The sequence below is a fragment of the Mya arenaria genome, chromosome 2 (assembly GCF_026914265.1).
Source record: "Mya arenaria isolate MELC-2E11 chromosome 2, ASM2691426v1".
In the NCBI taxonomy this organism is placed as follows: domain Eukaryota; kingdom Metazoa; phylum Mollusca; class Bivalvia; order Myida; family Myidae; genus Mya; species Mya arenaria.
The window spans coordinates 1,334,390-1,467,238 of record NC_069123.1 but is presented as its reverse complement, the minus strand read 5'-3'; the positions used below and the strand labels follow the sequence as shown (position 1 = coordinate 1,467,238).

General features: G+C 35.7%; 3 protein-coding genes across 4 annotated transcripts; 1 reads left to right on the top strand and 2 right to left on the bottom strand.

Annotated features, from left to right (window-relative positions):
* The first annotated feature begins 11,639 nt into the window (after positions 1-11,639).
* On the top strand, positions 11,640-78,269 carry LOC128225067 (tyrosine-protein phosphatase non-receptor type 13-like). Of its 2 annotated transcripts, XM_052935075.1 has the most exons (40): positions 11,640-11,745; positions 14,622-14,754; positions 15,200-15,375; positions 15,797-15,862; positions 26,544-26,570; positions 29,892-29,984; positions 31,125-31,229; positions 31,599-31,956; positions 32,322-32,488; positions 34,627-34,870; positions 35,888-36,026; positions 36,337-36,523; positions 36,829-36,903; positions 37,207-37,375; positions 37,890-38,040; positions 38,928-39,039; positions 40,893-41,072; positions 41,675-41,728; positions 42,356-42,585; positions 43,431-43,519; positions 44,139-44,251; positions 46,078-46,160; positions 51,290-51,702; positions 52,702-53,640; positions 54,576-54,769; positions 57,244-57,337; positions 58,152-58,406; positions 59,156-59,367; positions 59,817-59,909; positions 60,202-61,935; positions 64,243-64,398; positions 65,074-65,250; positions 67,108-67,422; positions 67,709-67,876; positions 68,584-68,675; positions 70,325-71,184; positions 72,201-72,474; positions 73,091-73,256; positions 73,589-73,780; positions 74,785-78,269. In XM_052935075.1, the coding sequence occupies exons 2-40, from the start codon at positions 14,625-14,627 to the stop codon at positions 74,842-74,844; spliced, it is 9,342 nt and encodes a 3,113-aa protein (XP_052791035.1). In that variant the 5' UTR covers positions 11,640-11,745; positions 14,622-14,624; the 3' UTR covers positions 74,845-78,269. The 2 variants fall into 2 exon arrangements, with proteins under 2 accessions (XP_052791035.1, XP_052791036.1); XM_052935076.1 differs by lacking the exon at positions 26,544-26,570.
* A 2,435-nt stretch (positions 78,270-80,704) lies between these two features.
* On the bottom strand, positions 80,705-87,881 carry LOC128205004 (uncharacterized). The gene is made up of 2 exons (XM_052906403.1): positions 87,478-87,881; positions 80,705-82,592 (listed from the first exon to the last, which is right to left on the bottom strand). Exons 1-2 carry the CDS (start codon positions 87,879-87,881, stop codon positions 80,705-80,707), a joined length of 2,292 nt encoding a protein of 763 aa, XP_052762363.1.
* Positions 87,882-89,203: 1,322 nt separating this feature from the next.
* Positions 89,204-93,588, bottom strand: LOC128224139 (uncharacterized). Its single transcript, XM_052933849.1, has 4 exons — positions 92,799-93,588; positions 92,249-92,431; positions 91,020-91,164; positions 89,204-90,353 (listed from the first exon to the last, which is right to left on the bottom strand). Exons 1-4 carry the CDS (start codon positions 93,164-93,166, stop codon positions 89,334-89,336), a joined length of 1,716 nt encoding a protein of 571 aa, XP_052789809.1. The 5' UTR covers positions 93,167-93,588; the 3' UTR covers positions 89,204-89,333.
* Between the last annotated feature and the right edge of the window lie 39,261 nt (positions 93,589-132,849).

Sequence of the window (132,849 nt, the reverse complement as noted above, 5' to 3'; positions counted from 1 at the left end):
CGAACTTGGGTACGCTATAACTACTCGACGCCATCTCCATCGACATACATGCATGCGACATTGTCTGGTTCCCAGTGTACTCTGCACAACAAGATAATGAAATGGTAAGGGCAGGTAACCCAGGCGAGCATGCGACATTCATTTCTCCAATCGGAACTCCTCGACTAGTATCTGGTCTATCTCGAAGCTTGCCGGAGATGGCCGAGTTGTTACGATTGTCATTTCTCATTTTTTGTCTTGGAACGAGCCAATTTTAACGAAAATCTATGGAAACCAGTTATATAAGACTGCTGACAAAAATTAGATCGCAGATTTTTATATTTATGTTCAAAAATTGATGTTTTATGCATTTTTCTTAAACCGTTAGTAATGGTTTAAGCCATAAAACATTAATTTTAGAACGGAAATATAAACATCTACGATCTGATTTTTGTCAGCAACCTTATATCATTGGTTTACAGATATTTACGCAAAAATTTGCTCTTTCCAAGACAAAAAAATGAAAAAGTTGTATAAACAGTAAATCTGTGAGAGTGCATGCAGCTTTAAGGGACTATCTTAAATGAGGGGAAAACTAACGCTTTCTAGCCGTGGTCCCTGCTGGAAACATGAAAAACAACAAGAAACTTAGATTAACCAAATAACCAAGCCTAGTAGTTAAAATAACAAAGACCTTTGCTGTTTCAAGGCCCATATATAGACCTAGACACTGGACGAGATACACACAAGGCCGCAAAGACCGATGACACAAAATTCAAAATAGGTCATATGACAGTGGCGTAGATTTAGCCTACATCTTTTTTGAAAAAAGACAAAATTTAAATAACCCAAAGATGCAATAAAAACGAATAGCTTCTCAAACACGTTGAACAATGCAAACGTTTGCTTTATTTTAACTAAAGGTTGGTGTTTATTGAGGAACAGTATAAATGTGAATTTAAAAGATGTGAAATAAATATGGGAAGAATACAATGTGCAAATTATTTCAAAATTAAAAAATAAATAAATTATATCTTCTTGTTGTTCCTTTAATTTTGATGCGTTATCAATATTAAAAGAAAGAAAAACACTAAAAACTTATGGTTTAAAAACATTTGAAATGTAGATTTGATATATTATTTATAAGTAATATATTAAACCGTTTGTTATTCTTACTTGGTAATATAGTCAGATTTATCGGTATACAAATAATGTTGGTTGCACTTCATTTTGTAAAAATAAAGGTTTAAAAAGTTTTGGAATAACATAAGCATGCATACATACATATATATAAAAAACGGGGGAGTTTTTTAAGGGCTATTTGACCAATTTAAAATTATGTATAACAATATTTTCTTCCAAGTTACTTTGAAGTGTCTTCTCACTGTCCATGTTAAATATTGCGTCAATTTTAGCTTATACATCATTTAAAGAATGCTTGAAGATAAGTTCCATTACATGATACACATTTCTAGGCGCATACACAAAACCTTCGTCCTGGGCTCGTCGCATTAGTGGCTTGCAAATCTTTACTTGGTCAGGTGGCTGCAAGCTTCGACCGCCAAGCAACCCGCTGTTCCGATCAGACTCCATCCGCATGCCCCGAAAGTGAAGATGGTGCACAAAATGGAGCCGACAGTATGGACCGTGCACCCGATTGACCCAACATCGCAGGAAGTCGACAATACATCCCTCTTTTGTCTTCCCGTAGCGGTGTCAAAGTGATCAAGGTCCGCCATGGCTTCCAAAATACGATCCACTGAGACGTTACATGCAGGATAGTGAGCGTTGCAGCTACCCGTGTTTCTGGAGCGCTGCGCATACTGGATACTGTCCGCCAATCGCTCGAGATACGTGTGGTTCTTCAAAACGTTCAGCAATTCGGCGAAGTTGTCTTCATCGAAGTCGTTTTCACTGTTTGTTAGTACGCGGCGAAACGCGTTCAGTGGACCGCTTCCTGCTTTTGTAGAGGGTGAGCTTTCAAGGGTACAAATCATCTTCTCAAAGCATTGGTTTCCGTCCTTAGCAGATATGCCTCTATCCAACACTCCGGCATATTCCGAGAACTTCTCGATTTTTTCGTGCATAGTTGGCAGTTCACTCGTGGCCGACACCTATGGCGATCACAGAAGCCAGGACAACGATAGCGGTTTTCAGCATCATTCTGTCAATCTAGAAGACAACAAGAAATTAAATTAAAATAGCATTATTATTTATGCATATATCTAAATAGAAAGTATTGTTCTGCTACAATATTTATATGAAAAACTACAGAAACAAGCTCAGTGGCCGGAAGTTTAAACATAAACCCTGTTTAATGGCACAGGGTTAACATAGTCCATATAAACAGCCGCTTCAGAGCTTCGAGTCTTTGATAATTTTTGTGTTGGCGACTCTTCGCGTCCATATACCACTTGTTGTTTTCCTAGCCAAGTTCCCAGCGCTAAGTATATTTAGCGCAAAGATAACGCGCACCTGTGATGGTTAAACTCCACTAATAAAATGCGCATTTGAAATCAGGTAGTCATCTTGAGTTAAGGGCATCAATATTTGATAAAAATGTGAACACATATAAATAAGGTTTTTTAAAAGCTTTAATAAAATAAATACATTTATTTATATATACTAATCAGGAAAACAGTCGAAAAAAAATCAACCTTATGAATAATGTATCAAGAATATTGATGTCCCAACAGGGGAGTTCACTGCGTAGGATAAATGTATTAATAGTGGCTAACCCAATATGGCAGTGAAAAGTTGACAGAAGCCGATCAGCGTCAGTTTATCATTGAAAACTTAAGTTATAAATAAAAGGTATTAACCAGTATATCATTTATGTGTCCCTTTTATGTTTTCTTTTAACAATTCAGTGTTGTTGTAATATAATAGTCTTATATTTTATTTCACACTGGTATAAATAAATCGACTTGTGGCGTTATAGGGAACACAATAAATATCCAAATGTTAAAAAAACGTTCCCTTAACGCGCATTATTGTGGCTAAGGGTTAACACCGAAGACATAAAAAAACAAAAAAAAAACAATCACAAACAAGAAACATGGAACAACAGCACAAAACTTCACAATCAACACAGTACATATATACTGAGTGAGTACCTAAATCGGCACTATTTTTTAAATATTTTTAGTTAGACTTGCACCATAACTACAAAATTTTCCATCAGCATACTAGGATTTAAGACCAATTGGTTGACATAAATGGCATTTTTCAAGATACTTCCAATCTGCATGAAAAGTACTTTATTAACCGCACAATTAAGGACTGCCATTTTCGTCCTCAGAGTACCTAAATATGGGACAATTTTAATATGTTATTTATTTTTATGTATTCTTTTAAAATTATTGCTCCATGATTTGTTTAAGTAAATTAATATTTTTTTTGTTATTTCCAGCTTGGTTTTTTTTGTCATTTTTGCCAGTAAAATTTGAATATTTCAGTAAAATACAGGCTGTACCAGTATGCTGTGATTGTGGCAAACATGAAGTCTTTCCCCCGCGTACCATGTATTGACATTTGAACATGAAAAACTTCAAATGTTAGCAGAATTTGAAATACTTACCGGAGAATCGTGTTCTTTGGAATATGTATCTAAGACAAACGTCTTTATTGATTAAAATCGTAAATAATCTGATCTCAATCAGAACTGAAACACTTTTATGATGGGTGTTCCATATTTAGGTACTGTTCCGATTTAGGTACTCACCCAGTATATACTATACAAAAATAGATGTGTTTATCAAGGATTGTTAGGTACCGCCTTGAAACTGCGGGTTAAAACCAGCCTGTGTGCACAACCTCACTCTAATCCCAACAATCCCGAGAAAAGTAAAAACGTAAATGGTAAACCTTATCAAAGTATTAACAACTTGAAAATATTTTGTCAGTTTGTTGAGCACATGAATGATTGAACTGCTCAAATTTGTGGCTATCTACATAGTACGCCGATTTGTTTTTTGTTTTGTTTTTTGTTGTTCTTGGTTTGTCTTATCAAAATGAAATATAAAAATGATTATTTGATTTAAACTTTTATAACGTTTATCATCGGTTTTTAAATCAAATGAATTTATGAAGGTGTTTTTGTTTGTGTTCTTGTTTTGTTTTAAGCAGTATGTAACTTAAGAATAATTTATGTTTGCTACAATTTCATAACTTTAATATAGTTTTTAAATCGATGTATTTTATGCGATTGTAAAACACCATATAATAATAAAATGAATATCTATAAATAATATTTATAGATATTCATTTTATTATTATATTATTATTGAACCGGCACTTTACAAGTTTATATATAAATATATATAAACACGTATTATACTGTATCCTATCATGTCTAAGTGTTTTCATTGAATGATATACCATTTAACCTTTTTTAAATCGCGTAAAAATATCTTATAAATCACATTTAAGAATCTTGAGATTTTGAAGTGTCTATCTCACTTTCAAAAGTACAAACATTATACATTTAATAGCATATTAACATCACAGAATGATATAATTTAAATATGTGTTTTGCTCATTTTTTAAGTTACAACTGCGGTGTAATCGTATCCAGTGTGTGTATACCACGTGATAAATTACGTCATATATGCTACGTCGGAAGGCAACATTTTACATAAATTGAACACTAAAATCAAAGATAACTTTTCTTATACTAAACCATTTTAAATAAAACAAAGGGCAGTCTATGCCACTTAAAGAGTCCCGCATTCGTTTTATTACAGAAGTTTGATTAGGTGATTAGTTTCATCAAACACTTCAACAAACCTGTTTCCATAATAATGTTTTGACAGTGCTCCGTCAGACGGCCGTATTGTAAAAAGGTTTTTCGAAGTGTTTGAAGAAACTAAACTCTCAATTAAACTCTGGTTAAGGACCGAATGTGGTGCTCTAAAAGAGGCGTAGACTGCGCTTTGTTTCATCTAAAATGGTAAAGAAATAGTGAAGTTATCATGTTTTTAGTCTTCATTCGAAGCAAAATATTGCCTTCCGATGTAGCATTTTTGACGCAATTTACCACGTGATCTACACACACTGTTATCAAAAAACGTTCGATAACATATCGAAAGGTAAAGAATATGCAGTTAAATTTGAAGCGATTGTCACAAACAATATTCAAATATGTACTTGCAAAATCAAACAAATTGCCTAAACTGATCACTTAAAGATGCACGCTCACAAATATACCGTTTTTACAACCGTTTTTTGTCTTAGAATGAGCACATTTTTGCGTAAATATCAGCAAATGAGCGATTAAAGATTGCTGACAAAATACCAGACCGCAGATATTCATATTTCCATTCACCAATTAATGTTTAATGCCCTAAAGCGTTACTAACGGTTTAAGAAAAACATAAAACATCCTTTTTTAACTTAAATAAGATAATCTGCGATCTAATTTTTTGTCAGCAGTCTTATAAAACTAGTTTTCATGCATTTTTGCATAAATTGGTTCGTTCCAAGACAAAATATAAAAGAAGTTGTCAAAATAGCCAATCTGTGAGAGTGCAGCTTTAAGCTATTAGTTTTAAAATAGATATTCTAACTATTGTAAATCGTTCGATCCCTCGTTGACAATTTCAACAGAATATATTCCTGAATACCATACGAATAAAATAAAATAATACACTTACCTTGAGAAACTGTTCTGTTTCTGGTTTTCGTTTTTCCTTAGTAGTTTAAACTGACTTTTCCTCAGCTTTGACCCTTTGAAAGAAAACCGCCTCATTTTATAGGGAACTAAAATCCTATTTAATGTTGGCAAATGACCATTGGACCAATCGTCAGAACTCTTCGTCAATGTTTACGATTGCCATCTCAGTCACAAGGACATTGGACGATATGGACTGCCAACCAAAATGCCTGGTTACATCGTCGAATTGAAAATTGCGTACGCAGCTGAATGAGCTGATAGTAGCTACACGTATATCCGGACGCACGGCAGCCAATGATGTTTTTTATATGTAACCTACTTGAACTAACCCCTATGGTAAGTACGTGACTGGAGCACTTGAAAGTCTTGTCTGTAACGCTAAAGCAATGAAGTAACAGGACGTGCAAACTTAACTGTAATGGTTCTTTAAAATATTCTTTGAATTTAAAATAAAATCGTTTTGAAATAGGGTTAATCCTTAAAAACTTTTCAAAATGCAAGATTAAAAGAGGGTTTAATTTTGATGTTATGAGGGAATCACATTCCGTAAAAAAATATTTGTAAAAACACTTTAGCCTCCTGTTTTACGATTTTTTTTCACCTGGCCCCAATTTTGTTCGCAGTAAATCATATTTTAAGACATAGTACGAGATCTTTTGGATCACACCTCGTATATACAGTCTTGTTAATAATCGTGTAATCGACCTGGTGACGTAATAGATATTTGAGGATTTTTATCGACATCCACAAAACTTTATCCAGTAGAAAAAACATGTTTTCCCTGTGACCTACAAACACATTATTGGCTGGTATATACATGCACTAGATATTCAGAATGTCAGACAAAGAGGTTACAGTTATTCTGTGAACCCTAGTTTGTTTTATCTGGTTGCTAGGTGGGAAGCCGAGACAAGCTCTCTCTCGATTTGTTAAAATGCCATTTTTTTTATTAATTGGTTAACGGATTTTTTTGAAAAAATGTTGGACGGGTGGTGCGAAAAAAAAAAGGATTTCATACTCATACTATTTTTTTAAAATACATATACATGTATTTTTCATAGCGTTTGTGGTCAAACCCTAAACCAAAAGATCAAAATAACAACCAAAAGGGAAGACATGTTCATAGAATAAATATTGATATGTTCAAATGCTCACTTTGTCATACTCATATGTTTGGCTTTATAGTCCAATTTTCTCTCCTACCAATTTCAAATTCAAATTAATGTAATCATTATATAAGCATTTTATACACTTCCAACTTATAATAGTGTCACATTTTAAGACAATATTATTACAAACTTTCAGTTTTACTGTCACTTGTTGTTGATGTTTTTGAAGCACATCCTGACTGCAAGAGTTTCCCTATTTGCAACACTATTTTAACATATCAACCTTACAATGAATATGCCTGTGTCTCCTCCTTGCTGGGTACTACTTTTTCTCAACAGAAAAAGCATAATGTAACAAATTACACTGACTCAATTATTTATAACATGGAATATGAAATGTAAGTAATAAAAATGACTTCTATTCAGTAATGAATTCTTTGAAGTTAAGATATTTCTTTAATGCAGCTTTAACAAAATTTAAGTTACCACAGATTTTGATTACTTGAATAGTAGTTTCCATATAATTTGTTTAACAATTTATGCCCCCTGGGACAAACACAGGACAGTATATTTTATCAATTACTATGGTTTATATGTGATTTGTTACCATTGATACAGACATCAGCATTGATATCACAGATGGTATGTTGAAAATGAGAATTTCAGCTCAATTGAGGCCGCCATTTTGAAAACAAGTTTTAAAACTGTATCCCTATTTTGCAAAGGAGCTGCCAACAGGTTTTACATTATTCATGTGCGCAAAAAAAAACAAATGATTTACTTTTTTCAATATTTAAAAAAAAATTTTTTTTTTTTTTTTTTGGAGTTTTCGAAAATATTGGGCGGCGGATCCGTTAACCAACTTATTAAAAAGGCCTAACGTAGGGTGCGCTTTAATAGGTGTGTTTCCACTATATTTTGGTATAAAGACACACACACACTCACACGCACGCGCACACACAAGATCCACAGAAAGAACACTAAAATGAAATAATGGCTAATATTCTATAGCATCTACCATTTAACCCTTTAGTTTTAAATGCATTTTCGGATTTTTTTAAAAATTATCATGTTTTAAAATTATGTGCAGACCCGGGCCTGTAGTGCCAAAGTTGAGATGCGCTGGTGGTTTTCAAAAGTTGTAATAGAGATTCCAGCTAGCTAAAGTACAAGAATGGTTTGGATGGGTGGTGGTGGTTAAAATTATTATCTTCAGGCTAGGCTTATCAGATTTATGATATTGGGGAAAAAACCTTGGCTCTTGAAATACTGATTACGTATGACTATTGGAAGAGGCCCTTGTCCAATGGCTCTTCGAAACAAATACCAGGACCTATTGTTCCCTATAAAAAAGCCGATTTTTTTCAAAGTGTCAAATCGTGAAAAAAAATATCTGACGATTCAAGCTGTGTAACCTATCTGACTGACCACGGTAAGAACACTTTTTGTTTTTGTTAAGATAATATTATAAAGCATTTAAGGAATGAATTGTGGGGTTGATGTCATTATCGGGGTATGAACGCAATTGGGTTGGTCAATGTGTGTGGATTCCGAAGGACTCCACGCGTACTTTGACCAACCCAATTGCGTTCATATCCCCGATAACTACATTAACCCCGCAATTCATTTCTTATATTTACACCAATAGTTCATTATTTCATTCAAGAATTGTTAAAAAAAATACTTTATTTCATTTAAGAAAACCTTTCAGTAATCCGTTCATTTAAGGAATGGAAGTTGAGGTGTAAATATCTTTGATGTGAACGGCACTGTTCACTGATAAATTATTTAATGTTTATGTATTACTGAATATGTAAAAGTGAAAAATCCTATTATGCAACAGCAGAAACAATTGTTGTATGTGTTGTTCGCATTTTAACCGGCTTTGAAAGCATTAATGTATTACAGGATATAACATACGACACTTTTATAATTAAAGATTATCCAGATATTTCCATTTGCGACCTCATCTTATAAAATTCTATATTTTAAACGTGTTCATTATTTCACTGCAATTTAATCTACTATTATAATTGTTGAGTCTTTTTTATTTTATTTTTTATAAATGCGGTTTTAAATGTAACGAATAAAAACATATTTAAAGTGCATGAATATTACGAAAAGTAGCATCTATTAACATAGATATGAGACAACAAGTTTGAACAAGTAAATCAATTTATTTTCTGTTTTTATTTTTTTAGATTGCAAGAATGATGCTGAAGACCGCTGTCGCTTTCCTGGTTTCTGTGATCGCCATAAGTATGGCCACGAGTGAGCTGGCATCCATGCACGAAAAAATCGAGATGTTCTCGGAATATGCCGGAGTGTTGGATAGAGGCATATCTGCTAAGGACGGAAACCAATGCTTTGAGAAGATGGCTTGCGTCCTTGAAAGCTCCCGTTCTACAACCACAGGAAACGGTCCACTGGACTCGTTTCGCCGCGTACTAACAAACAGCGACAACGACTTCGATGAAGACAACTTCGCCGAATTGCAGAAAATTTTGACCAGATACCCACATCTGGAGCAGACCTTGATAACTTTGACGACGCTACGGGTAGACAGAAGAGGGATGTTTTGTCCACGGCCTGTGATGTTGGGTCATACACGTGCTTGGCCTCTACCGTCGGCTCCGTTTTGTGCACCCTCTTCACTTTCGGGGCATGTGGATGGAGTCTGGCCACAATAGGTACTTGTTTAGCGATCGACACCTGCTCTGTCTTGACCAAGTACAGTTTTCCAAGCCATGAGTTTGGTGTGCACAGGACAGAAGCTTTGTTTATGTGTAAAAAAACAACCACACGCACACTTACGTGTTCTATATAACGTAGTTTCAATCTTAGTTCTTATCTTTGTCGCAACGATTTAAAAAATAACTTGGAAATATAATCTAAGGAAATGAGGAAAAATATTATAGCCGAGAAAAAAATGATTATGTATTAATACTTATTTGTAATGATGAACTAATGAAATGATGCGTATAAAATTTCAATTTTTATGACTTTTAAAATTAATGAAACACTGCAAAGAAAATTAAACCTGTTATTCGAGGATGATACAAATGTAACTTTTTTCTTTTGAAAGAAACATGTGTGATGGAAAATAATGGTTGTATTGTTGTATAAATATGTGTTTTTTTCTATTCCAAATGCAAAGAGCGAACATATAAGTGTATTAATAAGTAAGTATCAGTATAATTTCATTTTTGCTGCAATAAATGTTTCCATGCTTACAAATGCTTTGTTATTTTGGACATAGGTCTTAAACTATACACAGACATGGGTCGTGTGGCTATGACCCGCCTTTCTCCCTGCCCCTTCATTGAAAAAATATAGAATTAATGTTTGGTATAGGCATCGATCGTGTGGCATAGTTTGGACACGGGCCTTAAACTATCCATAGACATGGGTCGTGTGGCTATGCCACGCCTCATACCCCGACCCACCACTGAAAAATATATAGAATAAATGTTTGTTAAAAGCATCGGTCGTGTGGCATAGTTTGGACACAGGTCTTAAACTATCCAGAGATATGGGTCGTGTGACTATGCTACGCCTCACTCCCCGTCCCATCAATGGAAAATTTAAATAATAGATGTTTGAAAAGAACACAATTAGAAGACGGGGACATGGGATGTAGGCATATGTTCACGCGCTAACATGTCTGTGACAATAGCAAGGGTTCTGACACCACCACTCCCTAGTGTAACGTTTACTAGGTTAATGTCAACGCTTCATTTATCGGGGCAAGAGGACTTTTTATTAAACGATGCCACCAGACTATCCATGGGCGTCGGTCCCGCTGAGAGTTTTAGTCTTATAAGGTTGTCGAGTATAGAGCACAGAGAGAATTTAACTCTGGCTAGAGCTACCCCGGTTCTTTTGCGTGAACCAGTTTCAATTTCAAGCGCTAATACGGTAAGTTTCCCCGTTTAATGTCACTCCAGGAAGGCGGTTGGTAGTTTTAGTGATGAGGCGAAGGATCGAACCTGCGACCCAAGGGTTGATAGTCAAGTGCAATACCATGAGACCACGGATCCGCCACCTTTTAGGCGCAATGCATATTATTAAGCTATATATATTTAGTGTGACATTGACCGCCTAGACCGCACCCATGTATTTACAACGCATAGTGCTCGAAAGAAGGCTGCGTCTTCGAAATGCTACCTTAAATTTCAGAGCCTACAGGAGATGCGCAGGTTCTGGTTGACGTTCTTCGTACACAGTGGTGGAAGGTCATATTTCAGCCATTAACATTGGCCAATTTCACTTAGCTCAAAGACCTAGTTAAAAGAACTATAAAAGAAGGCTACGTAAATACAAACATTGTTTAGAATTCAGTGAATAACAACACTAAATTATTTGTGTAAATTCATGCTAAAAATGTCTTATAGATATAAAACTCATTCTTAGTGAGGACAACTATAGCCTGGTTCAAACTAGGTGAACATATGGTACATGCACATTTTGATTTAGCAAATATCTCTTTACATTGTAATAAAGCCTGGTTAAGACTCTAACACGCAAAATCACGGGTTATCCTTGACCGCAAGGTCTAAAGAAATACTGACATACATACATACCATTCAGATCACAGGGGGCAGAAACACATTATTTTTGTTTACTTAAGACTATATCTATATATAGATATGTATATACAGTCTATATATATATACATAACAAAATAGTTTGTTTCTGCCCTCTGTGGTTGAGATTCAGTTCTTTTACCGTCAAACCACTGCCAGATATTTGCCATCCCCTTAAAATAGGGTGCCTTAGCCCCATTGCAACGGGGGACTATTCAGCTAATACTGTTGAAAAATTCCTACTGGGTTGTCGTTGCTTGAAACCTGATATTGACCAATCAACACGTACGTTTCAGAACTGAACAAACATGGTGGCGAGTGGACATCTGTCAAAACTGTGGACTACAACAAATTGATGTTTTTCGTATTTTGGATTAAATTCCAGGAATATATTTAGGTATTATGTATATAGTTACTAGGTGTCTTTCTATTGTCAATGCGGACTTGTGATATCATGTTCAAATAAACGTAAATGCACGTGTTCAAATGAACGAAATTTGTCAAGATGCTAAATAGTAAAATCAGAAATATCGATTTTGAACATGTTTTGGCATCATTTCTTCATTATTCTGACATTCATGATGTATGCATTTAGATGTATAACAATGACTTATTCTTAGAATGATATTAATCTGACTTAAAGTCAATGTTTTCATTCATAAAATATAAATAAAACAGGGCTTTATTCTGTGCATATCGTCTAACCCGAAAATAATCAAATTCTGGTAAACAAAGCTTCAAATAATACACCCAAATGTGGGTCAAAAAGCCCGGTACCAGTCCCACTTCTATATTAACTGCTTTTGACACATGTTGTTTTCATAAACCTATACAAACAGACTATTGATCATATTTTTTTAACAATAATGTGTTTTGTTAATTGTTGTAAATAATTCTGAAGTTAGCATTTTGCATCATATCAGGATACAAAAATAACTTATGTAACACTGCTCATTCCATCAAAGTCAAAACCGCTGCGACATAATAGGGATTTTCTTTGATTTCAAAGTGGGCCTTTCTGGTACTGAGCCTTTTTGACTAATGACACTGGCATCATCGTTCATCTCATTGCAATTGCCTACCACTCCGGGGATGTAGAAATAGAAATTTAAATGCTCTAAGTAATATTACATCAGCTAGCTGTACCATTGACAATACATCTTCCGTTGTTTTGACATTGAATTTAAATTTTATCTGAGAACTTTAAAAAGACATTCATTTAATTTCAATATATAAGTATAACTGGCCAATGAACTTTAAACTGTCATTGTAACTTCCTTTGAAATTTCTCACCCTTACTTGATATCTGTTGAAAAGCATCTGTTAACAACTTGCTTACCCATTGGTCAGCATATCAAAGAACAGAAGTGCCCAAGTGGGCTCAAAAGGACCATGCCTTCACCTTTAATCTGTCAGCAAAATTTATTATAAAGAAACAATCAAAAACAAGCAGTATTGGTCCAGACTAATATAGTGACTTGGCAGAGTTGACCCGATTCCACTTCCAACTTTATTGAAGTCACTTATACTTTCTCTGTCTTCATCGTACATGTACCTGTTTAGTTGATTTTGATTGCTTTTAATTCATACATGCCATATTTCTGAGAGGCTTCCCAGGGGATTTTGGTCTGAATTCCAGGGGATTTTGATATTTCACCAGGGGATTTTTACGCGGCGAAAACTTGCACAATATCTGCATTTATAATATAAGAATAAATACAGAAATACACTCAAATTACAATAATTTTTGGACTTACCAGGTAGTCATCATGGTCCTTCATGGAATTTCACACTCATAATATTATTGATGCTTTCCACTGTCAACCTAAAGCAAGTTATGAAAAAAAAATTTTGGATACCCCGGCGGGGGACCAGGGGATAGGTAAAAATTCCGGGGGATTTTCCCCCCGCCGGGGGATATGGCATGTATGATTTAATTGCATCTGTGATGATAAAATTCAGGCTTTAACTGGTTATATTGAAGTGTAAGGATTAAGACTAAGAGCTTTCAATGTCGTATTTAATCATCCAAAAACATATACCCATTGTTTGTTTGTTAATTTTGCTTTTTACTTGACATTCCCAAAAATAAGAAAGAAGCATACTGAAATAACTTTAAAAACACTTTAAACAGGATCTTTACACTTTTACACTGATTTGGGTATGAAAGGGACCCTTTACTCAAACTAATTTTTCAGAATTGGGATTTTTTGTCTGTTACAATTCCTGGACTATGTTATATAAGAAAAATGTTGAACCTATAAAAGTAAATAGTATTTCTCAAGCTACATGTATGCCCATTGATGAACTCATTTTAACTCCCTCCATGCAAAAGAGCTCATTCTCTTCAAAAGTTGGCTATATTCCAGATGCTATGATACTGGCAAATGTTTACATGATAAAATTCATATTTTATGTCCCTACTAGTGCTCAGGTACAATATAACATGTGCATACTACATATGCTACATATAATCAATCTAAGAATTTTCCCAATGATATTACACACTGTTTCAGCATCCATATATATATTTGATATGTTTGAAATTCTTGTACCTAAAATATACATTAGTATTTTACTATGAAACAGTACTGTACTTAAGTCTTTAGTTTTTGAATTAACTTATCATATTTATCTGCTTTAAACTGAAAAACATTACAGGCAAACTTGTAACCTCAAAAGTGTACAAGTTTGTAGTTTTAAAATTAAAACATTTACATATTTCTGTATGCTGAGTTGCTAGAAGTGAGGAAAGGGCCTCGAACTGACATGGAAATATGGGTTGCATGTGCTGACCTTATTTGGGCCTCATTACAGAATACAGGGGACTGAGTATATAAATAGTTAACTATCTGATAATCTCCCCCAGGTTGAATACGTTCTGCATGTATGTGAGTATCAAAGGAAGTGCCTCAGGGCCAGGGCCTCTTACTGACTAGGAAATATAGTTGCTGACCTCTTCTAGGCTTTGTAAAGTACTGAGGAGAATACAAATAGTTAATCCTTTGTCTTTTCTTTCTTTTTCTTCTCAGGGAATGCATTCTACAGTGAGTGCAGTGTAAACTGCTTAACCTGAGGCCTCTGACGACTGACTGGAAAAAATGGGTGCTCCTTAACAGGGCCTCATTTAGGGGGGCGGGGTTGATGTCAGACAGTTAGCAAGGTGATGGAATTGAATTTGAGGGCAGGGCCTGGGAAAATGGATATTCCTGTACTGGGCCTTTTCGAATATGGAGAAGTGTTTAATAATTCTTTCCTGTTTTCTCTCTCAAGGAGATGCCGTCGGCAGGTGTGCGGGTATCAGTGAGTGAAGTGCTGGAAGTGAGGGCAGGGCCTCTCACTGACTGGGAAATATGGGCACTTCTCAACAGGGCCTCACACACTCTCACACAGGCATTCCATGCTGGTAAGAAACAGGATTTTTAAAGTTGATTATGATAAATGTACATTTAAAATTGAAGTTGTTCTATTAACACTGTTAAAATAAGCATAAGTCTGTTAATTAGGCACTACACTGTAGTTCAGTTGTACTCTTTACTCTTATTCAAAGATTCTCTATTTTAGAGAGAATAATCAGAATAATTTACCATTGACATCTAAAAAACCCAAAAAACTTCCAATTTTAGACTTTAGACAGACGGTTTCCTTGATTTGAGGTGCTGGTGATGATCATGAAGATGATGATGTGTTTACTGCTGCTGCTGCTGCTGATCTCATTACACGAGATAGATTGCTTAATGCATAACATATTATATTGTTTGAATCGATTTTTATTTATATTCATAATGTTAAAGATAATTGCATCGACAAAAACATATTTGTATGAATTCAAAAGCTTAACGTTCCTTCAGGATCAGCTGTGACGGAGCTTGGTCCAGTTTTCGTGATCAACCCTGACACAGTCAACCTGACATCGGGGGGATCAATAGAATTTGGGACAACCCACAGAGAGCAACAGTACGCCAACTACATGGCACCAGAGATGGAAGAACCGGAGTTTACCATCTCTGAGTCGACTGTAGAAGGAGTGAGTAGTGTAACTTTAATATGTAAATTATAACATTAGTGGACTACGAAATAAGGTCCACTCCTCATGAAACTTCCACTTTCCTTGTTAACCCTGAGGGATTTGTAAGTAAAACGTGGATTTCTAGAGACTGAAGGTCTGTGTGTGTTAATAACAGAGAGAATGAGCCATATGACTTAAGTAAATAGAACAACGTTGAAGAAAAAATATGGGAACAGGTGGAATTAAAGAGCAACAGAATCTCAACTATTTATATAACACAGGAGAAAAACAAACCAATTAGAACAGATTTACATAACTTACTCATATTTTATTTCTTATCACTTATTAAATGGAGTCCAAATTGATTTAACTATTAAATATGACCACCTGTGTCTTATTTTATCTTAAAGATGGTTTATTATTTTTGTTTTCTTTCCAGGTGTACATGTTTGCGCTGGGAAAGTCCATGATATATTCCTCAGAATATGCGCTCAGTGCAGATGAGGTAGGTTGGGAATTAATTTATTTGTATCTATTTCTTAAATTGGGCTTGATCGTTTTTGTTAGGCCAGAGAAAGTAATTTTTAGATTTTCACCCGATCAACAGAAAAATAAAATGTCTCGGGCTGGTAGGCAGAGTTAAATCTTTTAAAGGATTTTTTTTGGGGGTGCATTAGAATTTATAGCTTTTCGCCAATTTTTACCTGATCTGTTTTGCAAAGCAAAAAGGTTGACATATTGTCAATAGTAATTGGTTTGCTGCTTAATGCACTAGTCAATTGTAACCACGGCTCCCCCAGGTCTGGGGGAATAGCGGGGACTTTGACACTCGGTCCAGCCAACCCGGGTAAAATCCCCGCTCTGCGGGGACGAACAGATGGTAAAATCCTGGCCAAATGCCCCCGAACCCCAGGGACCCTAGGTTAAGCCCATTCTTGCTATATTTTTGCGAGGACAAAACCACCACATTCACTCGGCACTGCGGGGCCACCTGGAAGGTAAAAACACAGCCCATTTCCCCGGCTATCCCCAATATACCACCGGACCTGGGGCAGCCGTGGTTACAATTCACTAGTGCATAAGGTGTTTATGTCATTGTGCACAAACTTTAACTTGGCCATAACTCAAAAAGCTTTCAAGGTATTCAAATGAAACTTATAACACATGTTGCCACAGACAACAGTCAAGCAAGACCCATAACTCTGTCTGTGATAATTTTTGAGTTGTGCCCCATTTTTACTGAAAACAAAAACAACAAAAGTGTGTTGGCCTTCGCTCTGATGAGCTTGTGGTTGCCAAAAAAATTGGTTTGGGGCGGAGTCTGGGGCTTGGGGGTTAATTCAGGGGCAGGAAGTGATGAGAATCTACACAAATGTTTCTCCGGTCTAATAGTGGTGCATTTTTGATATGACAGCTTTTTGGGTCTTTGCATGTTTTATGTTTAAATAAAATATATAATCTTTTTGAAAAAACACAGTCAAATGTCATTTTTTTGGTTAACAAAATTGTATTGGTAACTGTACATCATAGAACGAGCCAAAGTTTGCAAAAAATCCATCAGAACCAGTTTTAAATATAAGAGTGCTGACAAAATATTAGATTGCAGATTTTTATATTTACGTTCAAAAATTGATGTTTTATGCATTTTTCTAAAACCGTTATGGTTTATGCCATAAAGCATCAATTTTCGAATGGAAATATGAAAATCTATGATCTGATTTTTTGTCAGCAATCTTATATCACTGGTTTGCAGATATTTATGCAAAAATTTGCTATTGCAAAGACAAAAAAATAAGAATGTTGTGAAAAGGGTATTCATTTGAGAGTGCAGCTTTAAAAACAACATTAAATGGTAATTAAAACAAAACAAAAAAGCTTTTAAATGTGTGTTTTCAAATGTAGTTTAAAACCTTTAAGCCAATGCTTACAATAATGTTTTTACATAAAGTCTAATAACAAAAAAAATCCTACCTACCTTACCTGTTTTTGAAAAGGATGTACAGTGGAAACTCACTAAACCGGATCTCCACAAAACCGGAATCCTCGGGATACCGGACTTTTTTCAGAGTCCCGATTTTCCCCTTCTATTTTCAATGTAAAATAATCCCTACAAAACCGGAACCTCGGAATTCCGGATACCGGACAAAAAATTGTCAAAATGATTTTGTGTATTAGGAATTCGCTAATCGATAATGATGATTGCGCTGTGGATTGACTGCCGCGCGATAATCAAACGATTATCAAACTTGTGAAAAGAAAATTGATTGAAACATTAATTTGTTTGTTGCAGAAAATAAAGAACTAGAAACGGTTATTAAGTGATCATTTTGGAGGGTTGTTTTATCTAAAGACTTCTATGATTGAATCAAATTAGAGCGGTGCAATAATTAAACTATCAAACATACTTAACAAGCATTAAATTACGCGAGTTGTTTTATTTTAAGACTCGGAAAAAAGATGATTATAAAAACACAGAAATGTTTAATTATGTTTATCACTTTTACATGTGCTTTAATCATGTCTCAACCTCCGTCTAAACATCGAAGTTTTTTTTGAGTAAACTTACTCCGTACATCAAATCCTCACTAAATCAGAATCCTCACTAAACCGGAAATTTTGCCCAGTCCGGACCTTGTCCGGTTTAGTGAGTTTCCACTGTACATTGTAGCCCTAACCAAACCTTTTTTTTGTTTCTGGCCTAATAATGGTGCAAATTTTAAATGACAGTGTTTTGGTTATTTGCATGTACACTGTATAAATTAAATGTTTATTATAACTGACCAATGAAATAAATATTATCTTATCTTAGATAGGTTGGGAATTGATTTTTATAAAATTTAATGATTTGTGGGGACATTTGCTCATTTTCATATATATTACCATCACCACTTGTCAGAACAAACTGAAACAGTGCATTCACTTACTTCGCCGGTGCAAAAAAAATGAAAAGAAATGGCATAAAAAAATTACAGTGAGAAACAGTTTTTAAGGTGTAAATAAATCAATTTTGGTGTAGGGGGTGGGGTAGAGGGGCAAATATTTAGGGTGGGTCAGAAAAATAGAACAAATCACTTTATGGAATGTTTGCTAAATACATCTGTGCAAATATTTATATACGCAAAACTTTAAAATTCATGTTTATGTTTGGGAAAAGAACCACAGTGGGGTCTTAAATAAATTGTTTACTTACACAGCTTGAGATTTATTTTCAAAGATGCTCATTCGTGAAAAAACTTCTACATCATATGTATTGAACATCCTTTATAAATACCACTCGATAAAATGAATAATTCACTATCAAGATGTACTAAGTTTTTAATCTGTAAGAATTTGAACGTCTGCCAGGATATTACACTTATCAAGTGCTGCATTCACATTTTGATGGTTTTATATCACTTTCATATCAATTTCAGTTTCTTTTTCGTCCCAAAATTGAAATTTTATGTGATGAATGTCAAAATAGGTAAATGTTTGAAATCATTAGGTTTCAGTTTGATTGACCAGGCGCTCCTCAAAATGAAGAAACTTAAAAAAAAGGAAGCAACTAAGATGTGAAATAATAGATATATCTATAATATGTTCTCTCCTGAATTTGTTGTTATCTTCTTAAAATTACATATTCACACATTTCTGTCATAAATACCACAAAAAACTGAAATGAGTTTAATTTTGCACAATTTTTAAAAAAAAAGCTAACATTTTCGTTTCTTTGTTAAACAAAGAAATTTCTGTATTTTTTACTGTGTCTAATATTGATAAAAAAAGAAAATTTATCTGAAAAACACCCCCCCCCCCCCCCTTCAAAACACAGGTAATGCTTTTGGAAAACATCCAAACCAAAATCTACTGATTAATTTGAGGTTAAACAACTTCAAAAGCATCCAATTTATCTGTAAAGAAAAAAAATATAATTTTATCCTTAAGAACATATTTCAGGTTCTTATAATTACAATCCCAGCCAGTTTGAATGAATTGGGGTATTTTAGGCGGAAGATCTGAAATTCTGATAAGTTCTGATTATGTCAAAAGATTGGTTCTTTAGTGTTTCAGACAATGCCATGATAAAACGATGATGATTGATGTTTGAAAAATTGATATAGATTTGCTGATCTGGGTTAAGACATGAACAATGAATGATTGAGTTACTCCTCAGATAGTATTATCATGTCATATACACATTGTAAACATTCTGCACCCAAACACAGTAATATATAGACAAAATGTATGCAGCACCCAAATATTATTATCGCATGAATACAATCTAAAAATATATGTAATGTTTGTAAGGTATTGTAATACATTCTATGGGGAGATAGAGAAGCAACACCGTCTTGGTCTCTATACCTCTGTTAACTTAAACCATTTGTACAGAAGCCAGTGGCCAGAGAATCTTTTAGCACTGCCCACTAGGGACGAACAGGGCCTATTAAAGCGATTACAATATATATATATTGATATCTTTGTAACTGTCCAATTGTCATTTCGGACAGAACCTTTCATTCTGGGTGAGTGGTCTATTGGTTTAGATATCCTCCTCTCACCCAAAAGGTTGTGGGTTCGATCTCTAATCTGTTTTGTTTCTTGTGGCCTCTAAATAAGGACACAGATCTACCGAAGAAACTGACTGTATGGTGATCCTTTAAGCTGTTTTCCAGATGAAGTTAAAAAAATAGCATAAAAAATAAAATATACATATAGAATTCATAATTAATATTTCTAAGTCAGAAGATCAAATGTTTTAACATCATAAACATAAATAGATATTGAGTATAGTGTTTTTTCTGGTCCTCATAATATAAAATAAAAAAGTAAAGGAATAATAACTGCCACACCACACCCAATCTGTTATGTTTGTCAGGTGATAAAGCTCATTACAAAAAATGAGAAACATCTTTTGCCTTGCAACTATCAGTTTGGGGATTGTAGAATAGAGTTAGATAATTGCTGTGTTTCCTACATTTCCAGAAACTTTCCCAGAAATTTCTATCCATGATATGTAAACCTCAAAATTATGTTCTCTGCAGTTTGCCTATGTTTTTTATAACTCTTGCACAATAAATGTTGTCTGGTTAGCGCACTAATGCTTTTTACAAAGGAGTTGATCCCGGGGCTCGATTCATGGCCTCAGTAGGCATGTGTTTAAGTCTGGCTTGTGGTCTTCAAAAGCCGGACCAGTGGGCTTAAATCCTGGAACTCCAGTTTCAAGACTATAAAAGCTCATGTGTAACATTTTGCCAACAAGAGTGACTTAACATAAGATAATATTACTTTCTTGATTGTCGTTGTAAAGTAAATATAGTTCAAAGTTAAAGTCTGTCGCACACTATTTTCAAATTGTGATTGTCTTTTGATTAAAATTATGATAAATAAGTTAATAATTCAAAAATGCATACCGGTAACAAGAAATGTTAACATAAAGAAGCAAGATGCAAATATTGTTCAAGTAACAAACAGATGTGGCCTACTAAATAATAATCTAACCTATACCCAATAAATATAATCTAAACCCTTTGTTGATTAAACCAATCACAATAAATATGAAAAAATCGGAATAAAACAGAGTTTTTTTGCGAAAGAAAATCTAGTTTTCATTTTCTCTGTAACCACAAAGAAACTCCTAAGGTTTCCAGGTAGATTTTCTGAATCACCAGAGGCTTATATTTTACATGGTACGGCAGGAGCATTAGTGAGTCATACAAAGTGCTGCTTTTCTCACTTTTTTTATAATAAATTATGAGGTATGGTTCAAAATTGATTGAACTCATTGTTCATGTAAACTTATATTTTTTACTTACCACACCGGAGCAATTTTCTTCCACAGATAGTGTGTTTGTTTTATTGGGGAGGTGGAGGGGTACTGGTATGCATGATTTGCTGTAGAGAAATGTAGGGGTTATGATTTGATTTAGGGGAAATGGGGGTTTTGATTTGTCTTAGGGAAAGTGGGGTGTTAGGGTTATTTAGGGGGAAGTAGGGGTTAGGATTTGATTTAGGGAAAGTTGGGTGTTGATTTGGGGGAAGTAGGGGTTATGATTTGATTTAGGGGAAGTGGGGGTTAGGGTTAATTTGGGGGAAGTAGGGGTTATGATTTGATTTAGGGAAAGTTGGGGGGGGGGGTAGGTTTAATTTGGGGGTAGTAGGGGTTATTATTTGATTTTGGGGAAGTGGGGGGGAGGGGTCGGTTTAGATAAATGTAGGGGTTATGATTTGATTTAGGGGAAGTGGGGGTTTTGATTTGTCTTAGGGAAAGTGGGGTGTTAGGGTTATTTAGGGGGAAGTAGGGGTTAGGATTTGATTAAGGGAAAGTTGGGTGTTAATTTAGGAGAGGTAGGGGTTATGATTTGATTTTGGGGAAGTGGGGGGTTAGGGTTAATTTGGGGGAAGTAGGGGTTATGATTTGATTTAGGGGAAGTGTGTGTGTGTGTGTGTGGGGGGGGGGTAGGTTTAATTTGGGGGAAGTAGGGGTTGTGATTTGATATTGGAGAAGTGTGGGGGGTAGGTTTAATTTGGGGGAAGTAGGGGTTAAGATTTGATTTGGGGGAAGTGGGGGTGTTAGGGTTAATTTGGGGGAAGTAGGTTTTTTTTTATTTGATTTAGGGAAAGTGGGGGGTTAGGGTTAATTTGGGGGAAGTAGGTTTTTTTTTATTTGATTTAGGGAAAGTGGGGTGCTAGGGCTAATTTGGGGGGAAGTAAGGGTTATGATTTGATGTAGGAGAAGTGGGGACTAACATAGATTTGATTTTTGGGGAAGCTGGGGGGGGGGGGGGGGCGGGGCGGTTCAGTTTAGTTAGGATTGACAATGAATCCCCTGTCTGGTATCTAGTTCTCCCTGACTTGTGTGGTGGGGAATTCCTATTGTCTTACTTAAAATGTTTTTAAGATATTTTTTCCGTTGAGAAGTACAATTTCTTTAGTCCACATAACTTGCCCCCATTGTAAATTACACCAAGAAATTGATATACCAAACAATACAGCTATTGTGTTTGACATATGTCAGTCATTAAATGATTCCTTTGTTTACTTTGTGCCTCATAAAATGTGCAAGGTAAACTAGAATGGTAAACACAATAAATCTGATAATAATATTCAAACTACTACTTCAATATAAGTAGTTATGCCCCCTTTTGAAAAAAGTGGGGTATATTGTTTTGCACATGTCGGTCGGTCGGTCGGTCGGTCTGTCTGTCTGTCGGTCGGTCGGAATACCAAATGGTTTCCGATCAATAACTTGAGAACGCTTTGACCGAGGGACCTCATACTTGGTATGTGTATTGGTCATCACCAGCAGATGAACCCTATTGATTTTGAGGTCAGTGGGTCAAAGGTCAAGGTCAGTGTGACCTTTACATGAAAAACGGTTTCCGATCAATAACTTGAGAACGCTTTGACCCAGGAACCTCATACTTGGTAGGTGTATTGGTCATGACCAGCAGATGAACCCTATTGATTTTGAGGTCAGTGGGTCATCCAGGAAATTTTTCCACATGGTGTGCACATAATATTGTTTCACAATTTTGGGGGAAAATGTAGCAGTATAGAAGCTCAAGGCTGGTAGAATCTCTTCAGGGTCAATTTAGGGTCTATTAAGTTTCATATGCCTGATCAACAGGTAATTTAAATAACGAAATTTATTTTTAATAAAATGCCTAATTTACATACAAGCCAAAATAAAGAATGAATTCACTAAGATTGTAAAATTATGAAATAATACTTATTATGTCTCCCCCTCCCTGGGGGAGACATATTGTTTTTGCCCTGTCCGTCAGTCTGGTAGTCCGTCCGTACGTCACACTTCGTTTCCGATCGATAACTGGAAAACCGCATGACCTAGGATCACCAAACTTGGTAGGGAGGTTGGTCGTGAGGTGTAGAGGATCCCTATTGTTTTTGGGGTCACTAGGTCAAAGGTCAAGGTCGCGGCGACCCCCAATATAAAAAACATTTCTGCTCAAAATCTTGAGAACGGTTTGACCTAGGTTCACCAAACTTGGTAGGGAGGTTGGTCGTGAGGTGTAGAGGATCCCTATTGTTTTTGGGGTCACTAGGTCAAAGGTCAAGGTCGCGGCGACCCCCAATATAAAAAACATTTCTGCTCAAAATCTTGAGAACGGTTTGACCTAGGTTCACCAAACTTGGTAGGGAGGTTGGTCATGAGGTGTAGAAGATCCCTATTGTTTTTGGGGTCACTAGGTCAAAGGTCAAGGTCGCGGCGACCCCCAATGTAAAAAACATTTCCGCTCAATATCTTGAGAATGGTTTGACCTAGGTTCACCAAACTTGGTAGGGAGGTTGATCATGAGGTTTAGAAAACTCCTATATTTTGGGGGGTCACAAGGTCAAAGGTCAACGTCGCTGTGACCTCTAATGTAAAAAAATATTTCCGTGCAATATCAGGAGAATGCTTTCATCTAGGTTCACCAAACTTTGAAGTGAGGTTGGTCATGATGTCTAGTTGATTTTGCGATCAGTTGGTCAAAGGTCAAGGTCACTGACCTTGAGGTGAAGAACCGGTTTCTGCTCAATAACTCAAGAACGTTTACACCCAGGAACTTCATACTTGGTATGCCAGTTAGTCATGACTAGTTGATGGCCCCTATTGATTTTGGGATCAGAAGGTCAAAGATGAAGGTCACAATACTGTGAGGTAAAAAATGGTTTCCGCTCAATAACTAAAGAATGCTTCCACCCAGGAACTTAATACCTGGTATGCCAGTTGATCATGACTAGTAGATGACCCGTATTGATTTTCAGGTCAGTAGGTCAAAGGTGAAGGTGACCTTGAGGTAAAATAACAGTTTCCGCTGATTTACTAAACACAACTTCGGCCCAGGAACTTCATACTTGGTTTGCTAGTTGGTCTTGATTATAAGATGACCACTATTGATTTTGAGGTCAGTAGGTCAAGGTCAATTTCTGTGTCACCAGTACGTACGTCACACTTCTTTTGGCTCAATAACTTATGAAAGCTTGGACCCAGGAACTTCATACTTGGACCCAGGAACTTCATACTTTGTATGCAGTTTGGTCATGACCAGTAGATGACCCCTATGTTTGTTCGTCTCCAGTCCAAAAGTACAAATTTCATGTCCATCATTGATTATTTCTCACCTACGACCACACAATGGGGGAGACATGCGCTTTTTCAAAAAAGCAATCTCTAGTTATTATTCCAATTATTTCGCAAAAAAACCCCACATCCCAATTCATAACATGCTCCAATATTTGTTGGTTTTGACCTTGAACATGGCTTGGCACACAGTTGCCAGAATATCAATCAGGGGAAAATGCTACTGAGTATTTGTACAGAGAAATTGTATTCTGTTTATATATATTAATGAAATATATATGATTTCTGACACCTGAACAATAAACCAACACTAACTGTGAGCGCACTTAACATTTTGACCCCATCCGCTTCTTGTTAAAAACTACTGAATAAGACAATTGCTGTGTTCCACAACGTGCTTCCCATTACTTTAATTGTGTTAAAATGAGTGATAGGTCAAAACAATTTGTGTTTTTCTGGGAAATTATCCCAAAATCTCAGACCAACTAATGCCATGATCCATTACAGTGAATCACCTCTCCGTACAGACCAAAATACCTCCAGTTAATTATTCCCCTTGGTTTCTTTTCAAATAAAGTCAAGGTTGTCCTCATGGCCAACACCATGGATGGAAGGAATTATCGTTCCTGTCTTCAAAAAGGGCGACGACGCGGTGACTACCTCCAGTTAATTATTCCCCTTGGTTTCTTTTCAAATAAAGTCAAGGTTGTCCTCATGGCCATGCAGGTGTTGCTGTTGTGATATTGTACAGCGTAAAGTTGAAAACTGCAAAAGCTTATTGTAATATATACAACTTGGTACACATGTTCATTATTTGCAGTAAGTCCTATCTCCTCTCTTATTTTTTCAAAGAAAAAAGTCAAGGTATTTGTCATGGCCAAAGTGTTTTAGTGATACTATTCAGTGTAAAGTTGAAAACCGCAAGTCCAATAACTCTGGTTTCATTCATTACCAAGTTATGTCCCTTTAAATGACCCTCAATGGAAAATGGTCAAACATTTGTATCCATAAATCTGTGTCTCTTTTTTTTTTGTACTCTTACTAGCAATTTTACAACGTTTTAGCATTTAATTCTCAATTAAATCAACATCCTACTTTTACACATGTATCAAATATTCTACAAGTAATAAATGCAAAAATATCTTCAGAAAAAGCTTATTATATATAATGAGGTATGATAAAAATAGGTCTAGGATGAAACTTTCCAGAAACAGAGCAATTTGTAAAACATGAAACAGCTACTGCTAGGCTTCATTAAGATGATGTTAGTCATTAATTCTAGTTAGGAGAAACTCTGCTCTTCATGTAACAGAGGAAAAATGACTTCTGGTAGATAATGTAATTAATCATCAAATTATTTCTGACAAGAAGTGAAAATGGGGTTTTCTTAAAAAGCATTATAAAATGACAATTCTAATATTGGTTTTAACCTGTAAAATAATGTAACATGAAAGGCCTACAAGGCCAACAGATCCCTTCAGAGAAAAGCATGCTCGACCCTGAAGGGGTCGACTGGTCTTATATATATATATATATATAGGCCCTGAACCTCCACACAGAGAACTGGTTATGCCAATTTGCATATTTGAGTACATCAACGTACTATAGCGGAATATACGTTACATTAATATTATATATTCATATTCTTAACCCTTAGGCTGCTGATGGCGATTTTAAAGGCTTTGCAAACAGCTTGGAACCAGACCAGACGCCGAGTAACTCGGCGCCTGGTCAGGTTCCAAGCTGTTTGCCACTCAGTCAATATATCCCCAAAGTTTTAAGTAAATTGAAAGAAATTTAGAATAAACCAGACGACATTTTTGAGCAGACGACAATTTACCCAGCATGCAAAGGGTTAAGTATATATTGATGAGTGGACTGTATGATGAATTTGTGTTACTGTAACCTGTATTTTATGTATATAATACTTTTTTATAATATTTCATGTTATAACCCTTAGTTTTGATATGCAACTTTTATATTTGTGCATCATTCTAAAATTGTTCTTTTTGTGTGCTTTGATTGTGTTTGCTAAGTTACCATGTAATATTATGCATGTAATCATTGCTGTGATTTGCATGCTGGAATGTGAATGTTATATGAATGACCTTTGTTTCAGCTGAAATCTAGGCGGGAAATGTCAAAGGTAACGCGCACTCAGTTGCTATGGTCCACATTACATTTTTCTCTACACTTCTAAATGAAAAAGAGTCTGCTTTGGCCAAAAAACAAAGAAAATCATTGATGTTTTCTGTTTTAAAAAAAGACTATAATATATATATTTTATACCAATATATTCGAAATGAGTGGGGATTGAGGATGGATGGGAGTTTCTTTTTGGGATCGGGTGAAAGGGGAAATGCTCAGTTGGGTGAGAGGGGATAAAGTGTGTTGAATTAGGGGGTAAATAGGGGTATGGGTAGGGCGTAAGAGTGAGTAAGGGGTAGGAGATGAAGTGATGTAGGGTTAGCAGGGTATGTCTGAAGAAGGAGTTGAGTGGGTTAAGATAAGTGTGAACTGAGTTAAAGGGGCTAACTTGGGTATGGGTAGGGAGTAAGAGTGAAATGGATAGGATATGTGTTAATTGATGTATGGTTATTTCTGAAGAAGAGTGTGAGTGTGGATAAGATAAGTGTGAGTTGAATTAAGCAGGGGGGTTATGTGTAAAGGGTAGGGAGTAAGAGTGAATATTGGGTTAGGATGTGAGTTGATATGTAGGTGGTTATGTCTGAAGAAGGGGTTGAGTGGTGATATGTCTTTAGTGTGAGTTGAAGAAGGGGGTAAATGGGGGTATGGGTAGGGAGTAAGAGTGAGTAATAGGTAGGATGTAAGTTGATGTAGGGTTATGCCTGAAGAAGGGGTTGAGTGGGGATAGGAGAAGCATGAGTTTAAGAAGGGGGTAAATGGGGGTATGGGTAGGGAGAAAGTATGAATAATAGGTAGGATGTGAGTTGATTTAGGGTTATGTCTGAAGAAGGGGTTGAGTGGGGATAGGAGAAGCGTGAGTTTAAGAAGGGGATAAATGTGGTTATGGGTAGGGAGTAAGTGTGAATAATAGGTAGGATGTGAGTTGATTTAGGGTTATGTCTGAAGAAGGGGTTGAGTGAGGATAGGAGAAGCATGAGTTGAAGAAGGGGATAAATGTGGGTATGGATAGGGAGTATTAGTGAATATTTGGTTAGGATGTGATTTGATGTAGGGTTATGTCTGAAGAAGGGGTTGAGTGGGGATAGGAGAAGTGTGAGTTGAAGTAGGGGGTAAGTAGGGGTATGGGTAGGGAGTAAGACTGAATAAGGGGCTGGAATGGAAAATTGAAGTTAGAGTAATAAGCATTAGCAGAATACATCAATAAATTCTTACTAAGCCTGATTGTAGTTTTAGACTGGCATGGTTTTGCACATTTACAAACATTGGCTTTGCACTTTTCATGGAGTGATATTGTTTACCATTTGGGTATTTCATTCATACAGGTACTACAAGACTTATGTTTTCCAGGTTGCATGGGCTATAAGGTCACATTGACCCTGCAGTTAATTGATTTTATTTAAAAGTAACCAAATACTGAAGTAGTTTTTCGTTGTCAATTTTGATATTTTATTTCTTGAAAATTACCTATTGATAGTATATTCATGATTTACTATCGGATAATAGAAACAGATTAGGTCATTCTAAAGCTGTCAGTTAAGAGGACTGTGTCTCTCTTCTTACTTGAGCTACAGTTTGCGAATCATCATTGATATAAGTGGTATATTTATATATATTATTTTCATACTTATATTGTAAACTTCGTAACCTTTGTAAATTATTAGGCTCGTGTTGCATGAAATGTTGTTTGGTGGCAGATTATTTGGCTAAAAAGTTAATGCTTTTGAGGAACTGACACTTTCCAGTGCATGCCAGTTTTAATGTTTCTTGGAAACAGCATGATAAAAGTTACAGCACAGCATTGTAGCGATTGTAAAGGGGTGTACCTGCATTTCAAACAAAATTCACCAGCATGCTCAGTCAAGCTCTTTTGATGTTATCACTGTTCTTATTTCAAATATTGGTTCACTTTTTCCTAAATAAAAGTATCATGGCATTTTAATATGAACTACATACGTATATAACTTTTGTTTAAAATTTTGCTTAAAAGTTACGTGAACTTGAAAAATTGTTGAATTATAGCGTAGATTATAATAAATTTCACTGTTACCCAATTGCGCCATTTGCTAAAATATTTTGCTTTCTGTGGTCATTAAGTGAAATAAATTTTTCATCTTGCCCTGAAATTAAAAAAAAAATCAAAATTATTTAGCTAAATACGTGGTATTGTCCCTTTAAATTTTGTTTGAAATTTGTATGTGGTAAAGTACAGTTTATTAAAAAACCAACAGAGATATTTATGTTATTGCAATCCTGTTTTTAAACACCACATATTAAACGCTGATACCTGGTTTTTCTTAATGAGAAAGTTAATGAACAGACATGTTGCATACACGTGTGACTAATTATTTATAAACTCACTAATTCCATGTTCAAAACAGGCAACCTCAAAGATGAGCCAGTTTTATGTTCATTAAAACTTCTATCATTTTTATGAACTTGGCTCCAAAACCTTAAAGGCTCAATTAAGTTACATGGTTCCATATCTGTAACTCATTAATTTATGTTATGATGAATGCTCTAGCAATTATTATAAATTGGTAATTCCGTAACCGGTGGTAACGTAAATAAAGAGAGTCTTTGATACAATGAATATCAACATGAGGTCCACATTATTATTATATTAAGAAAATTATTCTTGCCTTGTTAATGTCCAGAACACTTTTTGATGATCTGAGGCTGGATTTTCTATGTTTTTGCCAGAAAAGTTTTGGTGCTTGGATAGAAAGTCTGTTCGCTTTTCGTTGTTGTGAATTTTCATATGTGGATTTATTTTTCTTCCCATTATAAGGGTGTTGTATCACTGGATATTATATTGTGTTATATTTTACTCTTGTGTGACATATATACAGTTATTTTAAAAATGGAATTAATGGATTTTGATATTACCTGACAAAGGATACTATTTTCTGCTTTTCAATAATTTGGTAAAGTTTTGTTGGCACAATGAAAAAAAAGAAAAGTACATTTACATTCAAATTTAAGTTAATATATTTTTCAAATTTCTTCATGCAGGTTATAAAATTTAAATAAATAAAATAAATAAAAATAAACAGCAAAAATAATATTTTTTTCCTTTCTTTTTATTCTATCCTTTTTTAACATGATACTGTGTTTTCTAAATTTTAAACAATAATAAACAATAATTACAAACTTTTAACTATAATGTTTATAAGTATAGCAATTTCAGCACATATTAGGCCTTATTCGGGTTTATGAATATTTTCATTTCTAATATTCAAAAATGGAAATGAAAAATACACAACCTTAGAAAATGAAGAAGGGAGGTAATTAACTATAAGTTCCTGTTTATATTTTTCAGCCGGTAAGGATCAGTGATCACCTAGAAGGTGTATTGAGAGGGATGACGCACAGGGACCCCTCTCGCAGAACAATGCTTCGTAAGCTATCTGAGGTAAGCCGTAATTTAGGTTTAAGTCATATTTTTACCCTCAGAATAAGAAACCCTACAATGTACACCGGTATCGCGGAAGTTCAAAAAAAGTGTCAGTCATTCAGCTTCGATATTTTGTCGGTCCGAAAGAAAATTAGTTGAGATGACAATTTTTTTTTAAAACTTGACAATAAATAGAAAGGTATTAAGATATTAAGCAGTTATTTTTGCCAGGTTTTGCTCCTAAATGAAATTTCAACAATGCCATTTCTTGAAACTTGCACATATTATAAATCGAAAGGAAAATTTTGATAGGTGAATTTGTTGGCAAAGTGTATTTCCCGGACCATACTGTTGGTTAGACAGACTGATCCCATTACAAATTTAGTCGAACCGAGGCAAAATTTACCGGTCATGAGGACCGTCGGACTGACAGTTTTCAGGAATTCTGGGTATACTGGAAGGAATGACATATAGGAGCCCGTCTTGTATAACGATGTTACGCAAGCTATATGAGATAAATCGCAGATTATCTACAATAGATCAAGGTCAAGGATCTCTCAGACTTTGCTGATGTCAAAACAAAGTTGAGGGGTTTCATGGCCATGGCGACAATGGTGTTTGCATAAATGAAAAAAATAATTTTGTTGGTATGATGCATAAATTAATGAGAAAAACATTTACATGAAACTTTGCACACAGGCTAAAATTTAAAACTTCCATTAGAAAAAAATGTTTTGTGTTTTGTTCAGACTTGCAAAGATCAACATCAAAACCTGGGGTTTAAGCATCTGGCCCCAATTTCTCAAAACTTTATAAGCTTAAAAGGCTTAAGTAGCTTATTTCAAGTAACCATAATACATACTTCAATGGAATTTTGATATATGAAAAATGGTAATCATAAAGAAAATTCCTATCTTAAGTATAAAAAAGCGAATAAAGAAGTTACGGGAAAATGGGGCCAGGGATTTGATTTAAATAATATCTTGCTCAACTTATATGATTGTAACTATTTTAGGCTTGTGAGGCTTAAAATAAGAGGAAAGATGGGTTCTATAGAGCTGTTACCAACCAATTATCCAATATCAAATGTTTACTTTATTTGTATTTTCATTCCAAACCCAAAACATATAATGATATACACGGTTGTGACTGTTTTAGGCTTGCGAAGCTCAGAATGAGCGGGAAAGGCGGGGGTTACGACGGAGTTTCTCCCGAACCGTGACCAACCTGTACCAGACCATCCTCGGGCCAATAGACAGCCAGGTAACTCTTACTGTTGTTATTAAGAGTAAAAAAGAAAAATAAATAATTAAAAAAAAAATTAAGGAAGTGTCATAGCTATAGTGTTGTCATTATTGTCATCCACAATTTAAACTATGACCATAGCTGAATATCTGTTCAAAATAATTCCATGAAATGTAGTACACATGTTACCAGTGACAATGCTACTATAAATTAATCCTGCAAAGTGCATAAGTTTGGCTTTGAGCATTTTGTTGCATTATGCCCCTTGAGTATTGAGAACCACTAGTGGCGCCGCTGTTGTGAATAAATTTTATACTATTTGATGTATTTATTGTATAATAGACTGATAAAAATATCAAACAAATTCTTATTCATTGCTTTTAACAGGAGGAAGGTATGCAGATCAGTATTCCACAAGTTCAGCTAGCAAGCAAATCAGGTCGCCTGAATATTTCGCCACGTGATTCAGCCACAAAACAAAAAGTTTCGCCTGGCAGCTCTTCGAGCCATTCTTCGCGAGAAAGAGTGTCGCCAAGGGAATATGATTTATCGACGGATAGATCTGGAAGAAGAGATGATTTATCAGGAGATCGATCAAGACGGAAAGATAAGAAATCACATGATCGATCAAATGATCGAATTCGGAGAAGACCTCAGTCCTCTCCGGAACAGTACAGGTCAAGGTCACGGTCGAGAAGTAGGTCAAGGTCACCTGTTAAACACAGGAATCCTGGAAAAGATTCAGGTGAAAAAATTTGAACAAAACATTCCCAAGCAGATTTGAATTTGTATAGATACTTCTATTTTGATAATGAATGTTAATTCTTAAAGATTGTTTATCTCTGTGATAAAAGACTTTCGAAGGAATTGCAAAATGTAAAGCATTTTTGATAAGTTGGACGTAATAAATAGACAAAGATTTGAATTTATTTTTTTACTTATACATGGGCCTTCTTTGATATCAGTTTATTGAAAACCCATATAACAGATTGGTCCCAGGTAACAGATAGGTACTCTTCATACTTAAGTCTTTGCTCTTCTGCAATATCTTCTGCAATATTTTGTCTTTATGATATCAGATTTTCAAAACATGATATCTCCACACTTCAGATTCTTCAGACTTGGAGGTTCACAGAATCACACCATTACATCACAGTAAGCGATCAACCAATGAGAGTCCTTCCCTAGGTCACATGACTAGCGGACAGGCCAATGGAGGATCGTATCATTTATCAGACATCACCTTTAGTGCCGCACAGAATGGCCACCAGTCACATGTAAGTAATAGTTTTAAGCAAGTCTGTTGTTCTTTTTTTTTTTTTAAGTGACACTCTTATTCAAAATCAATGCTTACCCGGGTATGACAAGCATAAAGTTTGACTGATAAACCTTTAACTTATTACTAAATAATGCATTTATGGAAAATAGTAATTACTGATTACAAGATTGAAACCGTGTAATTAATAGCAGAAGGCTCAAAAATATTAAATGACTGGTGAATGCTTAAATATTTACTGTGATCTACTATAGTCTCATAAGGTAGAAATACTGTGTTTTATGCTCATTTATTCCTAATTAAACTCAGTATCCTTCTTAAGAACAATTGTTTTCGCCATTTATTCATCCTTTTTGAATATTAAAACAATATTATTAATTGTGATAAATCTTAACTGGGAGTAAGAGTGTATCTTTAAGAAAAAAAGTTTGGCTTTTGTGATAGCGTTGGTGTCAGTGTCTGCATCATTGTGCGAATGCTTTAAACTTGACCAATACTGAATGAACATTCAAGATATTTAAATGAACGTTGGTACACAGGGTGCCAGGGACAATATGAACTTGTAACGCATAATGAATAACTTTCTTTATATCTCTCTAATAACATTGTGTTATCCCCTTGTTTGACTGATAAAATCAAGAACAGACAAGCCATTGTTGTCAATAAAAACCGACTGCCTGCCAATATAGACTGTTCAAATGGCAATTGGGTCTGTTCAATTTCGAAAAATAAGTAAATTTTAAGTTCATAAGTAGAAGCTGGTCAGTTACTTCACTATTTGAGACCGTTCAACCAAAACTTAATGAGAACCCTGCAAGCACTTGCGTTTGCTCATTGGCACCCTTGCAAAGACACTTTGTGGGGTCCTTTTTTTTTTAAATATATTGGTTTTATCAAATTTAAGGAAGTTGAAAATGTTCAACCCCACTATTTATTGTTGGTAAATAATATTTTGCGATTAAAATAAAAATGACAATTGACTTACTTTAAGCTTTCTTTTTTTTGTAAGATGAAAGTTTGTCCTAATTCAGACCATAATTTAATCTATTGTTTCATTACGAGGAGCTTCTTATCTTATAAATATGAATAGATAAATTTATGTGAAAATTAGTATTTATATTCAGATGGAATGCCATTTTTAAGTGAAAATGATTCCTCAAACAACAATCAAAATTGCCATCTTGCCGTCTCAAAGAGGCTCATGTTCATTTTTATGCCCCCACAAAGTGGCGGCATATAGGGTTGCCCTTGTCCGTACGTACGTCTGTCTGTCTGTCCGTACGTACGTACGTACGTACGTCCCGAAGATTGTTTCCGATCTAATTCTTGAAAACCGTTTGTCCAATCCTCACCAAACTTTAAACACATGTTTGTGACCATAATATCTTGATCAAGTTCGATAGTCATGGAAATCGCTTTAGTCATTTAGGAGTTACGGCCCTTTTTTGCCAAAAATACTTCAAAAATATATGTTTCCAATCTAATTCTTGAAAAGTATGTGTCCAATCCTCACCAAACTTTACATACATGATTGTGACCATAATATCTTGATCAAGTTCGATAGCCATGGAAATCGCTTTTGTCATTTAGGAGTTACGGCCCTTTATTTGCAAAAAAAGACTTGAAAAATACGTCCCGAAAATTGTTTCCGATCTAATTCTTGAAAACTGTTTGTCCAATCCTCACCAAACTTTAAACACATGTTTGTGACCATAATATCTTGATCAAGTTCGATAGTCATGGAAATCGCTTTAGTCATTTAGGAGTTACGGCCCTTTTTTGCCAAAAATACTTCAAAAATCATTATGGCTTATTTTCTGTGACAAAAAACCGAAGTGGGGGCATCCGTGTCCTATGGACACATTTCTAGTTACATAACAGCATCAATCATGGGAAGGGGCTAATGTTCATTATTACATTACAGCATCAATCATGGGAAGGGGCTAATGTTCATTTTTACATAACAGCATCAATCATGGGAAGGGGCTAATGTTCATTTTTACATTACAGCATCAATCATGGGAAGGGGCTAATGTTCATTTTTACATTACAGCATCAATCATGGGAAGGGGCTAATGTTCATTTTTACATTACAGCATCAATCATGGGAAGAGGCTAATGTTCATTTTTACATTACAGCATCAATCATCAACATTGAACAACAGCAAACATGGCCGCCCATCGAACAGAAATCCACCATCACAGCGGTCATTTGAGAATGCGGCTTTCAAGAAGTACCTGAAGTTAAAAGAACGCCAGAAGAAACTGCGTGTGTTGAGGCACGACGTTATGAGCGACGAAGCCTCGGATGAGTTGTCGGACTTTGTCGCGGATCACATCTCAGAGACAAGATCAGTGAGGTCAATGGGGTCTGCAAATTTAGGTTAGTATTAGTGTTGGGAATCGGTTCAAGTTTGTCTATTGATAATCAATTTCACTCAAGTAACTGATTTTTAATCATACCTTAATTGTTGTTTTATTCTTGTACAATTACTCGTAAGCCTTAACTATGCTTATGTTGTGTGTTTGTTTGAAGTTAATTAGTGTTTTTGTTGCTTGAGGCCATAATGTTAACGATAACAACTAAACACTTTGAAAGTATAAATTAACTCAAAGGAGAAAATTGGCAGAAATTAACCGAACGCAAATAACGAGAGGAAAGAAGAAAAACAACTTGCCGGTTAAATCAATGATCGATTATGACCAAATACAATCAATTTTGCCGATTTTACGCCCAACCTTTCAATTTTTGATTAAGGTCGATCATCACAACACTAGTTAGTTTAAAGCAAGTTACGCATATAGACTGAGAAAAACATGATTTGTCATAGCGATGAATGATATGTAACTTGTGAAGAAAGAGGTGTAGAAATTTGATGTTTTAAAAGTAAAACCAGGATAAAAAGCCATATTTAGATTGAAACAGTAATGTAACATATATTTTGTTGTAGAAGATTTTTTAAGTATTAAAACGGTTGTGAACAAAATATGAATTGACTAAAATCAACTAGTAGGGCTCATGTATATTTCTGTGTCCTCTGTTAAACATGGTAGATTATTTCGTTCGGCTCCATTATCAATGTCAGTCTCACTCTTGATTCCTATGGATAACTTTTGAATGACAAGTGTAGAGAGTTTAAATTTGGTATAAAAATAGGTCATGATCAGTACATGACATTCACAGGTGTTGAATTTGGGGTCACTAGGTTAAAGGTCATGGTCATTGTGAACTTTACTAAAAAGATATTGACGAACTTGACAGGGGACTTATCCGATTTGCAGATTTTTAGAGTTTTGTAAAAATTAAAGCTTTATACACCAGATTATCTAATTCCATAAAAGAACAAATAATGAAAGTTTGAATCTATATAAAGTAGTATGCAATTACTTATATTTTCAGGAGTTTTGGGAGTATACCAACCTGACATTCACATGCGATATGGATCCAGCTCTGCCCTTAAGTTTGGGCGTGATTCTGACAGAGAAAGCGTTATTAGTAGTGACGCCTCAGTTTATGGATATGACCATGTTCCCTTCAGGTAGGTTCACCTATATATGACTTAGCAAATTAGCCTGACATATACAGCCATATTGAGCCAAGCTGTAATGCTTTCAAATCGGTCCTTAATATACAGTTCGAGCCAATGAGGAAATCGAGCCGAGCGATATAGAGCCAACAGGTTTCGATCGTATTCATACAATATTCATTTGTGGTATAGGTCACATCAGATTTAATGGTCATGAGGTGCTAGTAGCAATGTAAGGGCAAGACCCTGTGCCCATTTAGTTCATGGTGATTCTGTCAGCAAATCAGATCCACGAGCTAATTATTATTCTCCTCCTCTCCAGGGCTACAGCAGACATCAGTGACCCTTACATAGAACAGCTACAGAGACTTACCCAGAATGCACCGGCTGTCAATCAACCAGTCAATCAGGCTGTCAGCCAGTCAGCTCCTCCCACTAATGCTCCACCCACTTCCAATAAACAAAAGCAAAAGCAGAAACCACCATCTCCAAAACTGCAGAAACCCAGGGTAGGTTTTAAACATACAGATTTTTGCTTTAAATAGTAATTAAGGTTGTGGTAATAAATAAATTAAGTTAGAATAAAAGGTCTGTCTGATTGTTTGATAGAGCAATTCACATTGTCCATTGTTCTCTTAGCCTACTCAAGAAAATAGTCCATATTCTTGAGTAATTTGTTGCAGTCAAAATAATTTGTGTAATGCATAAGTTAGATTTGAGGCTGGTAATTTACCTGAATATTTATTGAAAGGACATCAAAAACTCTAAGAACTTCACTTGCACAGATTCACCAATAATCTAAAATTTCTTGCAGGATTTTTATGGGCCTGAGTTTGTACACAAATCCAGCAAGCCGTTACAAAGAATTCCAATACCTTTGCAAGGGGATGTAAGTCTGCATATTAAGTATTATCAGTTTAAATTAATGTTTCCATATGATAAAAAATATTAAATGCAAGGTGTGTGATGGTTGTCTTTGAACTATTAGAAACATATACTCATGCTTTGCTTGACAAATCTGAACTAAAATGATTAAAAAGTGCATTTGAAGTATTAGAAACATATACTCATGCTTATATATTGTTTTACATGCATAACATTGTTTTATTAAAAAATATAATAACCTTTTATTAAACTATAATTGACAAATCTGAACTAAATTTATAAAAAAATGCATAATATACTTTTCTAGGGCGGGAAGAATGCAGGTCATACGTGTCGTGTTGTGGTCGTCCTGTTGAATGGTCAGAAATTAGAAGCCATGGTCAACCCCAGTACAATGGGACAGCAGCTATTTGAAGCCGTCGTCACGGAGATTGAACTGCCCGAGTTTTACTTCTTTGGGCTTACTTACATTAACGGTAAGGATATTTGGTTATTATGAGCTGTAAATTTTATACGCAGATTCTACGTAGTTGGCAGTGAGTGCAATGTGTAATGCAGGCTTAATGCATAAATGTGTCAGTTTAGGAATAGAAAAGACCTTATTCACGGGCTGATTTTAAAATATATGAATCCCAAAGATTTCATCGCCCCAAAAGGAAATCTGGATTAAGAGCTATGAAGTTCAGACTTTTGTACAGTTGATGTTTTTTCTGGACATTAAAAATAGTAAGATGTACCTTGATCGGGATATACATGGCTTTAGAAACATTTACTTAGCCCTTTAAGGCTGCTATGAGGCTGAATTTGATACTCAACCAAAATTTTCAGGAATAGTTTTTCAGTCAGTTTTTACTCCTGCTTAAAACTTGAGCATTTCCTTCCGTCGGGTGACAAAAAGTTGGCAAAGACAGTTGGAAACATGAGGTAGCACCTGTTAACTTTGCACTTCCATGTATGTTAGAAAACTTCATATTTATTCTCCATTTTCAGACAATGAGCATTTCTTCCTGTCCGGTGATACAAAACTCCACAAAGTAGGGCCGGAGGGTTGGCGAGACAGCTGGAAACGTGAGGCAGCACCTGTTACTTTCACGTTACATCTACGGGTCAAGTTTTATGTGGACAGCCTTTCTGCTCTGAAGTAAGATATTAAATTAAGTTAAGCAATATTATAACTTCTTCTAGCTGGATTGTGAACACAACTATATGGTGTGTAAGCTTATTTATACTGGCACATTTGGTGAGTGCTCCAATAAGATTGTTAGTCATTTTAGGTTTTTGGAACATAGCACATAGACAGAATGTAACCCTGGTTAGAGCTACCCTGGTTCTTTAACGTGCACCAGTGTATAGCACTGTCATACAGGACCCCAATTTAACGTCCCTCCTGGAAGACAATTAGTATTTTTTTAGTGGTTGGGCAGGGAATCGAACCTGTGACCCCTGGATTGACCGTCAAGTGTGTTACCACTAGACCATGGATCCGCCACAACTATATGCTGAAATGTATCACTGTTATATGTATGTCGCAGTATCTGGATTGAAAAAAGTAATGGTGTCCATTTTGAGAGTTCATCAAAAAGTTCCGATTGTTTGTTTCTACTTCATAGATGGACACATCTTTATTACTTATTTAAAAAAAAAAAAGTTTCAAATTTGATAATCATGTATGTTTGGATATGAAGTTTTAAGTGAAAACTTTTGAGGGTGTTTTAAGTATTAATTTAAGGTAACAAACCTTTGATTCTATGTTTACTGTCATCTTGGTGGTGGGGTTTTGGCCTTCAAAACCGAAAAAAAAAATGGTTTTAAAAATTAAAAGAAATAAGCAAATGTGGGTAAAGCAGTACTTTGTATTCAGAACTTGCATACTATTAGAAAAATCTGTTCATTGTAAGTGTAAAACTTTGATGGTTGATTAAACAGATGTCAAAGTAAGATGTTTGGTAAATTTGGTCAATCTAGAAGGCAAATAAAACTGATTTTGTTTTTGCCATGAATTTTAATTGTTGCCTGTTTTGTTTTAAGGCAAGAGACATCTCGACATCAGCTATATCTTCAGTTACGACGAGATATTCTTGAGGAGAGGTGCCTCTGCGATGAGGACAGAGTTATGGCCCTTGCAGGTCTTGCTATGCAGGTATGTACTTTTGTTACCTCCCTTAAGATAACTTGAAGTGAGTATCATGATTAATTGATTGTAGCATTTCACTTTACAAGTAAAAGGTATCAGTATTTTCCTGGAAAAGTATATATTTGTTATTTTTCTAGACCTAATTTATACATCCAATCGTAGACTCTCATTTTTAACATGTGACCGTACAAAATATTATTGAATTTATTTATTGAATATTCAATTTGATGCAACATGAATTATGTATGATAATATTAATAGATGATTTAATATTGTTTTGTACAATATGGGGGATGTATTTTAACTGGTACACAGCGGTGGAAATCATATTGAACTCGCTCATCCAACATGGTTTTCCCAGCTGTGTACTAGTCCATTTCTCCGTATTGAACAGAAAACTGTTAAATAACCTATAATTATTATCATACATAATTCATGCTGCATCAAATTGAATATTCAACAAATGAATTTAATAATTCAGAAAAAAAGGCTCATGAATATGGATTTTTGATGACTTCAGATTTTTTTTTTCGGTATGTTGGGAATATGACCTATACCCGTGAGATTAGGAATTTTCGCGTTAATTTTGGCAAAATTGGGAATTTCTTCATAAATAATTACAAAAGATCAAATTTATATAATATTAAAATGAATAGCATTGGTATTTTCAACATAATAATGACTTACTCTGTTAGCACCTTACATTGTTTAAGCACTTGTTTTAACTCTTTGAAATAGTCAAATTGTTTACCCCTTTTATTAATATTTCTATGAGACACTGTCATATTGCATGAAAAAGTACTTCATAGAAAATTATTTTTAATAAAAAGACAATTTGATGGGCTTAAATTGAATACAAAATCTGCTATCTATTAAAAATAGTTAGACTTGTTTTGCAATTGATAAAAAGCAAATGAATATTTTTTGTAAAATTTCATCAACTTGTTTTCTTTTGTCATTCATCAAAAATTAAATACACTTTGATTCTAAATAAATAAAGACTTGTTCATTTCACAGAGTTGTCTACTTTCAGTTTCACTTCTCAGTTCTGTCATTTTCCGATATTGGCAATGAAGGTCAAGGTCATGTATGTGAGGCATGGCAAAGGACAGCATTGTCTATTAGTTATTTTAATCCCCTTCTGCATCGAATAATTTACTATCAACTTAAAATTATTAATCCTTTTGTTAAGAATGACACATGATTCTAACATTATGTGAGGAACTCTTAATTTGTTACAAAATTGCTCTCTGATTGGATGAAAAATATAGTTCAACCAATGAAAATCCACCTTTTACCACTGACCCGATTATTACATCATTATATGTCTCTGTGAATAGACGGTTGCATGTAGGGGAAATAACTGTTTTGTTTATATTTTCATTGTCAAATTTTCTCTTTTTTTCTTTAGTAATTTTTGGAATTCCAGATTGGGAATTTTCATTCGGAAATTGGGAAAAAAAGATACCTTTTGCCATTGGGAACATGACCGAATACCGGCTATAAAAATTGCCGAAAAAAACCCCTGGACTTATTAGACAAACATTTCATTTTGGAGATACACTAATCGTTATTGTCATGTGTTATTTAATGCCATTTTATATCTCATATTCAAATTGACTAACAAGTACATGTATATTCTTATATCACGCCTCCAACATAAATGAAGCAACGCCATTGGTCAAGGACTGGTCATGTGGTGACCCCATATTTTTCCTTATTGGGTCATCAAATGCATATTGTACCACAATGGCGTCTACTTTCCTTTTCCGATGAACAAATGACATGTTTGGTTTCCTATGCCCGATATATCCCATAGTGGGTCACTTACTAACCTTGTAACTTATAATATTTCGCAGGCTGAATACGGAGATTACAGCAAAGAAGCCATGGGCAGGAACTACTTTATTCCAGAGCACTACTTTCCAGAGAGAGTTGTAAAACGGCTGGGGACTTCTTACATGCGAGATCATGCCCCGGAATACCACAAACAGCACACTGGCTTGTCAGAAGTGGAAGCTCAGATGGAATTTATCAGGGTAAAGCCTTCCTACAGTTTGCAAAAATGTTCTACATTAGAATTAAATGTTGAGATTTGTTCGACCATATATATAGGTATATTAGAGAAAATGTAGACATTTTATTTGAAGGCCTAGTTAAAAGAATGTCTGGCTTGAGAATGTCTGGCCATGTTTATTGCCCTGGCGTCACTGCAGGGTACCAAAAATGTTTGTTTATTGGCTAGTTGCCATTTTGGATTGGGTTCAAAGAAAAAAGGGCTGCACTGGATTATTATATACATTGAACTGTGAGCTGGGGACCAATGAACAACCTTGTGAAATACCCTGGATTAAATTTTGGGGGGTGGGGGTGGGTGGCATTGTGGGGGTCACTTATATAAGTCTTAAAATATGCCTTAGGCAGGAATCTTGTTTAAAGTTTTCTTGCCTTTTTCATTCCTTAGAAAAAATGAATAAACATGTCTCATTTTAAGAAGCTAATATCCACCATTATGACTGATTGTAAAAGTTAATTGCAAATGCTTATATGTATATCCTTTTCTTTGTTGATGGAAACTTTACTAACATAATCTAATTATGTAGCAATAATGTATCTAATTTCTTGATATTTGTTATTTCAGTTCATGCAAGAAGAGGTTCAAGAATATGGAATCCATTTCCATAAATTGTTGAAGGTAAATAACATTTTGTAGTAATTAACATGATTCTAAATCAGATAAAGCATACCATTGATAATTACCTACTGTTTAACAATGACATATATTGAATTACAGTCCACACACATTTGTTTGTCCATGAGGATCATGTGACCTGTCAATCTCTCCATTAGTTAAACATGAATATTCATATCAGGTTGATTCAGCATCATGTGACCTGTCAATCTCTCCATTAGTTAAACAGTTATGAATATTCATATCAGGTCGATTCGGCATCATGTGACCTGTCAATCTCACCATTGATTAAAAAGTTATGAATATTCATATCATGGTGGTTCAGCATCATGTGACCTGTCAATCTCACCATTGGTTCAACAGTTATGAATATTCATATCAGGTCGGTCGGCATCATGTGACCTGTCAATCTCACCATTGATTAAACAGTTATGAATATTCATATCAGGGTGGTTTAGCATCATGTGACCTGTCAATAATCAATAGTTATTTGTAGAAAAAATGCAAGCAGATTAAAATGGAATATCTGTATTTTGAATTTAAATTAGTTTCAAAAATGGCTTTAAGTCTTTGTTTTCAAATGATATTTTTTTCACCCTTGGTTTGAAATGGTTGTCAATTTACTTCCAGAAAAAAAGTGAGACTCAGAATGTCATCTGGGTTGGCGTGAACATGAACCAGCTTGTGCTGGCAGAGAATTCAGGGGGTCATGGGGGTGAGCGAATCCTTGTGCATGGCTACCCCTGGGGTGCTATACAGAAAATCTCATTCAACAGAAGACGGTTCAGCGTGCAGCCACGGCCAGACCTTGGCCAGATTAAACCAGTGAAGCTGAACTTCTACACTACATCCTATAGGAAGTGAGGAAAAATTGTTATTTAAGATTTAAAAAAATTAAAAAAATGTGACAGTGCATAGGAAAACCCATGACTTTGTTTAAGATACATGGTCAGTTCAGAAACAAGGCCTTAAATTTCTTACCATTTACAATTATTTTGGGCTCATGTTTTTTGTAAGAAAGTCAGTGTATTTTCATAGCCATGTTGTCATTGTGATCATCATTGTTGTTGGCAACATTCAAAAAGTTATTCTTGGCCATCATTAAAAAACCTTTTGAAATATTAGCTTGAAACTTTGTACACTCACTAAGACAATAAAAATGTCCAGCAAATCTCACAACTTTCACTAAAATATTGCGCCTTGATTTACTGGGAAAATACAAGTGTTTTGACTTGAATATTGTAGTACTTTTTCAACAGGCATACTGTATCATCTACATATCACACATCAATGAAATGATTTTGATGAAAGTTATTCCATGGTTTTGGAGGCAGGGTATCTTCTGAAGTTCTGTAAATGTCAACAGAGCATCAAATTCAATGATTACCATGATTGTATTACCATAACAGTACTGTATAAAATCGAAATAAAACAACATTGATATTAACTGGTTTAAACACCCAGAGAGTTCTTAAGAGGTCACTGACCCGGACAAGGCGTTTACCCCAACTTTTTTTCAATGGGGAAATTTTGATAGTTGTGTAATGTTTGTTGTCTTGTGGCATGGTGTGTCCCTAGTTAGGTGTTTGTTTGACCTTGGGGCTTGATCCTTGTTAACAGGATCTTGGTTAAATCGGCAACTGGGCTTGGTCTGGTAGTTTCCATAGTTTTCGTCTCTACATGGCATATGGTTTCATTATTCCAGGGGCGAGTACCTGCTGAAGTTCTGTACATCACAGCACAGCTTCCTACTGAAGATACGCACAAGACTGGCCGCACATGATGGACTTACAGGTATGATTTTACTGTAACATTTATAGTGGCAATGACCGAGTGGTAAGCGTCCAACATGCTTTGTCAGGTCCAAGGTTTGGAGCTTCATTGATTATAAGTTCTGGATGTCACTCAGGAATGTTAAATGGTTCTTGATCTTAGGTATGAATCAGACTTAATAACTGTTTACATTGTTTTTCTATGAATACAGTCAAAACTTGCTATGTCAAAGTTGTTGGGACTTTGGAAATAATTTAAGTTAACAAACATTTGATATATCTAAAATACGAAAAAGGTAATAACTTAACCCCATAAAATTAAAAAATATTTGACATAAACACATCATCGAGATTACAGAGTTCCACAAAGCCAGTTTCAACTCTAGCTCTAAACCAAAAGCTTGAAATTTAGAGCTTAAATTACTTCATCAATTTCATCATTGCGATGTCAATTAAATCTTACTTTACTTAATGAGTGGGGAGTAACAACTACAGTTTTACTGTACTGACCTCATGTAGATGTTTATTCAAAGCACTGAATAACATCACATTCCTTTCAAGGGCTGAGCTCTTAACAAATATAAATCCATACAAAAATAGACTATATCAGTCTTGTTCTGAGCCTCTCTTTCATTTTACAGATCTTAGCCAATCAGAACAGATGAGTATCGGCGATACAGAAGACATGGGTAGCGTCCATTCTGAAGACGATCACCAGACGATTACAGAGGATACCCACAGTAGGAGTTCTCAGGTATTTCTATGTTTGGCGTTTACTATCATAGGGTTGTGGGCGTTTACTATCATATGTATGTGCTCTCATTCGGAACTCCTTGGCCATTTTCTAAGGAAAACAACCTTTTATCCATGTATATGGATGGTTTACAATGTGAGAATTCTTTACATTTAACTAAGCTGGAAGTAGATCACATAGTTATTTAAAAATTGTAGTTAAACATACTGACTTTACACTTGGGAATCTTAATTATTTATGCAATAAAACACTTAACTGGCAATCAGTTTTAACTTAGTAATACAAAATCCATGTTAAAACACTACAAGTAATTGATCCTATTATTTAAGTTTTCTACTGATGAACCTGCATACTTCCAAGGTTTGTTTCGATGGAAAGAGTCCCAAATGGTTGTGCCCTGTGCAGATATATTCACGTTTGCCTAGTCTATAGTATGATGCACATTGGATAATGACATAAGTTTTTAAATTAATATTGCGCTCTGATTGGATAAGCTTGACATCATTTAACCAATGGTATACTAGATTTTACGGATCGGCAATTCTTTTAATATTTTATACTTAAAATTGAAACACTTATGCCAACAATACATTTAAATTATAATAAATTAACACTTTCTAAAATGTTGATTTATATTTTACGGGATCTGCTGACACAATACAAACAATAACAAGATCAATAGTTTTCATGTATATTGTTATGCGCTGAGTTGCGATCCGAACATATCCGAAGATGTTGTGTTCATCGATTGATAAACGCAATTGCAGAAAGGCAGTTCATTTAAGGAATGGAAGTGAAGGTGTTAATATGTTCAGAAAAAGAAAACATAAGAATAGGACTCGGAAACTAATTTAACAAACAAGTTTTTTTGGCCATGAAAAATTGCAGAACAGGTCATATCATGTCTGATTAACCTTTCAATTTATATCAAAAGTAAATCCAGAGTTTTTATCATGCCTTGTTATGTTTTGTGTTCTTGTAGTAGCCCTCTATGCAGGCCTCTCCTGCTGAAAAGAATTGGAAAGAACTTGGCTGAAGTTTCTGATAATTATTGTATCTTTCAAATTGATTTTTCAATGCTCTAACATGGGTGTGGCAGACTTGGTTGATTTTTTTTCCAGTTTGTTTTCCTGTTCATTTAAGGGAGGTAACTTTGTTCCAACCTCCTGTCTTGTGTTCTACGGAGTTATAACCAAGGGAAACAACCTGTGCTTAAGTTTATGTCAACATGAATTTAAGTTGTTTCCCTTTTATAAAATTTTGCAATACTTTAATTTTTTGGGTTTTAACTACGGAAATATAGGAGGGTGCTGCACTCTGCCCTTTTTTGACAGCACACCTCTGCCCTTATTAAGACCAGCATGGGCATCCTTCTGCCTTCTTAGAATTGAATGCTGTAGATAATAAAATAGTTTCTACGTTTTGTTTAAAAACTTATTTTATGATTAAAATAATTACAAACTTAATATATCTTGCACCTGAAAGCTAAAACTACTGGAATTAAACACATTTCTAACACTACTTTTGTCAAAATTTTCATATTTTTGTTCTTCACAACCCGAATCAATTTGCCCTTCTCACCATTAACACCCTGTCCCTTTTCTGCAGCACTCTGTCCTTTTCAAACCCTGGCTAAAACCCTAATGTAATCTGTATTACACGCATCAAAGAAGCTTCGCTAAAGCATCATTTAAGCTGTGCTTAAAGCTTCGCAAGAGTAGAGTTCAAAGCGCCGCAAACAATACAGTACTGGTCAAAAATAATGAAGCTTTTGCAAAGCTTTTAATTTGTTTAATATATTATATCTAATAATTCCATATGTTTAGGTTCTTCAGGACTTTGAGCCGTTGCAGGGAGGGTTTGCTGCCACAGACCATGTGCCACAGAAACATCCGGCCGCCTACAGGCAGTGAGTGATACTGTAATATTTTCACGGCCCATGATAAAGTTATTTGGATCTTAACAATGAATTAGTGTAAATTTGAGGTAAAAAGAAAACTTGAACCTGTGTGGAATTGAAGGTCTTAAAGATAAAGCTTATCATTATACAAAAGTGTATAACTTAACAGTATAAAAATCAAAAATAGATCGACATGACTAGAGATGACAGAGGTCGACATAGCAAGTATTTCTTAGAATTGTGTTCAAAATCGAAACCACTTAAATAAGTTAAATACTTATGACATTGTGTATACAGACAGACTCGATATCTATGTGAATTGAAAAAAGATCGTACAAGTTTGTGAAATTTTCCTGAAACTAATTTCCTCAAGCAACTTTTGAATGCCTGATTTCATAGCTGCATGATGCATGATTATAAAAAGCTTTAATAGCTCTCATGGTTAGATTTCCTTAAACGATGAAATGGCATGTTTAAAAAGGAAACAAAAGTTATCAGCCGGATGCAAACTGAATTGATAATGGCAGTTAAGGTGTTGGATGTACAATTGGGTTGTATTCATAAAACATCTTAAGTCCATTTCTTAAATTTTGACAGTCAATTTAAAGCTGCACTTTCACAGATAGATTGAACGTTTTGATATCTTTTATATTTTTTGTCTTGAAACGAGCCATTTTTTGCAAAAATCCATGAAACCCAGTTATATAAGACTGCTGACAAAAAATAAGAACGGAGATTTTTATATTTAAGTTGAAAAATTGATGTTTTATGCAGTTTTCTTTAACCGTTAGAAACGGTTTAAGCCATTAAACATTAATTTTTGAACGGAAAAATGAAAAATCTACGATCTGATTTTTTTGTCAGCAATCTTATATCATTGCTTTGCAGATATTTACGCAAAAATTTGCTCTTTCCAAGACAAAAAAAAAAAGTTATAAAAATGGTATATCTGTGAGAGTGCAGGTTTAAAAGAAATGTATAAGTGTTTTTAACAATAAAGTATGGGTTTTTTTTTCAAGAAGGTCAATGAAAATAATGTTTTTGCTAATTTTTAAGTTTTTATTACATATGATTGAAGAGATACTAAAATTAGGAAAGTGACTTAAGTTAGGAAATGACTTAAGAACTTTTATGAATACCGCCCCAGTATTTATAAAACATCTTAACAAGGCTTAAGTCATTCCTTAACTAAAGTTGATACCTTAAGATTTTCATAGTCAAATTAAAAGAAAAGTATTAGGTGAATTTAGAGTAAAAGTATGTTTATTCAATAACATCAATGACAACAATAAGTATTTCAGATATTATTTAGTTGTTATGTCAAAAGAGCAGGGAGATCTAGACTAAATTAGGAAATGGCTTAAGATGTTTTACGAATATTGGACCAATTGACCCCATATTATTTTGGTATTATTTGAAAAAGTTTTATGAGTGAGAGAAAGTGACTCAGTATGTAAAAATAATACCTAAAACATATAACATTTTAACACACATCTTTGTCCTAAATGAACCATATTCAAAATAGGTCATACAAGTAAACTACGAACTGAAATGACTTTATCAATAATGTTTTCTGGTCATTTGTTTTAAAATTAGTAAGATTCTTTTTTATCAGATGGTACTAAAAATAGATTGGGTTCACCTGAGGCACCAAGATATGAAATTATTACAAATGGCTGAATAAAATGACAATTTTACAATTTTTTGAAACGTCTGATACCTTAAGTTTCGTGGAATAGAGGTTAAATGAATTTTAAAATAAAAAAAGGAGGAAATGTATTTGTAAACCCTCCTATATATTTGCATTTGAAGTTTGTCATGTGAAAGGTATTTTAAATTTAAAAGATGATATTTGAAGGAAGGTATTGTAAACATTGTATATAACATGTTATTGTGTATGTAGCGCGTCATATGAAGTTCATCAAGTCCATAAAATTATATGAACACCTTTGTGGTATACAGTAACAAATATACTTTCATCAATGAAGCTACTTTAATCAACATTTACAACCCATTTTTATGGGAATGTAACACTGAATTCTTTGATGTCTCCCGCAATAATTATGTCTTTGTTAAGTTTCAAGTACAGCTGGATCAAATATACTTCTGATATTTACCTAATAGCCTTTCTAGTATTTTCGTAAATGCATATTTCACAATCGTGTTTCATGGCTTAAATGACATTGATACCTTCCTTAATTGAATGATCAGTGCATTTTGATGGTATCTGAATCATCAATATCTAATAACCCTGCCGTGTTTAATTGTACTAATAGCTTGTCTGACAAGCATGCATTTATATACAGTATTTCAAATTGTCACCTCAACTCTAATGAATTGAACTTATTGATGGACATTTAGCCTGTGGCATGTTATTTTAGATTTAATTTATTGTAATACCGTAATACTGTATTTCAGTGGATTGTTTTTACGTACGTTTAAACCTGTCATGTGACTAATTGCATTTCAGTTACGGTATTTCACATCAGTGCAGTGTTAATATTAAGTGTTTTCCTGTTATGAAATCAAAGTTAAGGACTCTACGTCCGAGTGATTGAAGTTCTTTTATTTCTTTTCTATTGGACTATTAGGGAGAAATGTTTGGATACATAAAAAATATGTCGAGATGTTGCTGTCGTTCGAAGCAGAGGTGAATTATTGATTGAGTTTTTTTTATCGAAATTACATTTTAGTAGCTATTTTTGGCATTGATAGTTTTATTATCGATATTACATTTTAGTAGCTACTTTGTGGCAATTGTTTGTCTACTCAGTAGTGCTACTTTTTACGGTAATTTTACATGACTGGCTAGTTTGTTTTATTTTTGGTTGGTAGTACAACTTTTTACTGTAATCTTACATAGTGGCTAGTTAAAAAATGGCGTCAAGTTAGATTTTACGGTGTTTACTAGTTTATGTAGATTTTTAGCTTTTCTGTTTTTAGCCATATTTTTCATTGAAAAATTACGGGTTATAGAATGATGAAAACTGGGTTTGGGCGTGCTTTAACAATTCTCAATTAGAGATTTTATTCCATGTCATAAAGACAATAGTTTTTATCCAAGTGTTATGAAACTTTGTCTGAATACTTGTCACATGTTGTCTTGAACATTTGTGAATATGGGTCACCTCAGGTCAAAAACTAGTTCACTAGGTTAAAGAATATAGTTAAGGTATTGTGAAAGTCTTGCTGTCATCATAATTGCCTCTGGCGTGACCAAACTAACTTTAGCCATAACTCCAAAAACGTTCAAGAACATCAAATCAAACTTGGTACATAAGTTGTCAATGCAGTACGCACATGTATCGCAAGGCACTTAACTCTGGCCTAAATATAGTTAAGTGACTTCCCTTGTTGACTGAAAAACAACGAAAATAGATGAGCATTGATATTTGCTCCACAGCACTCTTGTTCATTAACAAGTTTTCTAAAATACATATATCTTGGTTTTGGAAAACCATTTAAATAAAATTGAATATTAAGGTAAGTGTCTTATGACATGTATATTTTATCGATAAGCTTAAAGAAAAATCAATATTGTCATAGTTTTAATGCCTTACTAAAAGTTAATTAAATTACCTGTGTGCACAGTTTTGTATTTGCTTGTTGATGCATTTAAAGTAATTATAGACATGCAGTGAGTGTGCATTGTTTAGTGAATTGTTGGTTGTGCCTGGTAGTAATATGATAGAATGATTTACCTTAAAGACGACATTAATACTTATAATTATGAAATAAAAAAGAAAAACAACAATTCAAATATACATGTACATTGTAACATTAAAAGGCACACACTATTCGATTCAGGGGCTGGGGGGAGGGTGGGGGTGCACCATGCCCCTTTAAATCTTCCAAGTTAACTTTTTATATCAGTATCTTAGGAAAAAAATAATAAAATATGCCTGAAATGCACCATTTTTGACATGAATTGTTGAAAAATCCATGGGTGAGTACCCCAAAACCACCTGCCAACATGTTAAGCCATTTAAATTTCGGTTATGAGGGAGGGGCACATGTCAAATGGTTACTATGCCCCCTCTAACACCAATACCTGGGTCAGCCCCTAGAGCATGCTTCAGTTTATTGAACAATCTCAAGTCCCTTCAAAACAGGTTTAGTTTAGTCACAATATTATCATTTTGGTTTAAGTTTCAACATAGACTTTGAGCAGAAAGTACCCTAATAAGCAAAATCAAGTTTATGTAAGTAATTTGGCTAATTGAAATAAGATAGTAAGCCTATATGCTTAAGATTTTTTGAGTAATTCAGGCTGGCAATTATAATTGTGTATTTATTTTTCACTTTTAATGAAATTGGTACTAAAATTGCAATAAAGTTGAAGTTTTAAGACACTCACTCACAGCTAGCTTCACCTGATTGAAAAGTTCATTGCTCAAAGGTAAATTTGGACATGTATTATGAAACTTGAATGTTAAGAAAGTAATTAAACACACCTGCAATTACGTAATGACTTGTTTCTATATATATCATGGTTCTTTTGGGAAACTTTTAATGTAACACTCTCCTGTCATTCATATTGATAAAAAAATTTTTTTTATTTAAAATGTGAATAATCATGTTTTCTGATTTTGAAATATAATAAGGTAAAAGTGAAATGTTCGAAGATTGAGATGGGTTTTTTTGGCTGATAAAAAGATGTTTATTAAAATTAATTAATTATGAAATATTTAAACACATATATTCAATAATTATGAAATTTGTAATATGGAAAGTATTTGCATATCATAAATGTGAAACTGTAAGCTGTTTAAAATTGCATTCTGAAATCATGGGAGACTAAGCATTATGAACTTTTTTCTAAGAACCCAATTCAAAGGTTTGTGGTCTTTACCTAACCAATATGTTTTTTAGATTTCTTCCCCTTAATTTCACAAGGAAATATGAAAAAAGGATAAATGACCACTGCAGAGGTTTTAAAAAAAACCTTTCCAGTCATGGTTATTTTTATGAGATGATTCGGGAAGGCCATAACAAACTATTTATAATTTTTAGCCTTATGATAGTGGTATGTGACCATGTCCTTCTTTAATTTACATCGACGGTATTGAATTTTGGAATTTACTGAAATTCTGTGATTATAACTGCATGTAACGCATAGCATGTCGCTTTTGCTCCAGCCCTCCGCCCTATCATCCAGACTCAAGTGTCAGCATGATTGACCTGCCTTTAGCTGCACGTGCAAATGGCGCCGGGCCATCCCAATACTCTCAGCATGTGCTACATAGCGACCTGAACCTCCATCCGCCCCGCCCCCCTGATGGGAGCAATGACAGGGTCAGGGAGGGTGAAGAAAGATCACAGTGTGAAAGTCCTGTGGAATTAGTCTCCCAAGAGGGTCAAGGTCAATATAAAGATTCCCCTGCTTCAAGGGGTAAAAAATCTGCCAGCCCCAGAGTGGTTCAGAAAAAAGATAGAGGGAGCCCCCGTAATTCAGAGGGTAGCGGTTCAGCGAAGGCATGTGGAGATGGAGAAGTGAACGAGGATGAAATTGAGGCACAGTTTGTGAAACCTACGAAAGCTTATGTTATAGGTTTGCATGGCATCTTATAGTTTGATTGATTGATTGATTGATGATAACATTTGCATTGACATTTGGATTGATTTGAGTTTGGTTTATTTGCTTGTGTAGTATAAATTTAGATCTTTAAATGAAGTGCATTGTTCAAGCATGAAGTTTCTTTTAATCTTAAATGTTGAATCTTATATAATTAAGTATTCATGGTTTATTTTACCTCCCTGATGGGCATGAGTTTGTATGTATATATCAAAAATGAATGATCTAACGCATGAATCACTCGATAATATCAAATTATGCTGCGGGATGCATTCAGCTTAAAAAACTGTCTGGTTCCACAATCACTTTAGGCTATGTTACAAGTTACATCCTAGAACTATTTGGAAAAAAACATTTACTTACGCTTTGACTTGGACCTTTAAAGCTGCACTCTCACAGATTTACTGTTTTAACAACTTTTTTAATTTTTGTCTTGGACAGGGCCAATTTTTTCATGAATGTCTGGAAACTAGTCCTATAAGACTCACTCAGCTGACAAAAATTCAGATCAGAGTTTTTCATTTTTACGGTCGAAAATTGATGTTTTATGGCTTAAAGCATTACTTAAACACTTTAAGAAAAATTAGTTTATCAGCATAAAACTTCACAGTTTTTCATTTTTATGTTAAAAAATGATCTGATTTTTTTTGTCAGCAGTCTTATATCACTGCTTTTAAGACATTTACCCAAAAATTGGCTCATTCCAAGACAAAAGATAAAAAGTTGTCAAAAGGGTCAATCTGTCAGAGTGCAGCTTTAATGTAGCTGAAAATAAATACATAGCAAATACATCCAAAACAATTTTTGTTTGTATATTATTGCCTTTATTTTGTATGGGTGTTCTTTTCAGTAGTCATTGTTCTTTCATAATACTGTTATTTTGAAATCTCATTATTTTGTAATATAAATTCTTAACATTCTTCCTTTGCCGGCTCATGTATTTATCTAAAAAAATTATATATTTTTTATTTTTAGAAACAAGTATTCACTCCATGGACCAGACTCACTGCCCCGTCTCTGGAAACAACAACGAAACAATTAGCCAAACCCTGAACCAGCGCTTTAACGATGAACTACTCTCCCCTGAACATGTAATGTGTGATCGAAACGTGTTTGAGATAAGTCTTACGAAGGACCCTGTATACGGTGTTGGAATATGCATCGTAGGGGGAGCTGGTAAAAATCTCGGCGGATTTTTTGTAAAATCTCTGATAAAGGATAGTCCGGCTTTTTTGGATGGTAGGATTAAACCAGGTGATCAGATTTTAGAGATAAATGAAGAAATTCTCGGTGATATCGAACATCATGAAGCAGTAAGAATGATTAAAGAATCCGGAGATATTGTGAAATTTTTGGTATCCCAGGTTAAACCTCCAGGCTCGATAAAACGGAAAGAATTCGACGAAGATGCGGAATTTCAGTGGAAGTTGCAAAATTCAATAGAATCGGATAAAGATTTCAGGACAAATATGAATAAATTTAGATCTGACAGCCCTGAGCCTAGTGTATCTCAGTTGGAATTACAAAACTCCAAAGAATCTGTTGGAGATTTCAGGACAAAAGAATCTGTCGGAGATTTCAGGACAAAAATGGATAAATTTAAAGGAGATAGTAGTTCATTGGAAAAGGCTGACAAACCTGTATCTAGTGTACACAGTAACATTGATGTAAATAATGATACTGTTAAAACGGACGTAAAAAATGCATCCAAAAAAAGTGGAAAAGACAAAAAACAAGAAAAAATCGTTGATGTAGATGGAGAAAATGAAAGCATTCCAGAAAGTGAGAGTGAGAGAGAGGGAGCGGAGAATGTTTTCTCGGCAACCATAGAAGCACATTCCACGCTATCTTTGGTAGACTCATTAAAAAGTGAGGCAGGGGGGTCAGAAACGTCGGCTGACAGGCACTATAAAGGTTTGAAATACATATTTATTTACTGATTGTTTATTGGTATGCTTGGAAGAAATATTTCTGATCGCTTGTAACATAAATATATGATAACAGTGATTGTCAGAAAATGTACATATTGAATTATGCAAAATGTAATGAACGAAAAGCATTTCAAAAAATGTTATCAATGTAAAAAAGAACTTATTACATTTTATTGGGTAGAAAGTTAAAGTTGTGTGAAATATGAAAAATGATTATTTCAATGATAAAACATAATCAATGTTTAGATGAAAGCTCTTATGTAAATAAATTCATAAAAATGTGACAAAAAAGCTCTATTTTGTCAAAAAGCGTTAGTAATGCTATTGAAAAGGGAACTTGGATTTGAAAAATATTGTTTAAGTGTATATCTGTAAGCTGCTGTTCGGTGTTTGTTCATAGAAGTAAAAAAAGTCAATATCAACAAAGTTTCAAAAAAAAAAGTGGCCAACATAGAAACCTTTAAGTAAGAAACGTTTATTCTCGATCATTAAAGTGACATCTTATCTGTTTAAACAATACATTGTATGTAATATCTTGCAGATATCAAATGAAAACAAAGATAGCAATACAAATATCCAAAGAGAACATCTATTTATATTCCCCAAACTTGAAAAATTGTAAAAAAAGTCTGCTGGAGTTGGGGCATAAAGACACAGTAGATGTGGAAAAATATCAAAAATAGAGAACTTACATGCCCTTGTCTGATTTATCAAATATCAATCATGTAGTCAGACCAATACCATATATATATAACGTGTGTGGTTAATAATGATGTTAACGATTAGTTGCGAAATTGTTACTTGTTTGTTTCATGCTCATTTTAATAAGCCAAAGGTACATGTATAATTATAGTTGATAGGTCTGTAATTAACTATAACATATATGACAGACTTAGATAATTGGTATCTTTTCTGCAGAACAACATGCAGTGAGTGAGGAATCGGACACTGACTCTGACTTCGAGGATGTGTGTACCGCTGTGATTGACAACACATATACCCCGCCTCTCAGTAGGGACACTCCGCCCACTCAGGACTTGGGGGAGGGGCCTGGGGAGGAGTTTGATGTCTTCCTGGAGAAAGTGAATGGCAGCTTTGGACTGCATATCTCAGTGAGTCTTCTATCATAGCTTAGATTTAAAATAAGTATGCCCCTACCACGTCACTAGGCCTAAAAAAAAATACATTTGGTTCAAGTTACCTGACCCTACCTACGAAATAGGTGCCGACCCTACGATTATTGGTCAGTTAAAAACAAAAAATCTTTTTTTAAATGTGTTTTAATACGTAGTTTTATAAAGAAGACCACTTGAATACAATTCTCCAATGATGACAATAACATTCTTACGAAAAGCCTTTTAAAAATTAACATAAAGAAAAGCCTAGTATCTACCCTACCTGTTTTTTGAAGAGGATGTAACTTGAACCAAACCAATGTTTTTTGGCCCTATGTAAAAAAGTAATTTACAGTGGCTCTCTCACCTTGCGTTCAGCATGAATAGGTGGCCTTGAAGAGTTGTGTGTTTTGAGTACTGGTTGAACCCATGTTTTGATACTTTAAACCAAGGGGTATATTTAAACTAAGGCCTAAAAAAAAAAATTGTTTGGTTAGGGTTACATCCTTTTCAAAAATAGGTAGGGTAGGTAGGCTTTTTTATTTTTTTTATTATTTTTTTTTATTAGGCTTTATATAAGAATGTCATTTTCATCATTGGAGAATGGTGTTAAAGTTATCTTCTATATAAGCAATTAAGGTTTTAAACTACATATTGAAAAGCAAAAAAAAAAAGAAAAAAAAGAATTTTTTTTTTTTTTTTTTTTTTTAGTTTTTCAATTTTTTTTTTCAAACTGACTATAAAAACGTTAGGGTCGGCGCCTATTCCGTAGGTAGGGTCGGGTAACCCGAACCAAATGTATTTTTTTTTAGGCCTAAGAGCTAGGGTAATTCACATGGACCCTCTTGTTTCACGAACTGGCACTTTATCTCTGCAGTCTTTAACAACAACCAAATGATGCTATTGGAAATACATACTGTGTTCTTACATAGGCTTTTGACATTTTATAAATATTTTACATTTTCTATACACATGCAATATTTATAAGGGTTATTGAATTTAAACATTTACCCCGACCTAGGAATGTGCTTTTAAATTGGACCATTAAACCCTTTAGTACGGTAGTTCATTTAATGTTAGTATCAAAAAAAGAACTGGAACCGCCCTCTATAGAATATCTTTATTTTGTCTTCCTGGGATGGGTTCTATGTTTATATTAAATCCCCCCTCACTAATTAGTTTCTTGAATATATTGATTTTAGCATTCACAATAATGTTTAATAGGGCTTTTTATTTGCATCGGGAGTGGTGGTTACACCCTGTTAAATTGCTGAAATATTACTTGGGAATCCTATCAAAGATGTTTTCAGAGGTTGGAGGTGTTTCTGTAATACAAGTTTATTGAGTGTGCCGTTTCCATTTCCTAGTGGTTAAACAAGTGGCTCTCAACCCAGAGGTCGCAGGTTTGATTCCCAGCCTCACCTCTAAAATAAATTAACTGTGTACAGGGAGGGATATTTAATGGGGTTCCTGAGCCACTGTGCTATAAACTAACATTCATTAAAGAACCAGCCAGGGTAGCTCTAGCCCTGCCTTCGATACATAGACTTAAAAAAATAAATAAAGCTGCACTCTCACAGATATACCATTTTTACACCTTTTGATTTTTTGTCTTGGAAAAAGCAAATTTTTACGTAAAAATCTGCAACTCAATGATGTAAGATTGCTGACAAAAACTCAAATCATAGATTTTCATATTTTTGCTCGAAAATTAATGTTTTATTGGCTTAAGCATAATGCATAAAACATCAATTTTTGAACTTTAATATAAAAATCTGCGATCTAATTTTTTGTCAGCAATCAAACACATACACATTTTGTACCTTGTGTCATAAGCATTCATTGCAATGACCAAATATAGGCAAAGTCGCTGGTCTATGAGGGGCCAGTGATAGGGATGGGTTCATGATAACAATATTTCATAAAATATTTTATGTTTTGCCAATAATTATCCCCGCCTTAAAAAGGCAAGGGGATATAGTAATGGTAGGCGCGATTCCGTGCGTGTGTGTGTGCGTGCGTGCGTGTATGTGTGTGCGTCCGTCTGTCCGTCCGTCCCACATTCATTTCTTTGCATCTCCTCTTACATTTCTCATGCAATTTCTACCAAACTTTCACAGATTGATGATCATAAAGTGAAGCAGCGCATAATGTCGGGCTTTTGCGATTCGGCCATTTTTGAAAGAGTAATTGCCCTTTGATTATTTTACATTTAAAATTGGTTTCTTTGCAACTCCTCTTACGTTTTTCATGCGATTTCTACCAAACTTTTACAGATTGATGATCGTAAAGTGAAGCAGGGCATATTGTCGGGCTTTCCTGATTTGACCATTTTTGAAAGAGTTATTGCCCTTTGATTATTTCTAGATTGGAATCAACACTAGTGTCCTCCAAAAGCTGCTGTTTCTAAGGGAGGCCTCTCTTTTTTTTATCAGAAAATATTTCATGCAACATATTACTTATATTTCCAGGGAGGTGTGAACACAACTGTTCGTCATGGTGGTATATATGTAAAGTCTGTTGTTCCTGATGGGGCTGCGGACAGAGAGGGATTCATAAGAAAAGGTTTGAATTTTAGTTTAGGCTGGGCTTATCAGCAGCATCTGTTCTCTGAATTGTTGTAAACAGGAATAACTTTATCTTGAAGCGACGGTGCCCATCATGTCGTCAGCATCACACTTCAGTTTTCTATCAATACCTTTATTGATTTTAGGAATATTGGGTGATGGTGACAATTTTGGGCACTCCAAAAAGGGTGACATTCTATAAGTCCTTATTTATGTTGGACTAGGGGGATGAATTGTATGATTGTAGCACCTTTTTTTAGACAATTGAACATAAAACATCATTGAACTATCCTAACATGTTTAGAGTTGTCTACCATCTACCGGTATGCCTAAACTTGAGTTCTTCAATATTTCTTGGGTTCTCTTTACAATCGTGCTTTCTTATGATTAATTTTGCAAAATACTATAACCTTCAAAGAACACTTTAAGTGACGTTAAACAGATAGTTATACATAATATCCTGTACTGAAATTATGTTGAATGTGAAGGAAGACCACTTTTTGATATCATCATAATATTTAACGTCTGGATTGTCAATCTTAAAGCATTAAGTCACTACAGTAGCCAAATAGGTGTAATTAACATGCAGTTTTTATTGACAATTTTTTTATTGTCAACGTCACTTCAGGATTTCGTTACACCTGATTGAAGATAAATGAAACCACAAAGTGATAGTTAATGAAAAAGATACCACAACGCCCTCATCATTGACAATATTTATGAACATTGAAAGATATAGATACAGTCACAAATTTTAAATAATGATATTTATACCTATGGTTATGTAAAGCTACATTATGTTTGTATTTCAGGAGACCGCATCCTTGAAGTGGACAGTGTCTCAATGATGGGACTCACACACAAAGAGGCTGTAGAGACCCTCTGTCAAGCCCCACCATTCTCACGCCTCAAAGTGGAGCGTACCTCATTGCTGGCGCAACCCTTGGGGACAGCGGAGGGGCCACAGGGGGATGTGGGGAGTGATGGGGGACAACAGAGGATGATTGAAGTATCAGCAAAGGGAGATGATGATGTGGAGGATCTGTACAGCTCCTTTGTTAATGAATGTATGATTAATTTCCCTTTTTTCTCTTTTCATAATAACAAAACCAGTCTCAAGAACTCAATTAGAAGCATGAATTTACTCCTTGCATTAAGATGACCTAATGTGGTAGCTAAGTATCTATAAAAGGCATGTTGTTTAGGAACTTTATTTTCGTTACAATTAATTTCTTGCTATTTTTAAAAAGCTTTATACATATACAAATTACTGTTCAGATGTATGTTTTTGTAGCTTTAATGATGTAACCATTGTAATTTATCCCAAAATCACTTACTCAGTACCTAAGATGAAAAGTTTATTCTGCATAAATGTTTCCTGACAAACCTTAATAACAAATACTATGTCACTGTTTCTTTGATGGTTTCAGCTACACCCCAAGGTGTTTCTATACTAATAGACAAACTATGTTGTGTAAGCCTTCATTGAGTGTGTCGCTTGCGTAGATAGACTGACACATAGTGATTCCTTTGTCCAGTGTCCGCGTCATTAGCATCTTCATAGACCACGTCACACTTCGGTTTCCGATCAAATACTTTGTACTTCTTTATCTTGTGTTTAAACTTGGTACCCACATTGGTCATGATCAGTCTTGATGACCCTTATTAATTCTAGGGTCAATAGGGCAAAGGTCAAGGTCATGGTGACTTTTACTTGAAAAGTAGGACATTTTCGACAGGATACAAATCAGAACCACGACATTCTAGTATTCATGTACTTAACAATTGTTTAAATAACATCATCCGTTTCTTTCAGACAACTCCTACACAGTCGATCTCACCAAGGGAATCTATGGCCTGGGCTTCAGTACAGTTGGAGGCCAGGTATCAAGCCCAGATATCCGTGAACAGGTGGTACGCATTAAGCGGGTTTTCCTGATTGGCCCCGCTGCTGACGCCGGGATTTTACACTCAGGTGATGTGATTCTAGCTGTAAATGGCGAATCTGTTGCTGGGCTATCACATAAGGTAAGTACAAGTGTGCTAGTTTATTTAGCTCATCTGATAATCAATGTTTAAGCGATTGTAATAGTCTTGCTGTTGTAGTCAGAATTGTCACAGGCTGCCCCATCGCCATCAAATACTTTAACCTAGGCCATAGCTCATAAAGGTTAATATATTTTCATGAAACTTACTATACATGTTTTCAGTGACAATATGCTGAGCTAGAAAGGCCCATAACTCAGGCTTTAATAATTTTCGAATTATGCATCTTGTTCAACCGTTAAAACAGACCAGCTTTGGCATCTGCTTGTGGAGAAAGAAATTTTATTTTATTGCTTTTTTTGTTGTTGTGAATACTTATGATGTATAATTGTTTTTTAAATTAAGCTTAAACTTAAAAGTATGCATTTATTAACTGACAAATAACCTTCATTTTATTATTTTTTATAAGTTGGAAATATTTTTTTCTATAGGATACAATGTCAAAACTGCGAAGTGCCGGTAAACAAGTTCAGTTGCTGATGTGTAGACCAGATCCTATGCAGTTACCTCCCTTAGCCAATACGGTAGAGTAAAATCTTATTTTCATAGAATTTGTCTATATCCCTGATGAACATTTTGTGTCAGAAAGATGTTCTTTACCCATTGAACTCTATTTCATATTCAGACTTTTGAAGAAAACTTTAAGAGGAATAATTGAGTATTGGAAGACAACAGATATGGTTCAAAATATAAATATTTCAATCCATTTTTGTATAAGTAAGTGAATGTGTTTGTATTTGAAAAGTATGTTCTAAATTACAGTGTAGTGTCATCTAGCAAATACAGCTAAAATGAACGAGATCCTCTTCTTTTCAGGATACCGATGAGTCCCTAGTTGTAACACCAAATGGTAGTGGATCAGTCCAGTCAAACACTGACAGCGATTCTGACAGCGAAGTGGAGATCACTCCAAGAGGCGAACATCTTACAGCCAACCATAGCAAACCTGCCCAGCAGTCACACGATTTAGCCAATCATTTAGGAGATATTGTTGACAACAGTGACAGTGATGAACAAGATGATTGTGATGGTGATGGAAAGGCTCACAATGATGTAGATGATATCGATGATGATTCGGAAAGTGATGCTGATGAAAGTTATGCATCATCCAAACAATCTAGCCTCGCTCCGCCCCTGCCAATAAGCCCCCCACCCACAATGCTGAGCTCAATGGGTAGTGTAGATTCAGATACCACTGGGGGCGTGGCTATAGTTGTTGGGACGGCGGATGAGGAGGAGAGTGAGGAAGAGTCTGACCCTCCCAGAGGGGCTGGGCTTCAAGTCCAGATGGGTGTGGCTGAATTGATTGATAGCTGCCACTCTGAGATGATTGTCATTAATAATGTTAAGAACTTGAAGCAAGGAGCAGCACTGAATACTAGTCTTATTGTCAGAGAAGATTCAGCTGTTTCTTTTGACAATATTTCAAGGGATGATGATGTAACTCCTGTGACTTTTGAAGGGGATGATGTTGAATCAAGAGATGGAACACCATTTGATGAAAGGGAAAGTATTCTTGGACAGACTGACGAAGTGTCAGAATTTGACAAAAGTATTGCTAAGTCAGAGGTGGATGAAGAGATAGTTGAAGCAGCTCAAGATAGTGGTGAAATGTCAGAAAATGTGATCGATTCCTTACAAGACTCTGTTGTTGTTGAGAGTTTAGCAGACACTGCCCTGTCAGACTTGAAGAATGATATCGAGTCTGATACTGTCAATAACTTGTCTAAATCTATGGAGTCTACCTCAAATAGTGAATATAAACATGTATCAGGTAGTTTAGGACCCGAAGACACCGAGAAAGCATTAACTGACCTGGGTGTCGAAGCGGTTGGAACTTTTACTGTAGATAATGCGCAAAGTAGTGTAATAAAAGTGCTAGATGATCCTAATGGTGAGCTTTGTGTAGAAAATGACATTGATGTACAATTTGATTATAAAGATGTGCATGTTGAAAAGTCTGAAAGTGAACGTAATAGTTCGGATGAAAGTGATTTTGATGATGATGATATTAGGAGGTTAGAAAAGAAATATTTGGACATTGAACAACAGGAGGAGTTGGTAAATGAATCTGAAAATGATGAATATGATATAAGTTTTAATGATGATGTTGTTGGAACAACAAACTTTTCTACTGAACAAGAAGTGGAAATAAGTTATGCAACACTTACAGACTCGGCAAGCGAACAAAAAGAAGATGATGATGATGATGAAAGTGATACTGATAAAAAGAAGATTGTTAGTGCAAGTGTTAAGAAATTATTAAGTGTAGAAAGTGTTGGAGATATTGATACAAGGTTAAAAGATGATTCAATAAATGAAATGACAAGTGAAAATGAACCACATTGTGATGTAGATAGTGAACATGTATCTGATGAAAGTGCAATAGAAGTTAATGAACTAAACAAAGATGATGAAGAAGTTTTTGAGAGTGATGTTGATGATGAAACGGAATCCAATGATGAGTCTGAAGACTCTGAACAAGGAGAATCAGCAGTGAGGGAAAAGGAACCCTCACAGCTTGCAGGAGAAATGCCCCTTCAGCCTGGTGTAAGTATGCTCATAGTTTCACATTATAGAGGGCTCCTCACAGTTTAAAGCCCATTGAAAATAAGGACATGTTAAGCAGTCATACACAGGGTTCGAATTTAGACTCGCATACTCGCAAAATGCGAGCGACATTTGCAAATTGCGAGTGACTTTGATTCAAGCTCGCAAAATTCTGCGAGTGGCTTTTTCTAGACCACAAAATGTTAAAAGGAAAGAAGAATAAACATGAACTTAACTCCGCTACGTAGTCGAGTGTAAACAGCCTATAGGTGGCATGTTTACACTACCAGTATAAAGAATACAGTACGGAATCACGCTCTAGTAAGTTTCAAAAATAGAACAAATATGGAAAAGGCCGAGTTTTATCTCTAATCTTTCCGGGATGCTCCGAGGCGTGCATAATACAAAGTGAATATCACCTAGCTATATCATTGGCTAAATTTAGCGCTTTTGCGCACTATATGTAAATCCCATCATCCTTTGAATGAATAGACTTTGTTGATCGATATATTTCATGGTCCAAAGTATCCACGCTACATTTACTGTTGCTTTTTTTATTTTAAAATTATAATGTTATTGTTTTTAATACTTATAGACTTAATGAAATCTGTAGCGTTCTTGTCGAATGGATATAAAATGACCCAATGGCGGGATAAATATACAAAGTGAACAATGTCAAATTATTGGACAGCTTTGTTATCAAAAAGCTGCCAGCATCAGATGAGTCTTTCCGTACCCCCTAAATAGAATAAGCCATCAACAAGTTCCAGAAGTCGAGTCACTCAAGATTGATACTTTTTAATATTCATAATATGTCTGGCATAATATGTCTAGGTGTAAATTTCTACTTTAATTAGACAAAATTATAATAATAATTAATAATAAAATTGCAAGTTGATTTTTCAAAATTGCAAGTTGATTTTTCATTTTGCGAGTTGCCTCAAAATTAAATTCGAACCATGATACATGGCAACTTGTCAATCTTTTCCACTCCCTGACTTGTTTTTTCATTTAGTCCTAAATGGTTTGAAATGCTTATGGCCATAATATATCAGACAAGTTCTACATCCAATAATGCTTCGGTAGTATAAAATAGGGCCCAAGGCAATAGTGTCACTACTCAATTTTTTCCACAAAACGATGTTTTTGCATTTTTCACATGTTTTAACAGTTTTCCATCTGTCATAAAATTTTTTAAAAAATGTTGATTTTTAAGTATTTAAAATGAAATTTTGTCCAAAAGTCGTATCTTAATTCGACTATTTTCATTTATACAACACTGTTGTAACTTGAGTTACATACAGTGTTGCACTGAAAACTAATGCTAAGTTTGATTTAAAAAATATGCAACACTAGTGATTCAATGAATTTCAACAATTTTCAACATATTATGAGTTGCAGCTTTTTAATTTGACAATGAAATATGACCGAACATGTTTGAAATTGCGATGTTGAGGAACCAATCAGATGAATTCTTCTTTGTGAGTTTAAAGTTTAACGCGAAGACAAAATAACTGAAAATAAGGATAACACAGCGATACCCGGTACACACAGTTATCTAGAATCTGAAGTTTCAAGTAAGATTTTAATCTTTTCCTCAAATTTGACTGTTCTTTTCTTAAAGAGGGAAGATTTATGCTAAATGCATACTTTCAATTTAAGATATAGAAACTTGACAATGTATGTTAACCCCATTTTATTATGGTATCATTTGAAAAAAAAATCAAAAAAATCTGTATAACGTATATGGGGTTAACCACACATCAAATTAACATTATCACCAATGTTACAATGGAATGTTAAGCTTTTAAATTTGATTCCTTATGGTGAAATTTAAGAACAATTCGTAAAGTGACACTTGTATTTAAAATCAATACATAATACACATGTATAAAAAACATGAATTTTGAGTGATAAAACTTTAACTACTTACTAAATAATGCATTCATGGAACATATTAATTACTAATAACAGGATTGTAGCGGTTTATTTAATAGCTGAAAATCCTCAAATTTATATTAAATGACCGGTGTGTTCTTAAAGATTTATAGTGATCAACTATTGTCTCATAAGATAGAAATTAACCCTGTTTTCTGCACCTTTCTTTCAAATTGAACACAGGACCCTTTATATAAGAACCGTAGTTTTTGATTTTATTCATCCTTTTCGGTAGAGTAAAACAATTGTGTTAATTGTGGTACATTTTATTTGGGAGTAAGAGTGTATTTTGGGATATTGCCCCTTTTTAGATTTATACAGGTCAGTATAATAATGTTTTGTTATCAATGTTACCCCCGTTTGATTCAGGAGTTCCTGGTCAGACTAAGAAAACCTGGTACAGGAGAACTGGGTTTCAATGTGGCTGGCGGGGCAAACACAACCGGGGGCTGCTATGTAAAATCCATATTGCGGGACCCCGCTCTCTCTGACGGGCGCCTTAAAGCTGGGGACAAACTAATTATGGTAAGAACCTAAGCTAATCTTACAGGGGTAAACACATTAAGATGCCATGTAAAAGCCATTTTGCTGGACTGTGCTCTGTCTGACAGACATTTGTGGATAAATTTAAGAATCTTAGTCGAATATACAATGTCGAGGAAATGATCAACAATGTTGTGGGGAATTGTCCACACAATAATTTAAAGTTGATGTGACATATTATCATGAACCTTTAGTGGTAGATGTCACTTAGCAAGTTAATGATCCCTACTGGTTTGGTGTCATCAGTTGCTCAAGGTCAAGGTCAAGGCTAACACAGTTCAAATATATTGTATGATTAATGTAATGTGCTCTGTTAAATGTCAAGGCTGTACGTAAATGTAGGCCATTCTTACAGGTTCTGTCGCTTTCAGACTTATGTCTTAGACCAAACTGAGGACAAATTGATTATATTTAATATCTTGTATGGAATTGATGATATCATTGGCGGAAGGGGGGGGAATAAGAGGGTTGGTTAGTTTGGTGTTGTTATCGTCCATAATTCACATATTTGGACACTCAGAACCCAGGAACAACAATGATTGTAAGAAACCTAAATTACATATAACATGACATTTCTGTAAAACAAACAAGAAAGCAACATTTTTACACTGATAATGTGGAGTGATGTGTTTGTTTGAAAGTTCATTACTTTTTCAGGTCAATGATATTGACATGCGTCCCTTGAACCATTTCGAGGCGGTGTCCGTTTTACGAGAGGCTACAGATGACGTAACAATTCGTGTATTTCGGCAGGATTTGGTCATGGGTGACTTCGGACAAGCTGAAGTCGAGAAACTGTCCCATGATCTACAACAAGAACTTGACAAACAACAGGTATAAAGAGTAACTAATGTAATAATTTAATAGTCCTGCTTAAAATGATTATAAGCTTTCGAAAAAAACGTCAGGGTATTGTGATAGCCTTGGTGTAGTTTGTCGCGTCATGTTGTCCGCATTGTAGTGTAAGAACTTTAACCTTGGTCAAAGCTTAAAAGTGTTCAAGAAATTCAAATGAAACTTGGTACACATGTTGTTAGAACCAATAAGCACAGGTACAGCAAGGCTCATAACTCTGGTTTTAACATGTTTATTCTGCAGTACTCTTGTTATAAAAATCGTAACAAGTATTAATTTTACATATATGTATAGTACAATCATTTTGGGTGAAACTTTTGTGTCTTTAAAAAGAATGGGCGGATGTGAATTTTGCAAACAAAAGGTAACTATATATATATATATAGTTCTTAGTTGAACAGACACAAGTAGAAAAATCTGACATATAGTCCTTGAACTTACTAAGTGGTATAGAGCATTTTTAACCAGGTTTTCACATAGTGAAACCTGGTTATTAGAATGGCGAACGTCGTTGTTCGGGCGGAGTCAAACTCACCTATGAAATTGAATAACTTTAGTTGGGTTGACATATCTTGACCAAACTTGGTCTATAAAAGAGTTTATGGGTACCTTTCATGGGATTGCGTTTGGGGTCCCTAGGGTCAAGGTCAAGGTCACTGTTACTAAAAATAGAAAAACGGTTGAAACTGAATAACTTTGGTTAGGGATGACATATCTTGACTAAACTTGGTCTATAGGAAGAGTTAATGGATACCTTTCATGGGATTGCATTTGGGGTCCCTAGGGTCAAGGTCAAGGTCACTGTTACTAAAAATAGAAAAACTGTTGAAACTAAATAACTTTAGTTAGAGTTGACATATCTTGACTAAACTTGGTGTACAGGAGGAGTTTGTAGATTCCTTTCATGGGATTGCGTTTGGGGTCCCTAGGGTCAAGGTCAAGGTCACTGTTACTAAAAATAGAAACACGGTTGAAACTAAATAACTTTAGTTAGAGTTGACATATCTTGACTAAACTTGGTGTACAGGAGGAGTTTGTAGATTCCTTTCATGGGATTGCGTTTGGGGTCCCTAGGGTCAAGGTCAAGGTCACTGTTACTAAAAATAGAAAAACGGTTGAAACTGAAAAACTTTAGTTAGGGTTGACATATCTTGACCAAACTTGGTCTATAGGAAGAATTTATGGATACCTTTCATGGGATTGCATTTGGGGTCCCTAGGGTCAAGGTCACTGTTACTAAAAATAGAAAAATGGTTCAAATTGAGTATCTTTAGTTAGGGTTGACATATCTTGACCAAACTTGGTTTATAGGAAGAGTTTATGGATACCATTCATGGGATTGCATTTGGGGTCCCTATGGTCAAGGTAACTGTTACTAAAAATAGAAAAACGGTTCAAACTGAATATCTTTAGTTAGGGTTGACATATCTTGACCAAACTTGGTCTATAGGAAGAGTTTATAGATACTTTCATGGGATTATGTTTTGGGGTCCCTTGATGATAGGTCAAGGTCACTGTTACTTAAAATAGAAAAATGGTTGAAACTGAAAAATTTAAGTTAGGGTTGACATATCCTGACACAACTTGGTATAAAGGAATAGTTTATGGATACCTTTCAATGGATTGCATTTGGGGTCCCTAGGGTCAAGGTCACTGTTACTAAAAATAGAAAAACAGACACAGGCTGAAGTTCTTCTGTCAATCATTAAAAACCTGGTGTCGCCGAATTGCGGCGTTTCTTGTTAAAATATAAAATTATTTCTGACATTGTAGATATTCCCCCACCCCAGAATATTGCTTAGATATACTGAGATAGCATGAATATATTTTTTTCAGCCAAATTTACCAAGCTTAAGCACCAAGACAGCTTTTGAAAGTGAGGATGAGGAGATAGATGAAGACTCCAGCAAACAGCAAATATCCAAATCCTCACCCCCTCCATCTGACCCCGAGGATTCTGAATCCCAACCAGAAGGAGACCATCTTTTACAGGACCTTATACAGTCCCTAGAGGCCAGTAGGGATCAGTTTGGGGCTGGGGTCCAAGAAAGTGGGGCTACTAGTCCTAGAGGGGAGAATCTATGGCAGGACAGGGCCCAAAGGCTTGACATGCCTAGTCCTGGTAGAGCTCGTTCTCCACAGACTGCTGAGGTAAGATTGAGTCCCCTTCTTGTGTAACTGTTTTGGTTGAGGGAGGTAAAGGGTGGGATTATGTTTGCTTTGATTCTTATTGAGGAGACTATATATGGCAGGACGGGGTCAAAGCTTAGCTTGATAGCCCTTGGAAATACCTTATCTGATGGCTTGGTTTCATCCTGATGATGGCAAAAATTCTTAACATGATGGCATCAGGCATTTTAATAAATGCTAGACCATGGTTCAGCCACAATTTCTGATTGTCACTAACTTACATCTAAACATTATATTTTCCCCACAGACATCAGTATACCAGATTGACCTAGAAAAGCCTACCATTGGTGGCCTTGGTATCAGCCTGGTGACCGCAGAGAGTCGTAACATGACGGGTGTGTTTGTGAAGACTATTATGCCTGGTGGCGTGGCTTATGACGATGGCAGGCTGCAAGTAGGAGACAAAATACTCCAGGTAAGCATTGTTTTAGTTTAAACATTATATATTTCACAACGATTGTGAAGATTGCTATAATAACTTATACTAAGTCACTCTCGTTAGCTCGATGTTGCGCGAGAATGTGGTCTTGTATTGTTGGGGAAACCGGAGTACCCACATAAAACTAACTTGTCCAGCTTGGTGACCACTAACCAAATTCACATGTGCCCAGGCTGGCAATTGAACCAGGTTGCCTTGGTGAGAAGCGAATGCGCTAACCACTGCACTTACTGGAAAACCAAGCATTGTATTATTGAATGTAATGGTGACAATCTTATCAATGAGGTTATAATTCCAAAAAAGTTTTGAATTTTGTATATAGGTCTTGATTCTAAAATAATAATATTCTGAGATAAAATTGGAGCAAAATGGTTGCCTCAATGTTTATTTGAAGATGCCAATAAAAATTAAATTTCATTTTTGACATTGAATTCATCTGAAGTTTTATCTAATAATATTGTTTGAATACTTGATGATAAGCCGTAGGGAAAATTCTCTTTCAATCAGTTTCTCAATATGTGCATAAAAGTATAGATTGAATAAATGTGTCTTTAGCATATTGCATTTATGTGTTGAGGGCATTGCAAGAATGAACTGTGGAGATCAAAATAAACAAATCTTATTTATATCTTGACCGCCTTGATTGCATGTGACTTGGACAGCAATGGGTTTTTTCATTACAGATAAATGGGGAGTCACTTGTTGGAATGACCCACACGCGGGCCGCTACCATCTTGAGGAACTCCCAGGGAAAACTGTCCCTCACAGTCTCAAGGTGAGAAATTTTTAGGGGAGAATGGCAGTGGTTAAAATAAATAAGCCTCCGAGCCCTGCACTGGAAATATGTGCAAGCCAGGCTTGCTCAAAATTCATCATCTGATGGCAAAACAAATGAAAATCAGATGAAATATGCCAGAACAATAAAAATGCAAAGATCGCCTTGCAAAATTGTAGTATTTAAAACTCATAGATTGACATATTTCAATAACATTCAAAAATAATTAGTGAAAAGTTCAGTCTGAAAAATTAATTGTTCTGTAATTAAAATGGGTAGAATAAAAGTTGATGTTTCTTTTTTAATTTTAATGCATTATTATGTTTATTTCATTTGACTTGATTGATGAAATCAAAACAGGCATATGATTTCTGTATGGATAAATTAAAGTATGCCTTCATAAATGGTGTTGTTTTTTTCAATTAGTAGCGACGTGGTCACAAATTCCCATTATAACTAGGGATGGAAACCGGATACCAAATCGGTATCCGGATATTCGTATCAAGTATTCGAATACTATCAGGATACTCGTATCAAATTAGTTTCATAATAAGTAAATTTCCTATTATATGTCACCCACCTTCTGTTATTTGACATAATTGTCCACTTAATTTATAATTCGTCATATGGCAATTTCACTTTTTCATTCATTCTTTCTCAGTCTTAATAATTTATAATGTTATAATCAAAGCTAAACAACTCATTTTACGTCATAAAACTCATGATGAATACCACATAAACACCTCGCGAATTTGATAGTCACTTCGGCCGAGGTGGTTGCTTGGTTACTGCCACGTGCTTTCGAGTTTGTTATTTATCAGCAGGTTTCATGTTAAATGACGCTTTGATTATTTGATAGTCGATTGTAATTTTATTTCATTATGTACATTGTTTGATTTAATGCAATACCTACAATTTCTGCGGTGTTTTGTAATGAAGGATATAATTGCGGAAAAGATAAGAAGACAAAAAGACAATCTGATTTTTCTTTATTTACATGCGTGTACTGTTTTTAATTACCAAATATATAAATTATTTATTTCCTATTTAGTATTTATTCACGTATTCAAAACACAATTACAAGATGCAAAATGATGGAAATTTGATTGAAAAGTGAAAAAATAAACAAATTTGTTTTTGTATTTATTGTTCAGATAGCAATAATTTCTTCATGCATATTCATCAAAAATATGATTGGTCATTAATAGCTTTGATTGCACGACCCTTATCTTGTGATTGGATGATCAATTCCTACGGATTAATGATCAATCCGTTAAAATCAACTAGTGCCAATTAAGCACATCTGAGATCATAAAACAACACTTGTCATTGTAAACAAGGTCATAGAACTTCACAGGGTGCTGCACAAGGACACAATATCACGCCTCGTGCAAACATCTAATTAGCAGACGATTTGTGACACATACCCGCGACAGACACTGTTGATGACCTGAAATGTTTCATCTGAAAAGTTTTATAACAATTGCTATGACTCTGCTAAGCTATTTCATTGAAATTTTAATTCTTAACGAATATTCGAATACCCATTTTGGTATCCGAATACTTGCGTGATATCCGGATACTCGGATATTCACTTCCATCCCTAATTATAACAAAAAATAATCTTACGGCACATATTTAAATTCTAGGAACAAGTCAAGAAATCCATCGTGGCTTGATGAAGATTCGGCAATTGAAAACAACCAACAGAAGTACAACACAGATGATGTAGGATCCAGCTTCGATTATGACATTTCCGATCTCAATGACACGAGTTTATCCATCACTAAACATGTCCCAGCAGATATTGTTGATGATTCAGTTGATGATCTGGTTGCTGAGGCAGAAAGAATACTTAACCATAATGCTGATTCTGTTGCAAAAGATTTGGAAACAAGCGATGATGAAGATGATTATGATGAAGTATTAGGTGATGATGTTGATAATGATATTAATGATGATGATGATGACTTTGAACCACCGCCTCTACCTGAAAAACAGTCGGTTAAAAATTCACTTAAGTTCTTATCAGCTACAGAAGTTATTGATTATAAACCCGATGAAATAATACTTGAATCAGAAGATAATGATAACAGTGTTACTGTCGAGGATGATGATGATAATGAATTTGAGAAACTCATCAAAGGTGGTAGTGATAAAGAAGATGATAATGACGATGATGATGATGATGATGATGATGATGAACAATTTTATGTAATGAAAAGATATGACGAATCTCAATGTTGGTGTCATAATTTAAGAACGTTGGATATAACCGTGCCAGACGAAATAACGGAAGATTGGTTATTTTCGTTGTCCCTAGTAACAGTCCCTGATGGTTCAAAATCATTAATCCCTGTGTTGATATCAGACTTGCAAGAAAAGATAGAGTTAGGCGATCCACAAGCGGAATTTAAGCAGCTTAGAAATGTTCCAATCTCAGACTTTTGTGAGGCTGCTTTCTTGCAGCCAAACAGAGGGAAGAATAGATTCAGAAATGTACTGCCATGTAAGTACTGTTATAGAACATGAACTCTTTCATTTTGTTAGTTTTAGCTTGTAAGTCTTTGAAAGAAAAATAGTTAATATAATTGTCAAAGCCTTTGTGTCCATGTTGTAAATAACTGTAACCTTGGCCATAATTCAAAAAGCTTTCAAAATATTCAAAGAAACTTGGTACACATGTTGCCAGTGTCAGTATGCACATGAATAGCTGAATTTCAAAATTGTTGAATTATGCCCCTTTTTCAACCTCAAAACAGCTCAAACATAAATTTAAATTTAAAACTGTTCAAGATATTCATTTGAAACTTGGTATACATGTTGAAAGAGACAATATGCATATGTATAGCAAGACCCTGACTTCAATATAAATGGTCCAGTTATGCTCATTTTGGGAAAACAACAACATCAGACAAGAACAGACAAAAGATTAGCATTAGCTTCATGATGCTTTTGTTTTAAAATCTAGTATTGTTAAATCTGTACATGTCATCTTTGCAGTCTAAGTTAATATCTATATCTCATAAAAAACAACAGTTTTTGTAACATTTTTTTGTATTTTGCAAGTGTACAGTAAGGTGTTGTTTTAGCAACTTTTTGTGTCTTACCGTATTTAGTATCTTCAATAAATGCGGATTCTATGCAATATTCCTCTGTTTATAATCTTAATTCATGAGTATATTTTGTACTGAATCAATCCTGAAGTATTTAATATGTTAATTTTTGTACTCCAGTTTTACACAGCTATGCTGAGGAATAATACATCAAAATTTGGTGCTCTGGGTAAAAGACTTACAACACATGAATTCACTCTTGCATAACATCGTGCCAACAAGCATTATCAATATAATGTTTGTCATCTTAGAGCAATAACTTAATAAGGGCGTTTATAAATAGAAGCAGATATTGAGTTATTGCATTAAGGTGACGAGTTGTAATAACTTGTCACTCAATCGTTTTAAAAGTATGTCTAAATTATTTCATGACACCTCAGTGAAAATCTATCTCTTTCTGTATTTGTAGATGACATGAACCGTGTCCTCCTTACACCATCCCCAGATGCGGACACAGACTACATCAATGCAAGCCACATACAGATTGATGTCCGAGGCAGCGTAGGGGACTATATTGTCTCCCAGGGGCCCCTTCCTGAGACTCTGGGGCATTTCTGGCAAATGATATGGGAACAAAGGGTCACGGTCCTGGTCATGCTGACCCTTGATAAAGAGGGATCAAAGGTCAAGTGTCACCGTTATTGGCCGGAGAGTGCAGACACACCGTTGGATATCTGTGATGGGTGGGTTAAAATATTTTGGTTTTAGCTTGATGAGTCATGATATTTTGTTAGCTTTTTATGGGATCAGTCCAACATATATAAAAAGCAAATACGTTTACCTTGCATCAAGCCCACGAGCCCATGATTTGTGTCATCATTGTTGTAATTATTGGCATTATGTTCAATGTTGGACAACACTAATTATACCCAACTTATGAGAGTAAGACCTATCATTGTTTCCATGTAATTTGAAAAGTTATACTCAGTAATAATTTTCGAGTAATTGCACCCAGCTGTGGTGCTGTGGTATGCTAGTCAGATCATTCATGTGTAATGTTAGTTACCTTTTTCTTTACAAGAAATGAAAAATGCTATAGTAAGCATGCAAACCCAAGTAACAGGCTATTCCGAGTCTTGCACACCTTGTGGTAAAATATATTTCACCAAATAATGTCTGATAATTATCATGAGAATACAATGTACTCAATAAAAGATAATTCTTCAATTCTTAAGTTAAGTTTGAAGAGCTTGATACATGCTTAATTTTTTATTACTAGCAATTGTATGTTTATAACACAGTTTCTGAAGTTTAGCTTTAGCAATTTAATAATAATATAGTGATTGTCCTATTTTACAGTGAATACCGCCTAAGCCTGCTGTATGAAAATGAGCTTGAAGCGTTCACAGTGCGCAGTGTGCTGATGGAACACGTAGAAAGTGGTGACACTCGACGGATCTATCAGCTCAATTACACAGCCTGGCCAGACCACGGGGTACCACCATCAGCCCTTCCACTGCTACAGGTGTGTATTTATGCAGGATAAAAAGAGAAAAGAGAATTACATATATAGTGGACATCTTTTATGAAAGAAACTTTTGCATTGTTCAGTTCTTTAGATCATTAAGGCATTAAGCAAAATGATCCTATGTTTAGCATACAGTTCAACTTTCAAACCTACTAGGTGGTGGGGAAAGATAAACAGTGCCATAGAAAAAAGAATAATTTGCCCCTGACAGTAGATTTCACCAATGAAAATCATAAAGCATCATAACTGTAACTTGCAAGTACGGTAATTTAAAATTGCAGTTTTGTCTAACACTTGATATATGACACATAATTGTTGTCTGTTTACAGTGTATGCGACTGAGCCATTTATTACGCAGCGAGGGTCCAATATTGGTCCACTGCAGTGCAGGAATCGGCCGATCAGGCACTTTCATAGCAATCGACCTAGCCCTGGCCCATATAGAACGAGGACAGCCATTTGAAGTTCCTGAGATTGTGAGAGAGTTACGACGTCAAAGACAGGGAATGATCCAGACTAGGGTACAACTTCTAAATACATTCTTTAATGATATTAGCTCGGGCCGTATTCATTAGGCATCTTAAGTCAATTTCAAACTCAAGTTGATTTCTTAAAATGTTCATAGTCAAATTCAAAGGAATGTATATAAAGTGGTTTTAACATTTAAAGTATATTTTTCAATGAGGTCAATGATAATAATGTATTTTGGAAATTCCAAGATATTTATTTCATATGACTCAAGAGGTACTTAAATTATGAAAGTGACTTAAGTAAGGAAATTACTTAAGAAACTTTATGAATAATGACCCTGTTGTGAAAGCCTTGATGTTATCGGCAGCGTTATGCAAAACCCTTGACCTTGGTTAAAACCAAAAAAAGTCAAGATATTCAAAGGAAACTTGGTTCACATGTTCCTTGTTAGAAACAATATATATATTAATAGCAAGGTCCATTACTCTGGATTTAATAGTTATTGAGTTATGCCCTTTGTTTAAATGAAGAAACAAGAGCTGTTGAGCATTGCATTTGCTCTGTAGAAGTTGTGATGGCTTGTCTGTTTTTTCAAAGAAAGTCCAGGTTATTGTCATTGGTTTTGTGATGTGTGTTGTGCTAACACTTAAATCTTGTCCCTTAGTCAAAATCTGTTCAAGCAAAGTACTCATCTATACTTTGAGTGGCAATACATGTTTGTGTATGAGGCCCAAACCCTGGCTTTATTATTTGTTAAGTTATATATCCTATATCAAATTCAACTGAGAAAAAACCAGATGAGAACTGGCATCTCCTGACAATGTTCTTGTGTTAAAAATGAAATTGATTAGTTTTATAAGTTATGCAGGTGCATTGATTTATTTGAAGTAAACACAAGTTAGTATTCAGCCTTGCATTCAGTCTAATATTGGTTTGATGTTATGATAGTGATATTTACAAAAATAATTAAACGAGTTAAACCTCTATTTTACATTTATAGATGTAAATATTTGTCTTTGATTATAAACAAATTCATCTTTATTTTATTTTTCAGGATCAATACCTATTCAGCTACACCGCAATAGTTGAGGCTCTACTAGAAACCCCGACCTAGAACAATCAATGATCATGTATATTTCCCACAGTCTTACAATACATATTTTCCTGACCCATGACTAAGAATGTGTGTATTGGCGGCTTGCAATCTTTAAATGAGGGCTTACTATGGTTGCTAAGTTAGGGTTTATATTTATCTGACCACAAAGTAAAAGAAATGTAAGGTGTTCTTTAATTTATCTGCCTACAATGTAGAAAGCCCGCAATGCTGAATGTCTGTGAAATTAGGGCTTTATATTGCTAAAATCTTTCAAATTAATGTTCATTAGTCCTAAAAGAATATTGCTAAAATCTTTCAAATTAGGGTTCATTAGTCCTAAAAGAATATCGTTTGCTGGCCCTATATTTATCCATTAATATCTAGAATGCTTGTACCGGTTGATTTGTTAGAGTTGAATCTACACTAGTCTGAAATAAAAAAAGCTATTCTTTCTGTAAAAATTCTGAAAGTATGGCCCCCAAAAAACTAGATACATGTAAATGTACAAATTTGGTCTGTTCTGTTTGTCTTTTCTCTTACTGTTTTAAAGTCAGGTTTTACATGTCTTTAGCTATTGTTTGAGCAGAATCTGTCAAAATCATGTGTTAAGTAAATAGGATAGATTTTTTGTAGTAATTTTTTATCATATATACATCACAGTAATACTATCACATACATTGTGGTATCACATACATTTTGTTATCACATACACTGTGGGATCACATACATGTTGGATTTTGAAATGCCAGTACTTTTTATCAATTTCTCATACAATTTGAATGTATATTTTACATTTCGTCAAATCCATTCAGTGCAATGTTGTTTATTTATTTCATGTGTTACTTTTAATAATGTGTGTTAATTGGACTGTTGGTTAATGTTAGAACATTGTTTTATTTAGAATCACCAGAGCACACCTTTGTATTTTAGCACAATATTTCATAGTGCCGTTAATTGCCGTTATTTTACATGTGACATGCCATATGTTTTTTTATCATCACCTGGCACAGTTTTAATATTCAACGTTCGTTTTCTTTGATAGCTATTTTGACTAAAACCTGACCACAGAGGGATTTTTATGTCGATATTTTAATGGGGAATAATTAAAAAAAAAAATTTTTTTTTCTGTATCAGAATATTTAATTACCAAGTTTTATGCTAGAAAGTACACATTATTTTCCACAGAATGTGATGGAAGGTATTGCCTGCATACTTTAGATCAAATTAATGGAGTTATTAGTAATTTATTTCAGTTTCATTTTTTATCTGTGTATGCAACAAAGCATAAAGAGTTTTAACCCAATTTTTCTCACAATTATTCAACAGGGCCCTGTTTCAATTAAGATTGTAAGCCCAAAGGACGTAAATTTCCATGAATATCCCTGAATTCGGAGTAAACTTCATTTCAATAAACAATCGTGATGACATTTATTGCATAGAATCTGGCCATAACTTCAGGGGTGAGGTCAAGCTCTTTAAATCAGTTTTATGCTTACGACTAAGATACCATAAATGTCTGTGTATAGGACGCACTTTTCCCCCTAGAATTCTGAAGAAAAAAATGCCTGCTTCTTATCTATGGTTTTAGGCTTCTGACAAATTTTTTAGAAGTAAATTTCAAGCCGAATTTGGCTTTTTAGATAAATCAATGAACTATCAAATATCTTTGAAATTGAAATGGGGCCCAACATTTTATTTATCCTAGCATATTAGCTACAGTAAAATACGGAATAGTGATCTGTCTTTGTTAATGTCATACTTGTACCTTTTCTATAGCCATACAATCTTGAGTCTCATTCTAACTTTATATTTATTTTAATATACACCTGTTCAAGTATTTATTGTAGACTAGTTTTATTTATCCGTCCCTTTACATTTTAAATGTAGGAAACTATTTTACAATGCCTGCCTGTCTGTCTGTCTGTCTGTGTATTTAATATACATGTAATGTTCCTTGTAGTAATATACATGTATCTTTATTTGTAAACTACAGTTTACTTGTAATCATCTTGTCTTAAAGAACTAATTGTTGAAAAAAAAACCTTCATTGTGTAATGTTTAGAAAATTCCATACATTATATAGTGATATTTTCTAGCAGCTAAAGATATGTATTGTTTTGTATTTTACCTTTGTTCATATTTTTAAGCAGTTGGAAAAATTAATAAATGCAATATTCTTACAAGTAATACAGAATAGCCAATACTCGGAGATCCTTTTTTGCTGTTTTACTATTCTTTTGTTAAAGATTTTTCTTCAATTTAGACTTGACCCTTATCTTGTCTTGGGTATTAAACATAATTACAACAATAATCACAACTGACATTATTTTGTCTGGAAATAGAATTGTTCAATTTGTTTGATCGGCGAATCCTACATTTTAGACACTAATAACGCTTTGAGAAAGACAAAATAAGTGATGTGTCATTTCTAACATCATTTTTTTCTTGGTTAAACATTTTACAATGTTTCATTGGGCAGATGTTTTTGATTACCAAGATATTGTGAGATGATATTGTATATTTCTGGGAAGTTCCGGCTTATTTAAATGATTATCTTGTACTTCAAAGATGTTAGGGAAACTATTATTTTTTCAATGATCTCTATCTTGAAAGTCTGTCTTAAGCTAATAAGCTGAATGACCATCAATCCTGACTGTTATTTATATGTTACTATTAACTGTTATTTTATCTGAATGTAAAATTGCACTTTTTAGAATAATGGTCTTTAATTACTTTGTAATATGATAAAATTTGAACGTTTAGTGTGTTTCTAATATTTATGAATAATATTTATAACCTAGTCTCTATGTTCACAAGAAGATAATACATATACTGTGATATATCTATTTAATATATGAAATAGTAGTAAATACTGATAGTATTCCTATTTATTTTAACAGAATATGATTTTCATGGATAACGCTTCCGCTGCTGAAATCTCTTTAGCTTTCTTTGATAGGAACGTCCCCAGAATTCTTCACCATGAATCATGCAAATTGGCCTGAATCGCAGTAGTACATTGACAACTTTAGTGACGGTGCCTGACCGAAGAAGACATTGATATTGTGATCTGCAATTGCTGTTTAAAGCATTTCAAGCCTTACAGTCTTGTAACATCAAACTTTCAAATATCACATTATGTACATTGCACGTTTTTCATGAGTATATAACTCATACGGACTGAACAATCTTATTCATAATGAGTCTTCACCTAATTGCATAATAGTTAAACATATACATCACATTAGACATGATTTGTATTTACCCTCATACAATATGTGTTGGAATAAATATATGTACCTGTTTGACATGTATAATCACAACGTACAACCATACATTAGCGAACATTCCTAGAAATTGGAGTCCATTTTAGAACATACGAGTACAATCATTATATGTATGGAATATCTGTTTTCGACTAATAAAGTATGTAATCAACTTCAGTCTCGACTTTTCATATATTGGTATATATTTGTTAAATAACATTATCGGCCGTTCGTTCAAAACATTGTTAAAGTTAACAACGCTTTTTACTGGATCGTTGTTAACTTTCAAATCTGTAACATTGTTAAAGTTAACAACGCTTTTTACTGGATCGTTGTTAACTTTCAAATCTGTAATACTCTATAGGTCTCATGGATACACATGTGTTCCACGGCACTTTTCACAAATATTGACAATATTGACATAACCGATTTAGATATACTTGTTTGATCTAAAGAGATGAGCACACAATGAAACATATCAACTTGATAAGTTAACAACGATATCGTTAACAACGTTGTTAACTTAACAAAGTTCTGAACAATCGTCCCAACATGTCCAAATGAATGAGTAATGACTAATATTGAGCAACGTAAAAATCCATTTCTTTGGCAGTAAAGTTTCTGCGAAGAAGGGCAATTTGACAGTGACAGTGTCTCGTAAAAATAAAGTTGGAAGTGTTAGAAAAAGGGGCAAACAAGGTGAATTGGCACGCGCGCCATAGCGCTTCGTGGCGATGATAAAAATGCCCTGGTATGTGACCCAAATCCCCTAGAATTCTGAACAAAATCCCCTGGGAAGTCTTTCAAAAATATGGCATGTATGAAGGGGTAACAAGTCTATGATCATTTTATATTTATGTAATAAATCTATATAATTTTAGCTAGACCCTAAGCAATAAAGGTTAATGGTGTGTTATACATTCAACATGTTGGCTGCCAATCTATTTACAATCATATTATGACGTTCACTTCATTGCCTGACTTGTGTGGGCCGTGGAGAGATTATTAGAATCTGATTTGGATGAAATTGGTTCACTGCACAATCGTAATGTAATCAAATTGACAAACCTTTAGGGCGGAATGTTCTCTTTAAAATCATTACTGCTCTTGAAGTTGCATGGACATACTCGTGATATGCAGTATTTCCACCAATATTTGAGACGACCGCTGCACTTGTTTTATTTAAAGTGACACTCTTATTCAAAATCAATACATTCTCATGTATAACAAACAAAAATCTTGAGGGATAAACCTTTAACTACTTATTAAATAATGCATTTATGGAAAATATTACTGAAAACAATACTGTAACCGTGTATTTAACAGCAGAAAGTGCAAACATATTAAATGATTGCTGAATGCTAAAAGATTATATGTGATCTTTTAGAATCTCCTAAAGTAGAAATACCGCGTTTTATGCACATTTCTTTCAAATTCAATTCGGTATCCTTTATAAGAACCATTGTTTTTGACGTTTTTAGCTCTACTGGCCAAAGGCCAGAAAAGCTTATGCGATGGTAATGTGTACGTAGTATGTGCATCCGTGCGTCTGTAAACAATTGCTTGTGAACACGATACAGTCTTCACAGTATCTAGATATCCATTAGAGCTGGGTTCCTTTCGAAAACCAGCCAGATCCGCCCATGCATGCCTAGATTATGGGCCATGAAAGTTTTAAAGAAATGCTTTCTATTTTTAGCCATGTCTGCATGAGCGAATTCTTTTTTTAGCCTAGTTTACATGTACATATAAATTCAAGTCTAGAGTTAAGGGAGACAATTTGCAAGTCTAGGATTTTGAGAGACAATTTGCTTTTTGCTTCTGCAGTTGATTTTGTGAATTACTCTGCCTTGTTCTTGTAAGCCCAAAGGCCATTTTTTAGCTTTAAGGTCTGTGGTTTGTGCATTCATCTTAACAAAATTGGTTGTGAATGTTTAAGTAATGCACCTGGTGTCATTACTGGCCACACCCAGGGTTCACAGGTTTGGTAAACATAAATCTGGAAAGGTTTGAAAATCATTTTGTGTGTTGTGCATCCATCTCAGCACAATTGATTGTGAATGTTTGTTCAAATTGATCAATGTTGTCCTAGGATGCCCTTGACTTTGACCTTTTTACCAACTTTTTTTAACTTTTAAAACTACAGAAATTTTTACTACGAGTACAGTTTTGAAAGCATTTTTTTTGTCAGATGACTTTTACTCGGCACATATTAAAATAGTTCATGCAACTAATCTGCTTACAATACTTTCTGGGCTCAGATGTTGAACAGGCTACGTTTTCAGGTAACCCAAACACAAAACATAAACTATATGTCTGTTGCCTTTTACCCATACATACATGCTGTGGATTGATATGACCACAAAAGCCATGCCAGTAGAGCATAGGCCCTTTTGGGCCTCTTGTTGAATGTTAAAACAATATTATTAATTGTGGTAAATCTTATTTGGGAGTAAGAGTGCATCTTTAAAAATATGAGCACATGGTGAAGTACTATACATTTAAAAGATGCCATAAATTGCATAATATAGTGTTCAACAGCTGATAGATCGTTTCCCTATATTTTGTGTTAAAATGGTGTTTATATATTTAGTTTGTCCGTTATTCTTAGCTCAATTTCGGCTTGTTCTCGGGGTCAAAGAATCTCTTTTATTAAGTCCGACTGACTTCTCCGTTTTTGCCGTACGGACGGACGAAAGTCGACTTCCCGCTCCGTCACGTGCTGTGTTGCTATTTCTCCCTTTCATCGTGCTTTCTTGCGAGGCCGAACGGTCACGTGACCTAGAACCAGTTCTACGTCCGGTTCGCGTTTCCGTCCTCCGTGTAATCGTGCGCTCTTTTATAGTTTCCAGATCCGAGCTAGTTCCGGAAATACTATTTCGCGCCTTTGGCAGTGTCGTCTGCTTTTCCAGTCGCTTTGGTGGTACGGTTGAATTACTTTCACTCGTCGTTTTCAGAACTGTGTCCGTTTGCTGACTGGCAATTTCGCTAGTTTCCGGTATAATAACGGCCTCTCCGTTAGACTGAGGGATCGTTTCTGAGACATCATCTGTTTTATTCGGATTTTGAGACACCTTTTTGTCACACTCCTTTGCAATAACAACATTAGTGGTGCCATCCGCAATTTCTTTAGTTGTCGGAGATTTAAGTTGGTACACAAAGATTACTCTTGATTTACTAACTGTCAAAACCATTTTCATTGTCGCTGGATCGCAACAAATCGAATGGGGTTTCTTAATTTTATCTCCCTTCTGTATAACCGTAGCAATTTTATTTATCCCTGAAACTTGTATGACGGTATTAGACTGTCCATTGCAAATTAATGCATTGTCGTGTTTGTCCATGCAAATTCCACATGGCCATTTCGTTTCTCGGTCGGAAACAACGGAAACGACGTCATTTTCTTGCGTTAACGTAACGACACCCCTCTGTCCGTCTGTAACATGTATAAGCTTCCCATCAGAGCTTACACACACAGCTATTGGACAAGCAAATATTCGTTGTCCAGAATTATTTCTTTCAATAGTCCGTATATGATCCCCTGTAAGAGAAAACACGACAACTTTCCCCTCCTTTTCCCCTTTAAATCCTCCACAGACGACAAACAGACGACCGTTATGGGACGCTAACCCCCTACAACTGTCGTCTGTTTTGATTGTATGTTTGAGCGCCATCTTGGGCTTCACTTGTATAAACTGAATCGTCTTCTGAATTGGCATAGTTACTGCAATATCGTCTGGGTTTAACACACATACATCATTAGGGTTTCCATCTACGGTAATGTAGTCGTCTATATCGAAGTTTTCATCAAGAAGTTTGACGTTTTTGTTATCCCAGTCTGATAAGACAAGACTTCCATCTTTGAAAAAATCACATCCAAATATATCACTATCCCGCATATCCGATAGCATTTGAATGTTAACAGTTTTAAGAAATTCACCTATATACGCCTTATTTTCAGACTCAAACGTCCCCAACAAAGTTAAACTCTTTAACCATCCAGCTAATCTACTATCGGGAATAAACTTAATCGGCTCATTCAAAGTTGTCACTTTCTTGAATTCAACTAATCTGTTTCCTTCCTTTATTTTCTCTTTACATCGCTTCATACCAACATAAACTCCTGATTCAACCTCTGGATCATTTTTAACGGCAGTAAATAACTCTGTCACCGTTTCAAAACTTTCTAAGATCTCGTCATACACTTCAATATCATCTTTTAACTGCGTAGCACCGCGCACACAAGCTTTTTCAAGCTCGGCAATCGTGTTCTTTTCAAGTTGATCCAATATCTGATCAAGCTTTTTCCTGCTAGCTTTTATTTTCTTCATTATTGCTGTCTTCTGTTTATCAACTGTTGCTAAACCTTTTTCGTTCTTCTTCTTAAGAGCGGTAAGTTCTTTCTTGACCTGTTTCATTCCGTCTCGAACTTCTTTGAATTCGTCTGTTTTTGCAACGCCTTTAGCGACTTGCTGGACCATGGCGACGTTCATGCACGTCCTGAGAATAAATAATTTAAATATGACAAGCGTGAGTTCTCAAGGGTAATCAGGTTAATCAACATTAACAAAGTTTCACCATCCTCATTATTACATCTGTCATCAGAGATGCAAGATGATTATGTTTGCTTGTTATGAAAAGTTGTTTGTCATTGATGACCATACGTCATGCAAGATTGTGGAGCTTAGATTACTGCCGACTCTTCGTTGCTTAAACAGTGTGGACATACCACGTGGTTTGTGACGTCACATTTAGTTATAACGTGAAGTAAAATACCTCTCGACTCAAAAAGGATTGTCGCTGTAAGTGTGTTATTTTTATATCAATTTTTATAAAACCTAGCGGAGGCTAAGCGGAAAAATGTACACTACACTCGGTTACTAAGCGGCATGTTGAGTAATTTTTAGTTATTTCAAAAATCGTGGGCAAATGCTGAAAATGGACAAAGTATTGTTTGTTATGACGAGAAGCAAATTACGTTTCTGGTCCAAAAAGTTGTTTATATATGTATTCGCCATGTTGGCCTTAAAACGGAAGTCTCGGAATGCATATTCTTTCCTTAGGGTATATACATACCTACAAATAAGGCATACAGTATATAGAAATATCAAATGTTTGTATTTTGTTATGACGAAAAGTAAAAACTATTTGTTTATGACGAAAAGCAGTTTTTAGGAACAATTGCCGACCTCGCTCAATCTTGCAATGAGCCCACTTTGAACCTGTTTTGCAATGAGCATCGGTTATGTTTTACAGCAATTAAAAGACATATACATATATGACAACTACATGTCACTGCTAAGTATGTCACTCAATTTATTGATCAGAAAACTTCATGATTCCAACAACACGTTGCATGTTCTTCATAGGCTTGTCTGGTATTTTTTGACAAAAATGGGGTTTATGTGTCGTCGGTAGGTTAGAAGTGCAACTTGATTAAATGCATATTTTTAGACATATGTTAAAGTGGATACATAGTGATAAACCTTGATGTCGAACAACTGAAGCAAAACCATGTTTATCGGCACAATAAAGAGGGTCAATGATTTAATCAAACAAAATGTTTTCTTTTTTCAGAATGATGCGGGGGAGGACGTAATTTCGTTTCATGCAAACATTAAGTGAGAAAAATGTTTCATGGCAAACAAAATGGCGGATTTAGAATGAAAAGTACTGATTCAGGAACCAACTTTTGCCTGGTAAGTGGACGTTTCCTTAAAATTTTGAGTGTATGAGTCCAGTATGTGGCGAAAAACATCTTAGTTAGGTATCATAACTTTAAAGATAAAAAAGTTATTGAAAAGATTGTGGCTTAGGAGGAAATGTTTACAAATAAACGTGCTGATTTTATCCACAATTTTTCGTATTTACTCGGCAAATATGGCATATCGATGCATGTTGTAACTGTGCTTGCATGTATATATTCCTATTTTCAAAACTTCATGGTTATTGCTCGACTGTACACGTTTCCTGGACGATTTTTTTCCTTAACCCCCCATTTTGTTTATTGCAAGCACATTATCCACATTTTGGTGAAATGTAAACAAACTTCTGCACAATTGTTAAGCCTTGAGAGGATACGTTTTTAGTTCTGAGAATCGCTAATGGTCACGAGTCTTTCAGTTTGGCATGTGATGTGTATCATAATTTGAAGTCAACGACTTTTTCACTTCAGGAACTTCACCATGGCCCGATTTAGAAGGCGAACGATCCTCAGGTTATACAGAAATCACACAAGACCGCAGAGGCGAAGATATCCGTCAATACAAGAACAAAAAATGCTAGCCTGTCGCCGATGAAAAAATGCTCGCTTCTGTAACTACAACTCCCAAAGTAGTTAGATTCTCAGTGTACAAAAAAAGATGTTTAACGTCTTTAACTAGTAACAGAACACCCAAAAGCACACGATAAGCCCTCGAAATACCACATAAACATATGCGCGTTTAACGCGCCTGATAAAATATGGAAAGTATTCAATGAAGTCAATTTCCTACAAGATATTTGAAGACACATTAAAATAATATGATTCGGAAAACACCTCCGCCATGCATTATCCTGAGGAGACGAAAGATTTCTATCGGACTTGTTTGGCATGTTCATTCCCTGCTGTGCATCCCTTGTTTATTGCACTGGGTCACAGAAGGGGACAATTTCCTGTGTATTTGTTTATTGACACAGGGGCATTTGGAGCTGACACTTTTAGCGTAGATAGTCTCATTGTCTCACTAATACATACTCAATTCATGTATAACTTGTATACCCAATGTATTTATTAATTTGACCGATGGGATATAAATAATAAACAAATAAGAGTAATACGTGTTTTAATAGTTATATAACTGATATATTTCAATCCACTTTAAATATATGGTCACCATTGTAATATCCAAATTGTGAAGCATCATTGTTAAATCATATTAATGGGCTTTTATATACATGTATAAAATATAGCATTACTCTTATTCTTATTCTAAAGCATTGTAATAATAATAATAATAGTTTTATTATAATTTAAAAAAGTAAAAAAAACAAAAAAAAACTATAAGACAAGTTCATTTGTTCATTCCTATATTAAAACATCTAGGTCATTCAGATCTGAGAACTGATAGACAGCAGACGCAAAACAGATAAAGATCAAAACACAGAAGTTGTTTACTATACACGGATGGGGGAGCTCACTCATAGATGACTTAAACAAGGCCTTTAAACGCTATATTGTGGCACTAAGGTTTTCCAATGTGTCAGTTTCTTGGGTATTTCCTGGCTAAGCAGCTTGTAGTCCTATGTCTTCATCTAATTCGTCGCTTTCAGCATTTATTTTAATTGTCACATACCCGTGAACCCCTGTACTGACTGAATTTCCATTATTTCGCTCTCCGCGACTCACTGCACTTTTTCTCACATTCACTTGAAATTAATTTTTCATGCTTCCGTTCACGTGGTATTTCGATGGATACACTTTTCTGGGCTCAAGTTCGTTCCTGAAATGAAAAAAAAGTCATTGACTTCAAATTATTATACACATCACATACCAAACTGAAAGACTCGTGATCATTAGCGATTCTCAGAACTAAAATCAGAAGTTTGTTTACATTTCACCAAAATGTGGATAATGTGCTTGCAATAAACAAAATGGGAGGGGGGGGGGGTAAGGAAAAAAATCGGCCAGGAAACGTGTACAGTCGAGCAATAACCAAGTTTTGAAAATAGGAATATATACATGCAAGCACCGTTACAACACGATCGATATGCCATATTTGCCGAGAAAATACGAAAACTTGTGGATAAAATCAACACGTTAATTGTACACATTTCCCCCTAAGCCACAATCGTTTCAATACTTTTTATCTTTAAAGTTTTGATACCTAACTAAGATGTCGATCGAAGAATATGTTTTCGCCACATACTTGACGCATACATTTTTCAAAATTTTAAGAAAAAGTCCACTTTCCAGGCAAAAGTTGGTTCCTGAATCAGTACTTTTCATTCTAAATCCGCCATTTTGTTTGCCATGAAACATTTTTTTCACTTAATGTTTGCATGAAACGAAATTACGTCCTCCCCCTTGTTTTTTCTTTGCTCGCCTGCAGCGCTTCCCCACGACAAGGGGAGGCTGCATCATTCTGAAAAAAGAAAACATTTTGTTTGATTAAATCATTGACCCTCTTTATTGTGCCGATAAACATGGTTTTGCTTCAGTTGTTCGACATCAAGGTTTATCACTATGTATCCACTTTAACATATGTCTAAAAATATGCATTTAATCAAGTTGCACTTCTAACCTACCGACGACACATAAACTCCATTTTTGTCAAAAAATACCAGACAAGCCTATGAAGAACATGCAACGTGTTGTTGGAATCATGAAGTTTTCTGATCAATAAATTGAGTGACATACTTAGCAGTGACATGTAGTTGTCATATATGTATATGTCTTTTAATTGCTGTAAAACATAACCGATGCTCATTGCAAAACAGGTTCAAAGTGGGCTCATTGCAAGATTGAGCGAGGTCGGCAATTGTTCCTAAAAACTGCTTTTCGTCATAACCAAATAGGTTTTACTTTTCGTCATAACAAAATACAAACATTTGATATTTCTATATAATGTATGCCTTATTTGTAGGTATGTATATACCCTAAGGAAAGAATATGCATTCCGAGACTTCCGTTTTAAGGCCAACATGGCGAATACATATATAAACAACTTTTTGGACCAGAAACGTAATTTGCTTCTCGTCATAACAAACAATACTTTGTCCATTTTCAGCATTTGCCCACGATTTTTGAAATAACTATAAATTACTCAACATGCCGCTTAGTAACCGAGTGTAGTGTACATTTTTCCGCTTAGCCTCCGCTAGGTTTTATAAAAATTGATATAAAAATAACACACTTACAGCGATAATCCTTTTTGAATCGAGCGGTATTTTACTTCACGTTATAACTAAATGTGACGTCACAAACCACGTGGTATGTCCACACTGTTAAAGTGTCGCACTTATTCAAAACCAATACATACACAGATATAACAAACATCAATTTTGACTGATATACCATCATCTTCTTAATAAATAATTCATTTATGGACAATATCGATTACTGATAACACGATTGTAACCGTGTTTTTAATAGTAGAAAGCGCAAAAACATTGTTGAATGCTAAAAGATTTACTGTGATCTGCTATGTGGTCTCATAAGGTAGAAATACCGTGTTTTATGCTCATTTCTTTCACATTAAACTCGGTATCCTTCATAAGAACGACTATTTTCGACATTTATTCATCTTTTTTTTGAATATCCAAACAGCATTATTAATTGTGGTAACACTCTTTTGAGAGAAAGAGTGCATCTTTAAGATTTTACAAATGATCTCAACCCACTCACCTGTGGTTAACTGCAATGCATGCGCCGCAGCGGACCTCATCGTGGTTCGCACAATACATGTCCACCGGCTTTCCCGGGTGGGCGGGGCACTCGAGGATCGACTTCCGGGCCGACGGACCCTCATCGCCGCTCCGACGAGCTTCTTTTCCAAGGATTTTGTGTTCATTCATTGTCGGAAACTTAAGGTGTTGCTTCACACAGTCCATGCACAAGTTTTCCGCGCAGTCTTGACAGTAGTTCGTCGCCTCGATATTATTTTTCTCTCTTGCGCACGCACCGCACGTGAATTCAATGACTGCGGAAGCCGGTTTTGAATTACCGGAAGTTCGATTTGTGCGCGTGGATTTGACGCTTGCGCCTGTCGCGCTTGAGCGGACGCTGGCGGCTGAACGCATACGACTCATGGCGTCCTATTGTTCATAAACTGTTTAGCTACTACGCTAATCCATATAATTCCATTTGAGGACAATTATTATTAAAGTTAAAAAAATGAGACCACTTTCTGCAATAAAACAAAGTGAATGTTTAAAGTGACAAGTGTATTGTCAAAAATGCCCAAGGGTAAAGCATGGTAACTTGCATACTAGAATTGGATACCCAGTATATTTAAATTTAATTACATTAAAGCAGACTTTAAAACTATACTCTAAAACAATAAGAACCACTGAACCGTATATTTCTTTTGAAAGAGCCGACACATTTACGTATGGTTTATTGGCCCGGTTTTCATTTATTTGAATGTGACCTTTAATTTAGAATTTAAAACAACGACCTATTAATCAATTTGATTGATTGCCTTTTAAATTAGAATAAGTTCAGTTTAAAAATTGGAAAGTAAAACTTGGTACTCGTGTATTTGAGTCCGTATGTTTTGCTTATGTCCAACGCTTCATGGTTTGCATCTTTATATTATATTAGTTTATAAAACAACAATGCCATTCTTTTTTACTTTAATTTTGTTGGTCAATGATAAATTTGTTTTACATTTTTATGCACCCAAAAAGAATTTTCACACTAAAACCCACTCAAAATTATTATATAACACAAGTTTTAACCGCAACACTACTTATATAACATAAAAGTTACTAGCGTTATTGCCAAAAATATAGCATAACAGTTGCCTAAGCTTAAAATATATCATAAACGTTATAGCTACCACTAAAGTTACAATAAAATATTCTGCAAATCACACAAAGGTCACTTATTAAGTCAGTTCACAGGGGCGGCTCCAGGGGAGTGTAACCACTAGCGAATCCAGGAGGAAACGCACCCCCCCAAAAAAAAAATAAAAAAAAATAAAATAAATAAATAAATAAAAAAAATCGTCCAAGTTTACTTTATATTTCAATGTAGGAAAAAGAAGTTATAAAAAACGCAAATACGCCCCCAAAGCACCAGTTTGGACTAGAATTTGTTAATCTTTCCTTAGGGGAGTCCCCCCCCCCCTGTCAACATTTTAAACCAATTAATTATCGGTTCTGAGAGAGGGGCCAAGGTCAAACGGTTACGCCACTAAGTAACGCACCTTCTAACGCCAAATCCTGTAACCACCCCTGATAATTTCACACACCTACGCAGACCCTTAGAATCTTTGCTTTGAATGTAATACAGGGGTTTATCTTTGGGGTTATAGGCTAACAGTAGTTTAAAACAGCGCAGGTTTGTGTACCTTATGCGTATTCTTTCTTCCATATTGCCATTTAAATTTACTTGAGCATTTGTATAACGGTGGTGGTGGTGGTGGTGGTGGTGGAGGAGCGCCCCCTCAACCCCCTACCCCCCGACCCGGATCCGCTAGTGGTTCAGTCAGCACAGCTATACGTAATGTTCTTAGCGAATATATAAAGTTGCGTCTCTCAAAGAGGCGTAAACACTTTTATAAAGTCCGATTTATCCTGTGTCACTATCAGCCGGGAACCATATGAAAAGAAGCAAATGGCCATTGGATCCTTCAGACCATCCTCTGCCTGCAGGGCGACACCCAACTTCCGGTTCTCACGAAGCTGAACGACGTTATTGGAGCTGCTTCCGCAGACGAAAAGTTGGTCATTGTTGTCGGCGCAAATTCCCCATGGCCACTTGATCGCCGGATCTTGAAGAGGCGGAAGCACCTCCCCCGATTTCTTTAGGGTGATAATTCCCTTCTCGCCGTCCGTGACGAAAATTCTACTTCCGTCGTTGGAAATCGCCATTCGCATGGGAATCGAGAATATGGAATCACGGATATGGTCGTGCTCGATTGCGCGTATAAGTTTCCCGGTCGTGTTGTACACGCGTAAGTGACCTTGAGCCTCATGCTCAAGCCCGCCACAAATGACGTACAACTCCCCCGCCCAGTATTCCATTCCACGGCATTCGACGCCGACGTCATATTTCTTGCCCAACGCTAGTTTCGGATCAATCTTCACCAACTGAAGCGATTTTTCGTCGGGTAGACTTACCATTGCTTCATTCGTTGACACGTGACAAACGTCATTCGGACCAGTTTCCAAATCTATGGTGTCCACTACGGAAAAGAATTTATCGAGAAGCTTCAATCTCTTATTCGCCCAGTCTGTCATGAGCAACCGCTCATCCGTAACCACTGACGCTCCGTTAATGACGCAAGTCTGAACGTCGTCGTCAAGTTTCACCGTCACCTCATTTAGCCGGTATTTATAGATAAAATGACCTAATTGGCGATCCCTCATTTCGTGCAACCATTCCTCAATCTTTGGTTCGATGACAAACCGCACCCTTTGCCCCAGGGTCCCCGTATTCAGCATACCGTGGTAGTTGGTGGCCATTCGCAGTTTCTCTTTAGCCCTATGGAGGTATACGAAAATATCTGGCTCCGTATTGGTCGGGCTTAAGGGTTTGTTTAGCTCGCGGTCAACCTGAGAAAGAAAACATGAACGAAAATAAGGTTTCATTCTTCGATTCTTGATGAAGACAACTTTTTTAACGTTATTCATTATTCATTTTTGTATTTAAAAAAAATCGAGAAAGAAATTAAGAAACATTATATGAAAAAATGTATCTCATATTTAAACCTATTTGTCTGTCATTTCCCTTGTAATATAAACTTTCAGAACATTCACTATCTTACATTTATGCTATTAAAAGGTTATACGAAATATCAACACATTATTTCACATAACGAAATTATGTTTGCATGTATGGGCATGAGTTGCCGGCCATTTTTGATGGTCTTTGGTTTAACCTCTGCCACAAGTCATACGCCTTTAATTTGATTGAGTATAAGGCTTGAGGTAATGTTCAATTACACTAAAATCACATTATGTTTTGCTTCGTTACCAAGCGTAACGTTGGGAACCGATCGTAGAGAATTTGATTAAAAAACAACAACATTATTTCCTTAATGAAACAAGATTTATAAAGCGACAGTTGGTGTTTCACGATGCAGATGCAAACTAGTTGATGCATCGAATGAAATGGAATTTTGTCTGTCACAAAATTAATCTAAAGAATACATTGAGCAAGTGTCTACAATTCTACATGTACTGTAGAAGTACAACTCGTTGAACAAAGGTTACACAAACCTGACTGAGAGCCTTAATAACCGCTTCGCACCGCAGTTTGTCCTCTCCAATTTGAACCAAGTTACGAGAGTAGATTTCCTTCAGACGCCCAACAGCCACCACCTCAAGGTCATCGAGTAATGCGTTCACTCGAGTCCGTAAGTCCCTGATGGAACAACATAAGAACATGAGAAATGTCTAACACACGGTAACTCGAGTCCGAAATAGTAAAAAAGAATCTAGGTCACGAGACAAAATGGATAAGGTCAAGTATGAAGAAGAGAACGAGGTCAAGGGTAAATAAGACTAGGTCATTAGTAAGAACATGATTGGGCCAGGAGACAAAATGGTCTAGGTCAGGAGTAAGAAAAGGACAAGTTCAGGAGCGTAAAGGAATATGTCAGGAGTAAAAAGGACTAGGTCTGGAGTAAGAAAATGACTAGGCCAGGAGACAAAATGTATTAGGTCAGAAGTAAGAAAATGACTAGGTCAGGAGTAAAAAGGACCAGGTCAGGAGTAAAAAGGACTAGGTCAGAAGTAAGAAAATGACTAGGTCAGGAGTAAAAAGGACGAGGTCAGGAGTAAAAAGGACTAGATCAGGAGTGTAAAGGACAAGGTTCTGAGTGTAAAGGACGAGGTTCTGAGTAAAAAGGACGAGATCAGGAGTAAAAAGGACTAGATCAGGAGTGTAGAGGACAAGGTTATGAATGTAAAGGACGAGGTCAGGAGTAAAAAGGACTAAATCAGGAGTGTAAAGGACAAGGTTCTGAGTGTAAAGGACTAGGTGAGGAGTAAAAAGGACTAGGTCAGGAGTAAGAAAGACTAGGAAATGGGTAGGAAAGACTAGGTCATGGGTAAGAAAGACAAGGCAAATAAAAAGGACTGCTCGGGAGTAAAAAGGGACTGAGTCGAGAAAAAGGACTAGATAGGATGTAAGAAACGGGTACATTGGGAGTAAATACTAGTTCAGGAGACAAAAATACCTAGGGCCGAGACAAAAAGACGAGGCCAAGATGCAAAAAGGACCAGGTCAGGAGACAAAACTAACTAGGGCAGGAGACAAAAAAGACATGGCCAAGAGACAAAAAAGACATGGCCAAGAGACAAAAAAAGACATGGCCATGAGACAAAAAAGACATGGCCAAGAGACAAAAAAAGACATGGCCAAGAGACAAAAAAAGACATGGCCAAGAGACAAAATGAGTCTTCGCAATCGAACTACAACTAACACAATATCAGCAAACAACCACCTTATAGTTCCCGACACAGTGTCACTTTGTTTGGCGATGTTGTCCATGTTTTTCTCCACCCTCTGTTTCAATTGTGCGTACTCTTTGATCATCTTGGTCACGTTCGCTTTGTTGTCCTTGTAAGCCTTGGATTTCAGGATGGTCTTCGCAGCTTCTGTGATGAAGATGACGTTAGAACAGGTTCTGTAATTAAAGATTTAATATCAAATGTAAAGAATATATTTTGAACAAATGAGTTATTTAACGTCATCATCATCATCATCATCATCATCATCATCATCATCATCATCATCATCATCATTTCATCATCATCATCATCATCATCATCATCGTCATCGTCGTCGTCGTCGTCGTCATCATCATCATCATCATCATCATGATAGCCACCACCACCACCATCATCATCATCATCATCATCATCATCATCATCATCATCATCATCATATTCATCTACAACATCATCATCGTTGTCGTCGTCGTCGTCGTCACCATCATAAAGACATTTTAAATATGTTAATATGTTTTGCTTTTCGGCAACTCACGAACTTACTTGTGGTAGACGGCCATGCACCCGCCGCACCAGACTTCATCATGTTCGGAACAATACATGTCCACCATCTTGCCCGGATGATTTTGACACTCCAACAAATTCTCCTCTTCCTCAACATCTCGTTCCAAGTGCTTCCGAGCAGATTTCCCGAGCACTTTATGAGCGCGCATTGTCGGAAACTTCCGGTGTTGCCCTACGCATTGCGGGCATAAATTGGCATTGCATTCCATGCAAAAATTTGTAGCCTCACTTTGGTTCCCCTCTTTTTCGCAAATTGTGCAGAGAAACTCTCCCTCGAAGGCGTCCCGTATATTAGATGGACGCGAGGCGACATCCTTTTCATTTCCGGTGTCCTTCTTTCCCTTCATTTTGAAGCGTTCCTGGTGCAAGTCCACTCAATGACATAGGCGATAAAAGTATTTTACGTGTTACGTTGCAGTCATGAAAGCTAGGCTTTTAGCATGCAACAGCTCCAGAACATCAGAGAAAACGTCGTATCATTAAACGAAACGATTTCCTTCTTTATAAAGTATGGTTATACGAATATAAATACGTTTCTTCTATTCATGAAATAATGTAAATGGGGTTTTTAAGTTTAAATGTCATAAATTAACCAATTCAGAAATATTTAGGGTATCGGTTTCATTGTCTTAACAAACTCACTAAGTGCTCGACTAGTTTTCCATTATCGTTCAACACTTAAACAATTGAATAGTACCGTATATTCAATACTTACCGCATTTTCTCTTTCATTGTTAATAATTCGTTGAATCAATTATTGAACTTATAAAAAAACACAAATCGGGTGAAAGAAAACATGTTTTATTTATTTGTTTTAAAATACTTCAACTTAATGTCCATATACAAAGAACATGGGATTATTACTAAACCTTTGTTGTTGTTGTTCTTCCTGCCGCTGTTGTTGATGCTGCAGTTAGTATTTATACTTACACAGAAGAACAGATTGCTGTTATCTATTCGATTTGTTTCTGTGAGTTTAAACGATTTGGATGTCTCAAACTTCCGGATTCAGGATAACTTTGTCCGAGCAGAATACAATTGCAAAATACCTGCAAAATATTATAAAACCGCACACGAGAATTTGATCATAATTTACAAGCGCTTGCCCGTTTAGATACTTAAGAGTTGTGTCAGAGAAAGTAGAATTAATTTCCCTTCTTCGTCCAGACACAACACCCTTTTTATTCGTTCGTGACAAATATGTTTCCTATATTTTTTAGCAGCACATACAAAGGACGCTTGGACCGACGGTCCACGTTGTCGTCTGTCACGATCATTCTAATGATTTCTTCTCCATGCGTTAACACGCTCACTTCATGTATACTGCCATCACTCGATCGCCCACAAACAAAATATATTTGCCGTTGTTATAAGCTATGTCCCGGCAATATTCGTTTGTTTTTATGATCCGACTGGTTGCCATTTTGAGCATTTCGACAATGGTAAAATATTGAAGCTGTATCTTATGGGTCACAGTGACAATTCCTTCGTTTTGATTTACTGTACTAATACCGGGACATCCTGAACGTTTAAGTGGCTCTATAACCGTCTATGAAAAATTCAACAATTTAATTTTTTGTTCTCCCAGTCCGCCAGCATGGCTTTACCGTCGGGTAGGAAGTCCGAACCAAGGACCAGAAGTCACTGACGTCACTAGCCATTTGCACGTCGAATTGACCAATTATTTTGCTCGTTTGAAGTCGTTGCTGTAAGGAAAAACTTTCAAGCGATATCAAGCTTTAAACGAGATTCCTGATTTTTGAATTGTGAATAAATTGAATTTGTTCAGTTCCCTTTGCTTCATTCATGATAACATCCGTTTCTTCACCAAGATAAACCATATTTTTTTGCCTTTCTCATCTGTGTATCTCTCATAGTACCATCCATGACAGTGTCTCCTGTTGGTCCTTTTATCATCATCTCAAGCGTCGCAATATTTTCGTCAATCTTTTCAATATCCTGATTTATCTTCTGACAATAGCCATCAAATTGTTGTTTCAACTCTGCAATATTCTTTTGCTCTAGCTTATCCAAACTTTTTTAAATGAGTTTCAGAGTGAGTTGCAACCGATGTACCGCGCCTTCATTCTCTATGGAGATGCGCGTTTTGTCCTCAGCGCGACGGACCCCAGATGTGACTAGTTCTACCTTGACATTCAATGTCCGAATTAATTCGGAACACCTCGGCCATTTTTATCGAAAACAACCTCGGATGTATGCCGGTACATCAGTTGAAGTAGTTCGTAAATTTTTGAATTATATCATTTATGATATGTAGTGTTTTAGAATTGTATTTATTGATCTAAGTTTAAATTGATTGCCAGTGAAGTATATTATTGCAAACATAATTAAGATTTCCAAGAGTAAAGTCATAAAGTTTAACTGCTAAATAAAATCACTACGCGATCTACTTGCAGCGGACTTAAACGTACCTTTTTTGAGTTTGTAAACCGCCCAAATACATCCGAGGTTGTTTTCGATAAAAATGGTCGAGGAGCTCCGAATGTGTCCGAATTAACCAATCGGTATTCGTCGATCTCTGAGATATACTGCGCAGCTTCCGGTTACTTTCTTATACTTTCTAAAATAAACCACAAGACCATTGGTAAGTTGATTTTTTTTTAAATATTTAATTGTTTTATTTTCTTATCTGACTCATACATTTGTAATTATGTCTTGATCCGAAGATGAAATTCGACCATTTCTAAATATTACATTATACGTATACGGTGGCATGGAGCTGACATGTGAGAAGTATTTTGGTATCCTTTTGGTTTGATTTACTTGTCCACTAAGTACAACTCTTAGTTGTGGCCACGACATAACTAAGTGACAAACATTGTTTTCATTGTTTGACCCATTTGACTTTTATGATAAAAAAAAAAAAAAGCATAATAAGTATTTATGTACAGATAAAAAAGTAATAGCCTATAGATATAGTTTTAATTAATAACTACGTGGCCTCAACATTCCCAGTTAAAAAACGCCAAAATATCGCTAGTATTCTTTTACGATACCTTAATCAAAACGGAACGAGTTAGTAAGTGGTAGCCATCAGATTAAAACAAACCACATATGTTACCTCCATGCCACAGTTCACCTGTAAAACACTCTTACTTTTACAATTAAAAATAAATGAATAAGTTCCGGTGCTTTCTTCTTATGTGTTATTATTGTGAAGACTTTTTCTTCAAAACAATATCATGGACAATGTTTTTTTTTCAGTTTCTGTGTTACATCGCGATGCAAGCAGCACATTCAGCTACGCCATGATAAAACAGTACATAAAAAGCGCTTATTCGTTATGCTTTTTGGACGAGATCGTAGCAACCGCTTGCCATACCTCTGTTCCTTCTCTTGACACGATCTTGTGATCTCTCATGGAGGGGTAGGTGGGGGTGATGCTGAACGCATATGGTGCACAATCATTCCGAGCAAATTCTTCAAAAAATTGGTTCGCCTCACCGTGGCTCACCTCGCTTCAACATCTGCCTCTTGGTTTGATGGTTTGGAGGCATTTTGTCGCGGCCGCTTTTTTTTATAGCGCCCGATAGGCGCAGCTGACGGACGGACGGCTGTCAATGACCGAGATGATTTTTTTTTCTGGAAGCCTTGGTTATGTAAAAGTTAGATGACATGAAGTGAAATCTTAATGATTAAGAATGGGCGGAGTGAGCGTAGCTGACTTAATAAACAACTTCATTGGCTGATACATTATCAAGGCAAAATCTGACGCTAAAAGTGTGTATCGGATGATGTGCAGTAGGCGGACTTTTTAACGCGCGAAAGTTGAAATTCTTGAATGATTAAGTCTACTACTTAATGGTTGCCTTTCTGCAATTTAATTGGCGTAAAATGTAGGTTGTATTAATGATGTTAAATAGGGCTGATTGTTTTCCTTTTCGATCCGCTAGCGTGTGCACGCCGCGAAGGATCGAGGTTCCCTAGGATGGCGACTAAAATATATAGTCGACAGCCGTAGGAGTCTCGACGAAGTGTGGTCATAGAAAGAGCAGCCTCACCGCCGAGTGACTTTTCTAGATGTCATTCATCGCGGATCTTACAGGATGTTGACTTCGAAATTATTTCAATTGCTTATATTCCACCAACCGGTGTGGGTTTATTTCCTCTTCCGGCTTCAAAACTTGTTTAAGTCAAACCGGGGAATTTGACGGAGACTAGCTATAATGCAGCCGTTATAAGACGCATACCGTTATAAACTCAAAAAAGGGGGTTGTCTAGATAAGGGGTAAAATTGGCCGCGTGGGTATTTCATAGCATATAAACGCAGAACCTGATTTTTCCTAGGGTTTATTCCACCGTTGGCATTGGTTTTCATTAAATATACACTAAAGATACAAAAATACAGGCAGAAAATTGCTATAAATACATTACGTATTTACTTTATCAAACAAATGTCGAAACTTTTCGGCAAAGTGTTTCTTAAAGATATTTCAGCTATTTGATCTCATTTGAGGATTAAAATGTTCTTCTGGACTCCCTTTACTATAAATATATCGACACAAGCCACTGAAAATAGCTGCATAAATAAGATTTATGTATGTTTCTAAACTATTGGCATATAAACGCGTCCCAAAAATACACCAGTGGCAAATGTTTGTCATAAAAACGGGGTATAAGTCTTTTTCTTTTCTTGGTAATGCAGCGTTTATTTTTTAAACCACGCCCATTAATGAGTGTAAATCCGCCTAAAAACTTATTACCGCATGGGACTATCACATGCTAAATTTACACACTATAAACTGGGAAACCATTATGCGCTATTTTAATTCAGCTGAGACAGCGTTAATCACTTAAAATGATGAATGGGTCTCTGGGCTCGGAAGTCCAGAAACAACTCTGGAAACCGCTTTTCTACCTGACCGAGTAATTCTGTGTTGATTTTTAACATTTTTATCATTAAAGCACCACTCCATCTCATCTTTGTTAAGAAACAAACGTGATTAAACAGAGAAATGACCAGTGTTTCCCCCATTAATGTTACCAATTTACTAGTGTCTGTAGCTATTTACGATGCAGTGACTGTTCAATGGAGTCGTAGAGACATAGTTTTTTAATGGAATCATTGAGCAGTGCAGTAAATAGCGCACTCGCTTCTCGCCAGATGAAATAAAAAACAAAACTACATTTTGCCATACTGTAATATTATCTGTTTGTTCACTCTTAAATAATATCAAAATTATATGGGGTCCGTGGTATCAACATTTGACATTATCACCAAAACTTAAAATAAATTGACAAGGTTTTTTCACTTCAGCTACCTCAATATAACATTCATTATACAAATCATACAAGTTCAACTTATATTGTACATCACTATTCATCTTTGAAATCTTTTCGGAAAAGGTGAATTAAGTGTAGGGCTTTTACTTAAATTGATAACAAAGAAATATACATTTAAAGTTTTCATTTATACGAGAGTTCACAATTTTTTTTTGGCCGACTGAAATTATGTTTTTTTGCAGGACACAGTATAAATGCACCTATATATACTGGTATAAAATAGAAACGGTACGAGAAGGTACTTCCAAAAGGTCCGTTAAAATGAAATAATTTAATTAAATAATCTTTTCTTTAGGACATTAATGTTATGGTATAACTGCTTGCACAGTAACAAAACGTTGAATTGCTTTATAAAATTAACGACTAAACAGATAGAAGGCAATAAAGCAGAAAATGAAGGTGAACTATAACAGAAATGGATTGGAAATGAGTATAGTGTCTTCTCATTGGTTATCATAGATTAACACTATCATATCTCGGCGTACAAAGATTAGTACTGATGCGGAGATGTCAAAAAAGTTTTAAATATGAAAATATCTGGAGTATCAATAAATACTTCTCAGGCTATTTAAATGTTTTCATCAGAATTTTAAACCAGAATGCAAATGTGCAATATGACTAGAAAATTCACATGCGCTTGTACCATGCAAAAGTTCAAACTATTCATTCAAAAGCGGTCTATCTTTTATTTGGAAACATGACATGATATTCCGACATTTAAAAAAATATATGTGGATGACTCCATCATAAATAATTCGATGATGACCGTTGCCCTTCTTGAAGGCCGGCAACCCAACAGCAGTAACCCATGTTCCAAACATCAGTATCAACCAAGTTAGGATTTTAACGATCTTTTGCGAATTTGAAGCAGCATTTCAAGAAACGTCTATAAATTACTTGTCCTAAACTTAATGTAAATAGAGAGAAACAATGTCTGAATCGAAGAAACGGTCAGGATAAAAGCGAAACTGATTGTTTATGAGATTTGAAATACAGTAATTTCTACTTTACAATCATTCATGGAACACCAGTAATTCTGGCAATATATTTTCCCCTGTCATCATTTTACACCCACATAGGAATGGGATTGTTCACACGGTTAAGCTAAAGGCTTCTAACCCTTTCTAAGATATAAATATATACAATTTATCATAAAAAAACCTGATGTATCACATTTCAGAGATACCCCCTTCCTTTGTTAATCCGAAGAATACTTCAAGAATACCATCATTTTTATGAATCCCACCAACACTTCATAATTTCTATTAATTCCAACAATGAACACGTTATTTGTTTTCTTAATTCACTCGGTCCTCCAGTTAAAGAACTCCCTTTTAATTATGTAACTGGTAATAACAATTATGTCACTTATGACTTTCTTATTAATGTTTACATGATCTGAATTGGTTTATATTTAATTGAATATTCTTCCTTGTAATAATGAACTGGTGTTGCTCTAAGAAATGACTATACTTCAGAACAAAAATTATCGTCGTTTTGCTTTTAATTAAGATATTTGTGACTGTCCTGTTTGGGCACTAGTACATGTAATTTAAATGTATGATTGTTGTCAACTCACGTTAGGTATGGAAGTGCATACATTCATGAAGTCAACATGTAGTCGTGGTAATATCTACTTGACGTGGTATAACGCGACATGTTGCCATTGTGATCACCTTTTATCAAGAAAACTAGATAAAGACGTAATGTCGACATCACTTTAATTGGGACGTCGTCATAACGTATGTATCCTTATTTGTCGACAAACTTGTCAATATATCCCGTTAACAAGGTGCTTATTCAGGAGAAATGAATATGTTCGTACGATTATTGCTTAGAGAAACTAAATTGGTCGTACAATTCGATCGTTTTAAGGATGACTCTACAAGTCGACACTTAAATAAAACATCACAAATGTTTACGCATGAATCTTTTTATTCCTATAGCTTTGTGTTCATTTTTAAAGCTGTTTTAAGTTTGGCTCACTCGAATAAGTAGCGAAATATTGAAATGATGATATTAGATAATTTCAACATACGACTAAAATTTAAAACAAATATCTTTATTACAATAATCCTAAGGGGATCTTTTTCATGTCTGTGTCTGTCTGTCTCGGTAGATATACATTATTTAAAATATATACAATATTATATTCTTCTTTTAAAATGGCAGTTATATGAATATCAACGTTCAGGTGCGTTATTTTTCGATGACAGTATAAATGACTCACATAGTTATTACGTATCATTCAACCACTTAATTCTGAATCTAAATATAGGACAGCCTTAGAAATGAGGAAAGCCACTTTCTATTTTTAAATTAAGGGGATCGAACACTTACAACATGTATAAAAAAGGCGTGTAGGCCACGGTATGGCCATATATAACCGACAGTAAGGAACATCAGAAAGGAAAACAACTTAATTCTTAAACAAACTGCTCGGGATCAACAATCGAAGAGCTTTTAACTTTACAATCAACGACGGACTGTGTGTAAAGTACGTATGCTCTTACAAATAAGTAAAATAATTACAGGTTAATATACCTTTAAAGGTATATTTGCTTAATTTTCAATACTGATTATTATTCTGTATGATTTAGAAGTATTAATAATGTAATTGTTACTAATGTGACAAAACAGTGTTGTTTTGGTACCATCAACAGGTATTTACAATGTGCTACATTTGTTTTTACAGATATACGACACCAAGAAATGACTTCTTCTAAAACGCTCATGTTGGTGGTTGTCTTAATGTCTCTAACGTTAACGTCAGCTGGTCGTAGAGCGTGTCAAATGGACGGAGAAACCAAAAATTGCGTGGATGTTGTTGGGCGCCGGGGAGCGTTAAAGGGAGTGAGTCTGTGTCAGAAAAAAGGGGGCACGTGTATGGACTTCCAAAAAGGTGGCCGAAGTAAACGAATCAATTGTCAGTGCATGGAGGTGAAATCTAGCTCCGGGGAGAAATCACAATCGGGCTCCGTGAGGTTCTTATAAAAAACATTGAACGTTGGGCCATTAAAAAACCGCTCATTTTTTGCACTTTAACGTCTTCAGTCTGAGTTTGAGACTCAGGTTCAGAAAAGGAATTCATAAAAGTTTCAATACATCTTCAATATATTGGACGAGTGGCTGATTGTGAAACATGTTATTTGTAGCAGAAACAGTGCATTGAAGGGTTAGGCTTAAAATAATAATGTGTTTGTTTCCAGTTTTATGACCAAAGAAAAAAGGGTAAGTAGGATAACAAGAGCAACCCTTCAACAAAATTAATATATTCAAATTTGAGTGTTAAGTCTCAAACACAGATTGAAAACGTTTGTGAATATGGTTCCTGGGAAAACAACTGGCAGCTATTGTGAACAAGATGATATGTGTGTCTTATTTGCGCGAGCATGGCTATTCTAATATTAAATGGGTGTTTGTGTATACATGTACCAGTTTCTAGTAAATTTCAATCTAGTTTTGTAGTAATTGTATATATTCCTTTATTTATTTTTCTTTGATTGTGATTGTAGAACCTTTGTTCTTAGTTTCATTATTTTTATATTATATGTTCATACTTGTTGAGAGTTTGTTATCAGTTATTGTATATGATATTGTATGTTCAAACATCGATATTAAATGTTTTGGATATTTTGTGTCATTTTGGTTTGTGACTGCATACATATATTGTAAATTTCGAATCGCTTTGTTGTTTATGTCGCATATAAAAAAAAGTAAAAGAAACATTATTATTCATTTGTCAATAATCCCATTGCCCTAAAGAGAAAACTGACGATTTTATTTGCATGTAGCCTCACGGCGTTATGACGTCATTGTATATCTCATTTGTGATTGAACAGCACGACGTCATTCATGATACACGACACTACGAATAGCCGTGAAACGATCGTTACATAATTATTAGACCTGCTCATTCATCTTTTCTATCTACTCGCCACGTTTAAAACTGTAATATATCGCAGCGGTGACGACGCTACCAGTAGAATGAGATATGGCGCAGCCGTGACAACGTCGTCAGTTAAAGACGGTGATATGTCACAGTGGTGACGACGCCTCAAGTTTAAAATTGTGATATGTCGCAGCGGTGACGACGCCTCCAGTTTTAGACTAAGATAAAATTGTGTCGCAGCGGTGTCTACCCCGCCAGTTTAAGAAGGTGATATGTCACAGTGATGACGACACCGCTTGTTTCAGACTGTGAAATGTCCAAGCGGTGACAATGCCGCCAGTTCTAAACTGCGATAGTTTTAGACTATTTAATGTGGCAGCGGTGACGCGTCTAAAGTTTGAGACTGTCATATGTCCTAGCGCTGACGTCCCCGCTAGTGTAAGACTTTGAAATGTCGCAGCTGTGACGTAGTGACGATGCATCCATTTTAAGACAAATGTAGCAGCGGTTACGACCCCGCCAATGTTTGACTGTGGTATGTCGCAGCGGTGACGATCCCCCAAGTGTTTGGCTGTGATATGTCGCAGCTGTGTCGACCCCGCCTGTGTTTGACTGTGATATGTCGCAGCGGTGACGACCCCCCCCCCCAACTGTTTGACTGTGATATGTCGCAGCGGTGACGACCCCGCCTGTGTTTGACTGTGACATGTCGAAGCTGTGACGACCCCGCAAGTGTTTGACTATGATATGTCGCAGGGGTGACGACCACGCCAATGTTTGACTGCGACCTGTCGAAGCGATGATGACCCCGCCAGTGTTTGACTGTGATATGTCGCAGCGGTGACGACCACGCCAGTGTTTGACTGTGATATGTCGCAGCGGTGACGACCCCCCCCCCCCAAGTGTTTGGCTGTGATATGTCACGGTTACGATGCCGCAATTGTTTGACTGTGATATGTCGCAGCGGTGACGACCCCGCCTGTGTTTGACTGTGAAATGTTGCATCGGTGACGACCCCGCCTGTGTTTGACTGTGAAATGTCGCAGCGGTGACGACCCCCCAAGTGTTTGGCTGTGATATGTCGCAGCGGTGACGACACCGCAAGTTTTTGGCTGTGATATGTCGCACCAGTGACGAGGCATCCAGTTTAAGACTGTGATATGTCGCAGCGGTGAAGACGCCTCCAGTTTTGATATTTCGTATGTCGCAGCGGTGAAGACGCCTTCAGTTTTATTATTTCATATGTCGCAGCGGCGACGACGCCTCCAGTTCTAGACTGTGATATGTCCCAGCGGTGACGACCCCAATGATAAAGAAGCCTTTCGTCGCGGCCGCATTTCTGATAACGTCCGCGTGGTGGCGCACCTGACGGACGGACTGCTGCCAATGCAGGAGATTTTATTCGCCATGAATATTATAATGCCTTAAAACCATGATTATGAGCACATGTAGATAAAAAAGGGAACTATTGTGTTTTATTTCTTAAAATAATATGATCTACGTTAAAAAAACATTTTTCTGTGTGGCCTGTCTTGAAATATTGAATTACGCAAAACGCTATATTGAATAATATTCATATGTAAGGTGCTAAAATTGTGGCAAAGTGAGAGTCCGGCATTACATGGCAAATGTAAGCTGTTACTATTTTTGTGAGGTAAGACGTTCTCTCGATTATGTTGATCTGATTTAAGCGCATGCCTAGAGAACTTTCTGTTTATGGCAATATTTGCAAATACCAAGTGGAATAAATTTCCTTTTCGATCCGCTGGCTCGTGCGCGTCGTGAAGAGGGCAAGAGACTCCTTGGGATTAGGATTAACATATATTGTTGGTATCCGATGGAGCCTCGACTAAGACTAGCCAAGTGTTCCTACAAAGCGCAGTCTTTCAAATCGTCACCGACGTCGGACTTTTCTGGATGTCATTCATCGCGGAGCTCACAGCTCCCAAACTAATTATTTTGCATATACCTACCACACTGGTAGGGGTAATTTCCCCCTTTCGGCTTCAAGACCTGTTAAAGTCACACCAGAGGGTGAAACGACGTTAAAACATAAGGCACTCGTTATAAGGCGCGTGTATACCAATATATAACTTAAAAGAAAAGGAAGGGGTAAAATTTACCCTCGATGGCAAAATTTGCTCAATGTCTGGAGGAGGGAAGCAATTGCCCTCGTGAGTATTTTATAGCATATAAATACAAACACTGATTTGTCCCCTGAGGTATTCCAACGTTTGCAAACGTTTTCAGCAAAATACACACTAAACTTACAGGCAGAAAATACAAAAGAATTCATTCTTATCAAGCTATGCCAATACAAATTATTTGCTGATTACAACCATTTTGCTTAAATGGGGGCGGGGGTGATATTTATATTTTTACTTTTCTTTGATGACTGTTGCACCGTTGAATATGTGTTTATGCTCTTTCTTATTGCATGAAGGACCATATACATGTCGTACTAGACGAACTACGAACATGTACGTAACAATTCCATTTTTTTACATGTTAATATCATACATCGACTCCGTAGGTATACACAAACGCCGTTTCCAGACAGTACCGGACCGATACGCAAATACAGACCCTAGTTGAACATTTTTATTTGAGTCAATACCATTTAAGCGACGGCAGAAGAAAGAGAGGGTGGGCGGGGATGGAAATCCAGAAATTATTTTTTAGTCGCCTAATGTTGAATAAAACATTAAATCAACATTGAGCATTGATTAGGTTGAGTGAAAGGTCAACCGGTCAGCGATGTGGAATCGCCGAGAAGTAATTTCCTGTAATATACGAGAGGTTACTTCCAGAAGTTCCTTTAAAATTGTTATTATGTTCAACAATCTTTTCTTAAGGACATTTGTTTTATGGTAGTATTGCTTTCTGAGTGTCAATACGTTTTTTACATCCTGTTAAATTGTTCTTAAATCTAATTACTAAACCGATGGAAGACTTAACTAAAGAAAGCATCGCAGTAATATGGCATCAGCAACACTACTATTGTGTCTCACCTTTCCATGTGGTAAATTGAATTACTATAGACATATTATATTTGTTGAATTGTATCAATACATTCACATACAGTTTTTGTCAGAGGTGAAATGAAGCCTGCATTTGAGGTGAAAAAATTGCATGATCGGATATAATTCATAGTATAATTGGGAGGTAGAATACAGAATAATTGGAGAAGAAATATAGCATAATCGGAGATAGAATATAGCATACTTAGAATATAGCATATAGAATAATTGAAAATAGAATAAAGAATAATTGAAGATAAAATATAGCATAATTCGGAGGTAGAATATATAATAATTGGAGATAAAATATAGCATAATCGGAATTTAGATATAGCATAATCGGAGATAAATAAATCATAATCGGAGATAAAATATAGCTAATTGGAGATTAAATATAGCATAATCGGATATAAAATAAAACATAATGGGAGATAAAATATAGCATAATCTGAGATAAAATAAAACATTATTGGAGATAAGATATAACATAATTGGAGATAAAATAATGTTTAATTGAAGATAAATTATAGCATAATTGGAGATAGAATACAGCTAAAAGGAGATAAAATATAGCATAATTGGAGATGAAATATAGCTAAATAGAGATAAAACATAGCGTAATTGGAGATACAATAAAGCATAATTTGGAGCAACACTATAGCAGGAAACGAAGGTGAAATATAGCAGTATTCTTTGGAAATAAGAAATGTCTTTCATTGGGTTATCATAGATAAACAATAGCATAAAGTGGCATACAAACATTAATACTGATGCGGAAATGTTATAACAAGTAATCTCAAAATATCAATCGTCTCAATAAATACGTTTCAGCAGGCTCCTGAAACGTTTTTCGTCTCAATTTTAAACCAGAGTGCAAATTTTCGATAGGATTAGGACATCCACATTCCCATGTACCATGTTAAAGGTCCAACTATATATTTAACAGAGGTCTGTCTTTTATTAGAAAACATGTCATAAATTCCAACATTTAAAAAAAGATCGGATGACTCCATCATAAATAATTTGATGATGACTAGTGTAGGCCTTCTTGAAGGCCGGCAAATCAACAGCAGTACCCCATGTACCAAACATCAGTATTCACCAAATTAGAATTTAAACGATTTTTTCAAAGAATTTATGAGCAGCATTTAAAATTACTTATGTTTAACCTAATATAAAAAGAGAGACAGAATATCTGAATGGAAGATATGGTGAGAACAAAAGCTATACTAATTTTTAGTAGATTTGTAATAAAGTAATTGCTACTTTACAACCATTCATGGAACACCAGTAATGATGTCAATATGTATTTCCCCGGTCATCATTTTACACCCACATTAAAATGGGATTGTGCACACGAGTAAGCTAATGGTTTCCAACCCTTTCTAAGATATACATATACATTAATTCATATTAAACCGTGAGATATCACATTTCCCAGATACTCCCTTTCTTTGTTAATCGCTAGAACACTTCATGAATACCACCTTTTTTAATTCCCTCCATCTCTTCATGATTTACTAATAATTCCAACAATGAAAACGTTATGTGTTTTCCTATTTCACTCGGTCCTCTAGTTAAAGCACTCCTTTCTTATTATCCAACTGGTTATTACAATGATGTCACTTATGGCTTTCCTGTTAAAGTTTGAATGATATTAATTGTTTAATGCGTAAATGAATATTCTTCCTTGTAATAGTGAACTGGTGTAGATATTAAAAAAGACTATAATTCAGAACAAAAAAAATACGTTAATAATTACTTATGGTATTTTTGACTTTCCAGTTTGGACAAAGTCAAATATATGTAGTAAAGTCGCGTTAGTTATGAAATCGTTTATATTCATGACGTGAACATGTAGTCGTGTTTTGTCGACACAACTTATGCCAACATATCCAGTTAATTAACAAGGTTAATACTCAGGGAAAATGACGGTGGTCGTATGATTATATAACTGAAAGAGGTCGTACGATTCAATCGTTGTAAGGATTACCCTACAAGTCGAAACTTTAATAAAACATCACAGATGTCAACGCATTGCCATTTTTAACTTTATAACTTTGTGTTCATTTTCTCAAACTGGTCAAAGTTTGGTTCACTCGAACAAGTGGCGAACTATTGAAACTATGGCAGCAGATAATTCCAATATACGACTAAATTTGAAAATAAGATCTTTATTAAAATAGCTTAATTCTTAAAAAAAACTGATCGGGATCAACAATCAAAGAGCTTTTAACATTACAATCACTGACGGACTGTGTGTAAAGTACGTTTGCTCTTACAAATAAGTAAAATAATAACTGGTTAATATACCTTTAAATATATTTGATTATTTTTCAATACTGATTATAATTTGTATGATTTAGTAGTATTAACATTGTAATTGTCACTAATGTTACAGATACTAAAACAGTGAGGGATTAACACGTAATTTCAATGTGTTACACTTTTTTTACAGAAATACACTCAGCAATGGCTTCTTTGATTACGCTTGTGTTGATTGTGGTCTTAGTGTCTTTTACGTTAACATTAGCTGGTCGTTGAGCGTGTAAAATGGACGGAGAAACCAAAAATTGCGTGGAGGTTGTTGGGCGCCGGGGAGCGTTAAAGGGAGTGAGTCTGTGTCAGAAAAAAGGGGGCACGTGTATGGACTTCCAAAAAGGTGGCCGAAGTAAACGTATTAATTGTCAGTGCATGGAGGTGAAATCTAGCTCTGGGGAAAAATCACAATCGGGATCCGTGAGGTTCTTATAAAAAAACAGTGAACGTTGGGCCATTAAAAAAAACGCTCATTTTTTGCACTTTAACGTCTTCAGTCTGAGTTTGAGACTCAGGTTCAGAAAAGGAATTCATAAAAGTTTCAATACATCTTCAATATATTGGACGAGTGGCTGATTGTGAAACATGTTATTTATAACAGAAACAGTGCATTGAAAGATTAGGATTAAAATAATAATGTGTTTGTTTCCAATTTTATGACCAAAGAAAATGGGGTAAGTAGGATAACAATAGCAACTCTTCAACACAATTACTATACAAATTAATGAAAATACAGATTGAAAACGTTTGTGAATATGGTTCCTGGGAAAACAACTGGCAGCTATTGTGAACAAGATGACATGTGTATATTTTTTGCGCGAACATGGATATCCCAATATGAGTGTTTGTGTATTCATGTTCCAGTTTCAAGTAAATTTCAATCTAATTTTGTAGTAATTGTATATATTCCTTTATTTATTTTTCTTTGATTGTGATTGTAGAACCTTTGTTCTTAGTTTCATTATTTTTAGATTATATGTTCATACTTCTTGAGAGTTTCTAATCAATTATTGTATTTGATATTGTATGTTCAAACATCGATATTAAATGTTTTGGATATTTTGTGTCATTTTGGTTTTGTGAAGTTTGAATCGCTTGGTTGTATATGTCGCATATAAAACAGTAAACGAAACATTATTATTTACTTGTCAATAATTCAATTGCGCTCTAGAGAAAAACTGACGATGTTTTTGCATGAACCTCACGGCGTTATGACGTCATTGTTTATCTCATTCGTGAACTCTGATTGAACAGCGCCACGTCATTTGACTAACGGTAAACGGTATTCCGAATAGCCGTGAAACAATCGTAACATAATTAATAGAAAACCTGCTAATTCATCAATTCTATCTACTCGCCACGTTTAAAACTATGATATGTCGCAGCGGTGATGTCACTACCAGATGAATGTGATATGGTGAAGCCGTGACAACATCGTCAGTTAAAGACGGTGATATGTGGTAGTGGTGACGATGCCTCAAGTTTAAAATTGTAATATGTCGCAACGGTGACGATGCCTCCAGTTTAAGACTGTGATATGTCGCAGCGGTGACGACCCCGCCAGTTCAAGAAGGTGATATGTCGCTGCGATGATGACACCGCTAGTATTAGACTGTGAAATGTCCAAGCTGTGACAATGCCGCCAGTTTTAGACTGTGATATGTCCTAGTTTTAGACTTTTAAATGCGGCAGCGGTGACGCGTATCAGTTTTTAGAATGTCATATGTCCTAGCGCTGACGGTCCCGCTAATTTTAGACTTTGAAATGTCACAGCTGTGACGCAGTGACGATGCCTCCAGTTTTAGACAAAAATGTTGCAGCGGTGACGACCCGATCAGTGTTTGACTGTGACATGTCACAGCGGTGAGGACCTCGCCAGTGTTTGACTTTGATTTGTCGGAGCAATGACAACTCCGCAAGTTTAAAACTGAAATGTCGCAGCGGTGACAAGGTATCCAGCTTAGGACTGTGACATGTCGCAGCGGTGAAGACGCCTCCAGTTCTAGACTGTGATATGTCCCAGCGGTGAAGACGCCTCCAGTTTTAGACTGTGATATGTCCCAGCGGTGACGACGTCTGCAGTTCTAGACTGTGATATGTCCCAGCGGAGACGACGCCTACGTTCTAGGCTTTGAAATGTCCCAGCGGTGACGACTCCTCCAGTTCTAGACTGTGACATGTCCCAGCGGTGACGACGCCTTCAGTTCTAGGATGTGACATGTCCCAGCGGTGACGACGCCTCCATTTCTAGGCTTTGATATGTCTCAGCGGTGACGCCGCTTCAGTTCTGGACTGTGAAATGCATCAGCGGTGACGACCCCAATGATAAAGAAGCATTTCACCGAGGCCGCATGGTGGCGGGCCTGGCGGACGGACGGCTGTAAGTTCATTCGACTATGTTGATCTGATATAAGCGCATGCCTAGACAGCGTTTCGTTTATGGCGAGATATGCCCTCGGGGCAAATTGCAAATACCCAGCAGGGTAATATTCTTTTTCGATCCGCTGGCTCGTGCACGTCGCGAAGAGGGCACGTGACTCCCTGGGATAACGACTAACATATATTGTCGGTATCCGATGGACCCTCGACGAAGACTAGCAATGTGTTCCTAGAAAGCGCAGTCTTTCAAACTGTCACCGACGTGAGTCTACTGTAGATGTCATTCATCGCGGAGCTCACAGCTTCCAATCTAATTCTTTTTCATATACCCACCCAACTGGTGGGCGTAATTTCAACCTTTCAGCTTCATGACCTGTCTAAGTCACACCAGAGGGTGAAACGGAGTTAATGCCACAAGGCAGTCGTTATAAAACGCGGGCATACAAATATGTTTTCAGAGAAAAAAGGGGTAAATTTACCATTGAGGACAAATTTGCTCATTTTTGGAGGAGGAGAACAATTGCCCTCGTGGTATTTTTTATCGTATAAATGCAAAAACTGATTTGTCCCCGGGAGTTTTCCAACTTTTGCAGACTTTTTCAGTAAATATACACTAAACTACAGATTTTTTTAATAAATCATTCATTCTTATCAAGCTATGGCGATATAAATTAATTGCTGATTACATCCCTTTTTCTAAATGGGGACGGGGTGATAATATTTTTCTGTCTTTTCATATTTCTTAGATGACTGTTTCACCGGTGAATATGTGATCATGCTCTTTCTTTTTGCATAAGAGACCATTAACATGTCTTACTAGACGAATCACGAACATGAACGTAACAATTTCCCTTTTTTACATGTTAATATCATACATCGACACCGAAGGTATACACAAACGCCGTTTCCAGACAATACCGGACCGATACACAAATACAGACCCTAGTTGAACATTTTTATTTGAGTCAATACCATTTAAGCGACGGCGGGGAAAAGAGAGGGCGGGCCGGGATGGAAATCCAGCAATTAATTTATAGCGCTTAGTGTTGATTTTCTCAGCAAAATGTTTCTAAAAAGCGTTTAGCTATTTGATCTCATTTGAAGATCTTAATTTCTAGTGCATGGTTGATGACTTATTTAACAATAAATATATCGACCGAAGATGTTGAAATTTGGGCATATTTTTTATGTATTTTAACGTAACTATTTGCATATAAACGTGTCACAAAATACACCAGCGGCAAATGTTTGTCATATAAACGGGGTATAAGTAATTTCTTTATTTGGTACTGTAGACAGTATTGTTTAAACATCGCTTATTTAGGAGTGTACATCCCCCTTAAGACCTCCAAATACATCTTCAACTCCGCATTGGACATTCACGTGCTAAATATACACACTATAAACTGGAAAACCATTATGTGCTATTTCAAAACAGGCTAACAAAGCTGAGACAGAAACAAAAGTTTCCTTTTATCATGTAAACTGATGATTATAAATCCAGAAACAACTCTAGAAACCGCTATTCTACCTGACCGAATAATTGTGTATTATTCACATTATATCGTAGAAACACAACACCGCCACATATGTCGTTTGTTGCACAGAGAACTGACCCGTTTAAACATTAAACATTTAATCAACATTTATTAGGTAAACTTAAATATAACAGGTAAGTGCAGTGGTCAGCGCACTCACCTGTTACCAGTTAAAAAACGAACAAAACTACATACTGTGATATTATCTGTAATGTTCTTTTCAGCCATTTGTATTTGGTAATGGTTATCAATAAGCAATTCACTCTTCGATGATACCAACAATACATGGAGGCACATGGTAAAAACATTTGTCATTATCTCCAAAACTTGAATAATTTGACATATTCCAAACATCGGATATCTCATCGATTATACAAATCTTACAAATTCAACTTTCATTGTACAGTTCGGTTAAGCTTTGAAATATTTTCGGTAAAGGTGAAATAAGAGGTGGGCTTTGAACTTAAATTGATAAAAAAGAAATAGACATTTAAAGTCTTCATTTATAAGAACGTAAACTATAGAGTTCACTTTGTATTTTGGCTGACTAAACTTATTTTTATTTGCTGGGCACAGTATAATAACAACTATATACATTGGTATAAAATAGAAATGCTACGAGAGGGTACTTCCAGAAGTTCCGTTATATTTACATATTTACTTTCAACAACCTTTTTTTAATGCAACTGTGTTATGGTATAACTGCTTGCACAGTAACAAAACGTTAAATTACTTTTTAAATCTCACTACTAAACCGATGGAAGGCAATATAGCAGGAACTGAAGGTGAAATGTAGCAGTAATGGATTGGAAATGAGTACAGCGTCTTCCCATAGATAAACACTATCATATCATGGCGTACAATAAATAGATGTGGAAATGTTATAAAAAGTAATATGAAAATATATGGAGTATCAATTAATATTTCTCAGACTCTTTACATGTTTTCATCACAATTTTAAACCAGAGTGCAAATGTGCAATATGACTGGAAAATTCATATGCGCTTGTACTATGCAAAAGTTCAAACTATACATTCAATAGCGATCTATCTTTTATTTGGAAACATGACATGAAATTCCGACGTTTAAAAAGTATATGTGGATGACTCCATCATTAATAATTCGATGATGACTGTTGCCCTTCTTGAAGGCCGGCAACTCAACAGCCGTACCACATGTACCAAACATCAGAATCAACAAAGTAAGGATTTTAACCATCTTTCGCAAATTTGAAGCAGCATTTCAAGAAACGTTCATAATTTACTTGTGTTAAACTTAATGTTAATAGAGTGAAACAATGTCTGAATGGAAGAAACGGTCAGAATAAAAGCGAAATTGGTTTATATGAGATTTGTAATATAGTAATTGCTACTTAACAATCATTCATGGAACACCAGTAACGATGTAATTATATTTTCCCCGATCGTCCTTTTACACCCACTTTGAAATAGGATTATGCACACGAGTAGGCTAAGGATTCCAACCCTTTCTTAGATATTAATATACATTAATTTATCAAAAACCCTTATGTATCAAATTTCCCAGATACTCCCTTTTTTTGTTAATCCCTAGAACACTTCATAAATACCATCATTTTTTCACTCCCTCCAACACTTAATGATTTACTATTAATTTCAACAATGAGCACGTTATGTATTTTCCTAGTTAACTCGGTCCTCCAGTTAAAGCACTCCTTTCTAATTATGTAACTGCTGATCACAATTATATCACTTATGACTTTCTCATGAAAGTTTGAATGATATTAGTTGTTAAATAAATGCGTAAATGAATATTCTTCCTTGTTATAGAAAACTTGTGTAGATCTGAGAATTGACTACACTTCAAAACAAAACAAACGTCGCGGTGCTTTTACTTAAGATATTTGTGACTGTCCTGTTTGGACACTAGTAAATGTTATTCAAATGTAGGAAGTCAACCCACGTTAGGTATGGAAGCGCATATATTCATGACGTGAACATGAACTCGTGTTTATATCTACTTGACCTGGAATAACGCGACATGGTGCCAATGCGAAGACGTACTGTCGACTTCACTATGATTGTGACGTCGACATAACGTGTGTAACCTAATTTGTCGACCAACTTTATGTCAATATTGCCCGTTAACATGGCGCTTACTCAGGACAAATGAATATGGTCGTACAATAATTGCTTAGAGAAACTAAAAGTGGTCGTACGATTTAATCGTTTTAAGGATGACCCTGCAAGTCCACACTTTAATAAAAACATCACAAATGTCAACGAATGAATCGTTTTACCCCTATGACTTTGTGTTCATTTTTAAAGCTGTTTAAAGTTTGGCTCACTCGAGTAAGTAGCAAAATATTGAAACTATGGCATGATATAATTTCAACATACGCCTTAAATCGAAAAAATATCTTTATTAAACTAACCCTAAGGGGATCTGTTTCATGTGTGTGTCTGTCTATCTCGGTAGATATACATTATTTATATTTCTTTTTCTATTCTGAATGTACATGAATATGAGCTTCCAGATGCGTTATATTTTGACGACAGTATAAATGACTCACATAGTTATTACGTATCATTCAACCACTTAATGCTGAATCTAAAAATTGGACAACCGTAGAAATGAGGAAAACCACTTTCTTCTTTTAAATTAATTAAATTAAGGGAATCTAACACCTACCAAATGTATAAAATAGCGTGTAGGCCACGGTACGGCCATATAAAACCGACAGTACGGAAAGGAAAACAACTTAATTCTTTAACTGCTCGGGATCAACAATCGAAGAGCTTTTAACTTTAAAATCAACGACGGACTGTGTGCAAAGTACGTATGCTCTTACAGATAAGTAAAATAATTACTGGTTAATATACCTTTAAAGGTATATGTGATTAATTTTCAATACTGATTATAATTCTGTATGATTTAGTAGTATTAATTTTGTATTGTAACGTATGTTACAAATACTATAACAGTGAGCGATTAACACGGTTTTGGTCCTGGGAAACCAGGGCAACATATCTAACCGACGATTTAAAGTGTGTTTGATAAACTTGTTTTTTTTTTGTACCATCAACAGGTAATTTTAATGCGTTACCTTTGTTTTTACAGAAATACACTCAGCAATGGCTTCTTCTCAAACGCTCATGTTGGTGGTTGTCTTAGTGTCTCTAACGTTAACGTCAGCTGGTCGTAGAGCGTGTAAAATGGACGGAGAAACCAAAACTTGCGTGGAGGTTGTTGGGCGCCGGGGAGCGTTAAAGGGAGTGAGTCTGTGTCAGAAAAAGGGGGGCACGTGCATGGCCCTCCAAAAAGGTGGCAAAAGTAAACGTATCAAGTGTCAGTGCATGGAGTTGAAATCAGACTGCGGGGAGGTGTTACAACCGGGCTCCGTGAGGTTCTTATAAAATACGGTGAACTTTGGGACATAAAAACCGCTCATTTCACTAAGTCGTCTTATGTCTGAGTTTGAGACTCAGGCTCAAAAAAAGAATTCTTAAAAAAAATCAATAGTATCCATCTTCAATATAATCGTTTTTGATAAAGGACGAGTGGCTGATGAACAAAGATGTTATTCGTAAGAGATGAAGTACATTTAAGGATTAGGCTCAACATAATAAATTATATCTTTGTTTTCGTTTTCATGCGAAAGAAAATGGGGTAAGTAGGTCGGATAACAAGAGGAATTCTACAACAAAATTAATATATGCAATTTTGAGTGTTAAGTCTCAATCTCAGATTGTAAAAGTTTGTGAATATGTTTCCTGTGTATTCAACTGGCAGCTATTTTGAACAATAGGAAAAATGTCTTTAATTTGCGCGAAAATGACAATTATAAACATGTTTATATCTTATCATGCAAATGAAATGTTTTGCAGCATTTGTATATATTTCAATGTTTATTTTTCTTTGTTTTTGATTGTAGTATCATTGTTGTTAGTTTCATTATTTTGTGATTATATGTTCATACTTGTTGAGGGTGTGTTTTCTGTTTTTGTATATAATATTGTATGATCAAACATGGATATAAAAAATGGTCAATATTTGACTTTTGATTGCATAAATACATTGAAAATTTGAATTCGCTTTGTTGTAAATGTCGAATATTAAATTTATCCGAAACACTTTTATTCATTGGTTAATATTTACACTGCCCTATAGAGAAAAACTGACAGTGTTTTTGCATGAACCTCTCTGCGATATAACGTCATTGTTCATTTCATTTGTGAACTCTGATTAAACAAGCGCGACGTCACTTGACTAAAGGTTAATGACATTCCAAATATCTGCGAAACAATCGTTACATAATCAATTGACAACCTGCTCATTCATCTTCTGTATCTACTCGCCATAATCAGTCAGAATTAATGAACATAATAAATTCGCAAACCAGTGAAAATCTGCATAAAATATCAACCTTGGAAATTACAACCTAATATGGTTAAATGTTTCTCCACGAATTTATTTTAAGACTGTGATATGTCGCAGCGGTGACGACATCTATATGCTTAGTTGTAAAACGCCGCAACGTTGACGTCGCCTCCAGTATAATATTGTAGTATTGCGCAGTATTTACGAAGCATTCAATTTCTAACTGTGATGTGTAGCAGCGAGTGAAAACCCCGGCTGTTTAAGACTGTAATATGTCGCAGAGGTGAAGACATCGCCAGATTAAGTTAGACTGTGATATGTCGCAGCGTCGACGACGCCTCCAATTTTAGACTGTGAAATGTCAAAGCGTTGACGACGCCTCCGGTTTTAAACTGTGATATCACGCAGTGGGTGACGGCCCCCGCCAGTTTTAAGACTTTTATATGTTGCAGCGTTGACGACACATCTAGTTTAAGACTCTGGTATGTCGCAGCGGTGACGACACCGCCAGTTTTTGACTTTGACATGTCGCAGCGTTGACGAGGCCTCCAGGTTAAGAATCTAGTATGTTGCAGCTTTGACGACGCTACCAGTTTTAGACTCTCCTTATCATAGAAAAACTATATTTTCACTCGTGGCTTCGCCACTCGTGAACATATGTTTTTATATGACACTCGTGAAATAAAATATGATCTTACACTGAAATAAACAAATATCCTCTATTTCTTTTCTTGGTAATGAAGCGTTTATTTTTTAAACCTCGCCCATTGATGAGTATAAATCTGCCTAAAGACTTTTAAAAGCATGGGACTTTTACAGGCTAAATATACACACTATAAACTGTGAAACCATTATGCGCTATTTTAAAACAGGTTTATTCAGCTGAGAGCGGTAATCAAGTAAAATGATGATTGGGTATCTTGTCTCGGACGTCCAGAAACAACTCTAGAAACCGCTTTTCTACCTGACCTAGTAATTCTGATTTTTTTAACATTTTTATTATTTAAAGCACCACACCGTCCCATCTTTGTTAAGAAACAAAAGCTTTTGAATAGAGAAATAACCCGTGTTCCCCCCATTCGTGTAACCAATTAACTACTGTATATAGCTATTTACGATGTAAAAACTTTGTTCCATGGAGTCGTTCAGACATTTTTTTTTAATGGAATCATTGAAAAGTGCAGTAAATAGAGCACTCGCTTCTCGACAGTTGATATAAAAACAAAACTACATACTGCCATACAGTAGTATTATCTGTTTGTTTACTCTTAAATACTATCAATATTATATCGGGTCCCTGGTATAAACATTTGACATTATCGCCAAAACTGAAATAAATTGACAAGGTTTTTACACTTCGGCTACCTCAATATAACATTCTTTATACAAATCTTACCATTTCAACCTTTATTGTACATCACTATTCATCTTTGAAATCTTTTCGGAAATGGTGAATTACTAGTAGGGCTTTGGACTTAAATTGATAACAAAGAAATATACATTTAAAGTTTTCATTTATACGAGAGTTCACAATTTTTTTTTGGCCGACTGAACTTATGTTTATTTGCAGGAAACAGTATAATTGCACCTATATACACTGGTATAAAATAGAAACGGTACGAGAAGGTACTTCCAGAAGCTCCTTAATAAATGATATAATTAAATTAAACAATCTTTTCTTTAGGACATTAATGTTATGGTATAACTGCTTGCACAGTAACAAAACGTTAAATTGCTTTTTAAATCTAATGACTAAACAGGTAGAAGGCAATAAAGCAGAAAATGAAGGTGAAATATAGCAGTAATGGATTGGAAATGAGTAAAGTGTCTTCCCATGGGTTATCATAGATGAACACTATCATTTCTCGGCGTACAAAGATTAGTACTGATGCGGAGATGTCAAAAAAGTTTTAAATATGAAAATATCTGGAGTATCAATAAATACTTCTCAGGCTCTTTAAATGTTTTCATCGCAATTTTAAACCAGAATGCAAATGAGCAATATGACTAGAAAATTCACATGCGCTATCTTTTATTTGGAAACATGACATGAAATTCCGACATTTAAAAAATATATGTGGATGACTCCATCATAAATAATTCGATGTTGACCGTTCCCCTTCTCGAAGGCCAGCAACCAGCCAGCAGTATCGCATGTACCAAACATCAGTATCAACCAAGTAAGGATTTTAACCATCTTTCGCGAATTTGAAGCAGCATTTCAAGAAACGTCTATAATTTACTTGTGTTGAACTTAATGTAAATAGAGAGAAACAATGTCTGAATGGAAGAAACGGTCAGGTTAAAAGCGAAACTGATTGTTTATGAGATTTGAAATACAGTAATGGCTACTTTACAATCATTCATGGAACACCAGTAATGATGTCAATATATTTTCCCCATGTCATCACTTTACACCCACATAGGAATGGGATTGTTCACACGGTTTAGCTTAAGGCTTCGAACCCTTTCTAAGATATAAATATATACACTTAATCATAAAAACCTGACGTATCACATTTCGGAGATACCCCATTTCTTTGTTAATCCCTAGAATACATCATGAATACCATCATTTTTATGAATTCCTCCAACACTTCATGATTTCTATTAATTCCAACAATGAACACGTTATTTGTTTTCTTAATTCACTCGGTCCTCCAGTAAAAGAACTCCCTTTTAATCATGTAACTGGTAATAACAATTATGTCACTTATGACTTTCTTATTAATGTTTACATGATCTGAATTGTTTTATATGTAATTGAATATTCTTCCTTGTAATAATGAACTGGTGTTGCTCTGACAAATGACTTTACTTCAGAACAAAAATTATCGTCGTTTTGCTTTTAATTAAGATATTTGTGACTGTCCTGTTTGGGCACTAGTAGTACATGTAATTTAAATGTATGATTGTTGTCAACTCACGTTAGGTATGGAAGCGCATACATTCATGACGTGAACATGTAGTCGTGGTAATATCTACTTGACGTGGTATAACGCGACATGTTGCCAATGTGATCACCTTTTATCGAGAAAACTAGATAAAGACGTAATGTCAACTTCACTTTAATTGGGACGTCGACATAATGTATCTATCCTTACTTGTCGACAAACTTCATGTCAATATATCCCGTTAACAAGGTGCGTATTCAGGAGAAATGAATATGTTCGTACGATTATTGCTTAGAGAAACTAATTATTGTTCATTTTTAAAGCTGTTCTAAGTTTGGCTCGCTCGAATAAGTAGCGAAATATTGAAATGATGACATTATATAATTTCAACATACGACTTAAATAAAAAAAACAAAACTTTATTACAATAAACCTAAGGGGATCTTTTTCATGTATGTGTCTGTCTGTCTCGGTAGATATACATTATTTAAAATATATACAATATTATATTCTTCTTTAAAAATGGCAGTTATATGAATATTAATGTTGAGGTGCGTTATTTTTCGACGACAGTATAAATGACTCACATAGTTATTACGTATCACTCAACCACTTAATTCTGAATCTTAATATAGGACAGCCATAGAAAAGAGGAAAACCACTTTTTACTTTAAGGGAATCTAACACCTACAGAAATGTATAAAAAGGCGTGTAGGCCACGATACGGCCATAGATAAACGACAGTACGGAACATCAGATAGGAAAGCAACTTACCTGGATATTCTGAAAAAAAAACTGCACGGGATCAACAATCGACCAGGTTACAGCACAATCAACGACGGACTGTGTGTAAAGTACGTATGCTCTTATAAATAAGTAAAATAATTACAGGTTAATATACCTTTAAAGGTATATTTGCTTAAGGTTTAATACTGATTATAATTCTGTATGATTTAGTAGTATTAATATTGTATTGTAACTAATGTGACAAAACAGTGTTGTTTTGGTACCATCAACAGGTATTTACAATGTGCACATTTGTTTTAACAGATATACGACACCAAGTAATGGCTTCTTCTAAAACGCTCATGTTGGTGGTTGTCTTAGTGTCTCTAAAGTTAACGTCAGCTGGTCGTAGAACGTGTAAAATGGACGGAGAAACCAAAGCTTGCGTGGAGGTTGTTGGGCGCCGGGGAGCGTTAAAGGGAGTGAGTCTGTGTCAGGAAAAAGGGGGCACGTGCATGGCCCTCCAAAAAGGTGGCCGAAGTAAACGTAACAATTGTCAGTGCATGGAGGTGAAATCTAGCTCCGGGGAGGTGATACAATCGGGCTCCGTGAGGTTCTTATAAAAAACATTGAACGTAGGGCCATTAAAAACCGCTCATTTTTTGCACTTTAACGTCTTCAGTCTGAGTTTGAGGAATTCAGAAAAGTTTCAATACATCTTCAATATATTGGACGAGTGGCTGATTGTGAAACATGTTATTTGTAGCAGAAACAGTGCATTGAAGGGTTAGGATTAAAATAATAATGTGGTTGTTTCTAGTTTTATGACCAAAGAAATTAGGGTAAGTAGGATAACAAGAGCAACTCTTCAACATAATTAATACATTCAAATTTGAGTGTTAAGTCTCAAACACAGATTGAAAACGTTTGTGAATATGGTTCCTGGGAAAACAACTGGCAGCTATTGTGAACAAGATGATATGTGTGTCTTATTTGCGCGAGCATGGCTATTCTTCTTTGATTGTGATTAGAGAACCTTTGTTCTTAGTTTCATTATTTTTATATTATATGTTCATACTTGTTGAGAGTTTGTTATCAGTTATTGTATATAATATTGTATGTTCAATCATAGATATTAAATGTTTTGGATATGTTGTGTCATTTTGGTTTGTGACTGCATAAATATATTGTAATTTTCGAATCGCTTTGTTTTATGTGTCGCATATAAAAAAAGTAAACGAAACATTATTATTCATTTGTCAATAATCCCATTGCCCTAAAGAGAAAACTGACGATTTTATTTGCATGTAACCTCACGGCGTTATGACGTCATTGTTTATCTCATTTGTGATTGAACAGCACGACGTCATTCATGATAAACGACACTACGAATAGCCGTGAAACAATCGTTACATAATTATTAGACCTGCTCATTCATCTTTTCTATCTACTCGCCACGTTTAAAACTGTAATATATCGCAGCGGTGACATCGCTACCAGTAGAATGTGATATGGCGCAGCCGTGACAACGTCGTCAGTTAAAGACGGTAATATGTCACAGTGGTGACGACGCCTCAAGTTTAAAATTGTGATATGTCGTAGCGGTGACGACCTCGCCAGTTTTAGACTAAGATAAAATTGTGTCGCAGCGGTGTCTACCCCGCCAGTTTAAGAAGGTGATATGTCACAGTGATGACGACACCGCTTGTTTCAGACTGTGAAATGTCCAAGCGGTGACAATGCCGCCAGTTCTAAACTGCGATAGTTTTAGAGTATTTAATGTGGCAGCGGTGACGCGTCTAAAGTTTTAGACTGTCATATGTCCTAGCGCTGACGGCCCCGCTAGTGTAAGACTTTGAAATGTCGCAGCTGTGACGTAGTAACGATGCCTCCAGTTTAAGACAAAAATAGCAGCGGTTACGACCCCGCCAATGTTTGACTGTGGTATGTCGCAGCGGTGACGACCCCCCAAGTGTTTGGCTGTGATATATCCCAGCTGTGTCGACCCCGCCTGTGTTTGACTGTGATATGTCGCAGCGGTGATGACCCCCCCCCCCCCCCCCCCCCAACTGTTTGGCTGTTAAATGTCGCAGCGGTGACGACCCCGCAAGTGTTTGACTGTGATATGTCGCAGCGGTGACGACCACGCCAGTGTTTGACGGTGACATGTCGAAGCTGTGACGACCCCGCAAGTGTTTGTCTATGATATGTCGCAGGGGTTACGACCACGCCAATGTTTGACTGTGACATGTCGAAGCGATGATGACCCCGACAGTGTTTGACTGTGATATGTCGTAGCGGTGACGACCACGCCAGTGTTTGACTGTGATATGTCGCAGCGGTGACAGCCCCCCCCAAGTGTTTGACTGTGATATGTCACGGTTACGATGCCGCAATTGTTTGACTGTGATATGTCGCAGCGGTGACGACCCCGCCTGTGTTTGACTGTGAAATGTCGCAGCGGTGACGACCCCGCCTGTGTTTGACTGTGACATGTCGCAGCGGTGACGACCCCCCAAGTGTTTTGCTGTGATATGTCGCAGCGGTGACGGCACCGCAGGTTTTTGTCTGTGATATGTCGCACCAGTGACGAGGCATCCAGTTTAAGACTGTGATATGTCGCAGCGGTGAAGACGCCTCCAGTTTTAATATTTCGTATGTCGCAGCGGTGAAGACGCCTTCAGTTTTATTATTTCATATGTCGCAGCGGCGACGACGCCTCCAGTTCAAGACTGTGATATGTCCCAGCGGTGACGACCCCAATGATAAAGAAGCATTTCGTCGCGGCCGCATTTTTTATAACGTCCGCGTGGTGGCGCACCTGACGGACGGACTGCTGCCAATGCAGGAGATTTTATCCGCCATGAATATTATAATGCCTTAAAACCTTGATTATGAGCACATGTAGTTAAAAAAGGGAACTATTGTGTTTTATTTCTTAAAATAATATGATCTACGTTAAAAAAACTTTTTTCTGTGTGGCCTGTCTTGAAATATTGAATTACACAAAACGCTATATTGAATAATACTCATATGTAAGGTGCTAAAATTGTGGCAAAGTGAGAGTCCGGCATTACATGGCAAATGTAAGCTGTTACTATTTTTGTGAGGTAAGACGTTCTCTCGATTATGTTGATCTGATTTAAGCGCATGCCTAGAGAACGTTCTGTTTATGGCGATATTTGCAAATACCAAGTGGAGTAAATTTCCTTTTCGATCCGCTGGCTCGTGCACGTCGCGAAGAGGGCAAGAGACTCCTTGGGATTAGGATTAACATATATTGTTGGTATCCGATGGAGCCTCGACGAAGAATAGCCATGTGTTCCTACAAAGCGCAGTCTTTCAAATCGTCACCGACGTCGGACTATTCTGGATGTCATTCATCGCGGAGCTCACAGCTCCCAAACTAATTATTTTGCATATACCTACCACACTGGTAGGGGTAATTTCCCCCTTTCGGCTTCAAGACCTGTTAAAGTCACACCAGAGGGTGAAACGACGTTAAAACATAAGGCACTCGTTATAAGGCGCGGGTATACCAATATATAACTTAAAAGAAAAGGAAGGGGTAAAATTTACCCTCGATGGCAAAATTTGCTCAATGTCTGGAGGAGGGAAGCAATTGCCCTCGTGAGTATTTTATAGCATATAAATACAAACACTGATTTGTCCCCTGAGGTATTCCAACGTTTGCAAACGTTTTCAGCAAAATACACACTAAACTTACAGGCAGAAAATACAAAAGAATTCATTCTTATCAAGCTATGCCAATACAAATTATTTGCTGATTACAACCATTTTTTTTTAAATGGGGGCGGGGGTGATATTTATATGTTTACTTTTCTTTGATGACTGTTGCACCGTTGATATGTGTTTATGCTATTTCTTATTTCATGAAGGACCATATGCATGTCGTACTAGACGAACTACGAACATGAACGTAACAATTACATTTTTTTACATGTTAATATCATACATCGACTCCGTAGGTATACACAAACGCCGTTTCCAGACAATACCGGACCGATACGCAAATACAGACCCTAGCTCAATTCTTTTATTTGAGTCAATACCATTTAAGCGACGGCAGAAAAAGGGAGGGTGGGCGGGGATGGAAATCCAGAAATTATTTTTTAGTCGCCTAATGTTGAATAAAACATTAAATCAACATTGAGCATTGATTAGGTTGAGTGAATGGTCAACCGGTCAGCGATGTGGAATCGCCGAGAAGTAATTTCCTGTAATATACGAGAGGTTACTTCCAGAAGTTCCTTTAAAATTGTTATTATTTTCAACAATCTTTTCTTAAGGACATTTGTTTTATTGTATTATTGTTTTCAGAGTGTCAATACGTTTTTTACATCCTGTTAAATTATTCTTAAATCAAATTACTAAACCGATGGAAGACTTAACTAAAGAAAGCATCGCAGTAATATGGCATCAGCAACACTACTATTGTGTCTCACCTTTCCATGTGGTAAATTGAATTACTATAGACATATTATATTTGTTGAATTGTATCAATACATTCACATACAGTTTTTGTCAGAGGTGAAATGAAGCCTGCATTTGAGGTGAAAAAATTGCATGATCGGACATAATTCATAGTATAATTGGGAGGTAGAATACAGAATAATTGGAGAAGAAATATAGCATAATCGGAGATAGAATATAGCATACTTAGAATATAGCATATAGAATAATTGAAAATAGAATAAGGAATAATTGAAGATAAAATATAGCATAATTCGGAGGTAGAATATATAATAATTGGAGATAAAATATAGCATAATCGGAATTTAGATATAGCATAATCGGAGATAAATAAATCATAATCGGAGATAAAATATAGCTAATTGGAGAATAAATATAGCATAATCGGATATAAAATAAAACATAATGGGAGATAAAATATAGCATAATCTGAGATAAAATAAAACATTATTGGAGATAAGATATAACATAATTGGAGATAAAATAATGTTTAATTGAAGATAAAATATAGCATAATTGGAGATAGAATACAGCTAAAAGGAGATAAAATATAGCATAATTGGAGATGAAATATAGCTAAATAGAGATAAAACATAGCGTAATTGGAGATACAATAAAGCATAATTTGGAGCAACACTATAGCAGGAAACGAAGGTGAAATATAGCAGTATTCTTTGGAAATAAGAAATGTCTTTCAGTGGGTTATCATAGATAAACAATAGCATACAGTGGCATACAAACATTAATACTGATGCGGAAATGTTATAACAAGTAATCTCAAAATATCAATCGTCTCAATAAATACGTTTCAGCAGGCTCCTTAAACGTTTTTCCTCACAATTTTAAACCAGAGTGCAAATTTTCGATAGGATTAGGACATCCACATTCCCATGTACCATGTTAAAGGTCCAACTATATATTTAACAGAGGTCTGTCTTTTATTAGAAAACATGTCATAAATTCCAACATTTAAAAAAATATCGGATGACTCCATCATAAATAATTTGATGATGACTAGTGTAGGCCTTCTTGAAGGCCGGCAAATCAACAGCAGTACCCCATGTACCAAACATCAGTATTCACCAAATTAGAATTTTAACGATTTTTTCAAAGAATTTATGAGCAGCATTTAAAATTACTTATGTTTAACCTAATATAAAAAGAGAGACAGAATATCTGAATGGAAGATATGGTGAGAACAAAAGCTAAACTAATTTTTAGTAGATTTGTAATACAGTAATTGCTACTTTACAACCATTCATGGAACACCAGTAATGATGTCAATATATATTTCCCCGGTCATCATTTTACACCCACATTGAAATGGGATTGTGCACACGAGTAAGCTAAAGGTTTCCAACCCTTTCTAAGATATACATATACATTAATTCATATTAAACCGTGAGGTATCACATTTCCCAGATACTCCCTTTCTTTGTTAATCGCTAGAACACTTCATGAATACCACCTTTTTTAATTCCCTCCAACTCTTCATGATTTACTAATAATTCCAACAATGAAAACGTTATGTGTTTTCCTATTTCACTCGGTCCTCTAGTTAAAGCACTCCTTTCTTATTATCTAACTGGTTATTACAATGATGTCACTTATGGCTTTCCTGTTAAAGTTTGAATGATATTAATTGTTTAATGCGTAAATGAATATTCTTCCTTGTAATAGTGAACTGGTGTAGATATTAAAAAAGACTATAATTCAGAACAAAAAAAAATACGTTAATAATTACTTATGGTATTTTTGACTTTCCAGTTTGGACAAAGTCAAATGTATGTAGTAAAGTCGCGTTAGTTATGAAATCGTTTATAATCATGACGTGAACATGTAGTCGTGTTTTGTCGACACAACTTATGCCAACATATCCAGTTAATTAACAAGGTTAATACTCAGGGAAAATGACGGTGGTCGTATGATTATATAACTGAAAGAGGTCGTACGATTCAATCGTTGTAAGGATTACCCTACAAGTCGAAACTTTAATAAAACATCACAGATGTCAACGCATTGCAATTTTTAACTTTATAACTTTGTGTTCATTTTTTCAAACTGGTCAAAGTTTGGTTCACTCGAACAAGTGGCGAACTATTGAAACTATGGCAGTAGATAATTCCAATATACGACTAAATTTGAAAATAAGATCTTTATTAAAATAGCTTAATTCTTAAAAAAACTGATCGGGATCAACAATCGAAGAGCTTTTAACATTACAATCAACGACGGACTGTGTGTAAAGTACGTATGCTCTTACAAATAAGTAAAATAATAACTGGTTAATATACCGTTAAATATATTTGATTATTTTTCAATACTGATTATAATTTGTATGATTTAGTAGTATTAACATTGTAATTGTCACTAATGTTACAGATACTAAAACAGTGAGGGATTAACACGTAATTTCAATGTGTTACACTTTTTTTTACAGAAATACACTCAGCAATGGCTTCTTTGATTACGCTTGTGTTTATTGTGGTCTTAGTGTCTTTTACGTTAACATTAGCTGGTCGTTGAGCGTGTAAAATGGACGAAGAAACCAAAAATTGCGTGGAGGTTGTTGGGCGCCGGGGAGCGTTAAAGGGAGTGAGTCTGTGTCAGAAAAAGGGGGCACGTGTATGGACTTCCAAAAAGGTGGCCGAAGTAAACGTATTAATTGTCAGTGCATGGAAGTGAAATCTAGCTCCGGGGAGAAATCACAATCGGGCTCCGTGAGGTTCTTATAAAAAACAGTGAACGTTGGGCCATTAAAAAACGCTCATTTTTTGCACTTTAACGTCTTCAGTCTGAGTTTGAGACTCAGGTTCAGAAAAGGAATTCATAAAAGTTTCAATACATCTTCAATATATTGGACGAGTGGCTGATTGTGAAACATGTTATTTATAACAGAAACAGTGCATTGAAAGATTAGGATTAAAATAATAATGTGTTTGTTTCCAGTTTTATGACCAAAGAAAATAGGGTAAGTAGGATAACAAGAGCAACTCTTCAACAAAATTAATATATTCAAATTTGAGTGTTAAGTCTCAAACACAGATTGAAAACGTTTGTGAATATGGTTCCTGGGAAAACAACTGGCAGCTATTGTGAACAAGATGATATGTGTGTCTTATTTGCGCGAGCATGGCTATTCTCATATTAAATGGGTGTTTGTGTATACATGTACCAGTTTCTAGTAAATTTCAATCTAGTTTTGTAGTAATTGTATATATTCCTTTATTTATTTTTCTTTGATTGTGATTGTAGAACCTTTGTTCTTAGTTTCATTATTTTTATATTATATGTTCATACTTGTTGAGAGTTTGTTATCAGTTATTGTATATGATATTGTATGTTCAAACATCGATATTAAATGTTTTGGATATTTTGTGTCATTTTGGTTTGTGACTGCATAAATATATTGTAAATTTCGAATCGCTTTGTTTTATGTGTCGCATATAAAAAAAGTAAACGAAACATTATTATTCATTTGTCAATAATCCCATTGCCCTAAAGAGAAAACTGACGATTTTATTTGCATGTAACCTCACGTCGTTATGACGTCATTGTTTATCTCATTCGTGATTGAACAGCACGACGTCATTTATGATAAACGACACTACGAATAGCCGTGAAACAATCGTTACATAATTATTAGACCTGCTCATTCATCTTTTCTATCTACTCGCCACGTTTAAAACTGTAATATATCGCAGCGGTGACGACGCTACCAGTAGAATGTGATGTGGCGCAGCCGTGACAACGTCGTCAGTTAAAGACGATAATATGTCACAGTGGTGACGACGCCTCAAGTTTAAAATTGTGATATGTCGCAGCGGTGACGACCTCGCCAGTTTTAGACTAAGATCAAATTGTGTCGCAGCGGTGTCTACCCCGACAGTTTAAGAAGGTGATATGTCACAGTGATGACGACACCGCTTGTTTCAGACTGTGAAATGTCCAAGCGGTGACAATGCCGCCAATTCTAAACTGCGATAGTTTAAGACTATTTAATGTGGCAGCGGTGACGCGTCTAAAGTTTTAGACTGTCATATGTCCTAGCGCTGACGGCCCCGCTAGTGTAAGACTTTGAAATGTCGCAGCTGTGACGTAGTAACGATGCCTCCAGTTTAAGACAAAAGTAACATCGGTTACGACCCCGCCAATGTTTGACTGTGGTATGTCGCAGCGGTGACGACCCCCAAGTGTTTGGCTGTGATATGTCGCAGCTGTGACGACCCCGCAAGTGTTTGACTGTGATATGTCGTAGCGGTGACGACAACGCCAGTGTTTGACTGTGATATGTCGCAGCGGTGACGACCCCGCAAGTGTTTGACTGTGATATGTCGCAGCGGTGACGACCACGCCAGTGTTTGACTGTGATATGTCGCAGCTGTGACGACCCCGCAAGTGTTTGACTGTGATATGTCGTAGCGGGGACCACCACGCCAGTGTTTGCCTGTGACATGTTGAAGCTGTGACGACCCCGCAAGTGTTTGTCTATGATATGTCGCAGGGGTGACGACCACGCCAATGTTTGACTGTGACATGTCGAAGCGATGATGACCCCGACTGTGTTTGACTGTGATATGTCGCAGCGGTGACGACCACGCCAGTGTTTGACTGTGATATGTCGCAGCGGTGACAGCCCCCCCCCCAAGTGTTTGGCTGTGATATGTCACGGTTACGATGCCGCAATTGTTTGACTGTGATATGTCGCAGCGGTGACGACCCCGCCTGTGTTTGACTGTGAAATGTCGCAGCGGTGACGACCCCGCATGTGTTTGACTGTGACATGTCGCAGCGGTGACGACACCCCAAGTGTTTGGCTGTGATATGTCGCAGCGGTGACGACACCGCAAGTTTTTGGCTGTGATATGTCGCACCAGTGACGAGGCATCCAGTTTAAGACTGTGATATGTCGCAGCGGTGAAGACGCCTCCAGTTTTGATATTTCGTATGTCGCAGCGGTGAAGACGCCTTCAGTTTTATTATTTCATATGTCGCAGCGGCGACGACGCCTCCAGTTCTAGACTGTGATATGTCCAAGCGGTGACGACCCCAATGATAAAGAAGCTTTTCGTCGCGGCCGCATTTTTTATAACGTCCGCGTGGTGGCGCACCTGACGGACGGACTGCAGCCAATTTTATCCGCCATGAATATTATAATGCCTTAAAACCTTGATTATGAGCACATGTAGTTAAAAAAAGGGAACTATTGTGTTCTATTTCTTAAAATAATATGATCTACGTTAAAAGAACTTTTTTCTGTGTGGCCTGTCTTGAAATATTGAATTACACAAAACGCTATATTGAATAATATTCATATGTAAGGTGCTAAAATTGTGGCAAAGTGAGAGTCCGGCATTACATGGCAAATGTAAGCTGTTACTATTTTTGTGAGGTAAGACGTTCTCTCGATTATGTTGATCTGATTTCAGCGCGTGCCTAGAGAACGTTCTGTTTATGGCGATATTTGCAAATACCAAGTGGAGTAAATTTCCTTTTCGATCCGCTGGCTCGTGCACGTCGCGAAGAGGGCAAGAGGCTCCTTGGGATTAGGATTAACATATATTGTTGGTATCCGATGGAGCCTCGACTAAGAATAGCCATGTGTTCCTACAAAGCGCAGTCTTTCAAATCGTCACCGACGTCGGACTATTTTGGATGTCATTCATCGCGGAGCTCACAGCTCCCAAACTAATTCTTTTGCATATTTCTACCACACTGGTAGGGGTAATTTCCCCCTTTCGGCTTCAAGACCTGTTAAAGTCACACCAGAGGGTGTAACGACGTACAAACATAAGGCACTCGTTATAAGGCGCGGGTATACCAATATATAACTTAAAAGAAAAGGAAGGGGTAAAATTTACCCTCGATGGCAAAATTTGCTCAATGTCTGGAGGAGGGAAGCAATTGCCCTCGTGGGTATTTTATAGCATATAAATGCAAACACTGATTTGTCCCCTGAGGTAATCCAACGTTTGCAAACGTTTTTAGTGTCGCGGGGTCAATTTGCCCTGCTCTATATGTTTGTGTTAGTGTCATATGTCTACATGTATGTTTATCCAGTACACGTACTTTCCAAGTCCATCTTTCTTTTGATAATCCATTTTCCTATTCTTCCATTCCTTTCAGTCATTCCTATCATTCACTAATTCATATACTAATTTCACTTTCATTTTCGCTTTCACTTTCTATATTTATTAAAGTAGTTCGCCTCGTGCACAGCTGGTGGCGGTATTTTCCTCGTGCACAGCGCACTCATATTTTGTCGATGGAGACGTAAACATCGTTGGATAAATTTGGAAACTTTATTGTTTCATTTCTTTATAAAAGTGTATTTGGATAATTCCAGGTATGATTTATTACTATAATATACATGTTGGCATTGTGTGAATTTGTCTTTTGTGTAATTTGATGTATTAGCACTCATATTTTGTCGATGGAGACGTAAACATCGTTGGATAAATTTGGAAACTTTATTGTTTCATTTCTTTATAAAAGTGTATTTGGATAATTCCAGTCGCCCTGAGAGACGAACCATTTTCATTCGCGACATTGGTGGCCAGTGTAGCTTTTGGGTTTCGGCTTGGGGTCATAATCCAGCTCATTCTGCACGGTTTGGTCGTTTCGTCGAGCGCGGTCACATGACTACACACGTGATCAGGCACATGGCGAGCACATGTTATAGGTCTTCCGGGACGAGACCGGGAACCAGTGGTCAACAGTGAATGGTTGTAAACATCCGGTTTTAAATTGACAGACGATTTTGGTGACATTTCGTCTTATTTATATTTCATTTGACACTTATATAATAAGTGCGTGGTTGTTTTTGATAGATATACGTGTCTTGTGAGAATATTGACACTATTTAGTGCATTATTTCATTGGAAGTGAAACTTAGACTATTTAAATAGCAGTTTCCTTGATTTGACAGCTGATTAAATCAACATAAGCATTTCATCGGTGACATTCTACATTGATCAACATTACACATTGGGACTTCAGACTTCATACTACATGGACAATTTATTTAGTGTTTTGAATATTTAATTAATTAATTTTGATATTTTGATTGATTGCTTTATGAATTTATTTTTCAATTGTTTAAATTTTTGATGTAATGTTTCAGATAGTATTTTGAGTGAACATACCTGGGCACAGCACAGCATGCAGCTCTTACACATCCTGTTGCAGTTGTAGCATAACAAAGGTGTTGGTGAGCAATTAACATCGCATTACATTCATTTACTTAACAACTTATTGATAATATAAAGGCATTTGATTGACTTGAATAAATCCATTCTTCTCTTTCTTTCTACAAGTCCCTTGTGTCTGTTTTTCACTTTGTCTTTGAGTCCACCGGTATATTATACCCCTATTATACCCCTGTGTTATTTATATATTTTGTAAAAAAAAAAAAAAAAAAAAAAAAAAAAAAAGCATAAATCTTGGTCAGATTTTCTAGGTTCTTTTTGTCTTACTTCATACAGATAGACACATAGTTGTTTAGCTTTTAGCAAAGTTTAGTGTTTACACTGTGTACGTAGAGGAGAGATTGCAGTTGAACATAGTAGTAGTAATGTATGTAGTATCTAGGTCTCTTTAGTAGTCATTTTTATTGCCATATTTTTCTAGGTTCAGAATACTGATCTTTTATTTTGAAAATACAAGAACAGTATTATTTTGAGAGCGCTCTCATAGAAGGTATTGTGAAGGTTGTGAAGTTAATTAAATGAAATAATTTTTCATTTAATTAATTCAATTTACAGTATAATTTAAGTTTGCAAATCTGGTTATTTAATTATACAGTATACTGCACACACTTGGTCATCTTCATAGTGATACATATATTCATTGACATAATAGTTTTACACATTTATCTAGTGATAAACATTGTCAAACCAGTTGATAACATCAATAAATAACAAAGTGTTGATTTTAAACACTTAAAATTCTCAATTCAATATAATTACCATTATTTAAATTCATTCAAACTCATAGTCATATATGTACCCAGTTTGAATAGATTCCAATTTTCTTGTTCATACAACTTGAACATTTGGAAATATTCATTCAGTTGTTGATACAATGGACACTACTGGTGAGATCACTGGGATCCAAGATGAGGAGCTGAATTATTTTGCAGAGCAGCTACGAAAATCAGGGAGGTACAGGGTATTTGAAACTTCTAGCTCTCCTCATTTTGATGCAGACACAACTCGTGTCCTTACGCCAACTCCTGAGAAAGTTGTGCGTCAGTTGCGACAGTTTGATTTTGATACAGAGTCAGGTGGAGGCACTCGCCAGAAACTTCTTTCATTTTCTCCCAACAACCCATTTCTGGATGACAAGCCTAAGCCAGTGGTTGCTGCTGTTAAGTCTTCATTTCAACCACCAGTTACTCGCTCAGATCCTGTTTTTGATCCTTTTGATTCACTGAAGTTTACGAACGATCGCAAAGATAGCGCATTCAAGGTTCCAAAACTTGTTGAGTTTTCTGGTGAGAAACCAGATGAATTTGACCTTTGGCTTTATGACCTGAAGTGTTTGTTGCGTAGTCAGGTTTATTCTACACCAATTATTCTTGAAGCCATTCGAAAGAGTCTTAAGGGTAGGGCTCGTCTGGTACTTTTACATGTTGGCGAGTCAGCCACTGTAGAAGATATTGTTGATGAACTGGAGGCTGTCTATGGTAATATTCACTCCAGTGAGAAACTCAAAGAGAAGTTTTATAATGCAAGGCAGGGAGCTGGTGAGTCGGTTGCTGAGTATAGTCTTCGTTTAGAGCAGATCTTGTCTAACATCACCCTTGATTCAGCAACTAAAGATGAAATGCTGCGAAACAGATTGTGGGCTGGGTTACGTAACTCTGAGCTGCACAACATGTCTCGATATAAATACGAGACTGCTCTTGGTTTGAACAAATTCCGCAAAGAGCTACGTCAGATGGAGTTGGACATGCAGCCAAAGCAACAGATTGTTGAGCCTGCTGTCCAGCAAATGAATGTAGTCGAGAGCAGATTGTTGCAGCAGATGCAAGATATGACTGCTCAGTTCAAGTTGTTAAACACTAGGGTGTCTAATATAGAGAAAGACTTCAGCGTCATCAAG

Excerpts from the sequence above, each read along its gene's own strand:
- LOC128225067 (XM_052935075.1), top strand. The coding sequence starts at position 14,625 with ATGCCGTCGGCAGGTGTGCGGGTATCAGTGAGTGAAGTGCTGGAAGTG. Across the intron at positions 15,863-26,543 it reads ATGCGCTCAGTGCAGATGAG|CTGAAATCTAGGCGGGAAAT; the intron begins GTAGGTTGGGAA and ends CCTTTGTTTCAG. Across the intron at positions 31,957-32,321 it reads GAATCCTGGAAAAGATTCAG|ATTCTTCAGACTTGGAGGTT; the intron begins GTGAAAAAATTT and ends TCCACACTTCAG.
- LOC128205004 (XM_052906403.1), bottom strand. The coding sequence starts at position 87,881 with ATGAGTCGTATGCGTTCAGCCGCCAGCGTCCGCTCAAGCGCGACAGGC. Across the intron at positions 82,593-87,477 it reads TGCATTGCAGTTAACCACAG|GACGTGCATGAACGTCGCCA; the intron begins GTGAGTGGGTTG and ends ATTTATTCTCAG.
- LOC128224139 (XM_052933849.1), bottom strand. The coding sequence starts at position 93,166 with ATGAAGGGAAAGAAGGACACCGGAAATGAAAAGGATGTCGCCTCGCGT. Across the intron at positions 91,165-92,248 it reads ACTGTGTCGGGAACTATAAG|GGACTTACGGACTCGAGTGA; the intron begins GTGGTTGTTTGC and ends TTGTTCCATCAG. Across the intron at positions 90,354-91,019 it reads TTATTAAGGCTCTCAGTCAG|GTTGACCGCGAGCTAAACAA; the intron begins GTTTGTGTAACC and ends TTTCTTTCTCAG.